The sequence below is a fragment of the Geotrypetes seraphini genome, chromosome 14, assembly GCF_902459505.1.
Source record: "Geotrypetes seraphini chromosome 14, aGeoSer1.1, whole genome shotgun sequence".
Taxonomy (NCBI): domain Eukaryota; kingdom Metazoa; phylum Chordata; class Amphibia; order Gymnophiona; family Dermophiidae; genus Geotrypetes; species Geotrypetes seraphini.
Window position 1 is genome coordinate 16,388,070 of NC_047097.1, and position 144,179 is coordinate 16,532,248.

General features: G+C 41.4%; 1 protein-coding gene across 1 annotated transcript; it reads left to right on the forward strand.

Moving 5' to 3' along the window:
* Positions 1-49,543: 49,543 nt before the first annotated feature.
* On the forward strand, positions 49,544-119,980 carry ONECUT1 (one cut homeobox 1). The gene is made up of 2 exons (XM_033921104.1): positions 49,544-50,633; positions 119,691-119,980. Exons 1-2 carry the CDS (start codon positions 49,544-49,546, stop codon positions 119,978-119,980), a joined length of 1,380 nt encoding a protein of 459 aa, XP_033776995.1.
* Positions 119,981-144,179: the final 24,199 nt, after the last annotated feature.

Here is a 144,179-nt window from a genome sequence, read left to right on the forward strand (position 1 = left end):
TGAAAACATTTACCTAACCAAGATTGTTGCCTACCAGCTTGAAATGCTAGGGTCCTATCTAAGAAGGTCTTATATCTTGTGACCAGTCAGATGCAAGCCCTGCCAGAGTCCTAGATAAACTAAAAAAAACAAGGGTAAAAGTAGAAACCCGGCATGAAAATTCCAGGATCTTCCAGGATGAGTTTGAGGAAGATAATATAAGCCACCACCAGGGGAGCTCTAGAGGCCCCTGGTCTACTGCTGACACTGCCAGATCAGGACACGCCCCTAGGGTAGATAAGCCAGCAGTGGCATTCAAACAAGGAAGCCGGTTAGGGAGGAAGTTTGGGTCTTGCCTCCCTAAAGATCCACCTAAGCCAAACGGGGACAACCGTCCTGTTCCCATGGATTGGACTGAGGCTGAACCAACTAAGGATTTGCCTGGTCTCAGCGAGGAACCTATGGATTTTGAGGAAGCTTGTTCTGGCTTGGAATCTAATTATCCTGAGAGTATGCAGGTGGACTTGGCTTGTTGCCACAAACAGTGAGTGTGGTTGCTGTTGAACTGTTTGTGTGCTGTTTTTCTTTTCCTTTTCTCTAAATTGTTGGTTTTTGGTTTGTTGTGAGAAAGCTTGGAGAGATTGGGGAGAGGTTTTGCTTCCACCTTGGGAGGGAATTTTGAAAAGCTATCTGTAGGCTTTAATTTGCAAAACCTAATGCTATCTCCTATTCCTGGCATTACCATAAACCGGCCAGAGGCTTTATTTAGTTTTAAGCACTGTGGAATTGCTGGAACCAGTGCACTGAACCATATTTTTGTATATTGCACAAGCTACTTGGGAGTAGGCTTATGCTGGCTGAGGAGAGCTGAACCCTCAGCTGCCAGTTTTGACTTTATTTTGGTTTTTTTTTTTTTGCCTTTTGCATTTTGCTTTGCTGGTGTTTTGGCCTACTGACATTTGCATCTTTTCTGATGAACTGTTTACCTTTATGTTGGAGATCAGTAAAGCTGAATTATATTTTCATGAACCTGATTTGTGAGTTTTGATTTTCTGATTAACTCCAGTCCAGTCCTGCAGGGTGACTCCATGCCGGGTCACACGCTAATGTACTGTGTTTTGTAGCCACCAGTATCTCTACTGAGCCCTGCTCTGGGCTACAGGGGTGGCCACAATCTACACCCATAAAACGAATATTAAAAAGAGACAACAACCCTATTCAGCATCTATATATATTGCTGCAAGCACCTTGTAGCATCAAATAAGTGTATAGCAGAAGTAGTAGTAATGTAATGTAATTTATTTCTTATATACCGCTACATCCGTTAGGTTCTAAGCGGTTTACAGAAAATATACATTAAGATTAGAAATAAGAAAGGTACTTGAAAAATTCCCTTACTGTCCCGAAGGCTCACAATCTAATTAAAGTACCTGGAGGGTAATAGAGAAGTGAAAAGTAGAGTTAGAGGAAAAATAAAAATAAAATAAACATTTTAACAAGACAGCATTGATCTAAATACTTTGGAAGGTAGAAGAGAGGAGAGAAAGGAATAGAAGCAGAAGGGGGAGCCGTTGAACAGTAGAATTCTGGAGAAATTTAAATGATAGAAATAGAACAAAACAAAGACAAAAGGCAAAACAATAGATAAGATTAAAGATAAATCATAAGCAGGAAAGAAAAATAAAATAAAACTTTGTCTTCAATCCACGGTTTCAGCGTCAGTGATGAAGTGGAGCAAGTAAGTTTAGGAGGAGCGATTGACGTTTCCAGAAAGGGCTTCTTCAGGGAAGAGACTTGGCAGACAGTCCCAGGATGCCTATGTCTCCTCCCCTGCGATGTTCTCCCATCCATGCATTCCCTCCCAGACATAGTAGACGGCCAAATTCGGAAATGTGGTGAAAAGGGCACATTTAGGAAATCACTAAAAACACAATTGTTTGTAAATGCCTTTTTCTAGATATTGATTCTTTATGACTGTTGATCTTTGAGCTGCATAGGCCTCCTTTGACATCGATTCCTCGATTGTTGATTCTCCGAGGATTTGTCTATTTATGTTTATGAGTTTTCTTATGTTTTGGTTTTATAAATTTATGTATGTATTATCTTGTAAAACTGTTTAGGACAGTTTTAGACGGGATAGAAATTTTTAAAAAATTAAATAAAATAGATAAAACAACCATTAAGCAAGACTAGAGGCTCCTTTTACAAAGCCGCGCTAGCCGAAAATCTACCGCCTGCTCAAAAGGAGGCGGTAGCGGCTAGCACGCGTGGCAATTTAGCATGCGCTATTCCGCGCGTTAAGGCCCTAGCGCGGCTTTGTAAAAGGAGCCCTAGTTGTAGGCGGTCGCCTAGGGCGGCAGATTCTTGAGGGTAACAAAGAGCAGCCGAAGTCAAAGCCCTTACACTCGCCCAAACTCAAAGAACCATCAGCACATTCTTTAACCTACATTTAAGGGGAGGGGGCTACAGGCACGGTAGTGCACTTGCTATACCGCCTTCTCGGACAATCAAGGGCTCCTTTTACAAAGGTGCGCTAGCGTTTTTAGTGCACGCACCGGATTAGCGCTCGCTAGCTGAAAAATTACCGCCTGCTTAAAAGGAGGTGGTAGTGGCTAGCGCGCGCTATACCACGCTTTAAGGCCCTAACGCACCTTTGTAAAAGGAGCCCCAAATTAGTTAACAAAAACCAGACTAAGTCAGAAACTGAAAAGAATAACTAAGTAGATAGGACAGAGACATCAGAATAAGGCAAAAGGGAAGAGAGAGAAGATCAGGCACCGCGCATATTGATCAGCCACGCCCAACCCATCATCCCAGGAAATGCTAAAGAGAAGAGGCGAGCCTTCAAAACGGTTCTTAAATGAAGGTTTGAGGGTTCTGCTCAAAGAAAAAGGGGGAGATTATTTTGGAGCATTAACATAATATGATAAAAGGCTCTATGCCATGTGGATTCAAGTTTGGAGCGGTGAACAGAGGTTCATTTAGGGAGCAAGGTGAAGGATGCTACAAGGTGAAGGATTACATAAGAATAGCCTTAGTGGGTCAGACCAATGGTCCATCAAGCCCAATAGCCCGTTCTCAAAGTGGCCAATTGGTCACTAGTACCTGGCCAAAACCCAAGGAGTAGCAACATTCCATGCTACCGATACAGGGCAAGCAGTGGCTTTCTCAGTAACAGAGTATTGACTTTTCCTCCGGTAATTTGTCAAAACCTTTCTTAAAACCAGCTACGCATTTTGCTCTTACCACAACCTCTGGCAATGTGTTCCAGAGCTTAACTATTCTCTGACTGAAAAAAATATTTCCTCCTATTGGTTTTAAAAGTATTTCTCTGTAACTTCTTCAAGTGTCCCCTAGTCTTTGTCATTTTTGACAGAGTGAAAAAGCAATCCATTTGTACCCGTTCTACACCACTCAGATGTATTTGATCTGTTCTATGTATTACTTCTTTCCCTGCCATGCCGGTGTTTTCTGCATTATATTGTAAATGCTTTCTGTCTATCTGTTTTTAAGTCCATTATTCTAATTTGTATTTTATCTGGATCCCATGTATTAGCTCACCTTGTTGTGAACCGCCTAGAACTTTTTCGGTATGGCGGTATATAAGAATAAAATTATTATTATTATTATTATTTTGTAGACTTCAGTCATATCTCCCCTCAGCTGTCTACTTTCCAAGCTGAAGAGCCATAACCTTTTTAGTCTTTACTCATACAAGAGGAGTTCTATCCCCTTTATCTTGGTCACTCTTCTTTGAATCTTTTCTAGCACCACTATAACTTTCTTAAAATAAGGAGACCAGAATTGAATACAATACTCCAGATGAGGTCATACCATGGAGCGATACAAGGGCATTATAACATTCTTTGGCAACATGAACGCATTATAACATTCTTAATCTTGTTAACCATCCCTATTTTAATAATTCCTAGCATCCTGTTTGCTTTTCTGGCCACCGCCACACATTGGGCAAAAAGTTTCATCATATTGTCTACAATGACACCCAGATCCTTTTCTTGGGTGCTAACCCCAAAGGAGGGGGACTAGTGTGTAGAACTTTATGGGATAGTGTTAGGATTTTAAGTTGATTGCAATAGGAGACCAGGAGCCAGTGGTGTGAAAGTTAAGTGGAGTGGGAGGGAGAGGAAATGTAAGGCCGCAGGTTCAGAAAAAGGAAGACAGATTGAGACATCCAGGTTTTACTTCCACTGAAAGCAACAGAAGTAAAACCCGAATATGTCAATCCATCCTCCTTTTTCTAGAGCAGGGATAGGGAACTCCAGTCCTCGAGAGCCGTATTCCAGTCGGGTTTTCAGGATTTCCCCCATGAATATGCATTGAAAGCAATGCACGCAAATAGATCTCATGCATATTCATGGAGGAAATCCTGAAAATCCGACTGGAATACGGCTCTCGGGGACTAGAGTTCCCTACCCCTGTTCTAGAGCCATATGGTAGCCCTAACTAGGGTTACAATATGGCTCCAGAAAAAAGTGGACGGATTGAGACATCTGGGCTTTACTTCTATTGAAGCCAATGGAAGTAAAACCCGGATGTCTCAATCCGTCCTCCTTTTTCTGGAGCCTTATGGTAACCCTAGCCCAGGGGTGTCCAATGTCGGTCCTCGAGGGCCGCAGTCCAGTCGGGTTTTCAGGATTTCCCCAATGAATATGCATTGAAAGTAGTGCATGCAAATAGATCTCATGCATATTCATTGGGGAAATCCTGAAAACCCGACTGGACTGCGGCCCTTGAGGACCGACATTGGACACCCCTGCTGGCCTAGCCCTAACCTAGGGTGCCCACTGCCCTTGTACCAATTCTGGTAATAATACTGAGATAAATACAGAGCCATGCGTCAGCAGCAGAATATTCTGGCAGACTTTATATTTCTTCTTACTACACACAGAGCAATGGCTGCTCTCAATATGGTGAGTGTTCAAGCGCTCATAAACTAGACACCTACGCACTGCAATATTTATATTCAACCATTCCCCGCACTGACCTGATGAACGGAAGATAATTTAATAAGGCTAGACTTAAATGCATTGCTAGTGCAGTAAACAAGGTACCGTGCTTTTTCAGACTGAGCAAATGTGCAGAGGACATAAATGCTATTAGTTCTTTTCTGGTATAACAGATTATATACCAAACAAACTGGAAATACTTGAATTATGATATGTTACCAGGCAATCAGCTTTCATCAATCACTAAACACATTCTAGAGTCAAAAAAATCTAAGGCCTGGTTAAAAAGCTTTGGTTAGTAAAAGGACAGAGCTGATTAAAGTGCCAGTCTGTTTACTATGCTGGAAGATAGAGCAATTCATATCCCAATCACTGAAGTCATTTAGGACTTGCCTGTTCCTGCCAGCTGTGGGTAGACAGATATGTAAAGACAATGCGCCATGAGATTCTGCTCTTTACTGCAGAAGGCTTGGTAGTCACATCAAATGTGTCAAAGACTCGCAGACCTACACCACACAAACTCTGGCAGTTTAATTTGTCGGCAGCTATTAAGTGTTGACTTTCAGCACCATTGCTATTCCGTGTTTCTGCCAACAGTGTGGCATAGTACCAAGCAAAACAATAATGAATGGGATGGAAAGGGTAGATGTGACTCGCTTGTTCACGCTTTCCAAAAAATACTAGGACTAGGGGACATGCGATGAAGCTACTAAGCAGTAAATTTATGTTCAAACATTTTTATTGAAGGAACAAAATAAAAATACATTCATATAACACATAAAGATAGTCCTTACAAATAATTTCACATATTTAAAATTCCAATCTATATAATCTATAAAATATTATCATAAAATACTATCATTCCTCCAAACATTTTATATGAAAAACCATAATCCCCCATTATCACCCCCTCCCTTTTCCATCTCCCTCCCTTCTCCATCTCCTATCCCACCATCCCATTCTCCCTTCCCTCCCAGGATAAAAGGTGACTAAAACAGCCAGGTTTTGGAATACAATGAAGGAAACCATAGTTTCGATTTAATTAATTAAGAATTAAACGTCTTGCTCTAGATGAACGTTTTTGAATATAGGGGTCCCAAGTTTTCATAAAACGACGAGTTCATCTAGGAGATCGACGAACCTCAAATAAAAGTAAACTAGTAAAAAGTAAAAGCAATAGATTTAAAACAAAATGGATAAAATATTTCTTCACACAATATGTAATTGAACCCTGGAATTCGTTGCCAGAGAATGTGGTGAAATCAGTTTCAAGTTTCAAGTTTATTCAATTTTTGATGAATCGCCTATTACAAATTCTAGGCGATGTACATATTACAATTTAGATAGAAGAAACTTACAAAATAAATTCAAATTTCAAATTTAAAACAATACATACATGAGTTTGAGGAATAGGGATAAAAGTTACAATATTTGGGTTTAGTTAAAAAAGGAAAAAACAATAGGAAGGGAATTATAAAACCAGAGCACCTTGTAAGAAATAAATTTTAAATAGTTGGAAAAAAAAAAACTAATTCTAAAAATCATAGGCATCTTTAAATAAATAGGTCTTTAAAAGTGTTTTAAATTTTACAATATCTAGTTCCGATCGAATATACTGAGGCAGAGTATTCCACCATTGAGGGCCCATAACTGTAAAAATATCTAATCTTCTGGTCCCAATAATCTTTAATGACGGTACCGAGAGGAGATTTTGTTCAGATGATCGCAGGGAGCGTTTTGGTTTATAAGGAATCAATAATTTGGAAATGAACTGTGGTTCATTAGATGCTAATGTCTTAAAAATAAGAAACAATATTTTAAACATGATCCTATGACCGATAGGTAACCAATGCGCATCTTTCAAGATAGCTTAGCAGGGTTTAAAAAAGGTTTGGATAATTTCCAAAAGAGAAGTACATAGGCCATTATTGAAATGGCTTGGGGAAATCCACTGCATACTCCTAGGATAAGTTTTTGAATATAGGGGTCCCAATTTTTCATAAAAAGACAAGTTCATCTAGGAGATCGACGAACCTCCCAAACCTCAAATAAAAGTAAACTAGTAAAAAGTAAAAGCAATAGATTTAAAACAAAATGGATAAAATATTTCTTCACACAATATGTAATTGAACCCTGGAATTCGTTGCCAGAGAATGTGGTGAAATCAGATAGCTTAGCAGGGTTTAAAAAAGGTTTGGATAATTTCCAAAAGAGAAGTACATAGGCCATTATTGAAATGGCTTGGGGAAATCCACTGCATACTCCTAGGATAAGTTTTTGAATATAGGGGTCCCAAGTTTTCATAAAAAGACGAGTTCATCTAGGAGATCGACGAACCTCACGCATGAGTGGAAACCATAAGTGTGCCTTATTGTAGTGCATCATAAGCGCATGTAATGTGTCCGTCAATCCCATTGGAGGGAGGAAGAGGAGGGGGTGGAGAACTACCTACAAGCAAGCCATACAAATGTGAAAATACATGATGTGTGCTTTTTTTTTTTTTTTACACTGCTTCAGCAGGACTTGGTGCCCTTGCCCCATATTTTTTGTTTTTGAATTTTTAACAGACGTGCATGAGACATTCTTCTAACGTGAGTATCAACACTACCGGCACGTCCAAACTTGATGTTAAATTTCAGCCCGGCACCATGCACAAGTGTTATCCAGGCAAACATTCAAGAGACCTCAAGAGTCACTCATCCAACTCGAAAAAACATACCCCGCTCAAACACTAAAAATAAAAAATAATCTATATATGTAACATCCATAGACACACTTATACACACCTCAGCTAATTTACTGAGAAATAATAATGAAACCACCTGCCTAAAACCACATCCATCTCGCTCATGATTCAACCCTCGGGGTGTTAAACCATCTAAATAAAAGATCTAAAGATGTTCCTTTCTTATTAGTGTGGCATTCACATCTCCCCTTCTGAGAGGTCCGGATAGTCTCCAGAGCCACAAATTTCAGGTCCACAAAACCTCTCCAACTACAGACCAGAAATAAACCAACCATAGATATCCAAAATAGTAGACAAACTAGCATGCCAGCAAATATCAGACTTCCTGGAAAACTCATCGAAACTGGACCAAGCCCAATCGGGTTTCAGAAGACACCAAAGCATGGAGACCATTCTAGTTGCAGTGCAGGACTCCATCCTGAAACAGTAAGCTAACTGAGAAGACATGCTGCTGGGATTCCAAGACCTCTCAGCAGCTTTCGACCTAGTCCAACACACACTACTAATAACAAGATGCAGAGAAGTAGGCATAAAAGGTAAAGCCATGGCATGGATAGAATCATTTCTATCAAAAAGACTAACGTGAGTAGAATGGCAGGGGGATACCAGCAACTGAAAAGAAACAGACATAGGTGTACCATAAGGGTCACCCATGCCGTTCAGCATCTTCCTCCAACCTCTGGGAAAATTCATCAGAAAACTGGGGTGGGAATGCTATAATTACACAGATGATATCCAACTGATCATCCCACTGAAGAAACAGGATGAGAATACTAAACAGATAATCAACACTGGACTAGAGAAAATTTTGGATGGTTTCTAGCAAACAGACTAGCAGCTAGTAAAGAAAAGACAGAACTACTCCTCCTAAATAAATGAGGAGGAAACAGCCCCAATTGACATCAGAGGGAAGGCTTGTGGGCCAGCCACATGCAGCGTGTGAATCACTGCTCACGCCGTCCTTGCACTGAGTTCACTGGGGACGGAGGAAGTGAGTGTGGCTCCAACAAATAACTGGGTTGGCTTTGGAGGTGGTGCAGGTGGGCGGACAGGGAGGGAGGGATTCCAGGCAGCGGCTTCAGTGGAGGCAGGCAGGCAGCAATCCCCAGCATACAACTTCATTTTGGAACAAAGGCTGGAAGGCATGGAGGGAGAGAGGCGCACGAACTCGACACAGAAGGAAGGGAAAGGGCATGAAGATGGGGCACAGAAGGGAGGAAGGAAGAGGCTCTAACTTGGGACATAGGAGGGAGGGAACAGAAGGGGAGATTTGTTGGTCATGAGTATGTGAGTGAGAGGAAAAGAGAAAGTACACATGGGGAAAGAAAGAAAGAGGAAAATTACTGGGCAGAGAGAGAGAGGCATGAGATGGAGATACATGATGAATAGAAGGATAAGAGGGAAAAATGTTAGATATGGTTGTGGAGAGGGATCAGAGGGACAGATTGAAGGGGTTGCAAGGGGGAGGAATGTTGGTCATAGTGATGGAGGGAGAGATGTGGCATGGTGCTGGAGATGGGTGATAGAAGGAGAAATGGGCATAGGGCTGGTGGGTAGTGATGAAAAATGCTGCACGTGATCTGGGGAAGGAGAGAGGGAGAAATGTTGGATGTTGCAGTAGAGGGGTTGGGAGAGATGCCTGGATCTCGCAAGACAGATGGACAGTGAGAGAGAGAGAGGAAGGGAGACATGTTGCCAATAGGGGTGGAGGAGAGAGGAAGAAAAGCTGGACTCATGGAGGGACAGAGAGAGATGTTGGTTGGGCAATGGAATGAAGTCTGGAGGAGAGGACGCATGCAAGAGGCAAAAAGAAAGAAATATTGGATGCAGTCAGAAGGAAGTGCAACCAGAGACTCACGAAATCACCAGACAACAAAGGTAGGAAAAATGATTTTATTTTCAATTTAGTGATCAAAATGTGTCAGAATTTATAGCTGCTATCTATATTTTGCACCATATTAGTCTATTTTTATATAGTTGTTACTAAGGTGACCTTGCATATTTTAAAGTCATCTGCCTTGACCTCTTTGGGGAAAAACCCAAATATAAATGATAATTAACATTTTCTCTGCGTACAGTGTGCTTTGTGTTGTTTTTTTTTAATTTTGTGGACAGTGTGTATATGAAAAATGGATAGAAGGAATTGCATTACAATTAGTACTATTATTATGGGGGTGAAGTCAGGGGTAGAGCTTGGGTAGGTCTGGGGCGGAGCTTGGGCGGAGGTACTTGGTTGGTACTTGGCTTGAAGAAGTTGAGAAACACTGACCTAGAGGTTTAAAATTGTCAGAACCCAGAGCTGCCTATCCTGAGCAGAAGCCAAAATACTTCCCTATCACTAAAGAGAAAGAAATACAACGTCTACAGCTTATTCAAAATACCGCAATAAAACTTATATATAAGCTAGGGAAATATGACCACATCACCCCTCTCTTAAAAGAAGCACATTGGCTACCCATTACACACCGTATTACCTACAAAACTCTCATGTTGGTCTTTAAAATCAAATCCTCCCGTCAACCACCTTTTCTTGACAAACTTCTTATTCCTTTTTGCCCATCACGGACTCTTAGATCTGCTGACCAGAATTTACTATCTGCCCCTTCTATAAAGGAATTCTTCTATACAAGGAAAACCAACTTTTGGGTAGTTGCTCCTACTCTATGGAACGCTTTGCCATCCCAACTTCGTCAGGAAAAACTTATTGATAAATTCAAGACTAATCTGAAAACGTCCTTATTTCAAGATGCATTTTATTGCCCGTGAATCTTCCATCACCAATTCACCCAACCGCTTTTATAAAGCGACCTCACCCCCTTCTGTTCCTTCCCTTCCCCTCCCTCTCACATTCACACCTTTTTTTCTCTTCTTTCTCTTCACCACTAATAATGTAACTCTCCCCCTCCTTCCCTCTTCAATCTCACTTTCATGTCTGTCATTGTCAAACGTCCTTAATGTTCACTTCCCCTCTACTCTTTTATTAATTTTACTATCTATAAGCATAATTTTACTTCTATTTTATCTTTTTATTGTAAACTGGTAGATACCCATTGATGGTCGGTATATTAAAAATCAATAAACTTGAAACTTGAAATAGCCAGAAAGAGAGCCAGAGAGCACCAAGGCTTGCTCCTTTCCCAGGCAGGTTTAGGTAGGGCACACATAAACTTAAAGCTAGCTCAAACACACAGAAGAGGGCAGTCCAGGAGGAGCTTCTTTGGAAGGCTATCCAAGCCAAGCAAGAGCAGAAGGAAGAAGTGGAGTGGCAAGAAGCAGAGCAGCCAAGCCCAGCAGAGTCCTGCTACATGGAGAAGGACATGGAAGTCTCAGCACCAAAACTAAGGGTACCTGAGCCTATGGAGGTGAACTTAACTATGTTATGCCAGTGACTGTTTATTTTTCTTGTTTTTTGGTGCTGTGAAAAAAGTACTGTTAAAAAGACAGATATTTGGAAGTTACAGAGTAGCTTCAGAGCTGGAGGACCAGTAAAGCTGGTTGTGAGGTAATAATAATAATAATAATTTTATTTCTTATATACCGCTATACCATAAGTTCAAAGCGGTTTACAACAAGATACATGCAATGAGAGTATGCAATGTTTACAACAAGAAACATATGTTTACAACAAGATACATAAAAGTTTAGAGCGGTTTACAAGAAGATACATGCAATGAGAGTAAGAGAGGTTTACAACAAGATATGCAATGAGGGTAAGAGGAGTAATGGGAAGAGCAAAGAACTTTCAGGGATACAAAATTACAAATGGAAGAGACTCAAATTGTGTTAAAGAGACAGGTCTTCAGTGATTTTCTGAAGTCGACGTATGAAGCGGCCTCGAGTATGGGTTTTACGAGCCATGTGTTCAGTTTGGCTGCCTGGAATGATAACATTCTGTCAAGGAACTTCTTGTAGTGACATGATTTCAGAGATGGGTAATTAAAGAGATTTATTCTGCGAGAGCTCTTATTAGAGCAGTTGAGGATGAATTGGGAGGCGAGGTAAGTTGGTAGCATCCCAAAGACCGCTTTGTAGCTGATGCAGGCAAACTTGAATATTCTGGATTCCACCGGCAACCAGTGGAGTATCTGGAAGTATGGGGTGATGTGTTCCCATTTTTTTAATCCAAAGATGAGTCGGACTGCAGTGTTTTGAATTAATCTTAGCTTGTGGAATGTCTTCTTATAAGCTCCCAGATATATAATGTTGCAATAATCCAGCGTACTCAAGATGGATGATTATACAAGTAATTGAAAGGATGATTCATCGAATAATTTTTTGATGGTGCGGAGCTTCCATAGAGCTGATATACTTTTTTTGAACATTAGATCTGTATGCTTTTCCAGGGTTAGGTGTTTGTCAAGGGTGACTCCTAGTATTTTTATAGTTTGGTCAATTTCGTAATCTCGGCCATTCACGTGAATCGTGTTGTCTTTTATCTTTTCATTGGGAGATGCCAGGAAAAATTTAGTTAATGCTGAGAAGGCCTCACCAAATCCTTTTTTTCGGGGTGGGGGGGATTGTTTTGGTTCACTATGTTTTTCCTTCTCGATGCTGTGGCTGCCAGTACGCCACATTTAGGGGTTTAGAATTGCAGTGGGGAATTCGCTGAAAATCTGGGCTAGGATTTTCATGGGTTGCTTTTGAAAAGCAAAGTTTGAAAAAGTGAATTCAGCAATTCTTCCCCAGTCAGCTCTCTGGAGCTGGAACCTGCTTGTTACAGACAAGGTAGGATTTGTGAACTTTAGTGCACTGGAGTTTTTCCTTTCCTTTTGAATTTTGGCTTTGGTTTGCCTCTTGGTTTGCCTTTTTTTCAAAAGAGAGAGAGAAATAAAGGGGCCCGGTGAAGAAAATAGGACTGAGGCTGTTAAAGCCTGGATACCTAATAAAGCATGGCAGCCGGCCTGCTTTTGTTAGAACTGTTCAAAACTAATTGACAAGGATATTACTGTGACCAGGGCTAGACATAGAGCACTGGTCTTTGACCTAAAGGCAGCTATGTGAGCGGCCTGCTGGGCACGATGGACCACTGGCAATTCTTATGTTCTTATGTATGGTTTTTGTTTTGCCTGACAAATTTTCCTTGTTTGTTGAGAACTGTAGCCAAGAGTGAGGCATTGATTGTAGTATACCAGGCGAATGCCTGAGTGATTTTTTTTATGCTGGAGAAATAAAGGCTAAAGTTGTTTTTTCTTTGAAAGAATCATTTTTGGCGAATGACTTCTTTGGCGAATGACTACTTTGAAATACACTTGAACTCTTGTATAAGCTGACCACCCTGTGGGGCTCCCTCCATATCGAGGACCAAACCATGATTGTCAACGACACCTGTCCAGGCTTTGTAGATAGTTGAACCACAGCTTGGCAGGTGATAACTGTAACTTCTTTGCTAAAACTAACACCTTTGCAGAAGCTCATGTATTGTATCCCCTTTGCAGAAGCTATAACACTTTTGCAGAAGCTCATATACTACTGTGTTTCCCCGAAAATAAGCCCTAGCCTGATTTTTAAAGGTGCTCCTAATATAAGCCCTACCCCTTAAATAAGCCCTGGTTAGATCAACCCCCGAAGCCCCTCCCGAATGACCCTGACATTCCCTGACTCCATCCCTGACAATAGTGCTGCCCGATTCACCAGCAGCAGTGCTTTCTCCCCCTCCCCCCTAATGTGCAGCATCTTTCCATCACTCCCTACCATCCCCCGTGCAGCAGAACCCCACCAACCCTCCCACCGCAAGACCGACATACCTCCGCTCCAAACAGCAGTGGCTGGCAGTACTCTGAACAGGCTGCTTCGCGGCCTTCCCCGCCAGGGCCTTTCCTCTGCCGCATCACTGATGATGTAGGCAGTAAGGGGCTGATTCTATAAACAATGCCTAAATCAGCCGGTGCCTAGAAAAATGGCACCAGCCATGAATCAGTCACACTATGTAAAAATTTAGGCGCCTGAAATGTAGGCTAGGATTTTAAAGGCCTACATTTCAAGTGCCTAAGTTTTTAGAGAATCACTCTTAGCAGCACTTAAGTCACGCTCTGCCTAGTGAAATGCCCACTTAGATGCTAATTACCAGGCAATAGGTGCCTATCACCCAATTAAATTTTTTTTTCAAAATATTGAGGGCCAGATTCTCAAAACTTTAATGCCGTCGCTAAACGGTTTTCCAGCGGTTTAGCCTGTATGCAGTTTAGTGGCAGATTATCAAAAGGGATTAGCTCCGCCTTTAGCAAGGTTTCTAGCAATCTCCGACACTGACATGCAAATGGGCTCTTCAACATTAAAATGAGCTCTCCAGTGGATTCTTAAAAAAAATGCCGAGCCCTTTTCAAAAAGCGGCGTCAGCTTTTGGCAACAAAGAAAAGCGACTGGTCCAGGGGTGCCAGTCAGTGTCAGAAACTGCTAGAAAGCTCTATGTTGTAATACAGTGGGAGAGATGCCCATTCTGCTGCATCACAACACCCCTTCCCTAAAACCCCGGCTGCGACCACCCCTGCAGCAAGAGAGATGCCCACTCTCTACTGCTGCACTAAACCCTGCCGTGACCTGATCCAACCACTCCCCCACTTAGTAATGACCCCACTTCCCCGTCTCCGCCGCCACCCTCCCCCTTACCTCAACAGATCAGGGATGTGGACACCCTCCTACCAGCTACTGCTGCATCATCTAAAATGGGAATTCCCCTCCCCAGGATGCACCGGAGAGGGGCCTGAGGCTCTGATTGGCCCAGGTAGTTTAAGGCTCCTCTTATTCCTCCTTAATGTGTCCTGTGGCAAGCCTTTTAAAGTTGTGGTAAGCACACACTAGCACTTACTACAGCTTAATAAAAAAATCCCTTTGAAAACTGCCCAAAAATGCTGGACCCAATATTCCAACCCGCGGAAGGCAACCTGGATACCTCCTGCAGGAATTGGCCATCCTATATAGTCAGTGCTGGGGCCTTATCCGACCCCAACATCGAATATCAGGGTTAAAGTTCGGCGTCTTGCACCTAGGCAACCAAGCTGATTTTCATTGGCTGGTTTTCATTGGCTGATTTTCATTGGCTAAAACAAAATGGCCAAAGATAGACCTGCGTTTTAGGCAGGTCTATATGGTCATGTGCCTTAGCCAGCCAATGAAAATCGACAGTGACCAGCGATGTCACATGACATTGCTGGTCACTAGGCTCGCCGAGCCCAATGTTGAGCGGGAGATAATTGGGTATTTCCCGCTGAATATTAGCAGATATTCGGTCAAATGCAACTTAGTCAGCCAAGAGTCCTGGCCAGCTAATTACCACCGAATACCAGGAGGGATTGTTATTTAAAATGATGTCCTACTACTTCTCTAAACAAAAGAAAATAACTCATTAAGGAAATTGTAGAGATTATAGTTAGCATACATTTTCTTCCCAATATTTAGGACATCTGCTGAATCAGCACGGGTGAAAGGGTATGGAGATGATCTTTTACAAATTGAAGTCAGCTCTCTATCAATTTAAATACCACAGAGATTACTCCTTTTGGACTAAAAGGGATTCTGTTCCGGAGTAGCTGCTAATATGGCTCTAGACTATTAATGGGAAAAGCATTTACTTTAGATTAGAGAAGAGTGTAAAGGAGGAAAGGGGCCCCCTCTATGGCTGGCTATTAGGGATGTTAGTTAAATATTTATAATGTCTAAATTAGCATAGTGAAAGCTCAATTCATCAATTTGTTCTGGTCTGTTTGTAAGTGGAAAAAACTCCCTGCCTTGTACAAATGTGCAACAGGGTCAATAGCAAGATGGCTGCATGATTTATTAAGACTCTGTGGTAAACTTTGAATTTTAATTTTCTATAAAGAAACTTATTTCACAAATTTACCTTCAGACTGTTGAGCAAACTTAACATATACAGTAGCAATACATTTATCAACTGCTTTCAGATATTTTTTTTTTTTTTAAACTTCTGAAGTTGGTAAGAAAAAAAACTTCTGAAGGTAGCTAAGAAAAAAAATTTAAAAATTTAAATTGAATCAGGTTGGGCAGACTGGATGGACCATTCAGGTCTTTATCTGCTGTCATCTACTAATTTTTTTTCGTAGCTATTTCTGGGCAAGAATCCAAAGCTCTACCCGGTACTGTTCTTGGGTTCCAACTGCCGTTAAAACCTACTCCCGCCCATTTACACCCTCCCAGCCACTGAAGCCCTCCCCAGCCCATCCCCCACTAAACGGCCATACACAGACACAGACCATGCAAGTCTGCCCAGTACTGGCCTTAGTTCAATATTTAATATTATTTTCCAATTCTAGATCCTCTGTGTTCATCCCATGCTTCTTTGAACTCAATCACCGTTTTCCTCTCCACCACCTCTCTCGGGAGCGCATTCCAGGCATCCACCACCCTCTCTGTAAAGTAGAATTTCCTAACATTGCCTTTGAATCTACCACCCCTCAACCTCAAATTATGTCCTCTGGTTTTACCATTTTCCTTTTTCAGGAAAAGATTTTGTTCTACGTTAATACCCTTCAAGTATTTGAACGTCTGAATCATATCTCCCCTGTCCCTCCTTTCCTCTAGTGTATACATATTCAGGGCTTCCAGTCTCTCCTCATACTTCTTCTGGCGCAAGCCTCCTATCATTTTCGTCACCCTCCACTGGACCGCCTCAAGTCTTCTTACATCCTTCGCCAGATACGGTCTCCAAAACTGAACACAATACTCCAAGTGGGGCCTCACCAATGACCTGTACAAGGGCATCAACACCTTCTTCCTTCTACTGACTACGCCTCTCTTTATACAGCCCAGCATCCTTCAGGCAGCAGCCACTGCCTTGTCACACTGTTTTTTCACCTTTAGATCTTCGGACACTATCACCCCAAGGTCCCTCTCCCCGTCCGTGCATATCAGCTTCTCTCCTCCCAGCATATACGGTTCCTTCCTATTATTAATCCCCAAATGCATTACTCTGCATTTCTTTGCATTGAAATTTAGTTGCCAGGCATTAGACCATTCCTCTAACTTTTGCAGATCCTTTTTCATATTTTCCACTCCCTCTTCGGTGTCTACTCTGTTACAAATCTTGGTATCATCTGCAAAAAGGCAAATTTTTCCTTCAGCAATGTCACTCACAAACATATAGAACAGGATCGGCCCCAGCACCAAACCCTGAGGGACTCCACTACTCACCTTTCTTTCCTTTGAGCGACTTCCATGAACCACCACTCTTGGTACACTAGCGTTTTTAGCACACGCACTGGATTAGCGCACGCTATAGCTTGTGCTAGCCAAAAATCTACCGCCTGATCAAGAGGAGGCAGTAGCGGCACAGCATTTTAGTGCATGCTATTCCGCGCGTTAAGGTCCCTAAACGTGCCTTCATAAAAGGAGCCCTAAGTGTTAAATAAACGGACAGCTAGAAAAGTTGAGAAAAGCACATTCTTATTGTTACTATTCATTTGGATCTTGATCATACATTTTTCAATAGCAACCAAAGGTGAGCTTTATATTCAGTTATATTCTCTCAGGCTTCTGCGACTGGCATCATGATTGTTGCAACTGTCCGCCTCTTGCCGCGTCTGAGTAAGTGGAACTGACATTTCCACCATCCTGCTGAAGAAAGCCTCAGCACGAGGGCTGAAACGTTGGTTCCACTTACTCAGACAGGGTAAGACTGCAGCAATCATTATATTCAGGACCATTAAGCACTGATCCACTGATTCTGTAAGTTCCAGGGCGCTTGCATATTTAAAAGTAGAGAGTTCAATGGCGTTCACTAATGATTACTCAAGCTTCCATGGAGAGACGGGAAGTCTCAGATTTTAAATCCAAGTTAGGGAGACAGTTCACTCTTACCTGGGAACCCTTCTGGAAAACCTTATTTCCAACCACTCGCAGTCATTTATTAAATGGGTACCAACATTTTATTATTTTTCTTTTGTGATTTTTTGCCAGATTATGTATCAGTTTTGGATAGGTAGAGGGAGGGGGAGTTCTTTAAATTGTTTATGTTTTTGTTTGCAATTATAGTACTGCATTCTTGGCATTTTTCTTTTGCAGCGGTAAAGACCCTCCTCTTCAACTAAAATTACAACCGCAATCTATCCCCTCACCCCCCTTAAACTCCCCCCTCCCTTCTACCCTCTCTTCTCCATTCCGAACCTCTACTTAAATTGCTGTATAGTCCTTGTATTGTCCAAATATACTCCACTGTGAATGTTTGCTGGGAGGACGGGATAAAAATCGAAATAAATTAATTAATTAAGGTTATTTTTCTGTTTTGCTCTATTTGTGTATCTTATGCCTTGCTTGATTGTTTATCTGCTTGTATTTTATATCATCAAGAATTAATAAAGATATTTCAAACAAATCAAAGTAGAGAATAGCAGCACTTTTGCAGATAAGCATACACGTACCCATAAAAGTGCCAGTAGGGCACCTAAGCACCAGGGCTACAGCCAGACACCCAATTTTGAATGAGCCGAGACCACAGATGGTTGGGCAGAAGATCCCATCTCTCTTTTTCTGATCCAGGTGAGGCGATCTGAACTGATCCAATCTGATCCCTCCCCTACCTGCTCCCCTCACTCCTGCTGCTGACTGTTTGAAGAGTCGATCTTCGCCAGCAGTGATACACGCTGCTCACGCCAGCTCCAGGGGCTTCCTTCTGACATACTCTGCCTCTGCGGAAACAGGAGGTTGAGTCAGAAAGAAGGCTGTGGGGCCAGTGCAAGCAGCATTTATCAGTGACGCTGCTCACTGCCAGCGAAGATCAGCCCTTTAAAGTTATGCAGGAGGAGAGGTAGGGGGAGTTTTTAGTTGGTGGAGCTTGGAGATCCCCAACAGCTATATCATAGATGTGCTGATACTGGGTAGTCCTGAGCCCAGAGTGGGCAGGCCTGGGCCCACCTATGTCTACACCACTGCTATACTTAAGGTTGGAAAAATAATTTAAGAACTTTTAAATCACAGTTAAACGCCTACTACTTTATAAAGGCATTTGAATCATCTTCCTTATAGATTTACCTTCCATAGTCAACACAAACACATTTATCTTTTCCTTTTTATTTTTTCTCTATCCCTTCTACCCTTCATTGTTTCCCTTTATGTTTTTTCTAAATATTACATTGTAAACCTTCCCTCACCTTGTGAACCTACTCATGTCTTGTTTGTTTCCTACTCTGTTGGTTCTGTTTTTATTTTTTAATTAGTTTTTATCCCTGTTTTTATTATTGAAGATCCCATGTGGCCTCAACGTATAGAGATAAACAACTTGAGATACATAAGCAACTGAAAATTTGGGGAGTGTAACTAGATACAACATTAAGCATGAAAGATCAAATATTGGCTGCAATTAAATCTACATTCTACCAAATGCGTCTACTTAGCAGGGTTAAGTCGATGTTTTCTGGCTATGATTTTCCAGGTTGGATTATTGTAATGCTCTTTACTTGGGAATAGCATCTTCACAATTCAAAATGTGGCAGCACGCTTGATATGTAACGGAAACAAATTCGGTCACGTTTCACCACTATTGAAAAAACTTCATTGGCTGCATGGTGATGGAACTATATCAGCCGTCTAGGCCTCTGAGGTCTGAGGGAACGATGCGATTATGTACAAATGAATTTCTTCATGTACATTATGAAAGTACAAGAACGTCAGTAATCTCAAAAGCAAGGATATCCCTAACGAATGCAAGGAAGTTTTTCTTCACTCACAGGGTGGTAGACACCTGGAACACGCTTCCAAATGAGGTAATAGGACAGAGTACAATACTGGGTTTCAAAAAGGGACTGGATGACTTCCTGGAAGTGAAGGGGATTGCAGGGTATAGATAGAAGGTTACTCTACAGGACATAAGCGAAAAGCGTATGTGAGTTTTAGGGTAGGAGCACTATCAGGTCCTGGACCTGAGGGGCCGCCGCATGAGCGGACTGCCGGGCACGATGGACCTCCGGTCTGACCCGACAGAGGCAATTCTTATGTTCTTATATGTTCTTATGAATAATCTGAAATGATCCTTGAGATTACTTACGGATATTCAAAAATTCAAGAAGATACTTAAAACAACATTATTTATGGAAGCATTCACTAACTAAATAATTGTCTTGTAAGAGAACCTTAGTAATGTACTGTCTGATTATGTATTTGTCATGTCATACTTATGAATGTATTTTGTAGACCACTTAGGTATATGTGGGAGAGAAATTTTTGAAATAAATATTGTAAACTGCTTTGATTTGACAATTCCTGTTAGCAATCGCAATATATCAAATAAAATAACTGTAACTAAACGCTATTGTGGAATGGCATGCATAAGTGGCGTAACGCCTAACTGCAAGGGGATATTCACCTAGGCGGAACATGAGAGCCGCCTGGGCAGGGATCCTACTTCCACTCATAACTTACAGAATACCAACAGTTCCACACACCCTTGCCACATTTAGCCACCCACAGTCATGCCACATTTAGCCACCCACAGAATGTCTGCTTCTGGGGGGGTTCCCTGCCTGGCAGTAAGTCCCCTGGACAGCCTGCACATCAGATTTGAGCTCGGGGACCATTCCCTTAGGAGCTTTCTCACCCCAGGTTCATCCGCTAGTTGGGTGGAGCACAGGCTGAGCAGTTCCATGCAGGCGTGGCCAGGATCGGAGCCAGACTACAATTCTCCAGCAGGTATTTGCACAACGTGTCCAAGGGTGGTGGAGGTTGGGCAGTTAGAAGACTTGTAATAATAAACTTTTAATGATTATGACTGGATCATAGTAAACTTAATTTTAATTTTTGGTGGAATTCAGAATGTCACATATAGAATGGAAAGATCATTAGCGGTACAGAATGGAAATTATAAAAATTTTATTAAAATATGGGAGCCATTAACATCTTTTTGTCATGATTGAATGCCATTTTTCTATTAATTATACACCATTTAATAGGGGGTGGGGGGAGGGTTTCAAGTATATGATCTTATAATGATTAAGGGGCTTTGAGGGAAGGCACTCTAAAGGCTAGGTGCTTCGATGCTAGTTCTTTAATGGAATCTCAGCACTCAGTTGCCATTATATGCCCTCACTGTGTGGCATCGGAGCACCTAAAAGGCAGTACCCACTTACAGAACTGCCCCATAACACATGAAACGGCCCCAGCTGTTAGCATACAGCCATGATATAAGTGAGCACAGTAGCTTGACATTAGCACATGATTATTCACACGTGAAGTGGCAGTGAATGGACTTGGACTTCACCTAGCAGTTAATGCGTGATAACTTACAGTGTTAGCACAGCAGATAATGAGATCACTTGGCATCACCTCGATAGATGGCGGTAAGTGAATCCATGTTATCTGTCATGTTTGGGGCTAATTCTAGAAAAGGATGCCTATTCTATAACAGAAAGTAGGTGCCTACTTTGCTTTATAAACCAAGGCCCAGATTCCATAAGAGAGGCTTAAAGTTAGGCGCCTAAGGTACCCCCTTTTTACTAAGCTGCGGTAGAGGTTTTTAAATGCTCTGATGCTGCTCCGGTGCTCAAAGAATTCCTATGAGCTTCGGAGCAGCATCAGAGCATTTAGCGCTCCAGGCTGTGGTAAAAACCTCTACCACAGCTTAGTAAAACAGGGCCTTAATTATTTAGCAGGCTTATTCAGCACTGAAAACATGATCGAAACATTCAAGATAATGAAGGGAATAAACTTAGTGGATAAAGACAGGTTGTTCACGAGGGCACTCTCTAAAGTTAAAAGGGGATAGATTCCGTACAAACGTAAGAAAGTTCTTCTTCACCCAGAGAAAACTGGAACGCTCTTCCGGAAGCTGTTATAGGGGGAAACACCCTCCAGGGATTCAAGACAAAGTTAGACAAGTTCCTGCTGAACCAGAACGTACACAGGTTAAGGCTAGACTCAGGGCACTGGTCTTTAACCTAAGGGTCGCTGTGGGAGCGGACTGCTGGGCACGATGGACCACTGGTCTGACCCAGTAGCGGCAATTCTTATGTTCTTAATTGACTTGATAATTAGCTTAAATTAAACTTAATTGGGTGGTAGGTGCCTAACTCAATAATAATAATAAGGTCCTGGATAAGCTGGTATGTAAAGATCAGGCAGGATTTGTACCAGGTAGATCTACTGGAGATAATGTTAAACACACAATTGAGATCATGTGGTGGGCTAAACATAATAATATTCCATTAGTATTGTTAACTGTCGACGCTGAGAAAGTGGTCGACAGAGTGGAGTGGGTTGAGTTTTTTAATTCAAACACTTGAATATTATGGATTTGGACCCAATATGAGACAATGGATATTTGCCCTCTATTCTAATCCAACAGCTAGAATAAAAATAAATGTGTGATATTCAGAGGCCTTTCCATTATGTCAGGGGTATCCCCTATCCCCAATTTTATTTGCATTTGTAATGGAGCCTTTAGCTGCAATAATTAGGCATCATCCAGGCATTAAAGGGGTTAATATTGCAGGGGAAGAATATAAAATTTCACTATTTGCAGATGATATCTTGTTGACAATTGGGAATCCGGTTGAGTTGTTTCCATGCATATTACAAGTATTAACAGAATATGGTTTATTATCAGGATGTAAAATGAATGCTTCAAAATTGGAATGCCTGAATGTAAATTTGGATAAGTTAATAGTACCCCAATTGCAGAGTTCCCTCCCTTTTGGGTGGGTGGAGTCTCATATACAATATTTAGGGATAAAATTCCCATCTGATCTTTCACGTTTATACCAGCTGAATTATGGGAAAATATTTCAGGATAGATGGCATAGGATGAGTCATTCTGGGCTGTGGAGAGTGGCAATATGTAAAATGATGTTACTACCTAGATTTTTATATTATTGCCAGACATTGCTTCTTAAAATTCCCAGATTGGCTGTCAAATGTCTACAAAAAAAATGTTTGATTACATTTGGCGGAGGCGCTCACCTAGAATTTCACGAGCTTTGTTAGTGAGTCCCAGAATTAAAGGTGGGTTGGTGGTACCAGATCTATATAGATATTATATGGTGGCCCAATTGAAATCTATTGGAGAATGATATGATTTGAAACCTAAAGGTTGGGTTCAGATTTGTAGGAGTTACTTCTCTCAAAATGAATGGGCTAATTTGTTATGGACACCACTGAAAAAAAACATATCAATTGAGAGAAGTTAACCCTGGTTTTCTATTTATTTGTAAATTGATACCTAGAGTAAGATCTTTTATACTAGGAAAGAGGAGATTATCAAGCGTTGCACCATTGATATCCCTATATGCATTTGCCCCAGCTTGGGAACAAACAATTCTAGAAGGATGGATTCATAAAGGTATAACTATATTAGGGGACTTATATGAGGTTGGAGTGATGAACTCATTTTCACAGTTATGTTTGCAATATTCCCTCCTCCCTGCTGATTGTTATATTTATTTACAAATTAAGCATTTACTATTCTCATCTCCTATTAAAGATTGGCTACAATGGCCTTTAACATAGTAGAAATGTTGATAGATAATATCAATTTTAAAAAAATGATTACTAAGTACTATGTAATGTTGCAAGAGAATCCTAGGAAGGTGTATAATCATAGAATTAAATGGGAAAGAGATTTAGGGATTACCATCTCCCTAAAGGAATGGGAATTAATTTATAGAACACAACGTATATCAATATCAGCTAATTTGGTTGAACAAAGTCTTAAAGTACTATATCGATGGTACTTATATCCAACCAGATTGTCAAGCTATTGTCCTAATAGGACTGGAATGTGTTGGAGAGGTTGTGGTATGAGTGGTACTTATAGTCATATGTGGTGGAATTGTTCCATAATACAAGATCTATGGAATAAATGTGCTCTTCTATTTTCTGAAATGTTGAACATTACTATAGTATGCGATGCTAAATTATTTTCGTTGCAATATAAACTGGTGGGTATGAATAAGAATGTATTTAAGGTTGTGTGTGTATGTACAGGGGTTGTTAAAGGGGAAATAGTAAGAACATGGTCATCTGTTAATATTCCTTCTATGCCTCAGATTATTCAGGGTATATGGCATGCATATTATCTTAGTCAATTAACAGCTATTTGTAGAAATCAAATAACTAGCTTTCAGAAGAGGTGTGAATCGGTGGAGGCCTGGTATATTAAATATAATACGGGATGAATATTGAAATTTGATTAGAATTCAGGAGTAGGGAACTCCGGTCCTCAAGAGCCGTATTCCAGTCGGGTTTTCAGGATTTCCCCAATGAATATGCATTGAAAGCAATGCATGCAAATAGATCTCATGCAGATTCATTGGGGAAATCCTGAAAACCCGACTGGAATACGGCTCTCGAGGACCGGAGTTCCCTACACCTGGATTAGATATTAATACCAACATTCAGGGCTCCTTTTACAAAGGTGCGCTAGGGCCTTAATGCACGTAATAGCGAGCTTTAAATTCCCAAGCGTGCTAGCCACTACCGCCTCCTTTTTAGGTGGCGGTAGATTTTCAGCTACCGCACACTATAGCGTGCGGTAATTTTGTGCGTGTGCTAAAAACCCTAGCGCACCTTCGTAAAAGGAGCCCTCAGTGTTCTATTTATCTCAGATTGCTCTTATTTGTGAGAAGTTTAATTTTAATATCTGATTGAAAAAAAGTGAAAGTGATATAATTTGGATATCCCTAGCATGAATGTATGTGTGGGTTTTTCTTTTTATACAAAATATTTATTTAATAAAGATTTATAATTAAAAAAAAGAAAACAACCATGGGGATGACACTGGAGGACCTTTCCGGACTAGCATAAAGCCGATTTCTTTTTAGATCCACAATTCATCAACTTGGTAGGACTCGAGCACGAGTCAATGGCTCCTAAAAACAATTTAATATGCCAGCCTGCAAGTTGCTGTAAGAGCTGATACCTAAATTCTGGAAATATATGCATAGTTTATAGCAGTGTTTCTCAATTTCTTCAAGCCAAGTACCCCCTAAGCCTAACAAATACCAACTGAGTAACCCCGCCCAAGTATCTTGGACGTAACTGTTTACACATTTCCCAAGGCTATATACAGGATGGCTTAGGGTCATCTCACCACCGTGGGAGCATCCTGATTATCAACATTCTTCATAGTCAACTATACCCCTGTAACTTCATCAAGTGTCCCCTAGTCTTTGTAATTTCTGATGGAGTGAAAAATCAATCCACTTCTACTCCACTCGATTTTGTCCACAATATATCAATTTAATAATCACGATGTTCAAACTATTTGAGCAGGATCTTCAGATGTGCCTCCTGTATGGTTTATTCTCTTGTGTCAGTAAGAGTTTGCATTGATCTGCTTTCTATATTTGCTTTAGAACTCTTTCACCAAGTGCTTATATATAAACTAGTTTTTTAGCCCGTTACATTAATGGGTGCTAGAATAGATGTGTAAACTTAGGCATTTCTTTCTTTCTTTCTTTCTGTATGTCTGTCTTTCTTTCTCTCTCCCTGCCCCCTGCCTGTCTGTCTTTCTTTCTGTCTCTTCCCCCTGTCCAGCAGTAGCCCTTCTTCCTTCCTTTTACCTCTGCCCTGTCCAGCAGTACCCTTTCCCTGCTCCCCCCTGTCCAGCAGTTGACCTTCTCCCTTCCTGTCCAGCAGCACCCCTTCCCTGCTCTTATCTGATAAGTCTCCCATGTTTTCTGAAGCAGCTCTGCCAGGAGCCGCCGCAGGCTCCTTATTCAACTGGCTCCTTTTTCAGCTGGGTAAACCGCTGCAGGCGTCGCAAACAGCCACAGGCTCCTTATACTGCGCATGCAGTGGCATGGCCCCAAGGATCACGGAACACGGAGATTGAAGTGCGCATGCGCACTAAGGGTTTTATTATAGCGGATGCCCATCATATCTAATGTAAAATACACTTAATACCTTTAAAAATGATTGCACTTATCTGTGTTTTTCTGCATTTTGCTGCAATAGTTCTGGCCAGGGATTAACTTAAACCGAAATGTTTTGCCAGAGCAGCTGTTTCAAGGATATCCCCTGATAAGGTGCATACATTTATGCCAGGTAGTATTTTATAAAAGGCCTTTTAAAAGACTTTATAAAATTATCTCTTAGTGAAAGGGGAGAGAGATGCATGTCATTCTCTTTCAGTACTGTTTACAGAGAGCTAATAACCCCTAACCCAGGGGTTGGGAACTCCGGTCCTCGAGAGTCGTGTTCCAGTCAGGTTTTCAGGATTTCCCCAATGAATATGCATTGAAAGCAGTGCATGCAAATAGATCTCATGCATATTCATTGGGGAAATCCTGAAAACCCGACTGGAATACGGCTCTCGAGGACCGGAGTTCCCTACCCCTGCCATAACCTAACTACTAGCCTTGATGCTTAGTAATACTTAGAAATTAGATTCTATATAGTGCATTACAAGTTAGGTGCCAATTCAGAAAGTAACTTTAGATGCTAAAACCAAAGCTAAGTGCTAAAATGGTAACTGCAATTAGGTACTAATTTATAGAATAATGCCTAAGTGCTTTAGCGCAGTGATTCCCAACCCTGTCCTGGAGGAACACCAGGCCAATCGGGTTTTCAGGCTAGCCCTAATGAATATGCATGAGAGAGATTTGCATATGATGGAAGTGATAGGCATGCAAATTTGCTTCATGCATATTCATTAGGGCTAGCCTGAAAACCCAATTGGCCTGGTGTTCCTCCAGGACAGGGTTGGGAACCACTGCTTTAGCGCATAACTTAAAGGGGGACAAGCTACTTACACGTGAAACCTATAGAATACTGCAGTTGCGCATGTAAGTGTCAACATTGAGATGCTAACATTTACACTTACTTTTTACATGGCATGATAGCGTCTAAATGGGGGTTCTTAAATGTAGTAGCATTGCGAGGGTGAGTGGCGCCCCTCCCCTGCTCCCTTCCCCACCCCTCCTTCCCTATACCTTTTTAACTTCAGAGCAAGCAACCACCCACTTACTGTCCTCATCAGCTTCGGCACTCTCTCTGACGTATGCACACATTAATATCCCGGAAGTGACATCAGAGAGAGCGTCGAAGCCAACGCGGGCAGCCAGTTGGTGGTTGTGTGCGCTGAAGTTAACAAGGTATGGGAGAAGTGAAGGGGCGCGTGCGCGGCAAGGGGAGGAGTGGGAAGGGGGTGGAGAGGAGGACAGATGCTGGTGCCCAAAGCAAGATGACGCCCAGGGCGGACCACCCCCCTTGCCCCCACTTACTACGCCACTGCACAAATACCAACTTAAGCTATATTCTATAACATAATCTGGGTGCCCAGATGCAGTTCTAGTGCACAGATGTTTGGCACTTTATTTTTTACACTCTTTATAGAACCATCCCCTAAATATATGGTTTTCTAGTTTAGTGGATAATAAAACAAGGCTTTTCAGCTGCCACTGGCTCCATCTTCCAGGCAGTATAGATTTTGCTTGCAGTCAGATGAGCAAAGGCTTTTTGCTTCCAGCCAACAGCTGCTCCCACATCTCTCTGCTCCTTCCTCTGTTCTCTGCCTTTCCAGGGAGTAGTTTCCCTCCTTTTTCAATGTTCCTTCCAACAAGCTGAATCTTATTTTTCCTTCTTGTTCTTTCTTACAAACCTCAGCCATGTGGCATGTTAAGGTTTGCTTTTACTGGACTTCCTACAAATGTGCCCTTTCAGTTCTACATAGAAGATGCAGCATGGAAGGGTTAATATGTTTCAGGTTGAATTCTCCTAACAGAAGAGTCACATGGCTCTTAAGTTGAAATCTAAGTGCTAGTGACTGATGCCCTTCGCCCCTCAGCTGCCCTCTGAGCTGTTTGATCCATAGGCAAATCCCCTGGATGAGCCCAGTTTCTGGAAAGTGTGCTGCATTTAACATTTCTACATTTTCTCCTTTTGGAGGCAGCAGGACGTTTTGTCCTGAGGTCGCTGACCCCCTGCTCTCCCATCAGCTGCCTTGAAACCTTAATTGAATGACAGATGGTCAGCTTAAAGAGCCAGAAGCTGTAAAATAGCACTTGCCTGCAGTAAGAAATGGAAAAATCGGTGTTTGTTACTTCCGGAGCAGAATCAGAATGGATCAGTACTTACTTGGAAGCCTCTTGAAGCAGGTATGAGGGATGTCCCCTGTGCTCAATGGATAGGCCTATCTCTTGCCGCTTCTCTGACCCTCCTAGCTGTGCCTGGTATGCTAGTCTTGTATTAGGGGATTGTGATCAGCCTGCTTGTTCCATTAAGCTTAGCTAAGAGCTTAGAAGTCTGCTAAACCTAGAATGTCTCTTCAAGCTCAATTATTTACTTTAGCTATAGACAAATGGGGTAGCATATAAAGCATTTTCCTCATGGAAAGCCTGTTGTGTACAACTGCGTGACTGCATGTGAGACCTAAGCGCATGAAAAGAGTGCAAGTTGCTCAGAGGCATTGCCAGGGGTCTAGTTTTGGCCGAGTAGAGGTGGAATTTCAATGTCTGTGGATGTATTCTGATAGGGTAGTGAATCGCAAACTGTGTGCCATGGCGAGATTCCGGGTGGGCCGCCAGGGATCGAAGGACACATGAGTGGTTGCTTCTGGCGTCGGCACCTCCCCTCCTCTCCTCCCCCATACGAACCTCGTCTTATTTTACCTGGGGCTGTTGTCTGGAGGGCCTCCGAGCATGCACAGACATCGACACAATGGCATTGTGTGTGCGCGCGCATGCACGTGATATCATGGCATCAATATCAGCACATGCTTGGAGATCCTCCAGCCACGGCCCCGAACTCAGGTAAACTGAAATGAAGTTCATTGGGGCGGGGCTGAGTGGTGGAACAGAGCGAGGCTGGAGATGGAGTGGGGTAGGGTTGGGGACAGGGCTGGGCGGGAGTTGTGGGTGTGCCACAGAAAAGCATTCACTCCATTAAAGCGTTGGAGCAAAAAAAAAAAAAAAGTTTGCAGGACACTGCAATAGAGGGTTATTTTATAAAAGATTTTTCACACACATGTGCCAGGATACACATGAAAAATTCCTATTCTAAACCTAGCCTAAATGAAAGTATACACAATCATTAAAATGTACATATTTTTAAACGACACAAATTTCCCCGGACATGTCCTCCTTTTGAGGACATGTCCGTGGGTCTGGACAGCTTTTCAAAACCCAGCACTTTTTCCGGGTTTTGAAAAGCCTCCTCTTAATCGTGTTGGGGCAGGAGGCAGCGGGGGGCGGAGCTACTTCAGGACTGGCCAGGCCAGGCCTGGGGGCGAGTCTAGGGTATCCAGATTTTACAATCGTAAAATCTGACAACCCTAGACAAAGGTGTAGGCGTGTTTGCAGGTGATGTGTGGGAGAAGCATATTCACTGTCACAATTTGCATGTGTTGTTTTATTAATGTATGTATATTTACATCTGCTTCTGATCAGGTACAAAGATATAAGCATTCATTTTACTCACAATTTCTGCGAGTTTGTGCTGGTATATTTTAAAGACTATAGAAGGCTATGGGGCTCGTAATCGAAAGACAAATACGTCTAAAAAACGGCCTAAGTTGGCACATGGACAAGCATTTCTCAAAGACGTCCAAGTGCCGATAATAAAAACGGGTTTTGGACGTATTTCTAAATGACCTAGGCCTTCATAGTGCCGCTGAATGACCAAAGCTAAATGGGGCATTTCGGGAGGAGTGTCGAGGGCGGGTGTTGGGCAGGACGTGGGCCGGCTTAGACTTAGTCGTACAGCATGTATAACCGAAAGTTATACAGCTCACGATCAACGGAACTTGGACGTTGTGACTTAGGCCATGTAAAACATGGTCTAAGTCACAAAAACCCACCTAAACTCACCAGATAAGCACTAAAAACATATAACACTGACCCCCACACACTACCCCAGTGATCACAGACCCCCCCCCCACCCCCATAAAAATATTAATCACATCTTTAAAATTCAGCCTCCAGACCATCATCACCTGGCTGCCTGGCATAGGAAAGCCTAGTCGTCCAGCACAGAGGCAGCTTAAGTCATCTTTGGGGTGGGTTAGGGACCCATAAAGAGGAGGACCCATGCCCATAAGCCCCTGTAATCACTGCATTGATACTTAAACATGTGCACTCCAAAACCTTTTTTTACTGGCATATAAGTGGCTCCTGCAGCTATAAGGGCTATTGGAGTGGTAGATAAGTGGGTCTAGGGGATTCTGGAGGTGGTTTGGGGAGCTCACCGTAACCTATAAGGGAGCTGTAGGGAGGAGAAGACATGACACCCTTTTTGTGAAGTTCACAGCAGTGCCCTGTAAGGTACCCCACTATTTAGGTGCCATGTCTGGGTGTGCAGTCAATCACTTTGCAGACCCTTCCCACGTCCAACAGGGCTTGTTCTAGGCATTTTGGACTTGGACGAAAAGTTGGATGAAAATGTGGTATAAAGATGGACGATTTAGCGGCTTGGACGATCAGATCGGCAGGACTAATAATTAGACGATTTTCAAAACGAAAATAAAGTTGGACGTATTTTTCGAAAATGTGTCTTAAACTGTTTTTTATTTTGGACGACTTGCGAGTTGGACATAAACGGACTTAGACGTCCCTTTCGATTATGCCCCTCCACGTGTCTAAACCAGTGATTCCCAACCCTGTCCTGGAGGAACACCAGGCCAATTGGGTTTTCAGGCTAGCCCTAATGAATATGCATGAGAGAGATTTGCATATGATGGAAGTGATAGGCATGCAAATTTGCTTCATGCATATTCAGTAGGGCTAGCCTGAAAACCCAATTGGCCTGGTGTTCCTCCAGGACAGGGTTGGGAACCACTGATCTAAACTATACTACCAAAATAGGTCCTTAATTGGCTTTCCCACCTCAATTAACTGTCATAAATATATCTTTGGAGAGTTACAGGGAGGGGCATTTTCAATAAAATGCCTGAATCCGATTATGGATGATTTGCGGAACATGTCCAAAAATCTAGTAGTGAACATAATTATTTTCAAAACAGGAAAAGATCTATCATTTTGTTTTGACAATGGCCGTTTCTTGAATGTGTTTTTGCACAGTGCGTCGATCTGTTTGAACCATTTTCAAAAAATATGTCAAAAAGAAAACGCACAAAACAAGCCATTGAGGTAGTATAGGAGGGGGCCATACGTCCCAGCAGAGCCCTCCAAAACCCACCCCAAACCTACTGTACCCAACTGTACACCACAACAATAGGTCTTATGTCTGAAGGTATCACCTATAGGTACAGTAGGTTTGGGGTGAGTTTTCGAAGGCTCACATGTTCTACCATAAGTCTATTGGTTAGAGTGAAATATGGGCCTGGGTCCCCATCTCTATAGTCCACTGCATCGGCCACTAGGCTACTGGCTACAACGTCTGAAGTTGTCATACAAGGTGGTATTTACTCTTTCATTCACATCTTCAGGGAGTAGAAAGGGGTCAGTGACCATTGGGAGAGTGTGAGGGGGTCATGCTTTCATCCCTCCAGTGGTCACCTGGTCAGTTTGGGCCACCTTTTTGGTACTTATTTGTTACTGAAACAGGTCTAGCTTCAGACGTCCAGATTGTGCCCTGGATGTTTTCTACAATGTTCCTTTACTGCAGGAAAATTTTCAACTCATAAGCCCGCCCTAGACCCGCTCAAACCATGCCTCCATCACACCCCTTTGATATGTAAACGCACTGTAGATGAATAGCATACAAAACCATCTACAAAATGGGTTTCAAAAATAGCGATTTGGAAAGTTTGGTGAGAAAAACTTCTATCTGCCCCTTTATGCCAATTTTGGATGTTTTTCTTTTTTGGAAAAAAAAGCCCCATAAACACTGACGTTACCTTTATAAAATAGGTGCTTTTTTGATCTTCTCTTATAGATGTCATTGATCTTTCCTGGACCTCATCTCTGTAACAAGATTGCTACAACAAGATAAAAATTATGATCGGATTATTATAGCAGATGAGTTGTTAATTTATTTCAAAATTACAGTCAACCCTCAATTTAATAAACTAATTGGGGGAAGGAGGTATCTGTTAAGGGTTTTTATATTATTTTTTATTATGAAATTTCAATAATTATACACAAAAATACTCTTGAACAGAACATAGGATGAGTCATCAAAAACCCAAAATACAACAGGAAATAAAGAGATAAAGGGGCATTAATTTTCCTAAATTCAGAGTCATCTCATATTAAAGTCTATTAGTGATGTCCATTAAATTGAATTGTCCATTAAACTGAAATGTCCAAAATATTTTAAATTTTATATATTTTGAAGTGCAATAAAATCAGTTTTCATATTTAAAACCACAAATTTAACCCCCCCCCCCCTCCCTTTTACAAAACTATAGTGTGTATTTAGTGCCAGCCACAGTGGTAACTACTCCAACACTCACAGAGTTCCTATCACGTTTAAAAAATATATACTGTGCCCACGCATAAATTCATTTATGTTGTGTTGTAGAATTCTGCAAGTTCTGAATTCTGTCAGCACTGTCGTTATAATGCATGCATAGCCTCCTGCAATTTGTCTGCTAAATCAGGGTCCATTAAATCAAGTGTTGACTGTATGTGTTATTACGAAGGTTCTTCAAAAAGTTTCCACCCTCATATTTTCGCAGGGAATGGTTGGGGCAGGAGAAGTGGTAAGAGGGCATGTCGTAGAATGTCATGAGTCTAGTCAATCGCAAAACAAGGCGATTATATAGAAAAGTGATGTGATTGGCTTTTGAGATATTTAACGAACAGCGTTTTTAAAAAAATTCAAGTGCGGAAACGTTTTGAAGATCCTTTGTATTATTTAAAATTTGCCATTCTCTAGTTCTTCAGCTCTCTCATGAATAAAATCTTTAAAAACCAGCTGCTGACCCTGGAGCTTGTACCATCTTTGATGCTGGCAGTGAATAAGCTACCCTGAAATCAGAAATGACTTGCTATTGTTTTCCTAGTAGAAGTTAGCAGGCTAGTTTTCTCCGCAGGCATTTCCTTGTTTGTTTCTTCCATAATCCATTAGCCCAGAAATTAAGGGGTCAATGTTCAAAGCAACTTAACTGGCCAAAAAGAACTCCTGGCTGGTTAATTCACTTGTTTGGGGCTAATTGCTAATTTTCAGCAGCACTTAACCAGCTTGAAAATAACTGGCTAGCACCAAACTGAAAAATGACTATTTTAGATGTGTTCTAAAGGGTACACTGTCAAAAGCACGCCGGACTGTGGCACACTGACAATCCCGCAGCACGCTTTGCGCACAGGACATATACATGCTCATGCCGCTTTGAAGCCTTTCCGTTGACGCTGTGAGGGGGGTAGCCCCCACTACATTTACAAGTCCTTGCGTTCCAGTTGGGAGGGGTTTGTCACCCCCCTCCCCCAAAGTACACTGAAAACTCCCGTTCTCCTTTTTGTTGTTGTTCGGGAGTTTTCAGTGTAGTGGAGGGGGGGTTCCGCCACACACACACACACACCCCCAACGGGAGCACGAGGGCTTATAAATATAGCGGGGGGTTCCCCCACCCATACCCCCTCACAGCACTAACAGAAAGGCTTGAAAGCAGCAGAAGCGGTGGCGCGCATATGTCCTGCACGCAAATGTCACCGCAGGATTGTTGGCGTGCCAAAGTCCGGTGCGCTTTTGACAGGTCACCATTCCAAAGGGCAGAGTCGGCACTTGGCTGGTTTAGTGGCAATATTCAGCACTTATCTGGCCAGGGAAACTGCATAAATAGGACCACATAAAAGTCGGTCCTATTTTTGGCCATCTTTAACTAAGCCATGATAGAAGTTTCTACCGTGGCCTGGAGCGCTAAATGCTCTGACGCTCATTGAAATTCTATGAGCATTGGAACAGCATTAGAGCATTTAGCGCTCCAAGCCATGGTAGAAACCTCTACCGCAGCTTAGTAAAAGGGGGGATTATTCAATAACCCATAGTCAGATATACGTTTATTAAAAAATTAAATGTATTAGGAAGGTTGGCATCTCAGGAATGGATTTGCCTATCTGCCTGCATCTGAAACACCAATTAAACATATAGGAACAGTGGGATACAGATACCATACATTTCTGTGTCTCATACCTGTATTTTTTGTCCTAGATTATGCTGTTTTCTCTTTTTATTTAGACTGTGACAAACCCTTCTTTAAAAAAGAGATGGTCCTTAAAATGGGTCTTCATTTACGAGCTTGGCCACAAAAGCAAGAGCAGTGCTATATAGTGCTTCTGTGTACCTAGTCCTTAAATTTAACACTGAACCAATTTACCCCAGAGACGATAAAGAGCACTATTGAGGCACCATTGAGGCACTAACTACAGTACAAAGAGCTGCAATCAACTAGGGTTCCCAATGATTTCTAAACATAATCATAGAAAATTGAAGGCACATAAAGACCATATGGCCTATCTAGTCTGCCTAACCATGCCATCTACTATTCCTTCCTCTCCCTTAGAGATCCAACATACTTGTTCCAAGTTTTCTTGAATACAGATATACTTTTTGTCTCCACCACCTCCACCAGGAAGTCATTCCACACATTCACCACCCTTGTCTTGAAAAAGTATTTTCTTAGGTTACTTCTTAGTCTATCTTCTTAGTCACCTTCATCTTATAACCCCTTGTTCCAGAGTTTCCTCATGCACATTATTCCACCTAGGTGTTTAAACATCTCTATCTTATCTCCCCTCTCCTGACTTTCCTCCAAAGTATGCATATTGAGATCTTTAAGTCTGTCCTCATATACTTTATGATGAAGGCCACCAAACATTTTTGTAGCTGTCCTCTGGACTGACTCCATCCTGTTTATATCTTATTGAAGGTTCAGCCTTTAGAACTATATACAATATTCTAAATGGGGTCTCACCAGAGTCATATACAGGAGGATCATTACCTCCTTTTTCGTACTGGCCATTCCTCTCCCTATGCACCCAAGCATCCTTCTAGCTTTCACTGTTGCCTTTTCAACCTGTTTGACCACCTTAAGATCATCATATACTATCACACCCAAGTCCCGCTCCTCTTTCATGCACAAAAGTTCTTCATCCCCTAAACTTTACCATTCCCTCAGGTTTTTGCAGCCTAAATGCATGACCTTACATTTCATAACATTAAATCTTAGCTTCCAAATTCCAGACCATTCTTCAAGCTTTACTAAGTCCTTCCTCATGTTCTCCACACCAAGGATTTTGGTATCATACGTAAAGAGTCAAATGTTACCAGTCAGCCCTTCATCAATATCACTTACAAAAATGTTAAAAAGAACTGGCCCATGAACTGAACCTTGAGGCACACCACTGTTAACATCCCTTTCCTCAGAGAAATCTCCATTGACTACTAGTCTCTGTCACCTTGCATTCAACCAGTTCCTCACCCAGTTTGTCACTTTGGGGCCCATATCGAGGGCACTCAGTTTATTTATTAGACACCTGTGTAGAACACTGTCAAAGGCTTTGCTAAAATCTAAATACACCGTATCTAGTGCTCTCCCTCTATCCAATTCTCTGGTCACCCAGTCAAAGAAACTGATTAAGTTTGTGTGATAAGACCTGCCTCTGGTGAATCTATGTTGCCTTGGGTCCTGTAATCCACTGGATTTCAGAAACGTTATTATTCTGTTTTAAAAGTGTTTCCATCAATTTACTTACCACAGAAGTCAGAGACTTACCAGCCTATAGTGTCCCACCTCTTTCTTACTTCTACTTTTGTGGAGAAGGACCAAATCTGCCTTTCTCCAGTTCTGCAGTATCACTCCCGACACTACAGAAGCAATGAAAAGGTCAACCATTAGAGTCACCAGAACTTCCCTAAGTTCCTTCAGTACTGTTGGATGTAAAGTCAACCAGCCCCATTGCTTTGACCACCTTTAGTTTAGCTAGTTCCTCATGAACATAGTCCTCTGAAAATTGTTCAGGGTCTACCGCACTTCCATTCCTATTTGCATTTTTCTTCTGAGGTCCTGCTCCCGGCAACTAAACTTTCCCAAGTGTACAGTTTTGTAAGCTAAATTTCAAACTTTGAAAATATAATGGCATTCAGTGGCACTAAACCAGGCAGTACCTCAGAACATCAATTCTGAACACCCATTAAAAAAAAAAAAGAGCAGCTCAGTTGTGGGACAGGAGGTGGTGTTTGGGAGGAGGCAGCAGTTATATGAGTGCTGACAATATTCAGTGGCAGGACCCACATAACTATATTTTAAATTTAACGAAGTCCTGATCTCTCTTCTGGCCTTCAAACAAACCTCCCATCTTCCTACTCCCGACCCTCATCCCAATGAGAAACTAATCCCTTTCTCCTCCACAGAATGAGCCCCTCACCCCCAAACCCTCCAAGGTCTCCTAGTGGGGGGGCATTAGGGGCAGAAGCAAAGCCCCCTAACTCCTTCTTATCCATACAAATGTAAGGAAGTTCTTTTTCACCCAGAGAGTGGTGGAAAACTGGAACGCTCTTCCGGAGGCTGTCATAGGGGAAACACCCTTCAGGGATTCAAGACAAAGTTAGACAAGTTCCTGTGGAACTGGAACGTATGCAGGTAGGGCTGGTCTTTGACCTAGGGGCCGCCGCAGTAGCAGACTGCTGGGCATGATGGACCACTGGTCTGACCCAGCAGCGGCAATTCTTATGTTCTTATGTACTCTTTCTGGCTGGCCTCTGTAAATGGCTGCCAGGTCATAGCCAGCTGTAAGGGGCAGGAGAGAGGGGGCTTTGCTTCTGCCCCCCCCCCCAACTCCTGCACTAGGACCATCAGGGATACAGATGGACCCTAGGGGTCTTACCTAGACTTGGGGGGGTTGAGGAGGGAGGGCTTTGATTCTCATTGGCTGGAGGAAGGAGGAGGTCTTTTGGAGAGGGAGATTGGGGCTTCTATAAAATTAAAATATAGTTATGTGAGTCCTGGTTGATGTGCAGCTGGGCCTACATTACTGTCTTATGTGGGCCCCAGGTGAATATTGGCCAGATCCCACATAGGCCCTAGTGGGGGGGGGGGGGGGCACTTGATATTCAATGCCATTGCCCAGATAAGGTCCAGCACTGAATACCAGTGGCTAATCTAGTCAACAACAGTAAGCATTAACAAAAAAAAAAACAATGACTGTCACTGCCAGCTGAATACCAGCCAGTTTGTTATTAGCAATAATCATACTCTTTTTCATATTATAGGAAGAATATACACCATGTAAGAAAGAAAATATTGAAGGTAAGCGTAAAGCCAGAAATGAGATGGGGCTGGGAATTGATTTGTTTGCCACCGAAGCATTAAAAAGGGTTCCAGGGGCCTTGCTAATCATTGTTTGGAAAACCCTACCCAGCTGGTCATTTTCCTTATGCCTCCTACGGTAGAGACCTGCATGTTAGTTTTGGTGGGGGAAAGGTCACCGGGTCATATAGCTCAGAGCAAGTGCAGGCCACTAAAGGTTTCATTACAGATTCTATTTCGGTGGACATTGTGTTGCCGTTTGGATGAAGAAGGAAAGCCTGCACAGAGGAATATTTACAGAAGGGTGAGGTATGCCAGGCAGGTTGCCACAAAGAATATATCTGTAGGGAAGTGTCACAAGAAAAGGGCTTGCAGAAAAGGAGGGATTTTATTAAACGGATAAATATTTCATGGGATGCTTATGTTGTTTGGCTATTAGAGCAGAAAGCGTGTGCAATGAATTCAGGGAATTGTTATGGGGAAAAAAAAAACATTAAGAGAAATTTTTAAAAACATACATTTAATTCCTACAGGCTCCGAATTTTCAGTATGTATGAGAGAATGGGTTTCTAGGAAAAGATTATAGTGTATAACCATTTACTGATATTACAGTTAAAGAGCATTGATCAGCAGTTCCCAATCAGCTGTAAGCCCCAAACCATTTATTGTATACTGATAACACTTTCTGCATAATAATTACCAGAATGTGCTGCCCCCTCACAAAACGGCGCTAATCTGCAGCAGCGACCTTGGTTTATGCCTCCCCCCCTTTAATTCCACACCAGCAAGAGGGCCCAGATGAAGGAGGCAAATGCAGCCTAATGCAGAGAGAGCTGACATCAACTTCCGTTAGGCAGCTACTCCCAGATCGAACCTTTCGATTGTAAGCGATTCAATTTGCATACTGATTCCCTTTCCTAGCCTTCCAGATCTATAACAAGCCAGGCAGCTATTCAAATGCAAGTAGCATCCCTAAATGCAAGTGACCAAAAAAGAGCTGTCCACGGCCAGAGAAGGAGAAAAAAAAACAACAACCCAGATATATATTTTTTTTTTCTTAAAGATGTAGCTGGAAGCTGTTTATGACTGGAAATGTAAGAAAGAGAAATTGATCCTTGCCTGGACTTAAGGATGGAGAAAAAGGGCGCCGAGATCTTTGACCTAAACCACAACAACTGAGGCTGTTTTGGGAATGGATGCTGCCCAAACCTTGCAAAAATAAAACCCCCCAAACATCAGAATGCAACTACGACAGATCGCGGAAATAAACGAAGTGGTTTCTTTAATATCCGTGAGAGAGAGAGAAAAAATGCAGATGAAGAAGGTATAAATCTGGAAAGGGGAGTCTTTAATATTTTTTTAATCAGTTCAATAAAAAGGTGTCTTCTTTTTTGTGTGTGTTTGTATGTTTTTAACGGGACCAATATGACTTCCACCTTTCGACTTCTAATTAAAATGATGCAGATACCTTGATCCTAGGGGGCAAATCTCCATCGGATGCCCTTGTGCCGCCGATCGTGGGGGTTAAGCAGATCTAAGTGCAGCGTGGAAAGGAGGGAAGAAAAAAAAAAAAAGACTCTCGAAAAGCTGAAGGAAAGCGGTGACATTTGGCACCCAGCTGAGTTTGGTGGCCATGCAAAGAAGGTCAGGAGCTCTGCTGGTCTCTGAAACGTTGGCGAATGCTTCCAGCCTCCACCTCTTCTGCCTTAATGATCAAGGTGGACTATAGAATATAGTGGACTTATTGAATGTATGTATTGTGCTCTGTTGAGTATGATGGCCACAGAAACTAAGAATGGCTGAGCAGACACTCACTCGGACTTCAAAGTTCAGTGTGGATGTGAAGGTGGCAATTCACCCCATTACTTTTAAAGAAGTACGATTACCATTATATTCGCAGTCAATTCGAACTGTCATTTTAAATATATAATCTATTGAGGTTCACCAAAATCCTCTTTTCGGGGGGAAAAATGTTAATGAGCTCGCATTTCAATGGGGGAGGGGGGTTCTATTTCATTTTTTGCAGCGCGTGGACATTTCAAGCAAAATCCCAGTGTGTTTGCTGTAACTATTTTGAATTCAGTATCCCTCGGTCTTTTGATCTCTTGTGGAACAACATGTTTCAGTATTTAACCAAAAAAAATCTTAAAATTCGAAAAGGTTATTAAGTTTAGATTAAGCATTCCTAAAAAGGATAACGCCGAACATTTTCAATATTTCAAATATAATCAGATAATTGTTTACATAAACCTTTACTTTCCCACTAACTTTATATTGTTGAATCTAACAGTTGTTTGTTTTTTTTTTAATGTAAAATGATATTTGGTCGTAGATTCTTTGAAGTAATCTGATAGGCACTTCAATGCCACCTAAATATATATTTCTTTTGTTTATACCTCTTTAAAAGAAAGATTTGTTAGCTCAAACAGTCGAAAGTATTTCTTATTGCCTGTTTATCTGCTTTACTGATTTCAGCTAGCATTCTTGAATATTTTCTTATCTAGCCTTCATATAGGTCTTGGCTTGCTAGACAATTTTAGACGGGAAGTAGAGACACAAGCTGGGGAGTTATGTCTTGATTATCTTGGATGAAATTTTGTTAGTCATATTCCTGTGTGTTTTTGCTAAATCACCAACTCAAAAGGGATCTCGTTTTTACAAGCTTTTCTGCCATCTTTCCTTACCCAACCTGTAGCCACAACAAATTATTGCTCATTCGGCATAGAAAATTATGTTGACAAGTTAGAGAATGATACTTTTGATCCAGCTGTTTCATTCCTAATGAAAGGGAGCGCAGTCATATGGAAAATCCTAGGTTTGCCTCAGTGTAAAAGCACGTTTCCTAACATTTAGAAAATAGGCACCTAGATGAGTATATTTATTGACTTTGTTTTCATTTTCCTTGCCAAACTGAGAAATGAATTATACAAACGGAAGTGACGTATTCCCCACAGGTAGCTTACAAACAAATCGCCAAAGGTCAGGCTCAACCAATCAGGAAAATATCGGAAAAAATAGTTTTTTTTTAATAGTATGCTGTGGCTCTGTTTTTCATCACCAGTTAAATCGTTATAATAGTCATTAAGTCAACACCATCATAAATGCATCTAATGTAACCTTTCAACAGATAGATATTCTTTGCCTTTCAAAATGAATTTTTATATACCAGCTGAAACAGGTTAGGTGCCCCCCATGCTTAAAAATAAATAATAAAAATACCGTGACTTCACAGTAAAAAAAAAAAACACCCCAAAACTGTGTGAGAATTTATGATGAGGTTTGACAAAGTAATCGATACTGTAGCTGCAGAGCTGAATGCCTGCCTTGCTCAGTGGACTTAAAGTAAGCTCAGTCTATGGAGAATGCAGGCAGAATGTCAGAATAGCTGCTTCTCTTTGGTCTTCTCTAGTGCAAAAAAAAAAAAAATCTTTAAATATGCGATACTGTCTTACCTAATCAAATCATGTTTCTAGAAATATCACTACGGCTAGCAAAAACTGATTTTCTTAATTATTGTTATATGGAATTAACCGTATCCAAGGCCTGTTTCTCTACAGCTAATTTGCAATGTTAGACCACTTGAAAAAGAAAATGTATGCAGCGGGGGAGGGGGAAATTGACATATTTCGAACATATATGAATTTAAATAGCGCCTTTCAACCAGATTCAATTGGTAAAATAGAGTAGCAAAGGATATAAGCTTGAATCGTTTGCAATACTGTTGCCAATATGCTTCCTTTATGGGGTTATTTTAAATAATGAAGGGAAGGCTGATTTGAAATCCCTATAGAAGGCTTCAAGTGAACACGTCTATACATACTTTTGCGAATGTACATAATCTGTATATGAATGTGAGTGTATAGTCTGAACAAGGCAGAATAATCAAACCGAACTTACATAGGTATTGAGAGGCCAGTTATTGGACCTAAGGTTTTTGCCATTGTCTAGCCAATGGATTGGTCGCCCTATGAAGGCCTTTGTATACCATCCAGGTTGCAGCTTCCTTGAATCCAGTCCTAAAAAAGAAACAGTTGTCCAGATCATAAAAAATCTATAGGTAATAGTATACTTATATTTTCTACCCCCTCAAAAATGCTTAAACAACGCTATTTGGTACAACATTGATAACAGCTAAAAAGCACATTAAAATTAGGGAAGGGATTATTTTTTTTCTAACAAGGTGATTACAGTGGAATTACCTGTAAAATTTTACTGCCTAACATTAGCCGATGTCTACATTCAATATTTGTATAATCGCGAACAGGTAACGTACAAAGCTGAGAACAATGCACCTAAAAATGGATTCGTAATGTTAATTTATTAAATTATATTGCTATTTTTCTAAATGCATACTCAAAATACAATTTGTCAAAGACTATGGAAGTATGTCCATGCAGAACATTTTAAAACATAAGAAAAAATAATTGGTTTTAATATATTGCAGAATTTGTCTTTGTTATGAAGAGGATAACCAGGAAGGAGTGAGCCACTCCTATTTAATGATAATAGGCAAATAGATAATAGATATAGTCGTTTCAGCCTGGTCGTTTGGGGAAATTTGAGATATCAGCCATATCTTTGTGCTTTAGTATTCTTTTTCTTAGATTCTTTTCTTTTTAAAACATCAAGTTACCAGCTATAAATTGCAAGTATTTCTCAGACTTAGCAACTTTGTCTGGAAATCATTTTCTTAACCTATTGGAAGTTATTAATTATATTTAACTTATATAAGCATATCTGACCATAAATTTTCAAAAATAAGAGACATGTACAATATTTTAAATATTGAATATATGTACAGTAATATGAATATATCGCAGTCTGTGCTGAGCATAACACCTTGGGAGGGGGTGCTGAAAAGTTTTCAGCCCAGGCAAGAAAGCGAATGACCTGGATATGGTTCATTCAATCAATGATCCGAAACAATGTTTAAAATATATATATATATATATATAATTTCGTTTCTGCAAATTGGCACTTCACAAAATAAGATAACACACTCTTTTCCGCTACAATGACAAAATAACACTCAGAATTTAGGAAGTTGATTGGCTGGGCTGAGAACTTTTTAGCACTGCCTGATATTGTAAAATTAGGGTTTGAGGCTCATTTTTGTAATATGGGCTTTGCAGATTTATGGTACTTATGTTTATTCAGAACCCATCCATATTAATAGTTGCAATTCATCTTTTATAAAGTTTTGGATTCATTATTTCTCTCTTTCCTTAATAGATTTTTTTTTCATTTTTCCTTCTTTTGGGAACTGTGTGATGTTTTCTGCTACAATAAGAAATGTGTACCATCTTTTTTTAAAACTTGTATGAACCTGAGCTAGCCAGTCAAGCATTTTATTTCAAGTAAAATCCTATTAGTAAAGTTTGTCAAAGTACTACAAGTTTTCCAAGTTGCTACAAGTTTTTTGCTATCCTTAACTATCTAGCCTACCCGTTCCATAACTTGTTAACTTCAGAGTTTTTATAATGAATGAATGTTTGGAGGCCGGTTTTGAATCCATTAATGAAGGGAATGTGAAGTTTAATTGATATGGAAAATTTCCAAAACTGAGTATTATATATGAAACACATTTTCCGATTTATCCATTTAGTTGTTGTTGTTGTTGTTGTTTATTTAAACAAAACACATATATATCCTAGCAAGTGCATGCTTTTTCAGTGTAGCAAATATTTTATTTGATAGCATTTCCTTGGATTTAAATTTTAATGTACTTTAAAATAAAAATTTCTATAAGGTTTGCATTGATGGCAGCTTTTTAACCACATGACTCTTTATAAAATAATTTTATATGTTTATTCCATTTCTACGTACTCTAGAAGCTGAGAGTTCAATTAGCATCTTTTATCCAAATGTTCTAGTTAGTGATATTTTTAAATGTGGATTCCCAACTATTTTTTTATGCGAATTTTCACAAAATAAAGCGGACTACAAAGTTGACAACCGAGTAACTGTTGATTCAACAAGGAGCGTTTCTAGCATTATCTCCATTAAAGCAGCAAAAGCAAATCAGGATAAATATAATAGTTTGTGAAAACATTTAGGGCTCCTTTTACTAAGGTGTGTTAGGGCAATAATGCACGGAATAGCATGCGCTGAATTGTCCCGCGCACTAGGCCGCGTAGCGTGCGGTGTAGCACGTGGTAATATCCTGCGTGCGCTAAAAATGCTAGCCCCCACCTTAGTAAAAGGAGCCCTTAATTCTTTCGGAATACAACCTGTACTGAGAGAGAGTCATATAACCTCATGGTATAATGTTGTTTCAGTGTAATATTAATTACTTAATATACCTTATACAGGGGGTGCTGAAAAGTTTTCAGCCCAACCAAGACAAGAATGATGTGGATATGGTTCAATCAATGATCTGAAACAAGGTCAAAAACATATGGGCACTTAACGAAATAAGATAATACTCTTTTCACCTAAAGTGGTGAAATAATGATCAGAACAGAGGAAGTTGGCCGGGCTGAGAACTTTTCAGCACCCTCTGGTAATATTGGGAGGAGACATAAGATCAATTTAAGAATTAACATTTTGTTTAAGAGGTAAGCCCTTCTAATAAGTGTTTTTGCTCTCTCTCTCTCTAATCAATGTTATAAATTCGTGCTGGAAAGGTAAACTTTCTTTGAGTTTCTAAGTAGCGTTGCTGGAATCAGCAAGTCGGTATCAGCATTTTTTCAGTGTTTTTTAAACAGCTGTCATAATGTGCCAGATTAATGGTTTAAATAATGAGTATGCCCACTGCTATTTGCTGAAACTTTTATGAAGTGGCACGGGTTATAAAAATTGCCTCTGGATCTTGGAAAATAAGTTTGCATAACTTATGCAAGGAAAAATGTGTAAGTGAGGTTCAAAATGAGGTGTATGGTTTGTTGTTGTTGTTTGGGGGGAGGGGATGGAATTAAGTTTCACTGATTCTATATATATCAACTGAAACAAAAAGCAATATATTGTTGAAAATAAGACAAAGAGAATTTGGAGGGAATGAACACCATTTACATGCAATCGATTTTTGTTGAGTGAATAATCTGCCAGTAAGACCAGTAAGGAAGGAGGGTTTTTTTTAAGGTTGTAAAGTGGGTCTCTATGCCAGGTAGTTCCTTCAGACCGCTACAGTTCACGGGTTCAGGGCCAGCCAATGCCTTTTTTGCCTTGATATCTAGTCATGGTAAAGTCTTCAGCCCGGCAGGTTTCTTGAGAATTTAATGCACATATATACTGTACTTCATTACTGCCTAATGCTGGAGCAACATATTATTTACATTAGGTGTGGTTGTTAATGACTATTTTGAATATGTAATTAATACTTAGTTATATTTGAATTAGGGTTTTCTTATTACTATTTTATTAAATTTGGGTTATATTTTTTTAATGTTTTACCTAAGGCGAGCTGTAAATGGTCATTTGATTTAAATTAATTAAATTTAGCCATTTCAGTTCCAAAAATACTAGTGTTCCAGTTTAAATATACCGTACCAGGTTGATCTTAAGAGCAAAATGTAAAACTAGTTTTGAATTGTCATAATACCAAAATACAAAGGGGTGCTGAAAAGTTCTCAGCTCAACCAAGAAGAGAATGATTTGGAATAATGCGAAAACCCAAAGAATTTCAGTGATCAAGTCTTACTTTTTCCCTTACTCACACAAAACTAAACTTCTATTTGGTGGTCGCCACTGGTTGCCCACTCCTGATTTTCTAGATCTGAAAAGTATTTGAGGAGCAATTTTGACAAATTAAACTTTAAAAAGTTTCACTTATAACAAGCTCAGTTTCCCTTCGACTGAAATGCTTTATAATAAGGTGATCTAATATTAGTGAAGAGTTGAAGATGGGCATGCAATAAATCGGATACTCTAATATTTATTCTCCTTTTACTCCACTCCTTCTGAAACCATTCCCTCTCAGTTTTATTGCAGGGTATTTATCAGCTAAAAAGTTTATAAGCTGATTTAGTTTTTGTTTTTCTTTTTTCATCATTAACATCATTAATATGGGCTATCAATAACCCTGTCATGTGGAGCATAGCTTCATAGTATTGATCCATAGTTATTCATCTCTGCCATGCCAGACATGGAATAATTTTCGCATTACAGTAGCCTGAATTTGCTTTTAATTCATATTTAAAGCTGCAACTGGCTCTGCGGAGCTCTCTTCGAAAGACTAGAGGCGCCTAATTAATAATAAGTTAGAAACGAAAAAAGGCATCAGTGGATAAATAATTAATACAGGCATCTATGTCTCTTTGAATATTGCTACTTTAAAAATTTAGAGTTACCAGGGCAATACTATAAGTCTGCAATTTATATTGTGGAGGATGATTTAAGAAAGCTATTTTTTTTTCCCCTGAAATCCAATGTTAAATTATTTAAAGTGTTTTGCATGCCTACATAAGTTCCTTCATTATAAAACATTGCGGTTTTCTGTGTGGAAGGCACCAACAGACAGACAACTCAGAAAATAAAAAGTAGAGGCGCATTTGAAATTGGGAAGTCGCTGTGTAAGCAAAACCGAACGCAAATAAATCGATAACTAACCCTGATTATCCTAGTCGTTTCCGGGAAAATCCCAAAGCATTTCAAAATAATTGATGCCCCCTAAAATTCTCTCTCTCTTTTCTTTCTCATGATTTTCATTGCTCTTAATGCCAGGGTTCGTCCTGCCTGTAGCATGATCTGATCTGGTACCGTCCAGCGCCACCGCAACAAAACCAATAGAGTTCCTTCGTTAACGAAACCAATTTGAGTAATTCCATTTTGATTTCAACGTTTCTCCCTGATCCAATTAATCGCTTAGAATTTGGAATGGATGAAGTGACAGAAGGAGCTGATTGCACATCCCTAAGTGTGCGATCCTGAGTGTTAATAATGACTAGATAAACTGATTTGAGCACTCTGCTTCCTCTGTAAATAATACCCGATTCAAAGAGATACAGTTGACGATCTGTAACAATTGCTTTGAAGACGGCTCTTACATATTAATAAACATCCCGGGTCACTTATTCAGAATACTTTACACAAACCCAATGAATTTCCCTAAAAGGGAGGAGGAACCTTTGCCAGGCATCTCTTTTTTCATTTCTGGGTTTATTTGGGATTGAATGGACTCGCAAAATATAGGCAAACTGGAGATTGTAGGGCACATAAAGGCTGCTTGAGTGAATCCCAACAAAAAGCTAATTTCCTTCTTTGCAAAGCAGAGAGACAGAAGCGTAAATGAAAAATATCGACCACCATGAGAATATGAACAGATGTACTTTATACTGAAAACTACCAATTTCTACTTTTTTTTTCATTTTTTGTTTTGTTTGCAAGGGTGTCCCCCCCCCCCTCCCACACACACATACACCCACCCAAAAAGTTATCAAAGGTTCATTATCTTATTGCACTCTGTTAAATCTTTAGGGAAGCAATCTGGGCAAAAATATTATCTTTGAAAGCACTTTGATGTTGGAAACGCCTAGACTGGGCCAAATTCATGTGTAATGCTCGTATGCCACCGATTTTTTTTTTTTCTTCCTGAAGCCAACAGTTAAACATAAGAATTGTTAAAAAGCTGGGTATTTTTCTGTTCAGAAGTTGTAGGCATAGGCCTCGTGAAATACAGATCTGGAAACAAACAAAAAAAGAATAATAATGTTGTCGAAGTTTGAAAGACAAAAAACTTGGTGCAACATTATTTTAGAAATACATCTGATATATGTATTGATTTATATAATTCAAGGGAAACCAGCATACTCTCTGCAATGGAGCATAGAAAGTGATGGTCCTTTTAAATTCATTGATTTTGCAGGGCTAGAGATCTTTGATGTGGATTTTCACTTCTATGTTACAGCTTTTAAAAAAACTTTTTTTTTTTTTTATTGGTATTACCCATGACAGATGTATGTGTTTTTGTCACCAGGCAAGTTTCCAAGAAGCTCAACGGGGAAAGTCTGGAAAAGTTAATCTGCTCAACTGGCAGCTGTTGTCTTTTGGAGTCTTCAAGCGTCACCTTTGACATACTCCCCTTTGGAAAAGGTTACTCTCCATCCACTGACCACTGCAAGCTGTCACCAGCACAAGGGGTAGCAAAGGAGGCCTGATCGTCATCTTATCACAGCATACAAATAACACCTTTCACAAAGCCCCCCCCCCCCCCCAAATCCATAACAAAACAAAAAAACTAACCAGAAACAAAGCTTATACTCCTACAAAAGCAGACCGCTGGGAATAGATTAAAAGAATGATAATGTAAAGATTGATTTTATGTATTCGTCGCCATTTTAGTGGATTTAAAGCACAATTCAAGAGCCTCGAATTTGTGTCTGGTGTATTACAGATATTTCAAATGCAATGGTTTTGTGTAGGGAAGATATTTCTCGTAATCTGCATTTTGTTTATCAAAGTTGCCTTTAACAATTATAGTTACCTTTAGCATATTATGTGTAATGTAATCTTATAATGTATACATTAGTAATTCAAACTTTACAAGCAATATTAATTTAAACCCTATTGGATATCCTCTGATCACATTTTTGTAAAGGGATATGAACATCAGTAATTAGGCCATAAATGTATTAATCCCCAAGCTAGAAATGTTATTAGTTGACAAAGTACGCCATCATTGTTCTTTTACTTGCTGGAAATTTACCTGAGAATCAACATAATCATAATAGTTTAAAAGCCCTAACTGCACAATGTTTATATTTTACATACACTTTCTGTATGTTAATTTTTGTTTTACTGCATTAGTAAAATGTAATGATTTTCTTAAAACTGAATTATATCTTCCTCAAATATAAACAGATTTTAAGAAATGATTTTTTGTTAAATATTATTTTTTTAGGGGGGGAGGGATTGAGCCATGACTGCCTATTATTCATCCAAAATATATATATTTAATATTTTTGTCCTCAACAAAGCACTGTGGATTTTATTCAGGAGGATCCCAGTCTCCTTTTGAGATCACGGTTAGCTCACAGATGCGACCTGCCATGAGTCAGGTCCTCCCGCAGTTTGGGTGGAGGAAAGAGAAGCCCCAGTTTGGGTGGATTGGCTTATTGCTGTTAATGGACAAACAATGGACACATCTGTCCTTTCTTTAGAAACCTAAAAGCTCTGTTCAATTTTTTTTCCCTCGCTCGGCTAATGGTAGAAACTAGTAATCAGTTTTAAAAAGAACTAATAACATCTGTGTATTCAGCTAGATCACCTCTGTGCTCAAGACAGGCAAAAAAGCGGGGAGGGTTTCTTTGTTTCTACCATCAGAAGGCTGTCGGGAGGATCCTCTGAACCACCGATTCGTCCCCTTCAACAAATCGTTCAGGGCTCCTACACAACACATCCACAGCTCAAAGCCAGTTCAGACCCTATTACAGGTCCCCTTGCACACAAGAAAACGCTACCTTTTCCCTTCCATGATAACAAAGGGGAGGGAATATAAATACCACAATTCACGTTTAGTTGTTTTTTTTTTAGAAGTGTTAAAATGCCCGAGTCGTATATATTGCTCTCTTTTTATATGTTAATCTTTTTTAAGAAAAAGGAATCCAAACGGGATTGCTCAACCTGTCGCGTTAAGAACGAGTTGCGTTATTAAAGAGCGCCGAGCCTGGACAGACCAGAGTTCTGCTAATCTGGATCGCATCTGCTCGGCTTTTGTTGGCTGCTTAAATAGGGAGCCGCGATTTTGTACCCTGATGTGTTGAGTGGGGGGGGGGGGGGGGGGAAACCCGGAAGTTGATATTAAAATGCAATTTAAAGAGACTCGCACACGCTCTAAATGCTAAGTCATCAAAGGGGAGGGACTGGGATATTTAATTACAGCAGTAAGATTTCTCATTCTCAGATCTGCCAGGGGTGTTGCTAAGAAGAGAGACGAAGCCTCTGTAGACGGAGCTTCTCTGGTGACCTACTTCAGTGATTATAATACGTATTTTATTTCTAAGTTTATACTCGTATTGGATTCATGTTAGCAATCAACTGCTGTAACGCTCCGATCAGTTCTACCTAGCCTATAAAAGAAGATTATATATATATTTATATATACTAATAAATTCTCATTTGCGTTTTGGGTGTTTGTTTTGCTGTTAAGATGGAAAAGCCAAAGTAATCGTACGCGGAAATAGAACCGGCATAGATAATCATTCCAGAAATGCAGAAACTAAAAGGCATTCTTCTTAATCTGGCTCCTTTGTTTTGCACCACTGAATGCTCAGATAGATTTGCAATGGAGTATGTTCGTTTAGAAAAGGGCTGTGTGAGGTGCAATTTTTAAGTTTTTATCTTGTTTTGCTTTGGGTTTCGTTCGATGCTAGCGAAAACTCCTGCTTTCTTGCTTCCCCGGCGCTGGTTCGAAGAGTAAATAAACGTCCCCCCGCTCCTCCCCCTTCCTTACTATGGATAGTGATGTCACAAAGCGGTGTGGAGCTTGGTTCGGCCCCGAGTGCGCACGCGCCCTCTCCTTCGGCAGCTGCAGGAGCAGCCGAGCTGTGGCCAAAAGACGCTGGAACAGTGGGAGAGACATGGCTAGAGATGGCGAGGGGCACGATCAGACTCCGATCACGGCTGCAGATGCTGTTTTAAAAGAACGGGGGCCTTGAAATTATTTTGGAAGAACAACCACCACCACCACCACCCAAAAAAAAAAAACCCCGAAAAAAAAAAATACTAAATATTACAAGCAGAAACCCTGCATCCGTCAAATGTGAAGACTTCCTTGGACCTTTCACTAATAGATCAGATAGATGTTGTGTCCAAGGGCTTGCACGACTAAGAATGAATGCTCAGCTGACGATGGAGAACATTGGTGATCTTCACGGGGTGAGCCATGAGCCGGTGCCCACCACGGTCGATTTGATGAACGGCAGCCCTCATCACAGGAGCTCGGTGGCCCATCGCAGCAATCACTTGCCAGCGCACCCCCGCTCCATGGGCATGGCTTCCATCCTGGACAGCGGCGACTACCACCACCACCACCACCACCGACCTCCCGATCATGCTTTGTCGGCGCCCCTGCACCCCACCATGACTATGGCTTGTGAGACCCCCCCTGGGATGAGCATGAGCAGCACATACACCACGTTGACCCCTTTGCAGCCTCTACCTCCCATCTCGACCGTCTCGGATAAGTTCCCCCATCACCACCACCACCACCATCACCACCACCATCCCCACCAGCGGATCCCGGGCAACGTGAGCGGCAGCTTCACCTTGATGAGGGACGAAAGAAGCCTAGCTTCTATGAACAATCTCTACACCCCTTACCATAAGGATGTAACCGGCATGGGGCAGAGCCTTTCTCCTTTATCTGGATCGGGGCTGGGCAGCATCCACAATTCACAGCAAGGGTTGCCCCACTATGCGCACCCCGGTGCCACCATGCCCGCCGAGAAAATGCTCACTCCCAATGGATTTGAAGCCCACCATCCAGCCATGTTGTCCAGGCATGGTGAGCAACATCTAACCCCGCCATCTGCTGGCATGGTGCCTATCAACGGGATCCCACATCACCCCCATGCCCATCTGAATGCCCAGACTCACGGACAGATTCTGGGCGCTACCAGGGAGCAAAATCCTTCTTCTATGACTGGATCACAGGTTAATAATGGAAGTAATTCAGGGCAAATGGAAGAAATCAATACCAAAGAAGTAGCTCAGAGGATCACCACCGAGCTCAAACGGTACAGCATCCCCCAGGCGATTTTCGCCCAGAGGGTGTTGTGCCGATCCCAAGGGACTCTCTCAGATCTTCTGAGGAACCCCAAACCCTGGAGCAAGCTCAAGTCCGGCCGGGAGACCTTCCGAAGAATGTGGAAGTGGTTGCAAGAGCCGGAGTTCCAAAGAATGTCGGCTCTCAGACTGGCAGGTGAGCCTTAAACAATGCATCTGTCTCTCTGTCTCTGTTCAGACACAATCTAGAGTTTTAGCCTAGAATAGATTGGACCTCTGCCTTACTATGCTAGAATAGGAGCAATCCTTCATATGGGCACATATTGTACGTGTTGCAAAAGTCCTCCTCTTTGGGGCCCAAATGGTAATAGATATGCTTGTGCAACAGTGAACGAGTTTTTCTGTCCTTGCACACATCACACTTGGATTCTTTCTCTCTCGCTCTCATGATCCTACTTGTATGTAGGTCCCTAATAAATCCTGACGAGGGAAAAAAAAAAGGCGTACCTAATTTGTCCAAGCTTTTGTGTCTGAAGTTGTATTGCTGCAAACTCAACCTTCACTTTCAACATCCTCCCCCCCCCCGCCCCCCAACACACATAGATAGATAGTAGATACATTGCTATTTTCACATCGGAAACCTCAGGCACGCAGTTTTTTTCCACAATAAAATGTCGCTGTTTGAACCTGAAGATTTGCTGAGCTTTGCTTTGGTGTATCAAGTTCAGTGTTCACCGATTGGTGAACAGCTCTCTTGATTATTGTATTGTATTTCCTGTGAATATCTGCTTATTTAATTTCGCTGAATGTCCAGCTCTCTTGATTGTAAACCGCCTAGAAGTCGCAAGATTGTGGCGGTATAGAAGAATAAAGTTTTATTATTATTATTATGATTGTTCATGGCTGAGAGTATTAGCTTCCACTGGGTGCGAACGTTTCATGCCATTGTATTTGGGAGATGAATGTGGTGGTGATTTCTATGAATTGATATTACCCTGAAATATATATTTGTGCATCTTTGTAAACTGAAGCTCTGCCGGTTTAAGCCAACCGTGTTTTTTAGTCCTTGCTCTGAAAAGGAAAACGTGCTTCGTTTGTTTTATACTTGGCTCGTTCTCAATTAATTCGTTTGTTTGTTTGCTAGTTTGGGGTTGTTGGTTTTTGGTTTTGTTTTGGTGGGGTTTTTGTGTTTGTTTGTTTTTTGCATAAATTGCTGCAATTTGGAGTTGCAAAAGTATGAAAATTGTTATTTTAAAGGTTTCTGGGAGAAAGGGGGCTAAAATAAGATTCACGGTAGCAATCATTTGTATCAGCGTGTTTACAAGGTGTATATGTGGTGGCCGTGTGGATCTATTGTTTAGGTATACTGTATATCTATACCACACACACACACACACACACACACAAACAGGCGTGCGCGCGCATACACCCATAGACCTTAGAAACATAATCACTTACACTCTGAATATTCCATGTGATGATGGCAAATCCAGCGCAACTCAAGGAATTGATTCCTGGTTACTGTTCAAGAAGGTTTTTTTTTTCCCCCAGTTGTTAAAAAAAAGCGCGTTTCCCTTCTGTTTTGGTTTTCTTCCCCCTCCGAATTGACATTGTATTGCGACTGGCTTTATTATGATGGTGATTCCTTGAATGAAGGTTTGTTAATTAACTGATAGGTCTCCATTAATTTGTCCCCAGAGAGCGCGAGACAGTCAATGCTAGTTGGTGTCAGGGTCACCGATCCGCTTCAAAGGCAAACCTAAGAGACGAGCTATATTTGTGGCCTGTATAAATAAATGAATCTGGGGGGGGGGTTTCTAAATAACCTAAAGTTCCCCCCAAATTGTTTATTTCTTATGTAGTTTCCAAGTAAGCGGGATTTAATTTTATGGGAGCTTCATGCCTTAATGGTAGCATTTCATTTGTTAGCCGACATTAATTCTCCTTTTATTCAATGGATTATAAAATGGGTATTACGAAATAAACTGTTATTGCGCAGCAGTTTTGCCACGGAGGAAGTGTGGAGTTCAGTTTGTGTTTCAAATCTCCAGCTAACGATTAAGCGTGAAGTGTATTTTTTTACGACAATTTGGTCGAGCTGAATCTCCATTTATTTACATGGATCAATAACTGGAAACAACCGCTTGAATTAGAATATGTTGGAAAGCCCTTCTTGGTGTTATCTGAGAACGAACAGAGCCCAAAACAGTCTGAACGAATGAAATATCTCTCGGTCCGTTGTAGGTGGGCAGTTATTACATACGAAGGGGTGCTGAAAAGTTTTCAGCCCAGTCAACCGATGTCCTAAATTCTGAGCGTTATTGAAAAGAATGTCATCTTATTTCGTTGAAACGAAATTCGGTGCTTTTGACCTTGTTTTCGGATCATTGATTGAACCGCATCCAACCCATTCTGGTCTTGGTTGGGCTGAGAACTTTTCAGCACCCCCCCCCCCCCCCCAAGTTAGAGTTAGAAGAAGCTATAATTCTTAGATGCTGACCACACTTACATTATATTCCATTATGCACTACATACAATTATTGTATGTATCCCCCTTTGCACTTAACTTTCTTTTAAACAAACTGCAGTATCTTTAAATGTCAAGAAGGCACCCCTAAAATGCTCTTAATCTTTCAATAGGCAATACAATCGATGAAAAATAGTTTAAACAAATATACACTTTTAAAATCTTTAAAATAGTATATACGGTAATTTGTCAGAAATACTCATCCAATAATTTCATCTTTGTTTACATTTCAGGTGTTGTAATAGAACAAATACTTGCCCATACAGAGTTGTGCGGGTTTTAAAAAATATATATATATAATAACAACCCAATATCTAGACACGTTATTACATTTCAGCTCAAATTAATGGCTGATTGTTTTCATAAACGCCTTATGAATGTTGGTTACCGCAGAGCCTATTAGGGAATGCTTTGAAAAGCTGCTGCTTTTTCTCTGAATGAATTATTCTGTTGATAAGAGAAATGCATTATCTTTCTTTGCATGAACTTCCTGAGCTCAGCAGGGCATTCTGTGCCTGAGCCTTAGTAGCCACAGGGCTAGCCCTTCGCCATAGTAATAACGGGCCCCATTCCCTCCAGACATTTAGCATGGCACCCAAACCAAATGCAGAGCCTACTTCTTTCATTCACTCCATCAATTTCTCATTTTCAATTGATGCCCGTTTCTGCCACTTCTCTGGGCGTTATGGAGGCTTCGTTGTATGATTCTTCGCCACCCTTTCAAGATCTTTAAAAGGAGATGGTGCAAAATGAATTTCCAGTTTCAGAGAGCTTTAAGAAAGACCTTCGGTCATAAGAGGCTAATTTAGTCGTCCGGTTGCTGTCAATAAATCTGTAATGTCCCTTGTCTCTGAAAGTCATGCTACCCAGCAATGTACAGTATATGTAGAGAAATAATTCTGCACCTCTTGTTTCTTAGTGCTATTGGGCAGCCTGGTAGCGCTGTCTTGTTGCCATAGGAACCAACGTACCAAAATTATTAGAAGTGCTAAACCTCTCTGGACATAGTTAAGGAGCCTGTTCAATATTGGGGGTGCTCGAGCACCCAGGGCACCCACAGAGCTGGCTCCTATGTATACTACTACTAATCATTTCCATAGTGCTACCAGACTTACGCTGCGCTGTACACCAAAAACATGGAAGAGAGGTCCCTGCTCGAAAGAGCTTACAATCTATATCAGATTTAAAATCACCAAAGATATCAATTTGCAACTTTCATTTGTATGCAATAGATCATTGAAAAACGTAAACAAATCTACAGGGAAGGTATAGTTTTTATTATAGGTATCGCCTAGAGAATATAATTTTCCACCTGGAAGTGCCATCTGCCTGTTTGATTTTTTGTTTGTTTGTTTGTTTTGTGGGGGTTTTTAGGGGGGGTGTTGGAGATTTTTTTATGTTCTCATTTTTGGGTGTAAAGTGGGGAGCTTGAAATACCCCTTTCTTCCACCCTAGAAAAATGCCGAACCCCCACCCACACAAAGTAACCAAGAACAATAAAGGCAGCTTCTCTTTATTGAAAACAAAGCAATCAATGATCCACACCCCCGCTACACAAATATATCAGATAAATAACCGCCCCATGAAAATCTACTGGCCATGACTGCTAAGTGGCTACACACCACAACTCATCCACGCACCACCATACTCTGCTGGGGGCTTAGAGAGCAAGCATGGACCTCCAAACACAACAGAGTTGATTAACCCAACAATACAACTTCATTTTACAGCCTAGCATAATTAAGATTCACAAATCATTAATTCTCACCGCCATTACCAGAATAAACTCAGGTGCGACAGAAAGAAGGCCAAAAGGGCTAAATGCATATCCCTAACAATCAGGCAATAAATGAAGGGAAGCAGGTAAAGCCGCCAGCAAGGAGCAGGAATCAGACCTAATCATCCCAGGGAGCTCCTTAAACCCCACCCTCAATGCTTCTCCCAGGGCATCACCCTACCAATCCCAAGGCAGCATTTTCCCTCCCTCATTTGAACACAAGCAACCTCTAGATTTAAATTTTAAACTTCTCCTATTAAGTGCCAGCGGAACAAGCTCTGCCCTTGCATTTCTTTCATTTGTTTTGGTTGGGGGGTTGTTGTTTTGGTTTTTGGGGGGGAGCTTGTGGGGGGGGAGGGTTGTTGTTTGCTATACATCTGCAGTTTGTTGGATCTTGGGAGACTGCAAGAACATTTTTGTTCCCGGATGCCTTTGGACAATAACTGTCCTCTTAAAGACAAAAGAAACAAATTTTATCATTTTTTTACCCTAACCCATTGTTTTTTCCTTTTTTGTTTTGCCTTTTCTTTCACGATTGTAGTTCTTCCCTTTCTTTCCTCTTGTTTGAAGTAAGTCCATATGTCCTATTATGTTTTACTAAGCCATTTTGGTTTTGTCTAGTTTCCCTGATTTTTAATTTGTTTTTAGGTAAATTTTATATTGTACACCACTTAGAAACCTGATTAAGCGGTTTAAAATTTTTTTTTAATAAACTTGAATCTTGAAATTATACTGTGGTGTACTTGTAAGCATAAGCTGAAATGAAAGTCTGGTATGCAATTTCAAAATTATGACGGAATATTCATTACTACCACCACCCCTTTCACTTTTAGCATTTTCTTCTTCACAGGTAAGAGCCTTTGCACTAATGTTCTTCCACCATACTGGATCTATGGGGGAATTCATATGGAAGGCTGCCGAAAAATCTATCGTTTATTTTAGACCAGTGATTCTCATCCCAGCCTTCAGGGACAGGGACACACCCAACCAGTCAGGTTTTCAGTATGTCCACAATGAATATGCCTGAGATATATTTGCATGTAATGGAGGTAATGCATGCAAATTTGCTTCATGCATATTCATTTGTGAGTATTCTGAAAATCTGAGTTGATAACCAGTTTTCTACTATATTAAGTATAATTCTTCACATTTGTTTTCCAAATAAAAATTAACATTAAAAAAATTAACATCACGATGGATGACATCACACACCAAGTAAATCAATCAGTCCACTTTTCATGTAATGTTATTTGTCACACTCTGAACATAGCTTCTATATGTGATGCAAGGGAGAAACGTTATGAATTCTTAAATTAGTGGCGTGCACATCAAAACCTTTGGAGGTGATCATTACCCTTCTGTTAATTTATACAAACATTTTCATACATAGAAGATACAAGCTCCTTTAGAAAAGTTGTTTTTAATATTAAAATTCAGTTTTCCCGACCAAAGACAATATATGAGCTTCCCAAAGTGAAAAAGAAATGCCATTCAAAGTAAGAAGTAAACATTACGTCACACAAATAGTCCGATGTATTTGCAAACCAAGTCATGCACCATTTTGTGAAACTATTATTTTTCAAAATATATTTTTGCCAATCTCTAAGTTATTTTACTTGATAATACATGTTATATTTGTTTATGTTAAATATATCAACAAGCAAAAAAACCGAGGCTGCGAATTTCAAGTATACGAGTTGCCTAGAAATACAATAACCACCTCTCTTTCCAGTCTAAGGAGAACCTGATTTACTACTGCCTGCTGTATTAATCAAATCCATGCCTGGTGGGGGGGGGGGGGGGGAGTCATCTTAACATTTAGTACTTCAAATGTGTTTATTTCCACTACTTTTCAACAAAATAGGAAAAGCGCTTATGTGGTTGTTTAATTTGTCTGACTGTATGGAAGCATCATAAAATTCCTTAACGTGAATCGATCAGGTTCAAATTTTTGTGTGAATGTCAACCACGGTCCTGTTGCATGCCAAACGAAATTCACCAGAATCTGATTAGTGATCGTTTAAACGGTGCAACAAAAATCACACTTAAAAATGCATGCCTTTGGCCATCTGATGCCACCAAATTTTCAGATATTTAGTAAAATAACAATTTTTGAACATTTGCTGCAAACTTTCGTTTATTTTATTAAAGCGGCTTCACCATTGGTTGGCACCACCTGGTTGGCTCCTGCATTGAAAGGATACTTGACCAATCAGAATGCTGAAACATTTTAACTTTAAAGTCATGACCTAATGGACAACCTTTCTAAATGCCAGGTACAACTATAAACAAACAAACAAATGCATGCATAGCTCTAAAAATAACTATGATTGTGGAGTGATTTGTGTAAATAGCAAAGCATAAATATGTCACTTCTTAATAGTAAAGCATGGGTGGGGGTACATTGTTTTCTTCCAAATATTTGCCTCTGGTGAGTTGTAAGGCAAAAAGACTGAAAGTCCAGTAGGCTTTCCTGAACTTTTAGACTCTAAAGAACCGAAGTTCCATACTGGAGTGTAGATAGTTTACTTGGAATGAGTGCATTGGTGCAAGTCCTGTGACTTTTATGACCATGATTATCAGTCAACCATTGGAACTACTGAATTCTGCTTTGTAGGAGGCAACGTGCCAGTAAAGTCAGGCAGATTTTCAGTTTAGCTTTAGCATTTAAAGTGGCTAAATGTAACCCCCCAAAAAAACAAGCATTGAGTTTAAAAGAGCAAAGTCCATTAGCCAATGGGATTCATAATCAAAAAATAAAGATGTCCACTTGGACATCCTAATCACCATGACATCAAAGTGCCGATTTTCAAAGCTGACTTTCTGGACATCTAGCAAGGCATTTTGCCCGCTGTGTGTCCAGAGATCTAGTGGCATTTTAGGAGGCATGTTATAGGCGGGTTGGACTTGAACGTCTTACAGTGATAATCAAACCTTTTCTTGGATGTCCTAGACAGAATTTAGACACTTTGGGCTAGGCCTGTTTTAGAAGTGTCTACATTTATTTATTATTTATTTAATTTTCTATACCGTTCTCCCAAGGGAACGGTTTAGATTAATTTATTCAGGTACTCAAGCATTTTCCCTATCTGTCCTGGTGGGCTCACAATCTATCTAATGTACCTGGGGAAATGGTTAAGTGACTTACCCAGGGTCACAAGGAGCAGCGTGGGTTTGAACCCACAACCCCAGGGTGATGAGGCTGTAGCTTTAACCACTGCGCCACACACTGTGCCTCACTCTCCCACAATGGTACTCAAACTTTCCAGATGACCACTGGAGGGATTAAGTAATGACCCTTTACACACTCACCCAGTGGTCACTAACCTCCTCCCACCCCAGAAAGATCTAAAAGACACAGTACATCCCTGTTTCTAGAACAGCAGCACTCGGTATGGGAAAGCCTAGTAGAGCAGCACAAAGGTGTCTTAAGTAGCCTGGTGGATGGGCTAGTGAACCATCGAGAGAAGGACTCAGGCCCATAAGCCACTCTAACCACATATTTATGGTGAAAAGTGTGAGCCCACCAATACCCTACTCTTCTGCCATATAGGTGCATCTGTAGTCATAAGGGCTATTGGTTTTGGTAGACAGGTGGGTATAGCAGGTTTTGGGGGAGTTTTATGGGGTTAACCAAAAATTATAAGGGGTTTATGGTGAGCTGTATATCTGGCACCCTTTATGTGAAGTTCTCATCAGTGCTCTCTAAGGTGTGCCACAGCTTTGTTGGGATATCTATGTGGCCAGTCCTAAGGGCCGCCGCGTGAGTGGACAGCTGGGCACGATGGACCACAGGTCTGACCCAGCAGCGGCAATTCTTATGTTCTTATGCTGGCCCCTCCCACGTCCAAATGGTCTGGGTTGAGATGTTTTGGACTTGGACATTTCTGTGGTCAAAAAGGCGGTATAAAGTTAGGTTGGACGTCCTTTGGATATTGGCCATTTTCACATTTCTGGATGTCTAGCAGTTTGTCTTTGAAAAATGGTTGTTTCTGAGCCTCCAAATGTGGACGTCTTGCGGGAAATGCTCAAATCAGACTTAGACGTCCTTTTTGATAATGGCCCTCAATGTGTGGAGTTAGTCGAGGCTCTCACGGTAAAACCATTCAGGCTTGCATAGTTCATAATCCTAGGCCAAATCAATGAGGGTCCTCACATTTATTTCTATACATTTTGGTTCTGTAGCTGCTCTACTGTCTTTACACTTATTCCTTTATTATAGTAAATGTCTGTCTCTGCAACCTCATTTATGACGTAAATCTGTATTCCCTTAGTGATGTCTTAGCAGTCCAGCAGGCTCCAAACAGTGCAATTTTCCTTCTTTTTTTAATGTAATGTAACAGGAGGCATTGGAGAGCCTTACCTAGCACATAAGTTAGGAGAACTTCTTAAATTTTAATAATTCCAGTTTACCGGCAGTCTTAGGGAGGTTTATTTTCAGCAAGTGCTGGGCTCAGTTTGTAATCCAGTATTAAAGCTGCTGGAGCTGGGAACAAAGGTCTATTTACTAGAGGTCACAGTTTGTTCTCAATAGCTTATATTACAGGTAGACTTTGATTTTAATTGTAAAAGGAAAAATGGACAAAGTAGGTTGCACAATAAAAGAGAAAATCATTTGCACCTGCTGGTAAGATGTGCTGGTCTTTGAAAAGCAAGAAAAAATCCTCCCCCCCCCCCCTTTTACTAAACTGTGATAGCGGTTATTAGCGCAGGGAGCCGCATTGAATGCTCCACGCTGCTCCCGATGCTCATAGAGTTCCTATGAGCGTCGGGAGCAGCGCGGAGCATTCAGCGCAGCTCCTTGCACTAATTGCCGCTAGCGCAATTTAGTAAAAGGGGGGGGGAGTAGTCAGGCACAATACCTCCATTTTGGAAAAGAATGCCTCCAAAATTTGAAATTTTCCTTACAAAATGTTCATTTCCTGAAAACAGTTTTGTAGATTTCCAACCCTTTTTGATATTGATGGTGGGGGGGGGGGGGAATATTTTATCCTGCAGTTTTTAATGTTCAGGGTAGCACTGACATCTAACAGGCCTTTTGTAAATTAATGCCCCTTCTCCTATAACAAAATTGTAGTGTATTGGACTGGTTTCTGAAATCAAGTTACAAATGAGCCCTGATAAGGTAGACTGCAGACCCTATCATAAAACTGACCTCGCAACAACCCAATTGCTGTATATAATATAGATTTATTAGCAGTAGACAAAAGTCAGCTTTTCATGGAACAACAAAGTACAGCACATTGAGCCAATGGATACATAGAGTGGCCACCTTCTGTCTATGGATCCATCCTAAAATTAAGCCACTTATATACTTTTAGTCAAGTAGCCTAGCCTGGTTACAGATTACATACCCACTTTCTATTGGGTTGACACATTTATCATATCTACTAATTGTATAGTCTGCATATTTATCTCGGAGCCATATTGAAGCATGATGTCATCTAGTGTCAAAACTGACCTCTCTATTTTCCCTGACAATGTATTCTTAATACTAAGTTCAATAATTTCTGAGAGCAGCCCCTCTCCCCTCCTGAGCTTCATTGTCCTTCATTAGTAGTTTAGATAACTTTTGGTAGGACATCTTATCCTGCAGTAATGGTGCCTGGGCTTATCTTCTTGTTCTTGTTTTGGGTTTGTAATCCTAAAACATCCAAGGCTGTTAGTCAGCAGATAACCAATGTTGTAATAGTCAGCAAATGCTTGCCAGCCTTCTGGATCAAAGATGAATATAGAGCATATTATTTCTTGCTGATAGGGAAAGATATGATTGTCCAGAAACTAGAATTCAATAGCACAATGTCTCTCTTCAAAATATAACTTTTGGGGTTCTTATAGAGGTCTTCACCTACATTTCCCAAATGAATATGCATTGAAAGCAGTGCATGCAAATAGATCTCATGCATATTCATTGGGGAAATCCTGAAAACCCAACTGGAATACAGCTCTCGAGGACCGGAGTTCCCTACCCCTGGATTATATGATCACACAGTACCCGCCAGATTCTATATATGGAACCCAAAATTGGGATCATTAAGGGCTCATTTTCAAATCAGAAAGATGTCAATAAAACGGCATAAAGTGGCACCTGCATGTTTTAATCGCCATAATTATTGGCATAAGCATGCCAGTATTAATAACTCTGTATCACCACCACAGAGCTCGGTGTATTTCAGTATAAGAACATAAGAACATAAGCAGTGCCTCCGCCGGGTCAGACCATAGGTCCATCCTGCCCAGCAGTCCACTCCCGCGGCGGCCCAAACAGGTCACGACCTGTCTGAATCACCAGAAGGGGCCCCTTTGCCACCTTGGTTTCCCATTGAGTCCTATCTTCCCATCGAAGTCCTAACCCTCTGGTCTTGCACATGCACGACCTGGTTGGGTTTCTATACTTATTACCTGGTTAGCTTTCTATACCTGTGTTACATCCCAGCACCTCTCTCAGTATCCCACGATCCCTTTATCCCTCAGGAATCCGTCCAATCCCTGTTTGAATCCCTGTACCGTACTCTGCCTGATCACTTCCTCCGGTAGCGCATTCCAGGTGTCCACGACCCTTTGGGTGAAAAAAAACTTCCTTGCATTTGTTTTGAACCTATCTCCCTTCAGTTTCTCCGAATGCCCCCTCGTACCTGTTGTCCCCTTCAGCCTGAAGAATCTGTCCCTATCCACCCTCTCTATGCCCCTCATGATCCTGAAGGTCTCTATCATATCTCCCCTGAGCCTCCTTTTTTCCAGAGAGAAGAGCCCCAGCCTATCCAACCTCTCGGCGTATGGGCAGTGTTCCAGCCCTCTTACCAGTTTCGTTGCTCTCCTTTGGACTCTCTCAAGTACTGCCATGTCCTTCTTGAGGTACGGCGACCAATATTGAACGCAGTATTCCAGATGTGGACGCACCATCGCTCGATACAATGGCATGATGACTTCCCGCGTCCTGGTTGTTATGCCCCTCTTTATGATGCCCAGCGTCCTGTTGGCTTTTTTCGAGGCTGCTGCGCACTGCGCAGATGGCTTCAGTGATGCATCCACCAGCACACCCAAGTCTCTCTCTAGACTGCTGTCTCCCAGCAATGCCCCCCCAATTTGTAGTTGAACAACGGGTTCTTTTTCCCTATATGCATGACCTTGCATTTTTCCACATTAAAGCGCATTTGCCATTTGTTTGCCCAGTCTTCCAGCTTGTCCAGGTCCCTTTGCAGGTCCTCACACTCCTCCCTGGATTTAACTCTGCCGCACAGTTTGGTATCGTCTGCAAATTTTATAACCTCGCACTTTGCCTCCTTTTCCAGGTCATTGATAAATATGTTGAAGAGTAACGGCCCCAGCACCGATCCCTGTGGCACACCGCTCGTGACTCCCCGCCAGTCAGAATATTGTCCCTTTACTCCGACCCTCTGCAGTCTACCCGACAACCAGTGCTCGATCCATCTGTGCACATCCCCTCCCACCCCGTGGTTCCACAGCTTCCTAAGCAGCCTTTCATGTGGCACCTTGTCGAAAGCCTTTTGAAAATCGAGGTAAATGATGTCTATGGGTTCCCCATTGTCCACCCGACTGCTTATTCCCTCAAAGAAGTACAAAAGGTTCGTTAAGCATGACCTTCCCTTACAGAATCCGTGCTGGCTTGTTCTCAGTAGGCCATTTCTCTCAATGTGCTCGCAAATACCATCCTTGATCATAGCTTCCGCCATCTTCCCTATAATTGAAGTCAGGCTCACCGGCCTGTAGTTGCCGGGGTCACCCCTCGATCCCTTCTTGAAGATAGGTGTGACATTCGCCAGTTTCCAGTCCTCTGGTACCTCTCCAGTTTTCAAGGATAGGTTGCAAACATGCTGGATTGTGCCCGCTATTTCTTGTTTTAGTTCCTTCAGAACCCTTGGGTGGATCCCGTCTGGGCCCGGCGATTTGCCGCATTTTAACCTGTCTATCTGTTTGAGTACATCCTCCTTACTTACCTCTATGTGTTCCAATTTTTCAGCCTGTTCCCCACTTATGAGCTCCTCTGAATCCGGTATGTTAGATGTGTCTTCTCTCGTGAAAACCGACGAGAAGAACGTGTTCAACCTCTCAGCTACCTCTTTATCCTCCTTAATCACTCCCTTCTTATCCCCATCGTCCAACGGCCCCACCTCCTCTCTCGCTGGTCGCTTCCCCTTTACGTAACTGAAGAATGCCTTGAAGTTCTTCGCCTCCCTGGCCAGCCCCTCTTCGTAGTTCCCTTTTGCTTTTCTAACCTCCCGGTGGCATTCCTTTTGGCATTTCCTGTGCGCCTGGTGATTTTCCTCCTTTGGGTCCTTTTTCCATTTCCGGAAGGATACTTTTTTGTCATTTATTGCCCTCTTTGCTTCTGTTGAGATCCAAACCGGGTCCTTTGATCGCTTGTTCTTGCCGCCTTTCTTGAAACTGGGGACGTACATTCTTTGTGCTTCCTGCAGGATGTCCCTGAATAGGGTCCAGGCGCTTCCTACAGTCTCCATCCTAAGGATGTTTCTGAGCTTCCTCCCCACCATTTCCCTCATAGCAGCATAGTTCCCTTTCCTGAAGTTGAGCGCAGTTGTTGCGGTCCTCCTTACTGCGGGTGTCCCCCTTTCTAATGTGAATCTGATCGCATTGTGGTCACTGTTGCCTAGTGGTCCTCCCACTTCTACCCCTCTTGCAGGCCCCCCTAATCCGTTTAGGATGAGGTCAAGAGTAGCACTCCTTCGCGTCGGTTCCCTGACTAGTTGCTCCATGAAGCAGTCCCTCACAGCTTCTACAAATCCCGTTTCCCTAGCGCAGTTGGAGTGACCCGTACTCCAGTCAATCCCCGGGTAGTTGAAGTCCCCCATCACTGTTACACTTCCAGTCCTGCATTCTTGTCTCAGTTCAGCTTCCAAGTCATGCATTGTATAGAGGTCATGCATTGTAACACCTCACAATTCCTTATGGTAACATCTCTACAGAAGCTCATGAAGTCTAGCGCCTTTGCAGAGGCTCATGTAGACCGCTCTGAATTGACTCCCCAGTCATTAGTAGTGGCATAGAAGCTCTCAATAATCATAATCATAACATTCAAATGCTGATTTTAGAAACTGACAATTTAGACATGATGCAGGTCATTTACCCTCTAGTACTTCTAAATCATATGGGGGCATGTGAGAAGCATGTTATAATAATAATAATAACAACTTTATTTTTGTATACCGCCATACTCCGAAGAGTTCTAGGCGGTTCACATTATTTAGACAGAGATTACAAGTGGTTACATATCAAATTGATCATAGAGTTGCAAACAGCAAGGAGAGAGTAGTTACAAGTGGTTACATATTGAATTGATCATAGAGTTGCGAACAGCAAGGAGAGAAGTAGGGGGGAGAGGAGGGAGATGGGGGAGGGGAGTAGATCAGAACGGGGGAGGATTGAAAAGGGGCATTAAGGGTCTTGCTCTCGGAATAGGTGGTAGGATTAGGGTGGTCTTAAGACTTGGACATCTTGCAGGGATAATCAAATCTTTTTTAAGACATCCATGGTGCCAGATGTTCAGAGTTAAACCGGTTTTAAAAGTGCATAAGGGACAAAAAGATACCCAAACTGACCAAATAACCTCTGGATGCGTGAAAGCATGACTCCCCCCACCCCCAACTCCTCCACACCCCACAAAGATGTGAAAGAAACAGAACACACCAGCCTCTATGACAGCTGCAGATATGGGAAATCCTAGTAGAGCAGCAAGCAGGTGTCTGGAGTAGCCTAGTGGGCGATGTAGTGAACCATAGAGAGGGGGGATCCAGGCCCATATCCCATCCTACCCACTACATTTATGGTGGAAAGTGTGAGGCCACCAAAACTCACCCAAAACCTACTTTACTGCTTTATAGGTGATACTTGCAGCCATGAGGGCTATTAGGGTGGTAGACAGGTGGATATAGTAGGTATGGAGGGAGTTTTGGAGGGCTCACCATATACTATAAGGGGTAATGGTGAAATGTGTACCTGGCACCCTTTATGTAAAGTTCACAGCAGTGTCCCCTAAGATGCCCCATTACAATGATGGACCCTCCCATGTCCAAATAGGCTTGTTTTGGATGTTTTGCATTTGGACATTTTGATTTTCGAAAATGGCTAATAAAGATAGATGTCCTAAAGACCAAAACATCTAGATGAGCCATTTTCCAAAACAAATAAAAAGAAGTTCCAATAATGGTCATTCTCCTGACCTGACTTTTGGACATCCTTGCAGAAACTTTCAAAGTCAGACTTAGAAGTCCTATCAAAAAATGTCCCTCTTAGTACCAATAATTGAGTGCTAATTGGCCCCAAGTTGGATTTCCAGACCCAGATTGCTTTGTGCTGTCCTAAAGGATGTGTGCCCAAGTCTCATCACACGCAACTCCAAAGGGGGCATGGCCATGGGAGGTTGTATGGATGGCTCGGGGGCGTTCATAAAATTTGTATGCAGTGTTACAGTATACCCAAGATGTGTTCCCAATTTGGGTACCAGGACTGAATTTAGCAGGCATAAGTCCTGGCACCCAGCACTGTTCTATAATGGGTACTCATCTCTAAGTGCCCATTAGAGAACGGCATCAAGCGCCACTTTTTTCAGCACCAATTTTTAAGTGTCATTTACTGAATATAGCCCTACATAGCTATGCAATATATCAGCTATGTTTTTAGGCATAGGCAGTGGAATGAGCTTGACCAATGGAGCCATGTTCTCACCAACCAGCAACTAGAAAACTCAAGTATGTGACACGAGATTGGTTTGTTTGGCTTCTCCAATCAGAAAGGTGTTCCTCTGGCCCTGTTTTTCAAGACCTTGTTCTCACTTTGCCAATTACAGCTCTTGGCAGCTTTAGCTAGAGAAGCGTAGGCTTTGCTCTACTTAATGTAGGCCAGTCAGTTGGGTCTACTCTGAAGGTGTGAAGTTTTTCAAGACTAATGGAATCAGTCACAGCAACTGTTTGTTTCTCTAGGGCAGAAGTAGAGAACTCCGGTCCTCGAGAGCCGTATTCCAGTCGGGTTTTCAGGATTTCCTCAATGAATATGCATGAGTTCTATTTGCATGCACTGCTTTCAATGCATATTCATTGGGGAAATCCTAAAATCCCGACTGGAATACGAAGTTCCTTACCCCTGCTCTAGGGCCTTGTTCTATAATTTATATAAGCGGTATAACAAACTTTTTAATAAACTTGGAAACTTACATTAGGGATTTCTATTCCGCCATTACCTGGGGGATTGTGCATGGATTTTATGCACTAACAGGCCAATGTTCAGAACATATTGCCAGCACTAAAGGCAATTAGCACTGGACTAGTTCTGGCATTAGGCCGTGTGCATGTTCAGAGGGCATGAGCACAAGGAGCAGCATGGGTGCCACAGATCAATGTAAATGCAGTCAAATGAGCTGCTTACTTATTCCTACCCAATGCTCAGAATCAGCGCCCTTACAGAGACTTTGCCCTACTGCAGAAACCCTAACGCCAGCTTGGAGCTGGTGTTAGGATATTTTTCTGACCTTTGACAAACATGAGGCGGGAGCAGGTGGCTGGGATACAAAGGCTGAGAGAGATGCAGATTGGGGCTGATGGAGCTGCTGAGTGGCTTAGAAACATAGAAATAGACAGCAGATAAGGGCCCACGGCCCATCTAGTCTGCCCACCTTAATGTCCCTCCCCTACCTTTGCCCTGTGAATAGATCCCATGTGCCGATCCCATTTGGCCTTAAAATCAGGCACGCTGCTGGCCTCAATCATCTGTAGTGGAAGACTATTCCAGCGATCAACCACTCTTTCGGTGAAAAAGAATTTCCTGGTGTCACCTCGTAGTTTCCCACCCCTGATTTTCAACGGATGCCCTCTTGTTGTCGTGGGACCCTTGAAAAAGAAGATATCTTCCTCCGCCTCGATGCGGCCCGTAAGATACTTGAACGTCTCGATCATGTCCCCCCTCTCTCTGCGCTCCTCGAGCGAGTATAGCTGTAATTTGTCAAGCCGTTTTTCGTATGGTAGATCCTTGAGTCCCGAGACCATCCGGGTGGCCATTCTTTGCACCGACTCCAGTCTCAGCACATCCTTGCAGGAACTCAATTTCCCCATCCCGTCCCCAAGTTTTGTCGCTGTTGCTGTCCCTGTCCCATTCCTTTAAGCTCTACCTTAACCGCACAAGCCTTGAACACTTATGATTTTAAAGTGTTTGAGGCTTGTGCAGATGAGGATGGAGCTTGCAGAAATGGGGCAGGAACAGGAATAGAACTCGGGAGACAGAGAAAAATTTGTCCCCGTGTCATTCTCTGATCTGAAGCAATTTGCTTTTCCTCCCAGCTCCCCCCTTTCCCTGGGCATGTGTACAAGAGCTTTGCTTACCGCACCGCTCTTAGTTATTTATTTATTTAAAACATTTATAATCCGCTTTTCTCCAAATCGGCTCACAATGTAGCATACATAATTTTAGACTCATACATTTTAAAATGCACTACACATAAAGGCAAATGAAAATTTAGAGGCCAAAATTACTGGTAATACATTGTCAGAGAGACAAAGTGCTAACCGAGGAAGGCCTGAGAAAAAAGATAGTTTTTGAGTAATTTTCTAAATTGCATCATATTTCCACAAAACCTCAAAGTGCAGGTCATGGCATTCCATACAACTGGCCCAGCGGTTGAGAAACAAGATTTTTTTTTTAGTTCACGCATATCAGACACTGTTCGTTTTCCTTGCATCAAGTAACCAACAGTTTTCAGATTTCAGTGCTCTCGGTGGGCTTTACATCAGGTATGAACAAGGTAGGTTCTGAAAAATAACTTCCCAATGTTCAACACAAATAGCTTGCATATGATTTGCATGTTATTAATGTAATGTAATGTAATTTATTTCTTATATACCGCTACATCCGTTAGGTTCTAAGCGGTTTGAAGAAAATATACATTAAAATTATAAATGAGAAGTAAGAAGGTACTTAAAAAAATTCCCTTACTGTCCTGAAGGCTCACAATCTAACTAAAGTACCTGGAAATTAATAAAGAAGAGAAAATAAAGATGGTTGAAAAAAGAAAAATTCTATGTGAACTTATAGGATGGAAATTAAACTGACAGTGAAGAACTGTATGAAAAATACATATGGAATGCAGTTAGAGAGGGTAGGTTATAATCTATTTATGGTATTTGTTTAATTGGAAGGTGTTAAGGTGGGTAATTTGGGGGAAGGTTATCTGAAGGTAGGTGAATCTTCTGGAGGTAAAAGTGAAGGGGTTAAGATATTTGGATGAATTTTTTGAAAAGCATTATTATTAGTGCTAAACAAACATCTCTCTCTGTCCCTCCATGAGTTCAACTTTTTCTTCCTCTCTCCCTGCACCCTCCCCTTTCTTTCTGTCTCCCTGCCTCCCTTCTTTCTTTCTTTTTCTCTCCCTGCCCCCCTTTCTTGCTTTCATTCTTTCTGTTTGTCTTTCTTTCTCTCTCCCTGCCACACCCCCCCCCAAGCCACCGCCATCGATTTCTCCCTGCTTCCCCAACACTAGGCCTGGCGCGTACATGCGCCGGGCCCACAAGCCTTCCTCCTGATGTCAATTCTGGCATTGGAGAGGAAGTTCCAGGCCAGCCAAGCTGTGGGCCCGGTGCTTGTACATGCCTGGCCTGGCGTCGGAAAAGCAGGGAGAACAGAATGCACTACTGGTCGATCACGATCAACCTTTTGGGCACCCCTGATGTAGACTATCTAGATTTTCAGAAAGCTTTTGACAAAGTTCCTCATGAGGGGCTCCTGAGAAAATTAGAGTCATGAGATAGAAGTCAATGTTCAATTGTGGATTAAGAATTGGTTATCGGACAGAAAATAGATTTAAATAGCCATTTTTCTCAGTGAAGTAGAGTAAATAGTGGAGTGCCACAGGGAATTTCTCTCAGACTGGTGCTATTTAACTTATTTATAAATAATCTGGAAATTGAAACAAGTCAGTTGGTTAAATTTGCAGATGACACTAAACTGTTCAAAGTTGTTAAAACAAAAAAAATGGGGAGACCCAATCATCCACAGTGAAAACAATCCACCGATGAAAACAAAAACAAAAACTGTGGATACAGATGTTCTGGGGATAATTTATTAAACACTGACATATAAAACCATGAAAATTAAATTTAAAAAGTACAACGATAAAAAATACTGTGATAAAAATCCAACCGGATTGTTAAAATACATGTGGACTGTGAAAAATTGCAGGAAATTTAGGAAATTGGAAGACTGGGTGTCCAAATGGCAGATGAAATTTATTGTGGACAAATAACCCAAATTTAATGTGCAAGAATAACCCAAATCATAGTTACTAGATAACAGGGTCCACCTTGGGGGTCAATGCCCATGAGAAAGATCTGGGTGTCATTGTAGACAATATGCTGAAACCTTCTTCCCAATGTGTGACAGCAGCCAAAAAAAACAAACAAGATGCTAGGAATTATTAGAAAAGGGATGGTATACAAGACTAAAAATGTTATCGCTCTATGGCAGAGGTGGGCAGCTTCGGTCCTCGAGGGCCGGAATCTAGTCGAGTTTTCAGGATTTCCCCAATGAATATGCATGAGATCTATTTGCATGCACTGCTTTCAATGCATATTCATTGGGGAAATCCTGAAAACCCGACTGGATTCCGGCCCTCGAGGACCAGAGTTGCCCACCCCTGCTCTATGGTGTGACCTCACCTGGAGTACTGCGTTCAATTCTGGTCGCCTTATCTCAAGAAAGATATAGCAACTGGAAAATTTTCAAAGAAGAGTGACCAAGATGATAAAGGGGATGGAACTCCTCTCGTATGAGGAAAGACTAAAGAGGTTGGGGCTCTTCAGCTTGGAAAAGAGATGGAAGAGGGGAGATATGATTGAAGTGTACAAAATCCTGAATGGTTTAGAATGGGTACAAGTGGATTGATTTTTTACTCCATCAAAAATTACAAAGACCACAGGACACACGATTAAGTTATAGGGAAATACTTTTAAAACCAATAGGAGGAAATATATTTTCACTCAGAGAATAGTTAAGCACTGGAACGCATTGCCAGAGGATGTGGTAAGAGCTGTTAATGTAGCTGGTTTAAAAAAAGGTTTGGACAAGTTCCTGGAGGAAAAGTCCATAGTCTGCTATTGAGACAGACATGGAGGAAGCCACTTCTTTCCCTGGATCGGTAGCATGGAATGTGCTACTATTTGGGTTTTTGCCAAGTACTTGTGACCTGGATTGACCATCATTAAAATGGGCTACTGGGCTACATAGACCATTGGTCTGACCTAATACGGCTATTCTTATGTTCTTGTAACTGCCACTTTCTTCTTGTTTTGCAACTAGAAGGAAGTCCCTGCAAATTTCATATGAAGAGAGAGGTAACAGACGTGTGCAAAAGTCTGAACAAAACTGAAAGTAAAAGTGCTTATCTGTACCTGTTCTTCTGCACCTAAATATGATCCTTTCACAAATTTGTGTAAATAATTTTTATGAGGCTCATATTTAGGTACAAAGGAGCAGGCACTAATGTGTGTTTTCAGTTCCTATGTTTAATTTGAACATGCTCTCAAAAGCCATATTCTCTATGAAATGTTTGTGTACTCCATCTGGCACACTCCACTCCCATAAGACGCTTTCTGCATGGCATGGTGTTGCATTCATGGTGTGCTCAGGAGCCATGTGCTTTACGGCATTGCCTCCTCTGTTTGGCAGGAGGGAAAGTAAATGTTACTTTGCACACAAGTAATTACTTTTCCATTTTAGTGTTATAGAGAGAGGTATTTTTGATATGATGTCCAAATCCCCACTGCCCACCAACCTAGCCAGCAGATTAACCGTTCCCCTTAACTGTATCCATGGCATCCTATTTGTTTAGATTGTAAGTTTAGATTGTAATCTCTTTGAGCAGGGACTGTCTTCTTTGTGACTCTGCACAGTGCTACGTGCGTCTGGTAGTGCTATCAAAATAATTCATAGTAGTAGTAGTAGTGTGAAGAGTTTCAGTCTTTGGGAAGCAGAGCTGAAATTGTGATGTCATAATGCCACATTCCACCAATAAGAGCCAACCTCATCAGTGATGTCACAATGGCTTGATTGTCCTGTACTTTCCTTTGCCCACCAACCCAGCCAGCAGATTAACTGTTCCCCTTAACTGTATCCATGACATTCTGTTTGTCTGTTTAGATTGTAAGCTCTTTCGAGCAGGGACTGTCTTCTTCGTGACTCTGTACAGTGCTGCGTACGTCTGGTAGCGCAATAGAAATAATTCATAGTAGTTTGGACATTTTATGGAAGACACAAAAATAAATCCAGTAGTGAACATGACCGTTTTCAAAATAGAAAAACATCTATCTTTTTATTTCAAAAATGGTTGTTTCTTAGATGTGCATCTATCTTTTTGAACCATTTTCGGGGGAAAAAAAAACTCGTCCAAAAGAATAATGCCCAAGTTATTGGGGTGTAGGAGAGGGCCAATATTTTGAGTTGTCTGGCCACACAGGCATCCCAGCACAGCAGTGGGGCACTGCAGTAAACACATAAAAAGGTCCAGGCACACATTATAGTATATGATATATACATAATAGTATATGGTACGCCATTATAGTATATGGTAAGCCCTCCAAAATCCACTCAAAACCTACTGGACCCAACTGTATACCACCCCAATAGTCCTTATGCCTGCAGATAGAATTTGGTGGATTTTGGAAGGCTCACATATTCCACCATAAGTGCAGTAGTTAGAGTGAGGTATGGGCCTTGGACCCCATCTCTAAGGTTGACTAAACTGACCACCAGGCTACTCTAGAGACCTGCTTGCTGCTGGCCATAACAAATGAAGCTGTCATCCAGGCAGGTATGGACTGTTTCATTCACATGTTTGGGGGGTGGGAGGGGATCAGTGACCACAGGGGGAGGTGAGGTGGGGGGTCATGCCTTCATCTCTAGAATAGCCATCCGGTCAGTTTGGGCACCTTTCTGGCAATTATTCATTGTTAAAGCAGGTCTAGCCCCAAATATCTACATTGTACCCTGGACATTTTCTAAAATTTATTTATGGTGATTTATTAGTTTCAAGTTTATTAAAAGATTTTTTAAACCACTTAATCGGGTTTCTAAGTGGTGTACAGTATAAAATTTACATAAAAACATACTGGGGATACTAGATAAAATCTAGACGTGTCTTAATAAAACACTAATAAGACATATAGACCAACTTCAAACAATAGGAAAAAAGGGGAAGAACTACCATCGTAAAAGAGAAGTGAAACCAAAAAGGGAAAACACAATAGGTTAGGGTAAAAAGTAATAATTTAGCCACCTTTATGAAGAGATTCACCCAATTATTGCACAAAAAAATCCAAATCATAAGCCCACCCTAGTCACGCCCAAACCACACCTCCAACATGCCCCCTTGAGATTTAGACACACTTCTGACAAGCACCATAGAAATCTGCCTAGAAAACAGGTTTTGAAAATAGCACATTGGAAGGGTTTGGCCCCAAAAAAGTCCATCTACAAAAAACTGCACTGGCTGCCTATGGAGGTGAGGATTATCTTCAAGTTTGCTTGCTTCTGCTTCAAAACCCTAACAGGCTCGTCCCCAATCTACCTATCAGATCACTTTGTCCGTCCGGGCCCTACCCGCACACGTAACGCCTACTTGTTTGCCTTCCCGTCCCTGAAGTGCTGCATCTACAAGAGATTCCTCGACAGATCCCTGGCGTTCCAGGCATGCAAATGGAACAAATGTCTATCCACTCTCATCTCTAATTCTCCCTCCTACCAAACTTTCAGGAAGTCAATCAAAACTTATCTCTTTGACAAATATCTCTGACTCCCCCCCTCCTTATAACTCTACTTTTAACTATGCCTTGTACCTCCCCCTTTCTGCACCTCCCACCTACCTGCCTTCTCCCTACCTGCACCCGACTTCCTAAGCCACGCCGATTGACTTGTTTATAACCTCTCTATCTCTTTCTTGCCTGCTCCCAACTCGCTAAGTTATATTGATTGATTGGCTTATTTGTAAATTTCGCTGTAGATGTACAGTCTCTTGTCATGTAAACCGCTCTGAACTATTCTGGTACTGCGGTATACAAAAATAAAGTTATTATTATTATTATCTGCCTCTTTATGCCACATTTTGGATGATTTTCTTTTTTTGAAAATGAGCCCCGTAGCGCTATATCAAAAATAAATTTTAAAGTATGAATATTTGCTATAGTTTCCACATAAAATCTTTTCGGGCAAAAGAGCATTTAATTAATTGGGCAGAGTAGTGGAAGAAAAAGATGCCGTTTGAAATGGAAACACCTACATTTGGGGGGACGTGGGGTGATGTAACGTTGCAAGAACAGAGTTGTTACTCTGCTGTAGGGAGGTCATAGATTTTTAACCCGAGTGAATCTAAGCAGCAGAAGCCCTTTAAAACTCTGGGTTGGGTTGGAGATGTTACTGGAAAATTGCAAACAAGTGTTTCAAAGACAGTTGCCCTATGGCTGTAATCCATTCACTGCTCCTACAAGGAGGCTGTGATAGGCAGGAGCACGTTGCAGGGCTTCAAAGAAGGTTTGGATAGGTTCCTAGAGGACAAAGGGATTGAGGGGTACAGATAGGAGTAGAGGTAGGTTATAGGGATAGGAGTGAGAGGCAAGTTATAGGAATAGTCAGGGACCACTGATCAGGCAATGGGCCTGATGGGCCGCCGCAGGAGCGGACCGCTGGGCGAGATGGACCTATGGTCTGCCTCAGCGGAGGCAACTTCTTATGTTCTTATTTGTGGATTTGTAGGCAGGTATTATATTCAGTTTGATTAGATGCCAGTCATGTACTCTTGTATTCCTATTCCAAGCATGCTCTGCGGTTCTCATAAAACGGATTAGAATAAAAGCAGGAAAACAAATCCTTACAACATTTTTAAATGCATTTCCTTGTAACTAGATAGATCTATATGTCAAATATTTATGTAATTTGTCTTTCTACTGCACCTATGGACATCATTCTGTCTCATTAGAAGAATTATGAATTCTAAAGTAATTTCAGTGTACAGGAATGATACAGATACTCAGACATAATATATACAATGGGTAAAGAGAGTGAAGATAATGATCCAGTCCTGTCCCAAACATGGACATGGAGATACTTGATTTAGCAGATAAAGAAGACTATCTCTAGGCCATTAGTTCAGATCCAGTCCAAGTAAGTCATAACCTTAAATCAGGGCTGTTAAACTAAACCCTGGATGGCCTAGGTAAATGTGTATTTGGTTGATCACAGATCTTTGGTGCCCACATTCTAAGGTCAAGGGGCATGTTAAAGGTGCAAGTGGACTTCAGCTTTTAATAACCTGATAACATCTTGAGCAAGGCAAAAAAGAGTAAATGACAGAAAAATGAAATGCTTTTGATGCCTAATAAATTGGTGCTGTAAAGGACGGTATTTAGCGTGATTCTATAAAATGCCTCTGAAGTTATATGTAGTTTGTAGAATCAAGCTTAGTGCCCTTATGCACGACTAACATTTAAGTGCACCTATTCAGGCTAATGAAAACCAGGCCTAAATACTTGCACCCAAGTTTAGCACGAATTGAGTGTGGTCTAACTTTTGCAAATGTCCATGACACTCCCAAGCTGCTCTTCCATGGCCATGGCCCCTTTTGAGATTTGTACTCTAGAATTTATAGGCACCACTTTATAGAATATACTTAGAAAGTTCTGTACAAAAATTCTAATTAGTGCAATAATTGACAGTTATTAGAATATAAGATTTGCCGCTGCTGGGTCAGACCAGTGGTCCATCATGCCCAGCAGTCCGCTCACGTGGCGGCCCTTAGGTCAAAGGCCAATGCCCTAATTGAGTCCAGTCTTACATATGTTCTGTTCCAGTAGGAACTTATCCAACACTTCCTTGAATCCCTGAAGGGTGCTTTCCTCTATAAAAGCCTCCAGAAGAGCGTTCCAGATTTCTACCACTCTCTGGGTGAAAAAGAACTTCCTTAGGTTTGTACGGAATCTTTTCCCTTCTAACTTTAGCGAGTGTCCTCTCGTTCTCTTCACCTTGGAGAGGGTGAACAATCTCTTTTTCTCTACTAAGTCAATTCCTTCAATATCTTGAATGTTTCGATCATGTCCCCTCTCAGTCTCCTCTTTTCAAGTGAGAAGAGGCCCAGTTTCTCTAGCCTCTCATTGTATGGCAACTCCTCCAGTCCCTTAACCATTTTAGTCGCTCTTCTCTGGACCCTTTCGAGTAATACTATGTCCTTTTTCATGTACGGCAACCAGTGTTGGACGCAGTATTCCAGGTGGTGGCGTACCATGGCATAACGGCATGATAACTTTTTCAGATCTGTTCATGATCCTCTTCATAATCATTCCTAGCATTCTATTTGCCCTTTTCGCTGCCGCCGCGCATTACATGGACAGTTTCATTGACTTGTCTACCAATACTCCCAAGTCTCTTTCCTGGGGGCTCTCTCCGAGTATAGCACCGAACATCCTGTATTCGTGCATATGATTTTTCTTACCGACATGCATCACCTTGCACTTATCCACGTCGAACCCCATTTGCCATTTTGCGGCCCATTCCTCAAGTGTGTTTATGTTTCGTTGTAGGTCTTCGTAATCCTTCTGTGTCCTCGCTACTCTGAATAACTTTGTACCTGATTTTTTTTTTTTTTTTTTACCAATTATCAGTGCTATTTAACTTGTTAAGCAATTAAGTTGCACGTGCAAATTGGCAATGCACACAGATTTGTGCGTGCAACATTGATCGCACTGTACAAAATCGGGCCCTAGTGGCTGGATTCTATAATCGGTGCCATTGTCAGCGGCTGCCTAACACATGGCTGCTGATTGCATGCCCATCATGCCACAGCACCATTTCTAGAATCGCAGCTTTCTGAAAGGTAGGTATCAGAACTGTAGGCCAGAGTTTTAAAGGCCTATATTTCTGGCGTCTACCTTTCGCGAGAATTGTGGCTACCAAGGTGCTGTGGAACACTTAGGGCTCCTTTTATCAAGCCACGCTAGCGGGGTTAACGTGCGCGACTTTTCGTCACGCGTTAACCCCTGCGCTGGCCAAAAACTACAGCCTGCTCAAGAGGATGCGGTAGCGGCTAGTGCAGCCGGCGGTTTAGGGCGCGCTATTACGCGCATTAAACCGCTATCACGGCTTGAGAAAAGGAGCCCTTAATGCCACTTCCTGCGTTAGCCATATTTATAGTGGTGTTAGGCATCATAAAAGCACCTCCATAGATGTGAGAATGGCAGCCATTTTGGAAGTGCCCTTAGTTTCAATTTATTTGATATACCGCAAATACAACCACAGTTAGTCTAAGCGGTTTACAATAATAACATATTATTAAAAGAAAATTAAAACAAAAATTAAAACGACATAACAAGGAGGCAATAAACAAAAGCATAAGTTCAACCAACATACAAGCAAAAATGGGTACAAAGGGGTATAAGGCGCCTCCATTGTGTTAAAATTGGTTTTTAATTGGTTTTAAATGATGCAATTACTGCACCATTTATCACCAATTAAAGCAATTAAGTTAGGCAGTGAAAACTTAGAATGCCGTTACTAGAATTAAATCATTGGCGCAGTAAGGGGGATAGGAGACAGGGAGAGGATCACCCCGGATGCCATCTTTATGGGTGTGCTGGCACCTCTCCTCCTCTCTACCACCCTATCTTTCCCACTCCTACCCCACCACATGCAATCCTTCACTTCCCCTCCCCCCAAATATACCTCTAGCTCTTCACCAGCAAGAGCAGCAGCTCCAATCTGCTGCTCACACCATCCTCAGCGTGCCCCTCTGATGTTAATTCCAGGTCCCGTGACTAGGAAGTGATGTCAGAGGGAGAGCCGATGCCGGCAGATGTGCAAGTTGGAGATGCTGCTTGCACCAGGAAAGTTAAACAGGTACAGGGGAAGGAAAGGGGCACGCACATGGCAGGGGGGCAGGGAAGGAACAGGGGGGTGGAGAAGAAGATGATGGGTGCCTCCCACCCTCGCTAGGCCAGTGACCATAGGACAGGTTAATCAACACCATTAACTGCCTTCAGAACTTCACTAATTTGCATCCTAGTAGAGCACCTCAATATATGATAAAATGCAAAATGGGCAAAGAAAATGAGGCACTGCCTCCTATTCAAAGGCAAATCCCTTCCCCCATACCCAGTTCCACAAAATAATGATTCATATTAATAGGTTGGTCAAAGGGAACTTTTTTACTTAGCTGCTTCTGCTGAATCTCCCCTCTGGGTAATACGGAGGAGCTTCTACTGTCTCACTAGACTATGAAGCTCACCTTATTTGGCCTACCCTCTGGGTACGTATGACACCAATTCCAAAACACACTGAATAAGAAAGCTAATCTACTACACACTCTTGATCTGTACCATTTTCAATATGATCAGCACATTATTTATCAAAAATATATGCCATCTGATAAGAAAATGAATAATTTCATATCCGAACTACAGATTGTGGCCCTAAAATTCTTGTAATAAATATATGGAAATCAGCATTTGTATTATTATTATTTATGGATCAAAGCAATCTGACATATGTTTTGGTACATGTTTTCAGAACTTACGAACATAAGAATAGCCTTATTGGGTCATATCAAAGGTCCATCAAGCCCAGTAGCCATTCTCACGGAGACCATCCAGGTCCCAAGTACATGGGCAAAATCCAAGGAGTAGCAACATTCCATGTTACCGATCCAGAGCAAGCAGTGGCTTCTCCCATGTCTTTCTCAATAACAGACTATGGACTTTTCCTCCAGGAAATTGTCCAAATCTTTCTTAAAACCAGCTAAGCTATCCGCTTTTACAGCAACCTCTGGCAATGCAACCTCTGAGTGAAAAAATATTTCCTCCTATTGGTTTTAAAAGTATTTCCCTGTAACTTCCTAGTCTTTGTAATTTTTGATGGAATGAAAAATCGATCCACTTGTACCCGTTTACTCCACTCAGGATTTTGTACACTTCAGTCATATTTCCATTCAACCGTCGCTTTTCCAAGTTGAAGAGCCCTAAGCTTTTTAGTCTTTCCTCATACGAGAGGAGTTCCATCCCCTTTATCATCTTGTCGCTCTTCTTTGAACCTTTTCTAGTGCTGCTATATCATTCTTGAGATAAGGAGACCAGAATTAAATGCAATACTCTAGGTGAGGTTGCACCATGGAGCGATACAGGGGCATTATAACATTCTTGGTCTTGTTAACCATCCCTTTTTTAATAATTCCTAGCATCCTGTTTGCTTTTTTGGCTGCCACCGCACATTGGGCAGAAGGTTTCATTGTATTGTCTATGATGATACCTAGATCCTTTGTGTGTGTGTTAACCCCAAAGGTAGACCCTAGCATCCAGTAACTGTGATTCAGGTTATTCTTCCCAATATGCAAAACTTTGCATTTGTTCACATTAAATTTCATCTGCCATTTGGATGCCCAATCTTCCAATTTCCTAAGGTCTGCCTGCAATTTTTCACAATCCGCATGCGTTTTAACAACTTTGAACAGTTTAGTGTCATCTGCAAATTTAATCACCTCACTCGTCATTCCAATTTCCAGATCATTTATAAATAAGTTAAATAGCACCGGTCCCTTGCGGCACTCCACTGTTTACTCTCCTCCATTGAGAAAAATGACCATTCAATCCTACCCTCTGTTTTCTCTCCGATAACCAATTCCTAATCCACAACTGTACTTTGTCACAATGACTCTTTAATTTTCTCAGGAGTCTCTCATGAGGAACTTTGTCAAAAGCTTTTTGAAAATCTAGATACACTACATCAACTGGCTCACCTTTATCCACATGTTTACAGTATTCACATCTTCAAAGAAGTCAAGCAAATTGGTGAGGCAAGATCTCCCTCATCTGAACCCATGCTGTCTCATTAAATTATGTTTGTCTACGTGTTCCACAATTTTATTTTTTATAATTGTTTCTACCATTTTGCCCAGCACTGAAGTCTGTAATTTCCCAGATCTCCCCTGGAACTATATTTAAAAATTGGTATAACATTGGCCACCCTCCAATCTTCAGGTACTACAGACGATTTTAACGACAGGTTACAGATCACTAACAGTAGGTCAGCAATTTCATGTTTGAGTTCTTTTAGTACTCTGGGATATATACCATCCGGTCCAGGTGATTTATCACTTTTAAACTTGTCAATTTGGCTTAGTACATCTTCCGGATTCACCAAGATTTCTTTCAATTCCTCCGCATCATCACAGCCTAATCATTTTCTTCCTTGAACTCCCTAGTAGGCAGACCTTGAAAGTAATGTTAAAATGACCAGCCTAAATATGAGGTAGGACTAGGCAGTTGCCTAAGGGGGCAGATAAGAACACCAAAGAGCACCTACAATCAAAACAAAATAGCTCCTAGCAACCATATAAATAACATAGGCAGGTGGCACATCCATCCAGCACATCATTAATTTCCCATACTGCACATATCCAGAAAGGCTCAAATTCTGTATATAGTATCCTAACTTGTGTGCACAAGTCGGTATACATAGCTGATTTATGTGTGCAACTTGTTTAACAAGCACATTGGTGCTGATAACTGGCAATTAACACTTAATAATTGACACTAATTAGAAGTTATGCATGCCAGTTTGTAAGAGCATTCTATAAGGATGAATCAAAAATTAAAGGCAATTGTTAAAATTATGTGATAACCAGAACAGAGCTAGCATAATGCAATATATGTACTTGTACATTGCCTGTTGGATAGTTCACCCACAAATAGTGCAGTGCTCGGCCTTTAGTCACGTGGCAGCCATGAGGTAAAAAACATGGACGCTTCATTGCAAGATTGCACCATCGAAGAACAATGTGCAGTACTGCATTTTCTTTGGGCAAAGGGAGTGAAACCTTTGGGAATTCACAGTCAGATATTTGCTCAGTATGGACATAGTACCAACAAAAGATTTATGAGGGGATAAAAAGATTTAAAGCAAAAAGAACAGCTGTAACCGATGAAGGTCATTCTGGTCGCCCATCAATATCATGTGCACAAGACCAACGGATAACAGTGTCCCAGTTGGCTTCAAATTTGGATATCAGCTATGGATCTGCATATGCCATAATGCAGGATGACTTTGGATACAGGAAAGTCTGTGCACGATGGGTTCCCAAACAGCTTACTGATTTGCAGCAGAGTGTGGAGGCTGTTGCCCAGTTCCTGAGATGGTATGAAGAAGATCCGAGTATTCTGGAGAGAATTATCACCAGTGATGAAACATGGGTGCATCACTATGACAAAACATGATGAAGTAAAGGAAGCGGAGTTCACCTGGCTTCGGGAGCAGGTGAAAAACGTCTTCTCTGCTGGAATGCAGAAACTAGTTGAACAATACAACCCATGCATTGTCTTGCAGGGGGACTATGCGGAAAAGTAATTATATTCAAATGCTCACAGTTACTTCTAGTAAAGCCGTTAAATGTAGTTTGCCTTTACTTTTTGATTTACCCTCGTATAAAGTGGTGCGCATCACTTCTAGTATGTGAATCTCAAAAGTGGACATGGGCGGAGCATGGACATATTTAAAAGTTAAGCGCACAGTTATAGAATACATTCAAACCACACACAACTTAGGCATTGGTATTTAGACCTGGTTTCTTTGGCCTACATGGATGCGCCTAAATGGTATGCCACATACAGATGCTATATAAGTAAATAAACCAGTCTCTTCTTCAACATTGGTCCATAATTTATGTTCAATATCAAAGGACTAATGTCTCTACTATCTCATTAACTACTATATAATTGGCTATTTAGGGCTTCAGACATGCCATTACTGTTCGCTCGTTTTTCTCGGCGATACAAAATGATCTTGGTGGCTATGGCTGTGGCTTCTTCATTCGCCCATTCAAAGAATATTTTTTAAAAATTTTTAATGCTTTTAATAATTTTTATCTGTTTTTCTTTATTTTGATTCCTTTTCTTTTATAAAGTGCATAGTGCTCTCTTAAATATTTGCAATAAAAATTGACTTATCTTAAATATATGTTGTTTACTTAATAGGATCGGGTAGGGGCTTGTCACATCGACATGTTTCGCCATGTGAGGCTTTTTCAAGATTATATCCCCTTACAGATACATACATACTATAACATACAGATGCTATAACATACAGATGCTAAGCATGTTATAGCAGGAGCTTTTTATAGAATCATGCTAAAGCACCATTCTGACCAATGCAAATTTTTAAGTACCATATATAGAATTTGGGGGTAAGTGAACACATATAGCCCAAGTATGGACAGTCTTGTAGGCCACAGCTTTATTATTAACCAACAATCCTCAAAACAAAATTCAGGAGGCATCCTAGTGCATCTACTCCACTTGGCATTCCTTTCCAACTGGGTGGCTGCACCTTCTGAAGATGTCCCCTGACCTGCCTTGTCATTATACAGCTGGATCACATGGCAAGTTAGCTTTGGATGCTTCTTTAGAACATAAGAATAGCTATACTGGGTCAGACTAATGATCCATCTAGCCCAGTATCCAATTTCCACAGTGGCCAATCCAGATCACAAGTACCTGGCAAAAACCCATATAGTAGCAACATTCTATGCTACCAGTCCCAGGACAAGTATTGGCTTCCACCAGGTCTGTCTCAATAACAGACTATGGACTTTTCCTCCAGGAATTTGTCCAAACCTTTCTTAAAACCAGCTACGCTATCTGCTCTTACCACATCCTCTGGCAACGCATTCCAGAGCTTAACTATTCTCTGAGTGAAATAATATTTCCTCCTATTGGTTTTAAAAGTATTTCCCTATAACTTCATCGAGTGTCCCCTAGTCTTTGTAATTTTTGATGGAGTAAAAAAATTGATCCACTTGTAGCCGTTTTATTCCACTCATGATTTTGTAGACTTCAATCATATCTCCTCTCAGCCGTCTCTTTTCCAAGCTGAAGAGCCCTAACCTCTTTCTTTCCTCATTTGAGAGGAGTTCCATCCCCTTTATCATCTTGGTTGCTTTTCTTTGAAACTTTTCTAATTCTGCTATATCTTTTTTGAGATAAGAGACCAGAACTGAAGGTAATACTCCAGGAGAGGTCACACCATTGAGAGATAAAGAGGCATTATAACATTCTTAGTCTTATTTACCTTCCCTTTTCTAATAATTCTTAGCATTTTGTTTGCTTTTTGGCTGCCACCGCATATTGGGCAGAAGGTATCAGCAAATTATCTACAATGACACCTAGATCTTTTTCTTGGGCGCTGATCCCTATGGTGTACCCTAACATCTGGTAACTATGATTTATGTTATTCTTCCTATTGTGCATCACTTTGGGCCTGTTTTACAAAGCCGCACTAGTGGCTGTCATGTGGCAACAGCCCTGAAGCCCTTTAAATCTCTATGGGCTTCGGGGCCTTTACTGCACTGCAGCCGCTAGCGTGGCTTTGTAAAACAGATCCTTTGTATTTGTCCACATTAAAATTAATCTGCCATTACATCATATATATTTATTTACAACATAATTATGTGAAATAATGGGAAAGAAAGGCTATGAGTAAAATATCATCTTTTCTATATACTGTATAATCTAGGTTATTTTTAGTCAACTTTACTATATATAAGATCTCAACAATTGCCAGTGACTAGGTAATGACTTGTAATTTATCTTATTAACAATTCATATTTATTACTACTTTGTTATAAATATATCAAAATTTTTCAATAAAAAGTTTTGAACTACAAAAAAAAAATTCATCTGCAATGTGGATGTCCAGCCAGTCTTCTAATTTCCTAAGGTCTGCCTGCAAATTTTTACAGTCCAAATGCGTTTTAACATCTTTGAACAGTTTAGTATCATCTGCAAATTTAATGACCTCATTGTTCCAATTTCCAGATCATTTATAAATATGTTAAACAGCACCGGTCCCAGTGCAGATCCCTGAGGCACTCCACTATTTACCCTCCTCCATTGAAAAAAAATGGCCATTTAACTCTACCCTTTGTTTTCTGTCCAATAGCCAATTCCTAATCTACAACAAGACAATGCATCCTATCCCATGACTCTTTAATTTTCTCAGGAGCCTCTCATGAGGAACATTGTTGAAATTTCTTTGACTCAGGCATTCCCACAGCTGCAATCAGGAAGATATAGCAACATACATGCAATAAAATGAAATTCACTATATTTAATATAGTTCCACAACTGTTGACAGATCAGAGAGTAACAATGGGGAAGGGAGGGAGTGAAAGGAATCGGGAGTGCTGGAACAAAGAGACCACTATGGGAAACATTCTCTGTTCACAGTAAAATCTGACGGGCTGCTGTCGTGGCCACTGTTGAAAAGATGATTCATTCTTTAAAAAAAACCACTCATGCAAATAATGTTCATGACGGGTCACTAAATTTGCATAGGATGAGTCGCTGGTGATAGTGATTGACACAAACACAGAATACACCTGAAAATAAAAAATAAAGACCCCAAATTGAAGATTGGCAGTAGGAATGCCCACTCTCTCCCTCTGCTGCCATCAAACAACCCCCCCAACCCCACCCCCACCCCCCGGCAGCTAGAGGGATGCACACTCCCTCCCACCACCACCATCAAGCAACCCCTGCCCTACCCTCCTCCCGGCATCGGGAGGAATGCCTACTTCTTCCTGTTACTGCCATTGTGCCCCTGACAATCTATCCATGCCCCCAGTGACCCCCGTCCCCCCTACCTAGGAAGCTTGGATAAGAACATGGTGAGCCATTCTGATCATCAGCCAGTAAAATACTGCTCTGCTAAACTGGCTGGTGCAGGTTTAGTGACCACCATTAAAGGTAATGTTACGGTTTGAGAATCTTCCCCTATGTGTTTGATGCCCTTTTATTCTAACCAAGATACTCCCCCTCACTCTGGGCCAGCCATCCAACCAGGTCAGTGGAGCACTGCCAACATCAGAGGTAGGCCCCTCCCTCTGGTCAGAAGACAGCCCACAAAAATGATGGCTGGCATGACCATACCTCCGCAAGTGGCAGCCACCATGTTTTTTTCCAGGCATAAGCCATGTGACTCACGGCCTTCAATTTCAAAGGACAAATAGTTGATAGTTTCACCAGTAGGATGGGTAGCTTAAAAAACAGATTTTACCCAATTATTGTATAGTAGGAGAACTAATGTTGGGTGATTATGATTTTTGGAGGGCCAAGGGGCCTAAAAGTTAATGGGGAGGAAGCAAGACTGTAGGTTTGCCTAGAATGTTTAATATTCTAGTATGGTTCCCAAACAGCGATGGTTTTATGTAGCCCTCCTAGTCTTGTCCAGCAAATGAGTGTTTGCCCTATCCGGCCATCCCTTTGGGGCATCCTACCTCCAAGATTAAAGTGAAGCTGGGACAAATTGGGGGAAAAAATGGTAGTAATTCCTAAGGAATATTGAGGGCTTGACACTTCCCAGGCTGTAACTTGAAATGGAAGCAGAACTGCTAATTGCAAAACTGACTTCCTAGTTTCCACCACAGGTTCTTTCTTCATTTGACCCTGATATCATGTGTACCTACTGCAAAAGACATTCTTCTACATCAGTGGTCTCAAACGCGTGGCCCGGGAGCCACATGCAGCCCACCAGGTACTATTTTGAGGCCCTCGGTATGTTTCTTGATTATATGTCTCTTTGGCTATAAATTACAATATTATTAGTAAGACTTAGCCAAAAGGAAAGATTTATAAACTATAAAGAGTTTTACCTCATGCAAAATTGTCATTTCTTTAATGAGACAATAACTATTTTTTCTGAGGCCCTCCAAGTACCTACAAATCCAAAATGTGGCCCTGCAAAGGGTTTGAGTTGGAGACCACTGCTCTACATCCTTTTGCAGCAATACCGCTGTACAGTACTTGTGCAGTGGCTACTTTTTATAGCTTGAAATAATAATGATTTAATAATGAAAGTAGTTAAATCATAGAAACTCTCTCATTTGTACTTTATTTCATGTAGTGCGGGTCATCTCTTCGTTAAGCATTTGGAGTTTTTTTTCTTTTTGAGGCTTCTTCACTAAACAGAAATCAATTTGATAATATTTGATAGCCATACAAAAACGTACTGTCCGAGATTAGTGACAAGTCTCAAGGCCAAATAATAGTTGTCTCGAAACAAAATGTGTGGTTTTTTTCAGTTGCAAAATGAAATGGAAAAAGGGTTATAATTAATATTTACATAGTAACATAGTAACATAGTAGATGACGGCAGATAAAGACCCGAATGGTCCATCCAGTCTGCCCAACCTGATTCAATTTAAATTTTTTTTTTTTTTTTCTTCTTCTTAGCTATTTCTGGGCGAGAATCCAAAGCTTTACCCGGTACTGTGCTTGGGTTCCAACTGCCGAAATCACTGTTAAGACTTACTCCAGCCCATCTACACCCTCCCAGCCATTGAAGCCCTCCCCTGCCCATCCTCCTCCAAACGGCCATACACAGACGCAGACCGTACAAGTCTGCCCAGTAACTGGCCTAGTTCAATCTTTAATATTATTTTCTGATTCTAAATCTTCTGTGTTCATCCCACGCTTCTTTGAACTCAGTCACAGTTTTACTCTCCACCACCTCTCTCGGGAGTGCATTCCAGGCATCCACCACCCTCTCCGTAAAGTAGAATTTCCTAACATTGCCCCTGAATCTACCACCCCTCAACCTCAAATTATGTCCTCTGGTTTTACCATTTTCCTTTCTCTGGAAAAGATTTTGTTCTACGTTAATACCCTTTAAGTATTTGAACGTCTGAATCATATCTCCCCTGTCCCTCCTTTCCTCTAGTGTATACATATTCAGGGCTTCCAGTCTCTCCTCATACGTCTTCTGGCGCAAGCCTCCTATCATTTTCGTCGCCCTCCTCTGGACCGCCTCAAGTCTTCTTACGTCTTTCGCCAGATACGGTCTCCAAAACTGAACACAATACTCCAAGTGGGGCCTCACCAATGACCTGTACAGGGGCATCAACACCTTCTTCCTTCTACTGACTACGCTTCTCTTTATACAGCCCAGAATCCTTCTGGCAGCAGCCACTGCCTTGTCACACTGTTTTTTCGCCTTTAGATCTTCGGACACTATCACCCCAAGGTCCCTCTCCCCGTCCGTGCATATCAGCTTCTCTCCTCCCAGCATATACGGTTCCTTCCTATTATTAATCCCCCTATTATTAATAAAAGGGTTATAATTAATATTTATTTAACTCAACATCCTTTTCATACTCATGCCTTAAATATTAAAATAATATCTCTGCCTTAATTTCCTATAACATAAACTTCCCCTCTTCCCTACTGAATGGGATCTTACCCATTTTACAAGGGGATGCTGAAAAGTTCTCAGCCCAAGGGTGGGTCATTAGGGTGGGCAGACTTGATGGGCTGTGGCCCTTTTCTGCCGTCATTTTCTATGTTTCTGCCGTCATTTTCTATGTTTCTAAGAAGCGAATGGCTTGAATATGGTTCAATCAATGATCGGAAACAATATCAAAACATAGAATTTTGTTTCTGCAAATTGGCTCTTAACAAAATGAGATACCACTCTTTTCGGCTATAGTGGCAAAGTAACGCTCAGCATTTAAGAAGTTGGTTGGTTAGACTGAGAACATTTCAGCACCCCTTGTATTCATTTCCTATGGGCTCTGCTGCAAGTATAATGTGCTAATCTTTAGTAAAATAGCCCTGAAGGTAGAGAAAATGCTATGAAACGGAGACAGCATTATGGAGCAATTTTAGCATCTCTGTTAGCAAATTGACCGACATTAATATATTCAGTTATTTCATAGGCAGCTGGAATAGGGTGGCCACTGGAGCACAACTAGAGAGTTTGGGGTGGGGCCTGAAATGGATTTATTTGGCCCCTCCAACCAAAAAGGTGTTCCGTTGCCCAGATATCAATATTGCTGCTATATAGATTATTTATGCAAATGTACAATGGCTAAATTTAAATAAATCAGCCAGACTTCAAACCGGATTAGTAAACACAGGTAATCCCTAATGCTAAAATACAATACATTTTAACTATAATGGTTGCCACAAGTTGTTTGTTTCTTCCAGTGCCAATTTAAAGTATTTACCTACTGTTTGTATCAAAAAAAAAGGCACTGGGAGAGGTTTCCATCTGTAGTTTTTCCTTTAATTCAGGGATCTCAAAGTCCCTCCTTGAGGGCCGCAATCCAGTCGGATTTTCAGGATTTCCCCAATGAATATGCATTGAAAGCAGTGCATCCACATAGATCTCATGCATATTCATTGGGGAAATCCTGAAAACCCGACTGGATTCGGAGGGACTTTGGAGACCCCTGCTCTAGATCAAGGGTGAGCAACTCCGGTCCTCGAGGGCCGGAATCCAGTCGGGTTTTCAGGATTTCCCCAATGAATATGCATTGAAAGCAGTGCATGCACATAGACCTCATGCCTATTCATTGGGGAAATCCTGAAAACCCGACTGGATTGCGGCCCTCAAGGAGGGACTTTGAGACCCCTGCTTTAATTGTATGGGATTGTTTACTAATCCGAGGCTATAGAGGACTGGTTTATGCTGTACCCTCGAAGGAATCAGTAGCAGCTACAAAGTGTGCACAGGATTTCTAATTAATTACCGTCCATTTAACTAAAGATCATATTTTTGTTTGTTAGCAAACAGTTTGGGGTTGGGCCGGACTGCCTTTATTGTTTTTTACCTAAGATAAAGTCAATTGGTTTCATTATAGCTGCTCAGCAATTTTACCAAGCGATAAGGTAGCAGATAGAAGGAGCCTGACTCTGAGAAAAGTCCTCCACCTGCCAGGCCGGGATTGTTTGTGGCCAGTGTCCTTGTGGGCTGATTGATTTATAACCAGCTAATACACAAGCTCATTTGCTTTTTGTTAATATTTGTCTAAATTAGCGACTGAAGTGCAAGCTATTTTCGACTGGCATTTCAACAGCTAACAACAAGTTCCTTTAGAATTGAATGTCTGGCCAGAAAATCCAGGTAGAAAAGAATAAAGCACACAGTGTTTGGCTTGGTTTATTAAACCAATGGAGCCAAGTGTCGCTAAACAAGGTTTTACACCACATACGTCTATCACATGCAACTGAGTTTCCTGCATTACAAACGGATCCTTGTTCTAGTATACTGCTCTGAATTTTTTCTTCTTTACTACCATAGAATGGAATGAATTATTGCCAACAGCCTTGGGTTTGAGACTTTCACAAAATAGCTGAGGGATAACATAGATATGAAAGTTTTCACCCTGAAAGTGTCACCTTCTATTTGTCACTTTGAACGAACTAAGCTTTGATAGGGTTAACTTCAGGCATGTCCCAGGAAAAACCCCCAACAAACTGCCTTTCTGATTCATTAACTTTCCAGATTCTCATACAATTGGGAAGTTAATGTCTGTGAAATATGGGGAAAACATTGCCAACGTACTAAATCTACCAGATGCTCATTTTGGGATGATTCTTGTATTTTGGTTCCCTGGACTGGAGGGAATGAGGTGCCGAGAGGGATAGGCTCCCTGGCATTAGTTTGCTCAATATTCTATGAAATGACTACACGGGAGCAAATATACTATAAGGGTTCATTTACAACAGGGATCTCAAAGTTCCTCCTTGAGGGCCGCAATCCAGTCAGGTTTTCAGGATTTCCCCAATGAATATGCATTGAAAGCAGTGCGTGCACATAGATCTCATGCATATTCATTGGGGACATCCTGAAAACCTGACTGGATTGCGGCCCTCAAGGAGGGACTTTGAGACCCCTGATTTACAACATGCTTTGTACCAGCATTAAAGGTTTATGCATGCCCTGTCAGTGCCGGCTTGGGTCCAGTTTACAAAAGGTCACAAGTTGCAGACTAGCTGCATGTCTTCATTACAGTGGACCAAATAGGCAGACAAGGGGGTGCTGAAAAATTCTCAGCCCAACCAACCAACTTCCTAAATTCTGAGCTGTTATTTTTCCTCTGTAGCTGAAAAGAATGTCATCTTATTTTCTTAAAGGCCAATTTGCGGAAAGAAACTGTTTTTTTGACATTGTTTCAGATCTGTGATTGAACCACATCCACCTCATTCTCTTCGTGGGTGGGCTGAGAACTTTTCAGCACCCCCCTCATATAATGAAATTTACAGAAATTTAGGGGTCCTTTTACAAAGCCGCGCTAGTGGTTTTAGTGCACGCACTGCATTAGTGCATGCTATAGCTATTCCGCGCATTAAGGCCCTAGCGCGACTTTGTAAAAGGAGCCCTTGGAAAACCTACATACAGGAGGTATACCGCTTAAAGGTATTTCCAAGACTTTTCCATTATCCTCCGCAATGCTTTTCCACATGACGTACCTCATACCAGGAAGTGTTTATATGGGACTCAAGTTTTGGCAGTTAATTCTAAAATGAAATTTTATCTGCGGGCTTGCAGTGACTTATGTTGTTAAATGAGATATTTATTAAAGCATTAGGATGTATTGCATAAACTTAAAATATTTTTGGAGCTCAGAAGTTTGTTTGTTTTTAATAGAAAGGTTTTGTCACTTGAAGAATTATCAGAGAGATGAGCAAAAATCATGACTGTTGTGTTAGTCCACTTGGATATGTGGAAATAGGATCCACAGAAGATGTACATGATAACTTTTTATTGCACTAAAACGCTACCAACTTGTTTGTTGACCTCTATTTCCACAGAGATGAGGTAATGCCTGAGCTTCTATATTCCCAAAAATATATACCGGTACATATTTTTTTTTTAAAAAGGCCAAGTATCAGCTGCGAAATTAAAGATCAAGCTGCATCATTCTGTAGAAGCTTAATCAGACAATCTTTTACCCATCCTTAGTATTATGTTATCAGGACAAGTATGTACACGTGTAAATCAATTAATTTGAAAATTGTGAAGTGCAAATGTTTGATTGCAATCACAAAGAATGCTAAAATGGTATGACATTGTTTTCATTTTACACGGGTTACCCATCTAGCAAAGGTGCATAAAAATGCTCCAAGTAACTTTGAATATCCACCCTGCACTATTATTTAGAAGTTGTGCGCCACCTACCCTCAATGCTTGATAACGCAGCTACAATAGCAAGGCATTTCCTGACCCAAAGAATGATTCTTAATTCCCAAAAATGAAATATTAGTATTAAATTCTTCAATAGCATTGGTATAGTCTTAAATTCAAAGAGAACATTTTTCACAGTTTTCAACACAAACACATGGATCTTAACGTACTTCTAGTGGGGAGGGGTAGCTGAATGCTCTGAGGTTCACAGTAGTTGCTTTAACAGTGAATGTCTGTATGTTTTATCTGTCATTCTGTTATTCATTTTGATTAGCAATAGATTTGTACACTGTTTGCTATAGTAGTTTACAAAGCTAATGGCGATTCTTTGTTAAAATGAGATAGAGTGTTCTTACCCCAAGTGAAGTATATTTGATGTTTTTGCTAAACTAGCCTTGGTACCAGCAGATCCGGTATTTCAGCACTCTGGACAGTTGCCTGCTGACTCCCTGGTTAAAATCGGCTATCCATCTCAAAGCTCCCAGTCTAATCATTTGTGTGAGTATACCGTATTTATTGAGGCAATATTCCAGATGAAATGTTTGTAATTCTATCAATAGAAAAGAAAGCAATGAAAACTAAAAATCTAAATACTGCAGATGGAAACATGGTCAAAAGATTTTTATGGACTGTGGCCAGGCTAATAAATAGTTTTCAGCTAAGTCTGTGGGGCCTTAATCTAGTAGGATTCATTCACTAATAAACCTTTCCTCTAGTTTGCTTAAAAAATGTTACCAATGAGCTGAGCTTTTAAATTCCGATCTTTCCTCAACCCTTAATTAGCTCTTTTACTAAAGCCTTAATATGAGTGAATACCTAGCATGTGGCCCTTAGGTATAAAATAGGAGACCCAGAATTTAGTGCATACTGAGCCTTCATAACAAGGCTCCAAAATGGGCTTCGTAACATTTAGCATGCATTAATACCATTGGTACTTGTTAAGCATTAGTAAAAGAGCCCCATGTTATTAATTTAAAAAATATTTGCGTAGTCAAATGACTTCAGATGAGGTTCTTAAACATCCAAGTTCTTAACATGTGAACAATAAAATAAGGTAATCCTTTTAGAAACTTGAGGGCTAAAATGATTTAGATCTTTTTTTTTTTTTTCAAAGGAGACCCGTTCAATGAAAAATAAATGGGGACAGGCCTAGACAGAAATAAATATTGCCAAACTCAGAAGGGCAGTCATCAAATGTTTATTTATGAAGCAATATATAATGAGATCAACTAAACATCATCTTGTCTGCAACAGAAGCCCAGTTAAAAGGGGGGGGGGGGAAAAAAGCATTGCCCTTACTGTCTGGAAATAATGTAGAAGAGTTTGCTTCATTTCACTGTTGTGGATCAAAGACAATATAAAGAGCACCAGGGTTGTAATCAGGGTTCAAAAATTCTCACAGGGTGATATCTCCTGGTAACAGGCCTTTCCCATTCCTCATTACTTTATGCAATATTGCTGGACAGAGAGGGCATCTTCAGGTCAGTTAATAGGAAAGGGTCAAAGGGTACAAGGCCAATGTGAGGTTTTGCCCTTTCCACAAGGTCACCAGCTCCTAGATTAAGCTGGCTCTGGAGGATATAGTAGTAGTATAAGAACTGAATTGAAGAATAAATTTTAAAAGTAGATATATTTTTCAATAAGAGATTTAAAGGACAGGTTACCATGGAGACTCTTGTTTGTTTTTACCAGCAAGCTTCTTCCAGGCTATTATTTTATAACTGAGCCAATTATAAAACAGTATTCTCAATCAATATTTCATTTCACTTAGGGCTCCTTTTACTAAGGCGCATTAGCGTTTTTAGCGCACGCAGGATATTACTGCGCGCTACATGGCTAGAGCTAACGCCAGCTCAATGCTGGCATTAGCGTCTAGCGTGCACGCACTATTCCACGCGTTAATGCCCTAACGCAGCTTCATAAAAGGAGCCCTTAAAATACTAAATATATCATATAAAAGCATGTTCCAGATGTTTATGCAATATACCAATTTCTTTAAATGTAACATTAAGTTTAATAGAATGTAACTGTAATTTTGAGAGATATGCAACAGTGAAATGCAGACTGGCAAAAGCTGTAAATTATTGTAAGCGAGCTGCAAGTGTCTGTGGGCAATTCGAGTATTTTACACGAAACTGGATACAAATTGCCCACAAGGGCAGTTTCTGTGACACTTTTCAGTACTCTATACTGTGTGTAAATATATAGGATAGGTAATATTAATTATCTCTGAAAATGCATGATTTCATTCACCAGTTCACTGATGACCAGTTAATGATGCAGCCTTTCTGAGCTGATCTCTTTGATGTGATAAATATTTGCCAGTAGGGAAAGCCTGGAGATTGTTCATTGTTATTTTTGTGTTCTGGAACTGCAAAGTCTGATAGAAAGGTCATCAATAATACACTGAAGAAAACAATGTATCCTCAGTGCTTCCAGAATTTGATATATGCAATTGTGTGTTTTATGTTTAAATCTATTGTTTTATTTCTTCCAGGAAAAGTTTCTTTCCTTAAACTTCCGCTTTCATCACTACCTTCTTGTTTAAGGCTTTTTTTTTTTAGTTTCTGATTTATATACAGTATAGTTCTTGGGATCTTCATATAAAGTTACAGTCAGTTTCTATTTTACGAGTGTGGTTTGAAAAGTCTGGTAAAAAAAAGCAAATTAAACAATAATAATATTAATAATAACTTTATTCTTCTATACCGCCATAGTGTCCATCAAGGGCTATACACTTGGGGCTCTTTTTACTAAGGTGTGCTAGCGTTTTTAGCGTGCGCAGGAAATTAGTGCGCACTATGCTTCTAGAACTAACGCCAGCTCAATGCTGGCATTAAGGTCTAGCGCGCGTGGCAATGTAGCGTGCGCTATTCCGCGCATAAAAGCCCTAACGCGGCTTAGTAAAAGGAGCCCTTAGTCCAGCCAGTCTCCAGTTCTTTTGCATCATAAGAAAATTAGCTCACGAAAAAACTGGAAACTCACTAGACTAAGGGCCTCTTCTATCAAACTACTCCAGCAGTTTTTAGTGCGGAGAGCCACGCTGAATGGCCCGCGCTGCTCCCGACGCTCATAGGAACTATATGAGCATTGGGAGCAGCGCGGGCCATTCAGCACGGCTCACCGTGCTAAAAACTGCTGGAGTAGTTTGATAGAAGAGTTCCTAAGTGTATAATCCTTGATGGAGACTACGTTGTTTAACTTGATTTTACCACCCTCGTATAATCCTTGGTCCAACAAAGAACCCCATTGTACATTTTAAAGGTTATTTAAAATTTAAATTGCAAATACAACCCCCCCCCCCTCTTTTATCAAGCTGAGCTGCTGAGCAGCACAAACTAAATGCCAAGCCACCTTTTCTATTCCTATGAGCTGCTCGGTATTTAGCTCGTGCTGCTTGATAAATGGGGGTGAAAAAGAAATGGCCATTGTATGCATGCTGTTGTATAAATCCCAAGTGAAGTACGAGTCATCCTAAGACGTTTCGTAATTTGAAACATTTATTGCTGTAGAGGACTGCTCATAAAAAACTGTTGCTAAAGTGCTAAATTAGGGCTCCTTTTACTAAGCTGCGATAGTGGTTTTAGCACGCGCTGAATTGCCGTGCGTGCTAGACCTTAATGCCAGCATTGAGCTGGTGTTAGTTCTAGCCGCGTAGCGCGGGTTTAGTGCGCGCTAAAATCCTGCGTGCACTCAAAAACGCTATTGCGGCTTAGTAAAAGGAGCCCTTAGTAGCACGTGTTACTGTATTAAGACACTTTTTGCATTTTAACATGCATTGTGCATAAGCCTCATTAATGTTAAGGGGGCCTATTTACTAATAATCCAACATAAATGCTAGAATCCAATATTGCAACCCCCTTAATTCCAAATAATTTAGACAAGTCATCAATTAACGTACTATATACCCTCCTCTCGACACACATCATTCTATGGTACTGTGTTTTTATGAAAAGAACCATCAGATTGGGTGATTATTATAGGTAAAATATACCAACTCAATATCATCATCCAAATTTTCCAAACTTTGTACTGTCTGGAACTTTACATCGTCCATAAATATCTTTTGTGTCCCTTATTCATATCCAGCAACAAAGCTATCCATATAAAGTTTCAGTTTCTGATCCATCCAGTGGAATTATAATCAATTTAAGATCTACTGAGTCATTTTATTAAGGAGCACTTAATGCACACTAATTCATAACATGCAATAAATCCATTAGAATTGAAGTTTTATAGTCAAGAGAGTTGCCTTTTACAAGCAGTTCTTCCCTCTCACGTCCAGCATCTACCTCTTTCAAGAAGAGACTAGAATATCCATCTGGTCAGATATTGCTCTGCCTGCTTACCATTGAGAACAGCTAAGAGGTATTGGTTAAAGTAGTGGCAATGGGAATCTAAGCAGATGCCACCTTCTGCTAGATTACTAGCTGCCCTACATCAGTGTTGAATGGAAATAAAATAGCATTAGCTATTGACTGCTAATTTACTCCAACTTGAGTTGGGAACTCCAGATCAAGAAGAAGGCTACTAAAATGGTTGTGGTCTATGTTATAAGGTGGACAGACTCAATGATCTCAACATGTATATGTTAGAGGAAAGGTGGGGGAGGGGAGTTATAATAGAGATGTTTAAATACCTACAAGGCATAAATACGCATGAGGTGAGTCTCAATTGAAAGGAAGCTCCACAGTGAGAGGGCATGGGATGATGTTAAGAGATGATAGGCTCAGGAGTTATCTAAGGAAATACTGTTTTACAGAAAGGATGGTAGATGGTGTTGACAAAGACTGTGTCTGAATTCAAGAAAGCATGGGGCAGGCACATGGAATCTCTTAGGGAGAGGAGGAGAAAGTGGATACACTGGATGGGCCATTTGGTCTTTATCTGCTGTCATGTTTCTATGTCTCTGTAATTATAAAGCTCTATGACCTCACAAAGCAAGTGTTAAGAGTCGTGGAGGGGCATAATCAAAACAAAGTCTAAGTCCCCTTATGGCCTAAGGCCTTAAACGTTGAAAGTAGAAGCAGGAAAAATGTCCATAATCAAAAAAAACATCCAAAAGGAGGTTTTTTTTTTATAATGGCCTGCCTCTACGTTCAGCTGTTTAAACGCCCAGACCACCACTACGTCTACACTAATACCATTTAATCAACCTAAAAAAAGTCTAACTTCCAAACGCCCAAAACAAGAGCTTTTAGGCGAAGGAGGAGCCAGTCCTTCGCCTAAAAGCTGGATTCTGTAACCGGTGTCTGTCAAAAACAACACCGGTTACAGAATCCCCCCCCCTACAACAATCCGGGCAGGAAGGAGCCCAAGCCCTTCTGCCCCGTGGCACCCCCAACCCCCCCAACACAATCAGGGCAGGAGGGAGCCCAAGCCCTCCTGCCCTGGTGAACTATGACACCCCCTCCCCCTCCCACTGACATCAGGGCAGGAGGGAGCCCAAGCCCTATTGCTTGGCAGCATCCTCACTCCCCCACCGTCCGATTCCGATTGGGCCAGGAGGAAGCCCAAGCCCTCCTGGCCCGGCAGCACCTCCAACCCCCCACCCCCACTAAAATTTGAACCCCCCCCCCCTGCCAACCCCCCCTCCCAACTCCCCCCCCACCTTTAAATCGTTGGTCGGATGGACGGGTGCCAAGCCCATCCGTCCGATAGGCCAGCCATCCATTGAATGGCTGGCCTTAGGGCCTGTTTGGCCCAGGCAGCTCAAATCCCGCCCACAGGCAGGGCCTGGGCCAACTGGAATAGGCCCAGTAGGCTTAGGCCCCTCCTATGGGCGAGGCCTTAGGCATATGGGCCGGGTTATCAAAACTGGATTACTGTAATTCCTTATATTTAAGTATTATGACTACTCATGTGCATGCATCATAGGCATCAGAATGGGGGAGTTCACAAGGGCCATGGCCTCCCCAAAAACTGACAGTCAGAAGACTCAGTTATGGCTGTAGTAACCCCACCTACCTTCTCTCAGTCATTGTAATTTTAGATTTTTGGGCAGCCACTGCACAGCGTCGAGAAGGTCTGCCCCGGAACCCTTCATTCTGCAATGTCTCACCTACGCGGAAACAGGAAGTCGCTGCAGAATGAAGACTTCTGGGGCAAGCCTGCTTGTTGACGGCGGCTGTCTGAAGATTTAAAATTACAGCAACCAGGTAAGGTAATTAGGGGAGTCAGGAGCTGGAGAGAGAGGTCATGCCGCAGGGTTCTTCTAGGGTTAGGGCGGAGCTTTTGGGCCCCACCCCAAACAAAAAAGTGTTCCACTGCCTATGGCATGCATTGCAGGTTATGCAGAATTCTGGATGTGTCATGTTTTGATCATATGTTGAAGAAGCTTCATTGGCTTCCAGTACAATTTTGCATAAAATACAAGATAATAAAACTGATACAAGGTATATATGGCAAATTGCCTAAATACTTACACATACATCAACAGGACGCACATTGAGATCTGAAAGTCAAATGTTGTTGGATGTGAGAAGAAGGGAAGAGGTACATTAGGTTGATACGCGAAATCTTCCTTCTCAGTAGCTGGACCAGTTATGTAGAATGATATGCCTGGGAATGTACTTTTACGTGATCATGTTGTGAGGTTTAGGAAATTGTTAAATCCTAGTTTTTTTTGCCCAGGCATTTAATTGAAAAGAAGATTTATGAATGTGGTGCACTCTCTGTACCATGATTACAACTTATGGGTGATGGAAATGATTGGTATCTGTTTTAATGTTTGTTTAAATGATTATGAGCATTTTAGGTGGATAATAAATATTTTAAATTAATTAAATAAATAAATAATCAGTCAGCAGCTAAGTCTGGCAGATGAAAAATGCTTGAGTACCTGAATAAATCCATGTAAACCGTTCTGAGCTGAATAAATAAATAGCTTTGAATATATCAGCCACATTGAATCTTATTTTACCTTTCAGCTATTCTTTCCTGTTTCCTCAGGCATTGTTCCTTATCTCCTCAAATCCTGTCCTGTTCTTAAGAGGGCCTCCCTCCATTCTCATTCTGCATTGATTTTTTTAAGAATGTCTCCAGTTTTTAGAGTCGGCATCAAAACGGCTGCATTAGCAGACCGTCGTTTTTTAATGTGGGTTTTTGAAAATCCTGGCCCTACTGATTTACAATTCTTGTTCTCCTAGACCAGGGGTAGGCAATTCCGGTTCTCGAGAGCCGGAGCCAGGTCAGGTTTTCAGGCTATCCACAATAAATAAATATGCATGAGATAGATTTGCATCTCAAGGCGGCAGTGCATGCAAATCCATCTCATACATAGTCATTGTGGATATCCTGAAAATCTGACCTGGCTCCAGCTCTCGAGGACTGGAATTGCCTATTCCTGTCAGCAATATTGCTCATTCCCTCCTTTTGTCTGCTCTTTTCTTTTTGAGTTTCTCCGTTTCAGTCTCTGATGAGTTTTCATACCCCTCTATAACATTCGATGTTTTCTTATTAAACCCCCCTTTTCCTAAACCACAATAGCGATTATTAGCGTAGGGAGCCACGCTGAATGCTCCGCACGCTCATAGAGTTCCTAATAACTAATAACCGCTATCTTGGTTTAGTAAAAAGGGGGAAGGGGTAAATGCTCTGTTCTTGGCTTTACTCATTTCATCTATACTCACAATCTTTTCTTTACTTGCTCATAAGTCTCCTTTACATATAACCTTCTTCTCATTCTTTTACTAATAATAACCCTTAATGTTAGGTGTAACTATCATCAGGATCTTTTTAGGTGAGCTCTGGTTTCCTAAGGTTTAGCTCTTTTAAAACTGAAGTACAGAACCCCCTCCGAATCCACGGTTTCAGTATCCACGGATTCGGTTATTCGTGATTTTTGATTTTTTTTTTTTTTGAAAAGCTGCATCCTGGACCTTACCTGGTGGTCTAGCGGCGACGCGGGGCAGGATCGATCGCCCTACGCTTCTAGTCTCGAGACTACAACGGGAACTCACGGCAGCCATTTTGATGATGGCTCTGCACGGGGCACGGGGAGTGTAGGACGATCGATCCTGCCCTGCGTTGCCGCTTGACCACCAGGTAAGGTCTGGGGAAGGTCCGGGACGCGGGGGTGGGTCAGAGCCAGCCCTGAAAGTTATCCGCAATATTTCAATATTCGCGGGCCAGCTCTGCCCCTAATCCCTGCGAATATTGAGGGTCTGCTGTATTTCTTGTCCCTGCTTCTACCAGTATTCTGTTCCCACTTCTTGGTTTATTTTTGTAGACTCTGCCCCCCTCCCTTTCTCTGACTTTTCAAATAGGCATGGTGTAACTGGGGTTAGCATATGGCTCCAGAAAAAGGAGGACGAATTGAGACATCTGGGTTTTACTTCCAGCTGAAGGGTAACTCTCGATCCTTCCCTACTACAGAGAAATTTAGAGAGTGTCAAAAGCATGTTTAATTATCTCTATCAAAGACTTCATGAAATGTATACAAATCTCCTTATCACACATCTGCCACCATTGCTACAATTGCCAGATAGAGATCATAATGCCAGCAGTAATCGTGTTGTTATTGACGTTACTATCATGACTTCTGCAGTTGGACCTACATTCGGAAAAGTATTCCATTGATTCCCTTGTCTAGTTTCACAGTTGCTCTAAACACCACGGCATGAGCTTGAAAGAGGGCAACCCCTTCACCAGTGGTGTAGCTAGGGTGAGAGGCGCCCCACCCCGCCCTCTTCTCTGCCCCCCACTCCATCTGCTCCTTCCCCACCCCCTCTTGCCTTGCACGCTTGCCCTTTCCCTTCCTCCGTACCTTTTTTTTTTTTTTTTGAAATTCTTTATTTAAACACTGTGCTCACAGCATAGTTTAACATATCATCAACATCAATAATACAGTGAAAACAGTATATCAAGTCTCCCCCCGTCCCTCCCCCCCCAACCCCCTCCCTCCTCCCCCCCCGATCCTCCTAAAGTACCCTACTGCCTATACTCCTACAACACCCCCCCCCCCACCCAGGAGATAGCATGAAAAAGGAAGAAGAAGTTGAATATAGTCCAAAGCTTCAATGGAAATATAATAGAACTCACAGTGGGATTACCCCATCTAAGTCTCCAATGCCTGATCCTGAACCGCAAGATCCCCCTCCACCTCCAGGAAACGTCCCCACAGGTCCTCAAATTGTTGCCGTTGGCGGGTAAGTAAAGCGGAAAGCCTAAACTTTTCACAGACCCAGCTCAATTTCACTCTCATCATCTCCACCGTTGGAACTGTAGTGCTCTTCCACAGGGACGCCAGCACCATTCTGGCAGACGTAAAAGCCAGTCTTGCCAGCTTATCCTGTGTGGCCTCCACATTCCCCGGGATAATCCCCAACAAAGCTGTTGCTGCTCCACATGGGAATGGACATTGTAACAAACTCCCCACATATTGGAACACCTGGGTCCAATAGTCCCCAACACGGGGGCAGTCCCACCACATATGAAAGAATGTACCCCTCAGACCACATCCCCTCCAGCACTCCCCTGTAATGGATGCACTCATCTTTGCAATCACCACAGGGGTGACATACCATCGCACCAAAATTTTAAGTGCATTTTCAACCAATTGCGGGGCTACCGCTACATGATGTATGCGTAATGCAATTTGTTCCCATTCCTCCCTCGAATATGTGTGCCCCAAATCCTCCTCCCACGCCCTCATATACGTAGTTTTTTGGTCAGGGTCTGCATGCAGCAATCTATATAAATTGGAAATACATCCTCGCCTCACCGAGTCCCCCAGTAATAACTCAAACCCGGAACGCTTATAAGCGGATAAGTCTCTCACTTTACAGCGCATAACATAATCTTTCACCTGGAGGTAAGGGAACACATCACTCTGCTCTAAATTGAAGGAGGCCCGAACCTCAGGAAACTCACGAATACGCTCCCCCTCCAATAGCTGGCCAAAACAACGCAACCCCCGTCGCTCCCATCTGCAAAAGACTCCCCCTTCCCTACCCGGGGTGAAATCCTCCGCATACCGAATGGGCATAAGATGTAATCTCCGCTTTCCACCCACCAATTTCCTACCAGCCCCATTCCAAATCCTTAGTGTCCATTGTATAAAGGGATTAGGAATAGAAGCAATCTCCCTGTCCCTTAACCCCACCCAAGGTAAGTATGACAAAGCTCGAATGCCCCTAGGCATCCCCAGGAGACCCTGTTCCACTAGAACCCACATTTTAGCTGGGGTCGCATGCCACTCCACCACCGCCCTAAGTTGTGCCGCCCTATAGTATTGTTCCAGGTTAGGTATTCCCATTCCACCCTCCACTTTAAATTTGAACATGGCATATCGCGCCACTCTGGGGCGCCTACCCCCCCATATAAAGTTTAAAAGAGACTTATTCCAACGCACAAAGTATGCTTTGGGTACTTCTACAGGTAACACCTGAAAAAGATAAAGAAATTTGGGCAAAACCATCATGCGGAGCACCTCCATTCTGCCCATCCAAGACAAATACAAATGATCCCATCTGTCCAGGTCCCGCTGTAGTGTCACTCCTAAAGGAGGGTAATTAAGGCGGAACAGGTCCTCCCAGTCCTCCCCCAGCCATATCCCCAAGTACTTGATTGGGCCTCTCACCCAGCGAAAGGGAACCCTACGCTGCAGTACCAGGGCCTCCACCGCTGGCACGGAGATGTTCAAGATCTCTGTCTTAGACAGATTAGCTTTAAAGCCAGAAATCCTTCCATACTCTTGCATCAAATCCTTCAACTCCAAAAGCGAGCTCTCCGACCCCTCCACTATGGCCAAGATATCGTCTGCAAAGAGGGACAATTTATGCTCAACCCCCTGCACCTGCACCCCCTTCACTAGCCTAGATAGACGTATGCATTGAGCTAATGGCTCAATCACCAAAGCAAACAACAGTGGCGAAAGCGGGCACCCCTGTCTCGTCCCTCGATATAACTCAAAGGGTTTGGAATAGACCCCATTAACTTTGACACAAGCCATCGGTTTATGATACAGCGTGAGGATCCACGAGATAAATCGCTGCCCAAAACCCATCTGATGTAGGACAGCCTCCATAAACGTCCAATCTACTCGGTCGAACGCCTTTTCGGCATCCACCGCTACCGCCACCCATGGAGACCCCGATCTTCGGGCTTCCCACACCAGATTCAGCACCCGCCGTATACCATCAGCCGCCTGACGCCCCCCAATAAACCCCACTTGATCTGGGTGGATCAGGTCCGGCATATGAGCCGCCATCCTATCAGCCAGGATACGAGCTAGGATTTTAGTATCAATACCCAAGAGGGAGATAGGGCGATAGCTACCACACAAGGACTCATCTTTCCCAGGCTTAGGAAGGATCGTAATCCCCGCCAACCGCATATAAAAAGGTAAACATTCCCCCTCGTGCAGGGAATTAAACAAGCTAGTTAACAAAGGTGCAACTAGAGGGGAAAGTTTCTTATAAAATAGCCCTGTGAACCCATCCAATCCTGGGGACTTTCCCGGCTTCAAATGTCTAATAACTCGAAGTACCTCATCCACCGTGATATCCCCCTCCAACCCCAGTGCATCCGAGCTGGACAAGGTGGGCAACCCCAAATCTCTTAAATAGGCTTGGCTCTCTTCCACAGAGCCTTTAAGCTCTGGTGTATATAGCTCCTGATAGAATTCCTGGAACCGTTTCTGTATACTAATATCATCAGTAAGCACTGTGCCATCACGCTCCTTAATAGCCAGAATATTACTCCTAGATTGCTGCGTTTTGACCCTGTGAGCCAAAAGTTTACTGGCTCTGTTTCCTGATTCAAAATATTTAAGCTTCAATTTTTCCAGATTAAATTTAATTCCCTCATCCTCCAACTTCCCAAGAGCCATTCGGGTTTCCTGAAGTTGGAGCTTTAACAACGGGCCCCCCTGTCCCCTCTTATGTTGATCCACCAAAGTGCGGAGCGTTGCCCGTAGCTTCAATTCCTCCCTTTGTCGGGACTTTTTCTTATAAGCTGCAATAGATATCAGTTCCCCTCGCAACACTCCTTTCAAACTCTCCCAGATTGTCATGGGGGAGAACTGATCCACACTATTGAACTCCAGGAAATCAGAAATCCCCGTTTCTAACTTATGCACTACGTGTGGATCTCCCAACAGGCTATCATTCAACCTCCAGTACGTATCCCCTCCCCTTGGCCCACCCCAGCATAGATCCATCCAAAGCGGGGCATGGTCCGACCAACCTATGGTATCAATCTTTGTCTCTTTCACTTTACCCCCCCACCCTTTATCTACACAGATCATATCTATGCGAGTGTAGACCTCATGTACTGGAGAATAAAACGTGTAATCCCTACCCATCCAATGTTGCACCCGCCACCCATCCTCCACATTAAGGACTTCCAGAAATCTCTTCAGACATTTTCTATCACTCTTAAGTCTGTCTCCCCCCTTACCCGTGGAATCCCAGGCTGGATTGAGAACCAAATTAAAATCTCCCCCCACTACCAAGTGCCCCACCTTAACCGACAAAATCCTAGCCAATAGAAGATCAAAGAAGTGGCCCTGTTGGGAGTTTGGTGCATACAAATTGACCAACGTAACCCGGGTTCCATCAATAGTCCCAGTCCATATGAGCCACCTCCCACCCTCATCCCTCCATACCCTATCGGGAACTACCTTCAGCCTGTGAGAAAACAAAATCCCCACCCCCGCTTTTTTCCGCTCCACCCTGTTAGAAGCCCAAACCCTCAGAGGATAGTCCCGAAACTGTACAAGTTTTTCCCCAGCTTTCACAAAATGAGTTTCTTGAACAAAACAAATATCAAAACATAGGCGCTTAACTTCTTTCAACAGCAGTTGCCGTTTACGCGGCATGTTAAGCCCCTTCACATTCAGACTGCCCACTCTTAGTACCTTATCCCCCCCCATTTTCGATTAAGAACACACACCCACCTCCCTCCTGTTTCCCCCACCTTCTCCTTCCAGACACCATGCCCCCCCCTCCCCTTCCCTCCAGCTCTCCCCCCTTCCCCCCCTCCCCATTCTTCCCCTCCCCCCTCCCCACCCCACCCTCACACCCACTCTCCCCACTACCTCCAAGACTTCAAGTGACAACCCCCCCCCCTCATGTCACCTTAGCAATCCATCCCGTCCCCACATCCAAACCCCTCACACCCCAGAACCTCCCACCAATCACCTCCCGGACTCCGATTCATACAGTCCCAAGAACATGCTCACAGTCCCCATTGGATCATGATCAAGGTCCATACCACTGGAGCCATGAGAATTAGCCCCCTCAGTTCACCAGTCAGGTATCAGGAACCGCGGCTGCACTCAGCTCAGCCACCTCCCCCTCCTGTCGTCCACGCTGTCGTCCTCTCCTTCTCTGGGGCACCGCCTTCCACTGATACCTCTCCATCTTCTGCGCTGGTACGTTGCTCAGCACGGAGTCGCCCATCTTCACCAGGCCCTCCTTCAGGAGCAGCGCCTGCAGCTCCGCCACTGTTGACACTCGCTTATGCACACCATTAATAGTGACCAATAGGCCAAAAGGGAACAGCCAGCGGTAGCGCAGGCTGTGTTGCTTCAACACCTCCAACAACGGACGAAACTCTCTCCGCTTCTGCAAAGTGATGCTCGACAGATCCTGAAATATTTCCACTCTCAGATTCTTCCAGGGAATAACACCCATTTCTCTAGCTTTCTTCACCAATCGATCCTTATCAGGGAAATGGTGGATGCAGGCTATGATATCTCTCGGGTAATCCCCAGTTTTTGGACCGAGAGTTCGGTGCGCCCTATCCACTCTCAGGCCCCCACCGGTGGTCTCAGGGGCCCCGTCATCCGCCAGTAGGAACCGGCCAAGGTCCTGTACCACAGCCACAGCATCTCCATACTCAGCAGTATCTGGAACTCCCCGGATCCGGACATTGTTCCGTCTGGACCTGTTCTCCAGATCTTCCACTTGAACACAGCAGTCCAGAAGATCTTTCTGCACTGCCTTCACCTGCGTAGTGAGTCCTTGAACCGTCTCTTCTTGTTCCCCCATCCGACGTTCAGTTTCATCCACTCTACTGAGCAGGTCTGCAAAGTCCTGCCTGATCTCTTTCACAGCTTCTTTAATTTTTCCCTTCACCGCCGCCACCTCCTCCTTAATTTCAGCAGCCCACAGTTTCAAATCAGCCTTAGTTACAGCTACAGCCACCGCCGCCGATCCTGCACGTCTGAGCCTCGGGGAAGCGCCACGTTCGGATTCATCCTCCGACACGCTTTCCCCCGACTCTTGCGCTGACTCGCGCGCTGACAGGCCCGAGGTCCCTCGCACATGGCGGTGGCCCCCCTGCTCGCCGCCACGGTCCGACGCCCTGCCGGGCTCCACACGTTTTTTCACCGGCATCGTAGAGGTGCGCCCAGCTTCCCCCGCACTGTCGCAACTGCGCGAGGTCGGGTTTCAGCAACTCGCTCCGGGAATGGGACGCTATAGAGAAGGGAGAGTCAGAGCAAAATCTCTAACCCTCCATCTTGGGTCGTGACGTCACCGGAAGTCCCCTCCGTACCTTTTTAACGTTGGCAGCGTGAGCAGCAAGTGGTCCACAATAAAACATACATAATATAGGACAAATTACCAATTTTAAGACTTAGGGGAGGGTTTCCTGTTCTTCCTGCATCTGCTAATGCAATTACCATGTACTGTTTGCCCTATGCTATAAACACAGGACAGATGCTAGCCATACCTCTGGCATTTACTGCACAAGTTTTGCAACTAATATGCGATAAGGGCAAAACCTTGCTGCATTTTAGTAAATAGGCCTCAAAATGAATAACCAGTGACTATTCATGCTTAGCTATAGGATAGCAGTTGAATATCACTACTATACAATAATCATTCTGGCCTCACTCCATCGCATAATGCCGTGGCATGATTTCTGAGCAGAGTTCTGCCCCTGGCAAAGCCCCCTCCCCTCAGTTGAAGCCCATCTCCCCCCACTCCCTACATGGGCATAAGCTACTTTTCAATGCATTGGTGGTCCAGAAGTGTTCTTCAGGCAGAAGTGAGGCCCAGTCATTCCTGCACTGTCTAGAGCCTTTAGGAAAATGGTGCCCCTAGTGGTAGTCTCACATGACTACTGCTTGAAGTCATATTTCCTTATATGGATTTTTATATTGCTGCAGTAATTTTAGTCTAGCTGTATTAGAGCCCTTGATGCTACCTGACACCCTTAAACTTTTTTGCTTGCATAAACATCTAAGACTCCATTGTACAAATCCAGGATATGCATATCTCAAACCCAAATGCATGCAAATGGAAGGGGTGTGGTCTGGGCATGTTTTGGTGGAACAAGAGTGTAGCAAGTTCATAGATGTTTATTCTCCATTTCAGAAGGAAACTAAGAGGAAAATTCATCAAGATGCAGTAGGAAATTGCCTTTTATTTCAGCTTGATTCCTCATGGGATTCAGCAATCTATGGGATCTCAATATCGCAGGTGCTGAATCCTCGCAAGTAGTGATATTCCCATGGCCCAGGAGCATCAGGCTGCAGCCTGGTGCTTCTGGGCATGCAAAACAGGGTAGCCCTCCCTGGGTCTCAAGCCCCCCCAGCAGCATAAAGGCCCCCAGAACCTTCTGCAGCATTGACGCCCCCCCCCTCCCCCCCGGCACCAGACACCTCCAAGGACTCAAGACTGCCCAGTAGCATCAACCCCCCCAGACCCATTTAACTGTATCAGACTCCCCTCCTCCAATAGGGAACATTAAGACTCCCATGGCTCCTCTGAAGAATCAAAATCCTCAAACCCCTTTCCCCTTTTCAAGCAGTAGTGGTTCGGGGGAGTCTTCAAACAGGAACAATACCCGCTCATTCCTGCCCAGTCTGGCACCTTGGTGCTCCTAGTGTTAGTCTCAAGTGAATATTGCAGAGGGGTCTAGGGGGGTCTTCATGCTGCTGGGGGGTGTCTAGGGAGGGGCTCAAAGGGTCTGTGCTAGAGAGGACTTAAGCCAAGGGGTGAAAACCTACTCTGCAAGCCCAGGAACATTGGGTTGCAGCTTAGTGGCCTGGCATTTCTGGGTTGTGAAATAACCTCAGCAAACAGCTGGGGTTATTTTACTTTGATTTTTGGGCCCTGACGGGTTGTGGTAGGGAATTTGCATAGTGATGAGATGCAAAACATGAATTTGCATGTTTTGCCTCCCATTACTGTCTAACCTGTAGCAACTTAAATATAAGTGTGGCATTTTATGTTAAGGGTCATTCGAGCTGTTTATGTAACATTAAGGGTGAAATAATATGACTTAAGACCCTAACACTGCTGGATGACTTTCCCCCTGAAAAATGAATGATGGGAGTTACACATGCTCCCAAGCAAGTTTTGGTTTGGGCAAACTGCTCCCATTGAGTGGCACTACACTGGAGGGATTAGGGGAGGTTTCCCTCTCAATTCCCCAGAGCTTTTTGGAATATTAGTCTCTGTGACAACACTGGAAAAGGGCAAATGAGAAAGATCAACGTGTATGTTCCAGCAGAAACACACATATGTGCTGGTTTTCAACCCGTGGACATTTTGATGCCTTTTTTTTTCCTGAAATGGATGTTTGTGCCACTTGCACTAGTCGCACAAACGTCCATTTCTCCTGTGTTTTAGAGCAGTCTCTCAGTCAGCAGTTTTTGTTGTATAATATTAGTGAAACTTGAGACATCCTAACCTAGATGTCTCAATTCTGACTTTTATGTCTTGTCTAAAGATGAGGCTGATAAAATATGAAGTATTCTTGTTTGATTTGCATTATACCATACTACGTAAAAAAAATTCTAGACTCAGTGGAAATTAAAACCAGGCTTTTTTATGTGATGTATGTGTTTTCTGCTAATTCTCAAAGGAAAGGTAATCCCCTGTGTGATTCATTTCCCCAAATTGCAAACAAAATCCTGTGAATATTTACCCTACAAAGTGACTATGAGCCATGCCTAATTTGTACTGCACTAGAATCCTTCAAAGAAGTTATGGAAGAGCGCCATCTAATGTACAGCCCTATACTCTGCTGGGCCAAAGCAATGTGCTAGGAGAGCTGCTAACGTGATTAAAATATTGATGTAGTTACAAAAATCATTCATTAAGGCCATTTAGTCTTTGCTATAAAATGTCCTTTCAATTCATTTGGGGTATTTAAGATGCAGTTAAAGTGATTAAATTCTAATTACTAATGCCGGGCAAAGAAGCATTTGTCACATTAATGGTGTTCAAGACACAACCAAAAAGAAAAAAAAAATGTTACTGTGTATTTCAAACGGTGAGAATGAAAAAGTCTACAGCAAATTTTATTGATTCAAGGTGACTAGTTTAATGAGATGACCAACATGGATATTCCCCAAACTAATCAGATTAATAAAAATAGAAAGGGGAAGAGATCAGATATAAATGCTGCATAAAATTTGAGTTCCATTGTATTACACTTCTCCCTGCGTATTTGCGGTTTCTGCACTCGCAGTTTCGCTTATTTGCAATTTTTTCTCATGCAGACTCCGCCCCCAAAAATCAATCAATTCTGATCCCAAATTACATTTGAAACCGAGATGCAGGTGATCAACCTTCAAATAAAAGAATCATCCTGTATAATACATTTTGCCTTGCTACTCCTGATTCCAATAAAAATGAAAACAAACGAGGAAAGCTTCTGCCTTGGGCCACTACAGTTCGTTTCCTCACCCACTGGATATTCACATGCAAAAATCTAAGTTACATCACAGAGAGCAATTCAAATAAAAACAGTGCCTTTTGGAAGGCTCACCTGACAGAAACACCTGTGTGATGGCAAATCTACAAAGCTCTGAGGAAAGCAGCCCCACACAATCCAAAGGGCAACATAACAACCCAGAAGACAGTGCAGGAAACGCAAGTTCTGAGCGCTTTGAAAACTGGCGCGTCCTTCACGCAGGCCCCCGCCCCGCCACCCTCTCATTGCGACACGGAGAAGGAGCAGAACCTGCACAAAGCCCAGCCAGCCCAGCCAGCGAGATCGAGAGAGAGCTGCTCACCTACGTGGCATCTGGCACACTCCCAGGTGCCTTTAGCTGCAGAGTCTCTAGTTATTTGCGGTTTCAATAGCAAAAACGCTGGCTGTAACAAAAAAAAACTAAAACACGAATAACATATAAACAGTTATTCGCAGTTTTTCCATATTTGCGGCTATGTTCCGCCTACATCCACCGCGAAGTAGAAGCATTAGAAGCATTTTGTAGAAGCATTTTGTAGAAGCATTAGAGAGTTGCATGGGGACAGAAATCCCACCCATCCCCACCCGTACCCGTCAGGATCCTCTCCATCCCCACCCATCCCTGCAAGGAATTACCTCCATCCCCGCCCGCCCCCATAAAAAGCAGCAATTACTTCTGACAGGATCATCAATTCCACAGTTTCTTTTGTGTTTGCGCTGCTGTTTTCCTTGTGGAATCTCTTTGGTGGAACCCTTTTATTGTTTTCTGTTCAGGTAATTAATTTATAAACCCCCTCTTTTACTAAGGCTGACGTGTCCATTATATTATATGGACGAACCCTGCTTCCAAAGCCTTCCATCCCCATGGGAGTCCCGTGGGCCAGAGGGGGGTCCCTGTGGGAGTCCCGTGGGCCAGAGGGGGTTCCCCGTGGGAGTCCCATGGGTTAGGGGGCATTCCTGTGGGACCCTCACGGGACCCGCGGGATTCCCACGATCCCCGTTCCCATACAGACCTCTAAGAAGCATGTCACTAATTTTCATTAAAAAATAATCTATAGTCTTAATTACTGTATTTTTTTTAAATCAGTCATTCATATGTGAATAATTTGAAGATGTTATTATAGTTAAAATGAATATCACCATAGTTTGGGGTAATTCCTCCCCTCCCCTTTTATTAAGCCAATTTCTGCTGTGGCTCAGGGTAGACAGTAAAAAGAAGAACACTGAAGACTATATAGTAAGAATTAATGAAGAGAGACAGAAAAATAAATTGAAGAACACTGTGAGGGGAAAAAAAACCAATGTTAGAGATGGGTGTAGTAGTGGAGGAAATGAAGAAAGCAAGAGAAAATGACAAATGGACATAAAAACCTGTGAAGAGGAAAGCAGAAAACATAGATTGGAACCAACATTCGTAGGAATTCAGTTGTGCTCACCACCCTCTTTCCCTTCCTGTGTTACCTCCTTCCAAGTTTATTAAAATTTTGATTAAACGCAAATCAGAATTTCTAAGCATTTTAGATATTATATTAAAAAGAGGGAAACAAATATCCACATAATAATACTTGACTGACAAAAACAATAGGAAATTTGGGAGAACTACAAATTGATAGTAAAGAATACAAAAAAGTAAACCACAATAGGGAGGGGAAGCAGTCAGGATTATCTAGCAACTCTGTCTATGTTTGAGATCTATTTAGGAGTCATATGCATCCTGATCCATCCTGCTGCTGCTTCCAATGTGGGACCGTTCTGCTAAGGTACGCGTTGTTGGCTGTGCCGGTCCTCTGCCCCTCTGACATCAGTTCCTGTACTGGGGCAAAGGATCAGCACAGTTGACAGTCATTACACTTGATTCAGCACAGCGGCTCCATGCGTATTTCTTCTTGCTATCGCTGAAATCCTAACAAAAGTAGAAAATGAAAAAGTTTCACCCGATGGAGCTCTCAAAAAGAGCACATGTCCTGGGAAATCTGGACATCTGGAAACCCGAGGCTGAGATGGGCTGGCAGGGAAAAGAGACCATATATATCAGTGCTTCTCAATCCAGTCCTCAGGGCACACCTAGCCAGTTAGGTTTCCAGGTTATCCACAATGAATATGCATGAGGTAGATTTGCATACTAAGGAGACAGTTCATGCAAATCTTTCTCATTGCCCCGAGGCTGGGTTAAGAAGTACTGATATTTATATGTATGTATGTATATATATATATATATATATATATATATATATATATATATATATATATATATATATATATATGTATATGTATGTATATATATATATATATATATATATATATATATATATATTCTCATAAGCATATCTAGCTATAAGCTTGTGAGAATCAGATAATGTAGAGGGAATATATGAATGAGTGGGTCCAACTAAGCAATCCTACGCACCAGTAGAAATCATAGGTGCACTGCCATGTAGAACAGGGTTTTCTTGGCCTACATGAGGGTGCCTAAGTCAAACACACCCAAAATCCACCCCAAATATGCCCCTAGCTATGCTTACTTTCTTGTAGGCACTTCAGGGTATATGCATACCTCAAAGTGGAAGGCGCTTACCAAGTTAGGCATCTACCAGGTAATTTTTAAAATAATTTTAAATTACTTTTTAATGACACTTTCAATTACCAGTGCTGATTAAACTAATTAAAAAATTAAGTTAGGTGCATAGATCAACTTCTGATGTAAAGGGTACAGGAGTCTTAACAAGTGGGTTAAGTAGCCCCACTTGTGAGTTTGTGTAGAAGGAGTTAAATTTTCTTTGGCTCCACCTCCTGCTCTGGGCTGCACTCCAGCTCCTCCTCAGTTGTTCCTTCTACATTAGAGTCGGAAGGTGGTTTTCTGATCTTCTCTGAGATCATTTTTATTTTTGGGTATTTTATCTGGATTGTGAGGCTTTCGGTGCTGCAGAGGTTCCCAGTGCTCCTGGGAAAGCTCTGACTGCAAGAAGACACAGACCCTCTGGATTGAGTCTGTTAACTAGCAGGGCAACTCTTAGAGCAGGCGTGTAGATCGCGGAGGGCTCAGAGGTAGATTGTCTGCCCCACTTGGCTCCATCTCTCCAGCAGCTCGCCCCATCGCTAGGAGAGAGCTCATGCTGGCAGATTGTCTGCTGAGAATTTGCCACTGGTCCTTTGTCTGTTTTTTTCCCTCTGCCTGTGGGATCTTGCCTGCGGGTGTATTGGGGGGTGTATATTGTTTTCATGCCAATCATTTGTGGGTACCCCAGGGGGCCGCTGCCCACAACCCGTGACAATATGCCACAGGCCTGGCATCATACCTGTGGTTGAGACAATGGTGCTGGAATGAGAGATTTAGATTTGTTAGGAACTGGGCAACCATTTGGGAAAGGGGGAGCTTGTTCTGAAAGGATGGACTCCACCTTAACCGGGATGGAACCAGGCTGTTGGCGCTAATGTTTAAAAAGGAGATAGAGAAGCTTTTAAACTGAGATGTGGGGGAAAGCCACAGTCGTCCAGGAGCGGATGGTTCAGTGTGAGGTATCCTTGAAGGATATTATTGAAACAGGATATTTAGGGAGTCCCAGTAGAGAGAAAACCAAGAGGGTTTAAGAGGAAGGCAGAGTAAAAGACTCAAATTTTCCCTGTCTTCTCAGCAGCCTGTAGTTACAAGGAAAAAACACAATTTAAAGCAGTGGTCTCAAACTCGAACCCTTTGCAGGGCCACATTTTGGATTTGTAGGTACTTGGAGGACCTCAGAAAAAAATAGTTAATGTCTTAATAAAGAAATGACAATTTTGCATGAGGTAAAACTCTTTATAGTTTTTAAATCTTTCCTTTTGGCTAAGTCTTAATAATAATATTGTCATTTATAGCTAAAGAGACATATGATCAAGAAACTGTTTTATTTTACTTTTGTGATTATGATAAACATAGCGAGGGCCTCAAAACAGAACCTGGCGGGCCACATGTGGCCCCCGGGCCGCGAGCTTGAGACCACTGATTTAAAGTGTCTGTATACAAATGCTAAAAGCCTAAAAAATAAAATTGGAGAGTTAGAGTATATAGCACTGAATGATGAGGTAGATATAATAGGCATCTCAGAGACCTAGTGGAAGGAGGAAAATCAATGGGACACTGTGTTACCTGGGTACAAATTATATCACAGAGTAGATCAAATATTTGAGGGAATTGAATCAAATAAAATAAACATTCTGCATGGCATAGATAGCAGTGTGGAATCATTATGGATAGAAATTCCATGTGTGAAGGGAAGGAATATAAAGGTAGGGTTATACTACTGTCCCCCGGGACAAAATGAGCAGACAGATAAAGAAATGTTTTCGGAGATTAGGAAAGCTGGAGAATGGGCAACAGTATAATAATGGGTGATTTTAATTACTCTTACTATAAAGGTAGCACATTTATAAAATTATATATTCTATTGTAAAGATGTGTTTGCAACAGTCTGAGAAGGCTGACTCTACCCAACGCTGCAACCTCCAAGGAAAAACTTGGCCTCAATCCCTACCAGCACAATAAAGAACAAAGAAAAAGTGTGGAGAAAAAGATCTCAGTTTGTCTTCATGGATTGTAAAAAAAAAACTCCACACACTAAAGTGAGTTCTTTATACCAGTTTTTTCATCAGGCAACCAGTCCCAAATACCTTTCAGATTAACAGCCTATCCCAAATTCTATCAGAAGTCAATTAATGCCACTGTTCCATAATTTAAGCAGGGCATACGTATAATGCAATCAGACTTAGCTGTAGTTGATCCCGATCACACTCTAGCTGCAGTGCTGGTGCTGGATATTCGACAACTCACTGTTCCACTTTCCTTCCCGGATCCAAAAACGTCACAATTCGAACCGCAGTAAGGCTCTCGGGCGCAAGGGTGAAGAGGTTTATACTGTATATTTTTGCTTCCAGTGCAATGGGAAATTCTCGGAATGGGAAAAGATGACCAGCGGCGTGCCCCAGGGCTCGGTTCTTGGTCCCATTTTGTTCAATATTTTTATAAATGACCTGGAAGAGGAAACAACTTGTAATATAATCAAGTTTGCGGATGATACAAAACTATGTCGGGCGGTTGGCTCTCAAAGGGACTGTGAGGATCTTCAGAAAGATCTAAATCAGCTGGAAACGTGGGCGATAAAGTGGCAGATGAGTTTTAACATAGACAAATGCAAGGTGATGCATCTGGGAAAGAAAAACAAAGAACATGAATACAAGATGTCAGGGGTGACATTAGCCAAATGCGAACAAGAAAGGGATTTGGGGGTGCTGATAGACAGAACCCTAAAACCATCGGCTCAATGTACGGCGGCGGCGAAGAAAGCAAATAGGATGTTAGGCATGATTAAGAAGGGGATCACGAGTAGGTCGGAAGATGTTATAATGCCACTTTACAGAACAATGGTCAGACCACACTTAGAATACTGTGTCCAACACTGGTCTCCATACCTTAAGAAGGATAAAATTCTGTTGGAGAGGGTACAGAGGCGAACCACGAAACTAGTCAAAGGCATGGAGAATTTAAGCTACATGGAACGCCTCGGAAAACTGGGACTGTTCACCCTCGAAAAGAGAAGACTGCGTGGGGATCTAATAGAGACTTTTAAAATATTAAAAGGATTTGATCAAATTGACCAGGAAGCAGCATTACTGACATTTTCAGATGTGACACGGACAAGAGGCCATAGCCTAAAACTAAATGGCAGCAGGTTCAGGACAAATGTCAGGAAGTTCTGTTTCACACAAAGAGTGGTGGGCGCTTGGAATGCTCTCCCGGAGGAGGTGGTGGCAGAAAATACTGTGCTGGGTTTCAAACGCATGTTAGATGCACACCTTCTTGCAGATCATATTGAGGGATACGGGAAAACCGGGTCTCCAAAAAGGAGCACCTAAATGGGCCTCCGCGTGTGCGGATCGCCGGACTAGATGGACCTTGGTCTGATCCGGTGAAGGAGTTTCTTATGTTCTTATGTTATGTTGGATTTTAGAAAAAAATTACAAATTACTAGTAGCTCTGCAAGTTAATTTTTCAATTCTATCAGCACTCTGAGATGTATACCAACTGGTCCAGGTGATTTGCTACTCTTCAATTTGTCAAATTGGCCCATTACATCTTCCAGTGTTACAGGGATTTGTTTGAGTTTCTCTGATTCATCAGAATTGAATACCATATCTTCCTCAGTGAAGACCAAAGCAAAGAATTCATTTAATCTCTCCGCTATTGCCTTGTCTTCCCTGAGAGCCCTTTTTATCCCTCAATCATCTAGAGGTCCAACCAATTCTTTTCCCAGCTTTTTGCTTTTAATATACCTAACAAAGTTTATACTGTATATTTTTGCTTCCAGTGCAATCTTCTTTTCAAGGTGTCTCTTTACCTTCCTTATTAGCGACTTGCATTTGACTTGCCATTCCTTGTGCTGTTTACAATTATTTTTAGTCAGATCCTTCTTCCACTTTCTGAAGGATTCTCTTTTGGCTCTAATAACTTCTTTCACCTCACTCGTTAACAATGCCGGCTGCCGTTTGATCTTCCTTCCTCCTATTTAACTACATGGAATATATCTACTCTGGGCTTCCAGGATAGTATTTTTGAATAACAACCGTGCCTGATATAAAATTTTGACCTTTACAGTTACTCCTCTGTGTTTTGTTTTTACCATTCTCCTCATGTTATTCGTCTCCTTTTTTAAAGTTAAATTCTGTTGTATTGGATTTCCTGTATGAATTTATTCCAGGGATTATACCAAATCAGATTATGTTATGATAACTGTTATCAAGCAGCCCCAGCACCATTACCTACTGTACCAATTCATGCACTTCATTAAGAACTAGGTCTAGAATTGCTTTGCCTTTTGTTTACTACTGAACCAGCTGCTCCATAAAGCAGTCTTTGATTTCATCAAGGAATTTTATATCCCTAGCATGCGCTGATGCTACATTTACCAAGTCAATATTGGGGTAATTGAAATCACCCCTTATTATTGTGTTACCCAGTTTGTTAGCTTCCCTAATTTCTGATAACTTTCAGCATCTGTCCCTTCATCCTGGTCAGGCGGATGATAGTACACTCCTATCACTATCCTTTTCGTCTTTACATATGGAATTTCTACCCATAGGAATTCCAAGATGTGTTTCTGCTCCTGTAGAATAATCAGTTTGTTTGATGCCTATTATATCTATCTTTTCATTTAGTGCAATATATCCTAACTCTCCCATATTGTTTCTTAGGCTTCTGGTATTTGCATACAAACATTTCAAGCAATGTTTATCATAAGAACATAAGAAGTTGCCTCCGCTGGGTCAGACCAGAGGCCCATCATGCTCAGCAGTCCGCACCCGCAGCAGCCCATCAGGTCCATGATCTGTTAGGTGGTCCCTGACTTTTCCTATAACCTATCTCTACTTCTATCTGTACCCCTCAATCCCCTTATCCTTCAGGAATTTATCTAAACCTTCCTTGAACCCCCGTAGCGTGCTCTGCCCTATCACAACCTCTGGAAGCGCGTTCCATGTGTCCACCACCCTCTGGGTAAAAAAGAACTTCCTAGCGTTTGTTCTAAACCTGTCCCCTTTCAATTTCTCCGAGTGCCCCCTTGTACTTGTGGTTCCCACAGTCTGAAGAATATGTCCCTGTCTACCTTCTCTATGCCTTTCAGGATTTTGAAGGTTTCTATCATGTCTCCTCTAAGTCTCCGCTTTTCCAAAGAGAATAGCCCCAGCTTTTCCAACCTGTCAACGTACGAAAAGTTTTCCATACCTCTTACCAATTTAGTTGCTCTTCTCTGGACTCCCTCAAGTATCGCCATGTCCTTTTTGAGGTATGGCGACCAGTACTGGGTGCACCATTGCACGATACAGCGGCATGATGACTTCCTTCGTCCTGGTCGTGATACCCTTTTTAATGATACCCAACATTCTGTTTGCTTTCTTTGAGGCTGTCGCACATTGTGCCGATGCTTTCATTGTTGTATCCACCAACGCACCCAGGTCTCTTTCAAGGTTACTTACCCCTAGCAATGATCCCCCCCCCCCCCCATATTGTAGCTGAACATCGGGTTCTTTTTCCCTATATGCATGACCTTGCATTTCTCTATATTAAAGCTAATTTGCCACTTTTTTGCCCACTCTTCCAGTTTCGTTAAGTCCCTTTGCAGGTCTTCACAGTCTTCTGTGGTTCTAACCCTGCTGCAGAGTTTGGTGTCATCTGCAAATTTAATAACCTCACATTTCGTTCCCGTCTCCAGGTCGTCTATAAATATATTGAATAGGAGCAGTCCCAGCACCGATCCCTGCGGAACTCCGCTTGTGACCCATTGCCAGTCTGAGTATTGGCCCTTTACTTCAACCCTCTGTTTCCTGCCTGCCAGCCAGTATTTAATCCATCGGTAGACATCCCCTTTCACCCCGTGGTTCCACAGCTTCTTAAGCAGCCGTTCGTGAGGTACCTTGTCGAAGGCTTTTTGGAAGTCAAGGTAAATGATGTCTATGGATTCCCCTTTGTCCATCTGGCTGTTTATCCCTTCAAAGAAGTGCAGTAAGTTCATGAGGCACGACCTTTCCTTGAGGCATGACCTTCCTTTGTTCGGTTCATAGACAACCCCGCGAAAGACAAAGGCGCGCGCCGACAACTGAGCGCAAGATGGAGGCGCGCGCCGAAGAAAATTACAGTTTTTAGGGGTTCTGATGGGGGGTTTTGTTGGGGAGCCCCCCCAGTTTACTTAATAGAGATTGCGCCGGCGTTGTGGGGGGTTGTAACCCTCCACATTTTACTGTAAACTTAACTTTTTCCCTAAAAACAGGGAAAAAGTGAAGTTTTCAGTAAAATGTGGGTGGTTACAACCCAAAAATCAAATACTAAGAAAGTATAAATCCAATATTGATCATGCAAAATTACTTCCAACTGCAACACTGTGAACGGATCACTTTATGCCATGCCTCAGAGACCGAGTATACCAGCAAACACTGCTAGAAACGTTTTTAGCAGTGTTTGCTGGTATACTCGGTCTCTGAGGCATGGCATAAAGTGATCCATTCACAGTGTTGCAGTTGGGGGTTACAACCCCCCAAACCCCCCACAACGCTCCCACAACGCGGCACGATCTCTATTAAGTAAAGTGGGGGGTTCCCCCCCACGCTTCCCCCGTCGGAGCCCTAAAAACAGTAATTTTCTGCAGCGCGCGCCTCCACACTGCGCTCAATTGTCTGCGCGCGCTTTTGACCTGACACCCTTTGTTCAGCAGTCGGCATGAATAATTTGCAATATTAAAAATCAGCCTGCTCTGTATTTAAGGAAACTTCCTTTTTTTACACAGAAATACAGTATATGTACTATACATATAGTATTTTAGTTTGGTATTTTTCCCTTTATTGTTGAAAATATTGTTGAAAATAAAAAATAATGTTCAACATGCAATGCTCAGAATGTGTGCTCTGTCAAAGAGGTATGCCCAATCATCCGGATTTCCCTTTATCCAGACTACCCTCTGCTGAGGTTAGTCCAGATAATTGGCGTTCCACTGTAGGTAGAAGCTTGCTCCATATAGCCTTGCCTGTATCCTTCCCATGCTGCTACCTTTATTCACCCCTCCTTGCAAATACTTTTAATGGGGTCCTTTTAACACCCTGCAGTATGCATTATTGTGTGCTTACTGGAGCTTAAAAGGGCTTACTGCAGGGCACGTTCAGGCAGCTCCTGATTGGTAAGGCCCGACTTTAGTACAGGAAGAGGCAGTCAGAGCATACAGCGAGTGATTTCCTTCATTCGCCGGCGCTCTGGCTGTTCTCTCCTGCCTCTCCCACTGCTCTCTCCAGTCTCCCCCACGAAAAACTGTATCCGCGGTTTTTCATGATTCGCGGGGGTTCCTGGAACGGAACCCCCGTGAATATCGGGGGAGTACTGTACACTGGCCTACAAAGCAGCACTTTTAAACATATGTTAACATACAAGGTCTGTTCAAAAAGTTCCAGGACTGATTTTATAAAAATTTATTAAACAATCTTACAACTTATTCTATTGGGTACCCTTCAAAGTATTCCCCCTTCCCTACATATACACTTTTCCAAACTTCATTTCCACTTCTAGAAACAGTCCTTAAATGCATCTTCAGGAATTGCCAAAAGTTGCTGCGTCAATTTTTGCTTTATATCTTCAATAGTGTCAAATTGCTTTCCTTTCAGCATTGATTTAAATTTAGGAAACAAGAAGTCAGCAGGGGCCAAGTCAGGAGAGTAAGGTGGCTGGGGAAGAACCGTCATTGCACTTTTGTGCAAAATTCGTGAATTTTGACTCATTCAAAACACCTTCCAAGACTCATGACATGTTCCCCATAAGCCACTTTCAACATTTCATAAGTTTCTGTAGCGTTTTTACCCAATTTAAAACAGAACTTCACGCTGTAGCGCTACTCGAAGAGGTTGCACATGATGAAAAATAGTCGATCACAATAACACACTTTCACAAAAACTGCTGTAGCTCGAAGACGAAAACAGATATAAAAAAATGGGGAAAAGGAGGTTACTCATGAGGTTTAAAGCTACTCAGTGCCCTCTAGTGTGTCTCAAAAGAACTTCCTATTGATGTGCAATTCAAACTGTCCTGGAACTTTTTGAACAGACCTCGTATATTTAAAAGATTTGCTTTATATGCCAGTATGCCTATTCTCTTTAACATCTATATGTCCTCCCTGAAACTCCTCCAATTATCCCCCCTTGAAACAATCTACACATACGCTAATGACATCCTTGTCCTCCTTGAGACAGACTAGAACCTCACCAACCTCCACGAGAACATTACAGCTTGCATAATGAGACTCCATTCCTGGTCCTTCTCGGTACAGATGAAATTGAATGAATCAAAAACAAAATTACTTTGGCTCGGCCCAAAATTAGATCACCTGCCCAAACTCTTCGTACTACCCTCAGGCGCTGCACTGCAGCTTGAGTTCTCAAGCAAGGTCCTTGGCATCATTATCAATTCTTCTCTCTCCTTCAATGACCACCTCAACTCCTTGGCTAAATCATGCTTTTTCAGTCTCCACATGCTGAGGAAAGTAAGATCCTATTTTCGCCAACAACATTTCGCTGTCCTTGTCCAATCCATCATCCTCTCCAAATTAGACTACTGCAATGCCATCTACTTAAGCCTATCAAAAAAAAGTCTTCAAAGACTCCAGCTAATCCAGAATACTGCAGCCAAGTTGATCTTTGCAAAACGCAAGTCTGACCATGTCTCCCCACTCCTAGCCAAACTTCACTGGCTCCTAGTGATTTCCAGAATCCATTTCAAATGCTCCTGCCTGGCTTTTAAGATCATTCATGGCATCCTTCCTCCCTTAATCCCACTATCTTATAACTTCTCGAGTCCTGACTCTACCAGACTCGCCCAAAGGTATAAATTATCCTTCCCCTCTCTACACAGTATTTGCTATGCAGGCAAACTGGGAAAATCCCTTCTCTTCAGAATCACAGGTCTTTGGAACGACCTTACTACCCCGCTGCGGAACCTGGGCTCCCTCCAATTATTCCGTAAGCAACTGAAAACCTGGCTTTTCACTAAAATGTAATTCTATCCCCCCTTACTCTTCTCTTCTATATATAAGTTCATGTAAACCTTTTTTTCCCTTCTATTCCTATATTTTAAGTTTGTGTAAACCGTGCCGAGCTCCACAACATCCGTGGAGATGATGCGGTATATAAACTTAAGGTTTAGTTTAGTTTAGTATATTTAACTTCAATTTAAAAAAGATATTCAGCCTAATATCTTTATAGAGGCTTATAATCTTCATAATATTGGAGTCCTTTTACTAAGGCGTGCTAGCCATTTTAGCGCGCGCTAAATGCTAACGCATCCATAGACTATAATGGGTGCGTTAGCTATTAGCACACGCTAAAATGGCTAGCACGCCTTAGTAAAAGGACCCCATTGTTCTTAATTTGAATATTATTAGAAAATTCAATTTTACTTCTTCATCATCAAACAAAACTCTTAAAAGATTTCACTGAATGTATTCTTTAGTTACTCTTATAATGTCATAAGAAAAAAATGCATACTGTACCATTTATTTCAAATAAATGTAAGAACATATGAAATAGTATGTTGTTGGTTGAAGTAAAAGAGAAGAAGGCCTAGGAATAAAACCAACAAAGTAAATGAACCAAGACATAATAAATTGATATTTGATAGTACTGTTGCTTTTAACAAGAAGGAGCTTGCCAGGAAATAAATGTTCATTCCTCAACTATATGAGTATACATTAAATGGTTTGTTCCATTTTCTTTTATTTTTGCAGCTTGCAAAAGGAAAGAACAAGAACATGGGAAGGATCGAGGGAATACACCCAAAAAGCCTCGGTTAGTCTTCACGGATGTCCAGCGTCGAACTCTACATGCAATATTCAAGGAAAATAAGCGCCCATCCAAAGAATTACAAATAACAATTTCCCAGCAACTAGGGTTGGAGCTGAGTACAGTCAGCAACTTCTTCATGAATGCACGAAGGAGAAGTCTAGATAAATGGCAAGACGAGGGCAGCTCCAATTCAGGCAACTCATCTTCATCAAGCACTTGTACCAAAGCATGAAGGAATAACCGCAAATTAAACCTCGGTGGAAAAGCTTTAAAAACAAAGACCAGGACCTCAAGATAGCAGGTTTATACTTAGAACTATTTGAAAAAAAAAAAATTGCTATTTATAAGTCCAAAGAAACCAAAGACTTATTTCACCTGCATTATGACTTTGTTCTGAGATACACACTTTAGGAGGATGACTTGCAAAAAATGAATGGAAAACCAATCCCACTGGCCTTGCACCTTTATCTGTGATCATGTTCACTGTACTTGGCAGTCTGGTTGTTCGGAGCACAGTGATTTTTCATTGAACGGACATATTTTCCAATATGACTCTTCATTTTCACATAAATTCCATGAAGGTGTATGGTGTCCATGCCAGTGGTTATAGACTTGGTCAGGGATGATCTTGAGGAAGGGTTGTGATGTAACATGACCAAAGCCGTGTGGCGTCGTCTGAGTTCATGTGAACGGTGGTGTGATTGCTCTTCATTGTTTGAACCTAGTAGTTCCAAGACCTGGACACAAAGTTCAAACTGTAGACAAAGAAATTTTTGAGTGTCACCTAAACCAGTGCATTCTCTTTGTTTGTTAAGGGAAGTTCAGGAGAAAAAAAAAACCCCAGTTCTGCCCATAAGAAACTAGTTACCAAATAACAAATGTATTATATATTGCAGGTATTTTAATGCAGTGGTTTTAATAATCCAAATATATTTTTACATGGCATACTGGACAGGGTGAAAGGTATAAACTATTCTAATTTAAAATAATCAGATCATGCAAGTAGAACTGTTATTCGTATTCCTCTGACTGGCAGGAAAGAATGTAGCATCAGAAGATTAACCCCCAAATCATAACATTTTAGCATAGATGCCTATTAATGGGTTTATGGTTGGGCTCCCTTTACCATGCCTACATTTCTTACACTTATTATATATTTTTTAAAATAATATTCCTGAACAACGCAGCCCTTTTACTAAAGTGCATTATGTTTTAGGCTTAACACAGTATATAACGCAGGGTTTTAACACACTGCAGGCCAAAAACTAATGCAGCAGCAAGAAGGAGCACTCCCAGCATTTTCATATTTTGGCCACGTGTTAATGTTGAAGCAATGTATGGGGCCAGTGAACTGTTAAAACCAGACGCATTTAGGATCCTATTCTACAAATGGGGCCTAACTCAGTAGGCACCTAGGAAAATGTCACCTACTGCATTCAAAGTTAGGCGCTGTTTGTAGAATCAAGCCTAATGGCATCTAAATCGAGTTAGGCGCTGGTAAGCATCTACAACTTACGCACTGGTATGTTAGACCAGGGTTTTTTGGGGGCCTAAAATACCAGCACCTAATTCAATCCACACCCAAATTCCACCCCTCACCATGCCTAACATTTGAGTAGGTGCCACTAAGCACCTTGGTAGATGCCTATATCGCACCTACTGAGTTAGGTGCCTACCAGCAAATTAATTGGTTTTAAGTAGTTTTTAATGGTACTTTTAATTATCAATGCCAAATTAACCAATTAAAAAAACTTAGTTAGGCACCTAACTCAGTAAACGCCCCAATATAGGCACCTACCAATGGAATTAGCCTCCAGTTTCAAGTTTATTGGTTTCTTGATATACCGTCTATCAAATACATCTAAACAGTTTACAATAAAATGCTGTCTATAAATAAAACCAGTATTTAAAAATGAATATTAAAAGGGTTTCATAAACAAAACATAAGTAACTAACATGACATCAGGAGGAAACGGGCGGAGGGAGTATATCGTTACATCAAGATAATTATTAAAGAAGAGGAGGGGAAAGGGGAACACATAAGGTTAGAGGGAAGAAAATTTTTTAAAAAAGTTAGCCTCAAAAGTGAAGAAGGTTCTTACATATAGAATGCATCCTTGAATTGGAATGGTTTTTTTTATTATTATTATTTATTGATTTTATAAATATACCATTCCAGTATATATATACAGAAAAAAGAGAGATTAACACACAATTAAACAGGAAACAAAATCAAAAGGTAAATAACACTCCTTATGGATTTAACAATCTCTCTAATAAAGCCCACAATATAGGAGAAGCAATTCACATTCCATCATGGGAATTGATAGATATCAAGGAAATATACAATACAACTGTATCAGTTACATCTTCTACATTATTTAAGGACTAAGTCTGCGTGGGGGTACTGGGAGGAACAACTCCTTTCCCCTCTAGGAAAAACCATAACTGAACAGGGTCAAAAAAATGTATGAATGTTGGTCCAAAAGGATCAAACATTTACAAGGCTACTTAAGCTGAAATTTAGCACCCAAAGACAGTACGGCTTGTCTCAATTGCAGGAACCCTTTTCTTCTAGTCTGAGTTAGCTTTGAAACATCTGGGAACATGGAGATCTTAAGCCTAAAAAACAGCCTAAGAAGTGCCTTTTTGTCTTGTTGAAAGACAAAAGTCACCAGAAGTGTAGAATACGAGATGGCTTCTTCCACTGAGGTTTCCAATATTGAATTGGAATGTTTTGAGTTTAGATTTAAAGATTATCAGTTTAGGAGGTGGTAAGTTTCTCCACATTAACAGGGCATTAGTCGGTTAGCATGTAGTCACTCTAGTATATTAACTGCAAGGAGCATTCTTTGCCCATCTATGCTCCGCCCAGTAATGCCTCCTAACCAAAACTTCCATTAATGCTAATGTAGTTTTTACTGTAAATGCAGGTTCATGTGACCGTGTATTAGTTGTTAAGGCATGCATTAACAGCTAACGCAGCTTAGTAAAAGGACCCCAATATGGCTTAAAAGTTCATCTTACTTGAAGGATGCAAAATGCCTCTGTGCAACACTACTTGTATATATCTTCAACTCAATGATGGTAAATTTTTTCCCCCCCATATTTGGATACACCAAAGACATATAGAAAACACACCTCTGGAACAAAATTCAATGCCCCTTTCGTGTTTTGTAGTATTTATCTTACGTTTTTTTTACCAGCAATTTTATTTCAATCTATTTTTTCTTGTGTGTCTTTATAACAAGAGTGATGTGCAAAATAGATTGCACTAGTTTCAAATTCACCGAGGACCTAGGAGACCACGCCTTACCTTGAATCAGGCTCATAGCCTTAAAAATACTATAAATACTTACAGATATTCCTACTCGTTATCATCAAAATCTTAAAAGAAGGTAATAAAATATTTTACAAATGGAAGGATACCTACTGTACCTGATTGTACACCATTTCTAGCTTTCAGGCTTGCAGGTTCAATATAAGAAAGGAAAATAAAAATAAACATTAGGTCTATCAAAAAGAAGAGGGGCATAGCTGTATTAGCTTGCTCTTGGACAATTATCTGTAATTCCTCCAGCAAATCCTCTCCTAAACAATCCTGAGTTAAAAGTGATTAAATATGTAAATACCGTTATCATTTTGTGGAAGAAAATCCTACAGCATCAAACAATACAGAGGCGTAGCCATATGGCCAATTTTGATACGTCTAAGTCCAAGTTGGGTGGGCAGAAGAATCCCGTTTCACAGGTGATCCGGTCTCTCCCACTCCCAACCTCCCGCAGGCAATCCAGTCTCCCACTTCTGCAAGCAATCTGGTCTCTCACCCCCCCCCCCAAAGAGCAGATCTTTGCTTATTTGGAAGCAGGACGTTGCATCTGAAAGAAAGCTGTGGGGCCAGCATGAGCAGTGTATATCAGTCATGCTGCTTGCTACCAGTAAAGATCTGCTCTTTATAAGGTAATTGGGAGTTTTCAGCTGACAGAGCTTGGGGTTTCCCCACCAGTCACATAATAGGTGTGTTCCTACTGGGTGGGCCCACCAGTGGCTATACCACTGCTTGATAATCAACCAAAAAGGTATCTAGATACAGCAAGCTAAAAGAGAATTCATGCTGTTGAACTGAGAAAAGTGCAAATAAATTTAGAGAGAGAATGATATCTGTGAAAAAGAGCTGAATATCTTAACAAATATTTTATATATAATAAGGGCAGAGTATCCCCAAATATTCTGTTATTTACATTGCTCAAAGATTTTACAAAATCGAAACCAAAGAGCTCCGTTGTATATGAATTTTTGCGTGTATTTATTTATTCAAATGCATTAATGGCTTCTATGAAGATATTCACCCAAAGCAGTTATAAACCTCAAAGAGCAAGAAGCTCTTAATTTGAATATTCTTGTCTGCAGAGATCTTTGTGGACTACTGTAAAAAATTTTTCCCCCTTTCTGCAATGGCAGGAGACTAAGGGGATAATTATTAAGGTGCAGTAACATCTGGGTTTTGCCACACCTTGGGGCCCTTTTATTAAACTGCATTAAGCACTTACCCCCAAATTCTATATTTGTGCTCACAAATTGGTGAACATAGTGGATTTGTGTGCAGAACTTAATTGTCTAATAAGCCTAATCTGTGATGATATTTGGCAATTAATGCCTCATAATTGATGCCAATTGGCACTAAAGGTTACGTGCACAACTTGGTAGGTATAAAGTGCCACATGCTAATTCTAGTGCATGAATCTGAAAAGGGGGTGTGACAAGGGAAGGATCAAGGGCATTCCTAGAATTTTTGTGCACCATTATAGAATACTTCCAATGTGCACACAAGTTAGGTGCAGGTATTTAGGTCTGGTTTTCCTCGTTCATTGGTGCTTAGCATGATTCTTTAAAGGCGTGCATACCTTTTATAGAATTGCGATAAATGCCATTGTAGTCTATACCAATTTTTGGGGCGCCATATACACTGTAGAATATAGCCCTTAATGCATAGTTTACCACATGGTAACTGCTAGCACAGAACCGCATTAAGGAGCTTTATGATAGAAACATAGAAATAGACGGCAGATAAGGGCCACGGCCCATCTAGTCTGCCCACCGCAATGACCCTTCCCCACCTAACTCAGTGAATAGATCCCACGTATCTATCCCATTTGGCCTTAAAATCAGGCACGCTGCTGGCCTCAGTGACCTGAAGTGGAAGATTATTCCAGCGGTCAACCACTCTTTCAGTGAAAAAGAATTTCCTGGTGTCACTGTGCAGTTTCCCTCCCCTGATTTTCCACGGGTGCCCCCTGGTTGCCGTGGGACCCTTGAGAAGGAAGATATCTTCCTCCACTTTGATGCGACCCGTGAGATACTTGAACGTCTCGATCATGTCTCCCCTCTCTCTGCGTTCCTCGAGTGAGTAGAGCTGTAACTTATCCAGCCTTTCCTCGTAAGGGAGATCCTTGAGACCCGTGATCATCCGGGTTGCCATTCTCTGGACCGACTCTAGTTTAGCAACTACTGTGTGATAAGACACATATTAAGGGGGAAATTCTATATATGGCACCCAAAAAATCTGCACAGAATAAAACACTATTCTATACATCTTGTCCAATGCTCTTAGGTGATTAAAGGGTCCAGTACATGATACAGATTTCCTGCCCCACCACCCATACTGGACATCTTCCCAAGGAAGACCCTCTTGATGCCCCTCAACTCCAGAACCTTTCCCAAAGCTCCCCCAATCACCTAAAACATTATATATTATTTAAGTACCAAGCTGTACTCATCCTATACAATTTGGATTTATTATTTATTATTTATTTTCCAAAATTTGAACTGAAGTTAAATATTCAATTACCTTATGATTTTTTTTTTTTTTTTTTAATTTGCGCTTCCAAATTGTCTTGCAATATAAGATGGGCCAGCAGGAGCAGTGGGATTTGAATCTTGGTTTCCTGCTGCTTCACTCCTGTATAGATTCTAGTTCCATGTCCATGAGTAATAAATTTGGTTCTGTCCTCATTTAAATATATTTTGTTGAATGAAGAAACAATACTAAATTTTATAACTTCCTGAAAATATTAGCTACTGTAACCAAAAATTGAAGGAGATTCAGGTATCCTATTTTACTAAACAATAACAGGCTTATCTTTATAACCTCGGCCTTTATATGGTAATATACACTCTACCTGAAACTGTATCCAAAAGTAAATAATTTCAAACTAGATAACAGCTCATAATGAAGATACATTCAATTATAGATAACTACCACCTCAATAGATTAACATTAGCAAAGGCAAATCAGATGCTTACAGGGGAAAATGGGAGCATTATTTTGCATTCTTCAAGAGAAAAGGACAGCATTCAAATTTGTTTTATAGTTAGCATTGTTCATTTTAAACTTGCAGTTAACAAATGGGTGGAAATTCCTTACCATATTTATCTGATTTTATTCTTTAATTTTTTTCTTGTTTGACCAATTGAAATATTTTCTGAATCCAAAGAGAATTTTCCTATCAGAAGTGAATTTACATAGGGTAATGGGTATGTATAGTATTTTCAGACACTTGTTAGCTGAATTATAATTTGACATCACTGTTTAGCGTGTATAATATCGTGCTTTATATTAGAAGCCTTTAATGAAATCAACAATCTCATAAGCAATATGCAAACCATTTTCATAAAGTATCCATATAGACATATGAAACTATGATCACACCTATACTCATATTTAGCTGCAAATGCTACTACTTTGATTGAATGTAACTTTAGAATGAAGTTGTACTTCAATCACATATTTCAATTATCCACCTAATAAGGAATCCTACTTTTTCTATAATTTTCAATGTTGTCAGTTACACTTAATTTACAAGCCTATTTTTTATAGGCTCACAACTCACTCTGTCAAAGCAGGACCTGCAGGGGACTAGAAAGGGATCAAAAGTGTTTTGAAAGGACGAAAAGTGGAGACAAGTTTGAATACACCAAGCATATGGGTCGCAGTTCACATTCCAAAGAAACTGAGGTTTCATAGTATTTGCATTTCATTAATTCCTAGAGTCAGTACACTTATACCACAAATTATCATTAACCATTATATGCTACCAAAGACCAAGGGTTGGGTGGGGAAAGTTCATGGTTTCCATTTTTCCATAACAAAGAGTTCTTTAGTGCATTCCTAGGGTACTCACAGAAGCACTCTTTCATCTTAGAGCTGCCCCAATGGTCTCCATGGGTAGGTGGAATATTGCTTTCTGCTCCAGGAAGACCACCACACCTTACAGGGAAGGAAAACTACAGACTTGGCTATACCAAAGAGTCTTAGGACATTACTCTTCACATTAGTTGGAAAGGCGGTTTCCTTAAAAGGTCCTTCTCTCTCCATACTGATGAAAAAACTATGCATTTAGCAAACAAAGAGAAAGCACTTAGCCTTTTGTAACAGGTTGTTTATGGTGCAGTCAAATCTTAGAAGGTCAGTTTGAGTTTTTGGTTGGCCTTCCGTTTCTTGTGGTGCGGTTAGCTTTACAATATATTTGGTAACTATTTCCTAATGTTAAGACAAAGAAGCAAAGATAAAAAAAAATAGCTGCTTCCACATGTAAAAAAATGTGTAAAGATCTACTGTTTATAGTGTGAACCAAAGACGCTACCTCACTCAATTTCCATTTGTGATTTTAATCACATTGATGATACCAAAGAATACCAAAGATTTTTTCTTGCACGGCCTTCATCTGCAGTGGGCACTCGGCGTCCTTCCTCTATCCTCCACTTTCACTCAGTGTACATGTTTCCTTCATACTACTATTATTAATAATAATATGAATAATATTGATAATAAAGCTTTAGGCAAACATGTTGCAAAACTTTGTAAACTCATAGGACGAGTGCCTTGCTTGAACCAAAGTGTTAAACCGCTGTTGACCTCTTCTCTTTCACCTTATACTCTTTGAATACCTCAGCCTCTTTGAAAGGCCACAAATGAAAAAAAAAAAAGAAAAGAAAATATAAAAAATTTTTGAAAGGAATAATTCTCACCGTGGTGCTTTTGCCATGCAATGAACCTTTCTTTGATACCAAAGGAATTTCCTTTCTTTCCATTTTTTCTCGCTGGCAAACCAAAGCTCTTTCCCCAGTCCCCATGTGCGCAGTTGGCCCGAGTCCTCAGAGTCCAGATGCAGGCCGTACAGAACTTTTACCACTTGTTCCAAATACCTCATAGTATAAGAAAACTTTAGGGTTATGTTGTATAGAGAGTCTATGTGATAAGGCAGAACTTACTAGTTTGATAATTGTTAAACGTTACTTCAAAAGCTTTATAATTCTTATTTATTTTGTAGTGTTTGTTTGGGCAGAACTACTCTGTCACGCTCAAGGAAGAAGAGGGTGGTTTTTTTTTTAAAGATGATTAGGGGTTGTATTAAAGATGAGTTGCAAAGATTTAATGCACGGAAGTAAAAAAAAAAAGTATGGCTTTAATTTCATTTTTTATGATGAAGCTTTGTTTGATGTTCTTTTCACAGGGTAAAAAAAGAAAACTTTTTCTGCTGTAATAAGCATGTTCATACATTTATGTTTTTTCTATTGTATTGTGATTTTTGTTATTTAATTGTATTTTGTAAGCTTATTTAATCATTGCTTTAATTTATAACTATATGGGATAGAAAACCAACTTTGTAAATATTAGAGTTTGAAAACAAAGCTTTATGTTACAATCCTTTGTTCTTCTGCTAAGTTTTAAGGAGAATGCTTCTCTCTTGTCTGGGCACAAGGCAAGGGTGTATCTACATTATCATCTTAGTGGACACTGCCAGATCCCCACACCTTGAACCTGCCAAAAGGAGAGCGCACGGTACTCTGTACCTGTAACAGAAAAGCATTATTGCTAGGTGGATCTTTTTTTTTTTTCTTTTTAATTTATTTGTCATTTTGGAAGGGTTACTTTGTAGGTAAAACCTACACATCCAAAGAATTTAAACATTGTTTAATGTTAAAGCACTGGCATTTGTGAGAGAATTTGTTGATTTATAAAATATATATATATAATTTGCCATATGAACGGGTATAGAAAGTGTAGGGCGTAGAATTTTAGAGACAAGCTAACTTGAATTTGGAATTTCTGTATATTACACATTGGCCTTTGTTTAGTAAGGCTTAACATACAATAATGATGTTATCGTGCGTTATCTGCCACAAAGCTCTTTGTATAAAGTGGACTTTATGGCAAATAAAGCATGTGCTAAGCATTAGTCAATAAGGGCTATTATGCTTTTCACCAGTTCTTTATCATTCCTAAAGTAGGGAATGGATGAAGGGAAGAGAATTATACATCTTTTGTTCCAAGAACCGATATTCTAGTTGCTTCACACACTTAGTAAGAGGCCAGTGTTAGACGCAGCTGGGCTGCCTGATCACAGGCCGGTAATGAATGCAGACTGAGTAGAAGCAGCATCATTTTCAGTTCCATTATTAAACAGCTATTAGAAATAGATTTCTTCAGACATTATGGGCTCCTTTTACTAAGGTGTGCTAACGTTTTTAGCGCACGCAGGATATTATCGCACGCTACGCAGATAGAACTAACGCCAGCTAAATGCTGGCATTAAGGTCTAGCGCACACAGCAGTTCAGCGCGCGCTATTCCGCGTGTTAATGCCCTAACGCACCTTATTAAAAAGAGCCCTATGTCTTATTTATATGCCATGTAAAGTAGCAGACTAATCAGTGTAAATTCTGGCTACGCAAAATCAAAAATAATTTTTTTGTTGCGTTTTGTGTTTTTTTTTTCCTTTCTTTTTGAGTTAGAACTATGGTGTATTGTGTTTTGTCGATTGGAACCACTTTGTACAACTGTGGCAAATTATATTTTTTTAAATAAAGGCCGGCGATGACTTTACCAAAATGCATAGTGGCATTTCGGCAACTCATTCCCTCAGTTTCAACTAAATCGAATATGACAACAGGATTTGTGATATGCAAGAGTTAAAAAAAGAAATGGATTTTTCTAATCTGATTTTTCTTTTCCTGAAATTGCACAGTTATGTCACATGGGTTTTTTTTATTATTATTATCTAGGGAAGTGCCCACAGTAGTCCTAAAAATTGCATTTTTAATCCTCTGTTAGCACTATGAAAGTATCATCTCTACCCAGTCACTGACTTTCTTTTCACCAAATCTATTTTTATAGAAGTAGTATGGCTCATGCTATTTATGTTTCTATTATTTCATTTGCTATATATTTGCATCCATTTTTATTTCTATATATGTACACACTTGCTAAACTATAGTATTCTAATTTGTTCTAACAAGAATATTGGTAAACACAGATGTATTCTTGGAAATTATTACTCTGACAGTAGACTTAGGGGGTCTTTTGCTAACAATTAGCACATTTTAGCTGACACATGGTCCATTTTATTCCTATGGGCTCTGCTGCAGATAATGGGGCCTTCTTACTAAGTTGCACTACAAAGTGGCCAGCACCATCTCTAGCGCATGTGCTGAGGCCACTTTTAACACAGCAGTAAAATGGCCCCATATTCCATTTCCCCACTAGTCATTTGTGCTTGGACACTTACCAACATCTGTTTTCTAGGCGGTAAGGGCTCACACGCTAATCCTGCACTAATGAGTTACCACAGAGCAAAGTAACTGTGCTAACCAATTAGCACAGAACATACCTACCCTCTTTTCCCTAAACACCCCCCAATACTAAAAAATAAATTCTAATTTTTAGCATGTGGGAAGCCATGCTGATCCCAAAACTACTGCAGGATGCGTGAGCAGACCCCGCGGTAGTGCTTACTGCTTACTGCAGTTACTCCCTCCCCCTTTACAAAACCATGGAAGCGGTTTTTAGCACAGGCCGGCCTACTGAATGCTCTGCGCTGCTCCAACACTCAGAGTTCCTATGAACATCGGGAGCAGTGTAGAGCATTTAGCGTGCTGGCCTGCCCTAAAACCTGCTTCCGCGGTTTTGTAAAAGGGGGGGTTAGTAAATGGGCCCCAAAATGTGCTAATCATTAATGGGGGGGGGGGGGGGGACATCCCTTAGATTTTTTTTACCATGTCAGCACCTCCTAGTGGTAGGGTACATTTATTTTTTATTTTTAATGAAAAGCTCAAGGTGTATACTTTTTAGGAGGATACTTTGGAGGACTGAAGGGAACAGAAAGGAAGGGTTTGTTCTTTTGGTCAAAGGGTAAAACCTTCTTTGATACATTTTTATATGATGAATATTGGTATAGGACAATAAAAGTTATTTTAAATCCAAGATCATTTAATGGTCTTTTGGTTAGCAACAGCAACGTTTGGCACGGGCTACTTGTGTGCTTTTAATGCATAAAATAAACCTGTGAAATGTTTAAAGTGAAAGAAAAAAGAAAAATGAAGCAGCAAAATTTCTAGTCTGTTTTATAAACCAACAGAACTGTATTTAGATCACTGTTCTTTGTTTCTGTTTTTAGTATGGTATTTTGATTTTTGCTGGTATGTTCTGCATTTGTTGCATAATCATTGTGAGATTTTAGTCTTGCAGTATGAACCAAAAAAAAACAAAAACAGTATTAAAAGAATATGTTTTAAAGCACCATCTTTTGCTTGCCTCAATAGTTTTCTTCATGTCCTCCCCAGTACCTTTCCTTCCCTAACCTGGGCCTTCAAATGAATGCATTTGCTTACATAGCTTTTTCACTACGCTTTATAATCCGATATACATGTTTGACTTTTCCTACATGAAGGCCAGTTTCCAATGTTCAAGTTAGCTTGGTTATATCAAATGGAAAAATGCGCCTAAGACAATCATCAGGTAAAAAAAGATCCCAAGACAAAGAAAAAAAATCTTCCAAGAGCGAGAGGGAGTTCTTTCACATTAGTGAAAAGAAAGAAGGGACTTATAAGATTTTGCTAAAAAGAACAAAAAATTACAATTTTGCTGATATTTCTTTTTTGCAAATTAACAGTAGTAGTATTTTATGTGTTGCCTCTGCATTTCAACCTAAATGGATTATTGTACCTAATTACAGCTTATTGATAATACTTTGTCTCTCTCTCTCTCTCTCTTAGTCAAGAGCTTCTTAAGTACTTTTGTGTGTACCTAAAAGTGTAATGCAATAGGCATTATTCTGGTTTGTTTATGGGTATTTCCTGTACTGCGTTAAGATTTACTTCTCTTTTTTTTTTTTTTAAGCATTGCTACTGTTTTCACTTTATGCCGTGCAATATCATCTGCTGTGTTTGCTAAACAAAAAGAAAAAAAAAAAGCAAGTGATGATGTCATCATGCTTTTCGGTGTTACAATGTTTTAGCGTTTATGTAGTCACAGAAATGTAGTAAATAAAAGGTTGGATTTTCCAGCACTTTAAATTTAGATATTCCTTGCCTTCTTTTGTTTCTCCAGTAAAAAGTACAATGCAGTAACAAGCCTTAAATTCTCTTTTCCCTTTAATTAATTCTGGTAAGGAGGAGATAATTTTTTAAAAATGAAAGGTTCATCTTCATTGCCAACAACCATTGCAACCTCACAAACAACAAGTCATATGGAGAATACATGATCCCTTGCTAATATGTGAACTGGAAATCAACACCTTAATTTAGTATAAAGGCAGGAAATACAAAGGAGTCAATATTCAAAGCAATTTAACCCTTTGTGGGGCTATATCCACTAATATTCATTATCATTTAACTGAATATAAAAGATGCCTACCGTTAGGTGCCTCGATTGGCACACAGAGCTGATCTAGGCACCTAACTTAACTTTTTAATGGGTTCAGTTAGCACTGTTAATTGAACAGCACCATTAAAAACCATTTTAAAAATGACTTCAGGTAGACCCTAAGTCAGTAGGCATGATGTTAGTATCTACACTGGGGTGCCTACCTGTGCCTACCCAAAAAGTGGGCATAGTTAGGGGTGACGTTTGTGTGAGGAGTGAGTTAGGTGCTAGTAAGTGCCTAATTTAGGGACTGGTATTATAGGCCAAGAAAACCCTGGTGTAATATATCAGTGCCTAAGTTACAGGTCCCTAACTTGAGTTAAGCATCACTAGGCACAATTCTATAAAGGCACAATACTACAAAGGCACCACTAGGCACAATACTACAAAGTTTGCTAGTATTGAATTGCACCATGGGGTGGTCTGGGATAAACACCAATTAATCAAATTTCAAACCTCCAAACACAGACTACTCACTTAATATCTGTTTAAATCAGAAGCCCAGTTATTATCATTGGCTTGCCTTAAATAGTCAGGAAAAGCAGAACAGTGAAAAAACTCCACAATCCCATTGCAGGAAAAAAAAAACCCTGTTCTTCGAAAGCCCAACTAATTCCAAATTTCCAAATCGGACCTAAACTCACACATGCAACCAAAATCAGTTCAGTTCAAATACGCCACCAAACTCTCATTAACTCTACCGAATCAGCCCTTAATCTAAAGTCCTGGATCCCAGTAGAATTTAATCAACTTCTTTCATAAAATCTTTATAGATCCACATCATGCCAGGGAAAGTTAAAGACCTTGACAAGGGCTACTTATTTCACAGACTCCCACTGCTTCAGGAGAAAAAAAACTGATTCAGTGTGACTGCTAGTTGGCTTCAAGATGGCGCTCAATATTAAATAGATGCTCGTGGACTAACCCAATCAGAAAGCTGGTTTCTCTTTGCTGCTTCTATTTTAAAAGAGGCAGATCCCTTGAGTTCTTCAGTTCACTACTAAGCGACATCAATGCCTATAATTTTCAATCATTAATCTTTAAAAAAAACCCTGCCATTCTATCGCAACTTTAAGACCCTTGGGGGCAGTAGATTGTAACTTAAAAATCCAATACTCCTCTCGTTGTCTCAACTTCCTCTTAAGATCACCTCCTCTGTTATTCAGGGCTATCTGTTCAATGACTAAGCATCACAATTCACTGAACTGATGTCCCATCAGTTGGCAATGTTGAACCATCAGAGCTTCCAGTCTGTCATTAATAATATAGTATTTATGCTAAGCCATATGAGTTTTTAAACACATGATGTTTGCCCTATATAAATGTGATCACATGGACATTGAATCACATAACATTACATTACATTACATTGATGTCTTCTATCCCATCAATACCTTTCAGTTCTAGGTGGTTTACAACAAGAAATTAGCCTGGGCATTCCCAGGGAGATTACAAGGTTGATAGCTATAGTATGCGTCGGGATCTGGGAAGGGTCGATACGGTTTGGTTAGTTCATTAGATGTACACCTTTAGATGTACTGTTCATGAAGTAATACTGTACAAAATAAATTTAACATTCCCTCTTTTCCATGCAAAAACTTGTTTCTTCTGTAACTTCACAAATAGAAAATGTACCACACTTTCTATGGCCCAATCCTTTTTCTTGTCTAATAGACCATACATCAGATTTATATATTCTATCTGATAAGTTGCTGTTGCTAGTGAATTACACCATAGATCTCATCTGCTAAAGTTGGATGTGCAACCAAAAGTCTCCAATGATGCTTAATACACATTGCAATTTCAGTAGACAAAGCAGTATATTTCAATGTACATTGCGCACATTTCTCATTCTTCTTTACTATATCGGGCTCCAATAGAGATCACAATCATTAAATAAAGCTCTTTTAAACGCTTTATGCGCACTCTTCTTCCGATATCCCCTCTTCAGTTTTTTCCTTTAGGGAGACTCATATCTTTGTATTGTTGGGTAGTCACATATACAGTAAATCTACTATACCTCACAAATTGAGAGTAAGGAAGACCAGTTTTAGCATCCTGTCAAATGATAAAATTAGTATGAAACTTGCCTTCTCTAGTTCCCTTGACTGATTCTTATATTAAAGATACAGTATATCACATAAGTTAACTCAAATTCAAATTTCAAATACAAACTTATGGTTGGTGACAATGGATTTGCAATCTTTGTATACTTCAGTCCCTTTGAATAAAGCTCATAATGCAGTAGTGTCTGCCTTTGAAAACCGTCCAAGACCTGTATCAGTTCACACTAAATTTATAGTACAGCTTATAGACTTAGTCTTGTTTAACAACTACTTTGTGCTTGATCATAATATTTATATACAATGAAGAGGGGTGGCAATGAGAGCATCATTTGCCCCCTCTGTTACTATCTTTATGGCAGAATTTGAGCACAAATATGTGTATTTATTAGAAGGATTTCAATATTTTTTATGCTGGTGGCGATATAATGACAATGTTTTTACCATTTGGACTGAAACTGAATGAGTTGAAACAGTTTGTGGAAGAGCTTAATAGTCAACATGCTTCTATTAAATTTGAATGTACAATGAATAAATATCGAGTGACTTTTTTTATGTCACTGTCATTTATATAGGGCAAACATCATTTGCTTTTAAAACTCGTATGGCTGAGCATAAATACTATATTACTAATGACAAAATGGAAGCTCCGATGGTTCAACATTGCCAATTGATGGGACATCAATTCAGTGAATTGCGAACCTTAGTCATCGAACAGTTAGCCTTGAATAATAGAAAAGGTGATTTTAAGAGGAAGTTCAGACAACGAGAGGAGTATTGGATTTTTAAGTTACAATCTACTGCCCCAAGGGTCTTAAAGTTGCGATAGAATAGCAGGTTTTCTTTTTTAAGATTAATGATTGAAAATTATAGGCATTGATGTCGCTTAGTAGTGAACTGAAGAACTCAAGGGATCTGCCTCTTTTAGAATGGAAGCAGCAAAGAGAAACCAGCTTGCTGATTGGGATAGCCCACTGAGCATCTATTTAAAATTGAGGACCATCTTGAAGCCAACTAGCAGTCATACTGGATCAGTTTTTTTTCCCCTAAAGCAGTGGGAGTCCATTAAATAAATGGCCCTTGTTGAGGTCTTTAACCTTCTCTGGCATGATGTGGATCTATAAAGATTTTGTGAAAGAAGTTGATTAAACTCTACTGGAATCCAGGACTTTTAAGTGCTGATTTGTTGGAGTTAGTGGGAGTTTGGTGGTATTTTTGAACTGAACTGATTTTGGTTGCATGTGTGAGTTTAGGTCCGATTTGGAAATTTGGAATTAGTCGGGCTTTTGAAGAACAGGGTTTTTTTTTCTGTAATGGGGTTGTGGAGTTTTTTTACTGTTCTGCTTTTCCCGACTATTTTAGACAAGCCAATGATAATAACTGGGCTTCTGATTTAAACAGATGTTAAGTCTGTGTTTGGAGCTTTGAGGTTTAAAATTTGATCGATTGGTATTTATCCCAGAGCACCTCACAGTGAAACTCAATACTAGCAAACTTCATAGTAAATATTTTGCAGTTATGCTTAAAGTGTAGAAGTTTGCTCCTCTATAAATTGTTACGTGAGCCTAACTTTGAATGACATGCAGTAGGTGCCATTTTCCTAGGTGCCTACCGATTCAGGTGCCATTTATGGCATCAGGCCCCAACTGCCTAAGCTGAAACCGGCTATTCAGTGGGTGGTCTGGGGCAAAGTCAAGATGGAGTTAAGTGTCAATATTCAGCCCTTAACTGGTTAAGTTAGCCAGCCAAATATGACCTCATCAATAATAATCCTATCTTTGGTTGGTTTAACTTGACTGGTTAAAGATGAATATTGGCATTTAACCAGTTAATGTTGGTCAATCACATATATATGGATATTCAACGCCAGTGTTCTGACAAGGCCTGAAATTGAATATCCAGGCACATAGGAAGCGGTGGCAAAAGTTCACTGACTACCACCTGCTGAATGTTGACTGCATGGTAGAGTTTGACTTCATTAATCAACAATGTACTACAAACATTTCTGGGGACAAGACTTAAGTGACTGCTAAATATATTATGTACTTTGTTTTACATGTTAATAGAAGCATTTACAGTGTGTAGATTGCATACATATGCAAATGGTGATTTTAGAAAGCTGCTATTTACAAGTGGAGATTCATGCAGAGACTTAAAGGGAATATGATGAGGACATGGTTTGGGTGAGACTTGAGCAAGACAAAAAATCTACACATGGAGTCCACATTTTAAAAGGGGAATGCATGTGAAAATATTTCCCTAGTGGGTTTTACACCAGCTCAGAGGCATGAATACATTTTTTTAACAGTGCTCATTTTGAGTAATTGTCCTTAATTCCCTGTTATTTTTTCCTCCAAAATGAAGAAAATTTAAAAGACTGCATATTTACTACTTACTTATTGGCATTACACATCTGCAAAATAAGACAGTTACACACAACAGGGCAAATTCTATATAAGATGCCAAATGGGAAAGGTAAAGGGCATGGGGACTTATATACCTCCTTTTTGTTACTTTGGCATTTCAAAGCTGACATTCAAAGTGGTGGGCACTGGAGGTTTAAGTGACTTGCCCAGGGTCACAAGGAGCAGCACCAGGATTTGATCTCACAACCTCTGGGTGCAGAGGCAGCAGCTCTACCAGTAAGCCACACCTTTAGTCTGTCCCAGTATGGCAGCTTTTATGTTCTTATGTGAGCCAAGTATAGGACAACCAAGCCATTGTGATATTACTGATGAAGTTGGCTCTTAGGCACTGGTGAAATGAGGCATTATGACATCACAATCTCAGCTCTAGAATGTTGCTACTCTTTGGGTTGGCCACTGTTGGAAACAGGATACTGGGCTTGATAAAAGGGAAGAGGAATGGGGACTTGTACACTGTTGCTTTGGCATTTCAAAGCTGACATTCAAAGCGGTGGGCACTGAAGGATTAAGTGACTTGCCCAGGGTCACAAGGAGCAGCACCAGGATTTGATCTCACAGTCACAACCTCTGGGTGCAGAGGCAGCAGCTCAGCCAGTAAGCTATAGCCCTTCCTCGTCAGTGCCAAGTACAATAGTGCTCAGTGTGATTATATAAAACATATGCACTTAACAGAATCACACTAAGTGCCACTGCATCACATAACTTTTAGGTGCACCCATTTAGGCCAAGGAAAACCAGGGCCCAATTACCTGTGCCTAACTCATGCACAAATCAGGCTTATTCTATAAATAGTGCACCTAACCTTTCAGGATGCCCACGATCCACCTGTGCTCCTCCACCAGCAACACTCCCTTTTCAGATCTGCACACTAGAACTGCCGCACTGCACTTTACAGGCTATGCCAACCAAGTTGTGCGCTTAACTTAATTACTGACAATTAGTGTCAAATATGAGGTGTTAATTGGCAATTATCAGGTGATTAGGCTTGCTAAACAATTAAGTTATGCACACAGATCATCTGTATGTACCAATTTGCACACGCAATGTAAGGTGCCATATATAGAGTTTGGAAGAAAGCATCTCCACTTATACATGCAAATTGCAAAACTGCTACTTCCTTGTGAAGGCTTCAAAAATCATGCCATTTATTTTATTAACATTTATGCCTGTATAATGGCTACTCACTGATGCATAGCCAAATATATGTGCACTTCTACAGGTATTTTAGAAAATGTTCTGCATTAGTGGAGCCTTTTCTAAAATACTGCTGAAACTGAGCGTGTCCTAACCTGGATGTCTGAATTCCAGGCTCTATGTTCTGTGTAAAATGGATCTTTCATACACTCGACAGTTCTTTCCTCATTTTAGTACTCACTGACTACCTAAATATGACTTCAATAACATGTCATATTGCTATGATTACACACATAAATCTCAAATCTATGTCATTATACTGCTTCCTTCTGTGGTTGCTAAAGATATAAGAACATAAGCAGTGCCTCCGCTGGGTCAGACCAGAGGTCCATCGTGCCCAGAAGTCCGCACACGTGGTGGCCCAACAGGTCCAGGACCTGAACTGTAATCCTCTATCTATACCCCTCTATCCCCTTTTCCAGCAGGAAATTGTCCAATCCTTTCTTGAACCCCAGTACGGTATGCTGCCCTATTACATCCTCTGGAAGCGCATTCCAGGTGTCCACCACACGTTGGGTGAAGAAGATGGATACCTCTCTGAAGAAGCTCAGATACGAGGTCAAGGAGAGACACTATCCCTAGAATTCCATAAAATGCACTAACAATCCAATCCAATTTGTGCATGTAATTTGATTGAATAATGAGCCAGTGTCAACTGGGATCTTAATGAGCAATTATTGGTGCTAATTGATTTCAATGAAAATTTGTGTGTATAAATTTAGGTGTGAGATCCGCAACTAGGGTCTAGGGTGGGGCAGGTGAGCCTGCTGCCATCTTCACTATGTGGAAGTTCATGAAAGTATGAAGGGTGGACCATGTAGCCGTCCTACAAATTTCCTTAGGCAACACAGGACTCCATCCATGAAGAAGTCATTCCCTTCCAAGTGTGCTCTCAAAGCAATTGGTGGTAGTTTACCACACCCAGTATACACTGAAGCAATAGCTGCATGAATCCACCTGGAACTAAAAGTCTTAGAAGCTGTCCTTCCCAGGCAACTAGGGCTCATTAGCACAAAAGTTATTGAGAGGCAAAAATAATTTGTCATCTCTAGGTAATGGAGAAGAACTCTCTTAACATCCAGCAATTTATTTATTTAATTTAAGAATTTCTATACCGTCTATGTCCTAAATGGTTTACATGGTATTACAGGATACATCGTCCCGTGATGGACCCCAGCTTTATAAAAAGCCAGCATTAATTCTTCCCTCCAAAAGTGGCCAAGTACTTGCATGGAAATTTCAAATAAAAAGTTCCATCAACTGCCAATAGTCGAGATTTCAAGGCTAAAAAAGCCTTTCATTTCAACTGTGTACACACAAGTTACATCCGGAAAAAGCTGAATCTTTGGCCACAAAAGGAAGAATCTTTATGCTGGAAATATGCTTTCATAACAATACTCTTATCTTCATCTGCAACAAACGTCACTAGTTTATATATATTATGCGAACCCGTGGGAAGGAATGTGGATAGTCAGACTTCCTGATTTACATTGTGCCAAGGACGCCTGGCTAAGCAGATGGACTCTCGCCCAGAACCCTGCCACAATGGAAACCTGTGTATCTCCAGTGTCTTCCAGGCTCACTGGTGTACTCTAAGTAGGCCTTAACAGTTATGTGCAAAAACTCACACACAAACACTTTGTCAGGAAAAGACAATCCAGCTTGGTTTATTCCATCTTCAAAACAAACTTATCTTTGGCCATCTTTGTCAGATGGCCAAAACGATATCCAGGTAAAACAAGGAAAAACACAGAAAGTCAGAAATCTTTCAAAAGATAGTTTCTTCCAGGTCCTGGTTAGAACCACTTCCCTGTACTTTGTCCAGCACAAATTTAATGTCACACAATCAGAGTTAGCATATTCAAACTTTAGTCCATAGAATATTTCCAGCTTCAGTCCATTCAAAAATACAGGATGCAAAAACATAAGCATAAGAACTTTATACAGCTAAGCAGGTTTGCTTTCCTTGCAGTTCGATTCAGTCAACCTGCACTTTCAAAGAGAAAAAAACCCAAAACACATTCTATGCTATGCTCCTGCTGCAGCCTTACCAAACCATGGGCTAAATTCACTAAAGCCACGGATCCGATCCGTAGCCGGGGGGCTGAATCACATATCGCCCGCAAGCAAAAAAGGGCGATCGGAATCACGCCCCCAACCGACTGCTCAGATTGCTGAATAGTAATCCCTACGCATGCGCAGACCATCTGTAGAAGAGCAGCAATCTTTTTTTTTTTACTTTACTTTTAACTTTTTATAGCGAGGTTGTGGTTTTAACCCGCTTTAAACCCGCAGCTTAAAACCACAGGCTCGCACTGCGGGGGAAGGCCAGGGCAGAAGCAGGGCAGCACTGTGCTCTGAACATTGCCTTTTTAAAACTTTACTTTTTTGATACGGCATCCAGAGTCGGGGAGGCAGAGAGCAGGTCACGGCAGAGAGCCGGGGAGGCAGAGAGAGAGTCGGGGAGGCAGAGAGCAGGTCACGGCAGAGAGCAGGAGAGCCTGGGAGGCAGAGAGAGCAGGTCGCGGCAGAGAGCAGGAGAGTCGGGGAGGCAGAGAGAGAGTCGGGGAGGCAGAGAGCAGGTCACAGCAGAGAGCAGGAGAGCCTGGGAGGCAGAGAGAGCAGGTCCGCGGCAGAGAGCAGGAGAGTCGGGGAGGCAGAGAGCCAGTTTGGGGCGGCAGAGAGAGAGAGTCGGGGAGGCAGAGAGCAGGAATCAGGGCAGAGAGCAGGGCAGCAGAAGGCAGGGCAGTCAGAAAGGACTTGAGCGCCTGGTCCTCAGCAGTTGCTTATTTTTAGATCGGTCAGCCCAGTTGGTGTCCCTCATTTTTTTTAGTAAATCGCTGCCTGCTGTGACCAGTCAGATGCAAGCCCTGCCAGAACCCTAGATAAACTAAAAAAAAACAAGGGTAAAAGTAGAAACCCGGCAGGTAAATTCCAGGATCTTCCAGGATGAGTTTGAGGAAGATAATATCAGCCACCACCAGGGGAGCTCTAGAGGTCCCTGGGCTACTGCTGACACTGCCAGATCAGGACACGCCCCTAGGGTAGATAAGCCAGCAGTGGCATTCAAACAAGGAAGCCGGTTAGGGAGGAAGTTTGGGTCTTGCCTCCCTAAAGATCCACCTAAGCCAAACAGGGACAACAGTCCTGTTCCCATGGATTGGACTGAGGCTGAACCAACTAAGGATTTGCCTGGTCTCAGCGAGGAACCTATGGATTTTGAGGAAGCTTGTTCTGGCTTGGAATCTAATTATCCTGAGAGTATGCAGGTGGACTTGGCTTGTTGCCACAAACAGTGAGTGTGGTTGCTGTTGAACTGTTTGTGTGCTGTTTTTCTTTTCTTTTTCTCTAAATTGTTGCTTTTGGTTTATTGTGAGAAAGCTTGGAGAAATTGGGGAGAGGTTTTGCTTCCACCTTGGGAGGGAATTTTGAAAAGCTATCTGTATGCTTTAATTTGCAAAACCTAATGCAATCTCCTATTCCTGGCATTACCATAAACCTGCCAGAGGCTTTATTTAGTTTTAAGCACTGTGGAACTGCTGAAACTAGTGCACTGAACTGTGTTGTTGTATATTGCACAAACTACTTGGGAGTAGCCTTGTGCTGGCTGAGAAGAGCTGAATCCTCAGCTACTATTTGGGACCTTATTTTGTATTTTGTATTTTTGCTTTGCTGGAGTTGTGGCCTACTGACATTTACATTTTTTCTGATGAACTGCTTACCTTTATGTTGGAGAAAAGTAAAGCTGAATTATGTTTTCATGAACTTGATTTGTGAGTGTTGATTTTCTGGTTAAATCCAGTCCAGTCCTGCAGGGTGACTCCATGCCAGGTCACACGCTAATGTACTGTGTTTTGTAGCCACCAGTATCTCTTCTGAACCCTGCTCTGGGCTACAGTGGTGGCCACACTGCCTACATTTGAATGCCATAATTGAATCCTCTACCACACCATGTAAAGAACATGAATCACTGTTATGTAATTCTCTCGGTAATCATTGTTACATAATTCTCTCGGTAACGTCCAGATATCTTCTAATTTGTAATCCGCCTAGAACCGCAAGGCACAGGCGGAATAGAAATCACTAATGTAATGTAATGTAAGACTCTATATGCTCTTTGTAAGATTCTATACGCTGTATCCCGGACCTTTTGTATGATTCTATATGCTTTTTATAAGTTTCTATATGCTGTATCCCGGACTTCAACATATTGTAACTTGCTGACTGTCCAGCTCTCTTCAGTGTGAACCGCCTAGAAGTCTCACGACTATGGCGGTATAGAAGAATAAAGTTATTATTATTATTATTATTAAAGGCACAGATTTAAGCCTAGATGTACTTAGGCTTTCTTCTCTGGGAAGTTTTAGGCAAAGATCTATGCCACACATCTGGCATAGGGTTCCTGTTACACTGCGCAGAGTCTCTGCCACAACAGGGAAGTCTGAGACCACTTTGGTAGAAGGAAAGAACCATGCGGAGGAAGCCCCTGCCTCCATAAACCTGAGGAAGGGCTCTTTGCATGACAGAGCTTGTAGCTCCAACACCCTTCTTACTAGAGCAATAGCTACTAGAAAAAAAAAACATCTTAACAGTAAGATCCTCCACAAAGGCTCATACAGAACCCTATTAGGGGCCTGCAAAACCAAGTTAAGATTGCACATCATGAATGGCTGTCACAGAGGAGAAACTAAACTAACTAAACTAAACCTTAAAAGTTTTTATACCGCATCATCTCCACAAAAGTAGAGCTCGACACGGTTTACAGGAATTAATATAGAAAGGAACTCCAATGAAGAGGGGAAGGACTTAGTACAGAGGAAGATAGAGGGACTTAGCACATCGAAGCGGGGGGGGAGTAGTTACATTTTAGAAAAAAGCCAGGTTTTCAAATGTTTTCGGAAGCGTTGGAGGGAGGTCGTACTCCGAAGCGGGGCAGTAAAGCCTTTCCACAGCTCGGTGATCCTGAAGAGGAGGGATGTCCCTAGTTTTCCTGTGTGGGATATGCCTTTTAAAGAGGGGAAGGATAGTTTGAATTTTTGTGTAGATCTGGTGGAGTTAGGATTTGAGGAGATCCAAGATAGTGGGAAAAGAGGAGGAAGGACAGGCGCATTTGTAGTGAACCCTAAGGATTACTGGGAGCCAGTGAAGCTTAGACAGAAGCGGGGAGACGTGGTCGAATTTGCTTTTTGCGAAGATTAGTTTAGCCGCGGTGTTCTGAATCCGCTGAAGTCTAAAAAGGCTTTTCTTTGTTAGGCTTAAGTAGATGGAGTTACAGTAATCTAATCTGAAAAGAATGATGGATTGGACGAGGATGGAAAAGTGTTGTTGATGGAAGCAGGATCTCACTTTCCTTAACATGTGGAGATTGAAGAAGCATTTTTTTACTAAGGAGTTGAGGTGATCGTTGAAGGATAGTGTAGAGTCAATGATGATTCCCAGAACTTTGCTTCAATGTGGTGCCAGAGGATAGTGGGATGAGGGTGGGTAGCTGATCTAAATCTGGGCCGAGCCAAAGTAGTTTTGTTTTGGTCTTGTTTAGTTTCATTTGTACGGTGAGAGCCCAGGATTGGAGGTTCGCTATACATGAAGAAATGTTCTCGGACAGGTTGGTGAGGTTGGAGTCGGTCTCGAGGAGGACAAGGATGTCATCGGCGTAAGTGTAAAGTGTTTCCAAGGGGGATAGTTGGAGGAGTTTCAGGGAGGTCATATACACATTGAAGAGAATTGGGGATAGAGGAGAACCCTGAGGAACTCCGCAAATCGGTTTCCAAAGGGAGGATGAGGTGCCATTCATGTTAACAGAGTAGGAGCGGGAGCGTAGGAATTTTGAGAACCAGTATAAGACTGTGGAGTTTATGCCAATTTCAGAGAGTTGGAGAATTAGTATGTCATGATGGACAATGTCAAAAGCTGCAGAAAGGTCGAATTGAAGAAGGACAGCGAACTTGTTGCAGGAGTGAAATTGTTGGACCTTTCAGATTAATGAGACCAGTAGGGATTCAATGCTGAAGTTGGGTCTGAAGCCATGTTGGTAGGGTAGGAGAAT

Bases quoted from the DNA above. Each gene is read 5' to 3' on its own strand.
- ONECUT1 (XM_033921104.1), top strand. From the start codon at position 49,544: ATGAATGCTCAGCTGACGATGGAGAACATTGGTGATCTTCACGGGGTG. The intron at 50,634-119,690 runs GTGAGCCTTAAA...TTATTTTTGCAG, and splicing joins GTCGGCTCTCAGACTGGCAG to CTTGCAAAAGGAAAGAACAA.